This window comes from Rhineura floridana, chromosome 11 (genome assembly GCF_030035675.1).
Source record: "Rhineura floridana isolate rRhiFlo1 chromosome 11, rRhiFlo1.hap2, whole genome shotgun sequence".
Classification (NCBI taxonomy): domain Eukaryota; kingdom Metazoa; phylum Chordata; class Lepidosauria; order Squamata; family Rhineuridae; genus Rhineura; species Rhineura floridana.
The window spans coordinates 11,462,784-11,603,116 of record NC_084490.1 but is presented as its reverse complement, the minus strand read 5'-3'; the positions used below and the strand labels follow the sequence as shown (position 1 = coordinate 11,603,116).

The 140,333-nt window shown below is 44.5% G+C and overlaps 9 protein-coding genes across 28 annotated transcripts in view; 4 read left to right on the top strand and 5 right to left on the bottom strand.

Annotated features, from left to right (window-relative positions):
- Positions 1-10,303, bottom strand: part of NUTM1 (NUT midline carcinoma family member 1) — a 12,579-nt gene extending 2,276 nt beyond the window's left edge. The window contains exons 1-7 of one of the 2 annotated variants that reach the window (XM_061590227.1): positions 10,050-10,303; positions 7,141-7,367; positions 4,641-4,769; positions 4,367-4,506; positions 2,899-3,188; positions 938-1,054; positions 1-315 (exon numbers count right to left, since the gene is read on the bottom strand). The exon at positions 1-315 is cut by the window's left edge and continues 2,276 nt beyond it. In XM_061590227.1, the coding sequence (XP_061446211.1) occupies positions 1-315; positions 938-1,054; positions 2,899-3,188; positions 4,367-4,506; positions 4,641-4,769; positions 7,141-7,211 (1,062 nt within the window). In that variant the 5' untranslated portion in view covers positions 7,212-7,367; positions 10,050-10,303. Of the gene's footprint in view, positions 316-937; positions 1,055-2,898; positions 3,189-4,366; positions 4,507-4,640; positions 4,770-7,140; positions 7,368-9,252; positions 9,299-10,049 lie in introns of those variants that run through there. The other variant, XM_061590229.1, reaches the window with a different exon arrangement.
- Positions 10,304-11,705: 1,402 nt separating this feature from the next.
- Positions 11,706-14,985, top strand: NOP10 (NOP10 ribonucleoprotein). Its single transcript, XM_061590230.1, has 2 exons — positions 11,706-11,915; positions 14,552-14,985. Exons 1-2 carry the CDS (start codon positions 11,862-11,864, stop codon positions 14,690-14,692), a joined length of 195 nt encoding a protein of 64 aa, XP_061446214.1. The 5' UTR covers positions 11,706-11,861; the 3' UTR covers positions 14,693-14,985.
- A 5,934-nt stretch (positions 14,986-20,919) lies between these two features.
- Positions 20,920-79,835, top strand: SLC12A6 (solute carrier family 12 member 6). 7 transcript variants are annotated; one of them, XM_061591390.1, is made up of 26 exons: positions 20,921-21,218; positions 22,048-23,239; positions 52,462-52,506; positions 55,124-55,221; positions 55,908-56,039; positions 56,770-56,916; positions 67,186-67,240; positions 67,758-67,888; positions 68,096-68,178; positions 68,645-68,859; positions 69,171-69,329; positions 69,817-69,915; positions 70,071-70,128; positions 70,610-70,784; positions 70,890-71,008; positions 71,087-71,185; positions 71,547-71,666; positions 72,221-72,325; positions 72,466-72,634; positions 75,961-76,156; positions 76,246-76,415; positions 76,499-76,630; positions 77,059-77,166; positions 77,260-77,444; positions 78,006-78,139; positions 78,273-79,835. In XM_061591390.1, the coding sequence occupies exons 2-26, from the start codon at positions 22,993-22,995 to the stop codon at positions 78,362-78,364; spliced, it is 3,273 nt and encodes a 1,090-aa protein (XP_061447374.1). In that variant the 5' UTR covers positions 20,921-21,218; positions 22,048-22,992; the 3' UTR covers positions 78,365-79,835. The 7 variants fall into 7 exon arrangements, with proteins under 7 accessions (XP_061447368.1, XP_061447367.1, XP_061447369.1 ...); XM_061591386.1 differs by having other exon boundaries at positions 68,096-68,337; XM_061591384.1 differs by having other exon boundaries at positions 20,920-21,218; positions 22,237-23,239; positions 68,096-68,337; positions 77,059-77,444.
- Positions 79,836-80,895: 1,060 nt separating this feature from the next.
- Positions 80,896-84,900, bottom strand: EMC4 (ER membrane protein complex subunit 4). 4 transcript variants are annotated; one of them, XM_061590013.1, is made up of 6 exons: positions 84,602-84,900; positions 83,458-83,549; positions 83,212-83,326; positions 82,865-83,018; positions 81,541-81,701; positions 80,896-81,202 (listed from the first exon to the last, which is right to left on the bottom strand). In XM_061590013.1, exons 2-6 carry the CDS (start codon positions 83,544-83,546, stop codon positions 81,167-81,169), a joined length of 555 nt encoding a protein of 184 aa, XP_061445997.1. In that variant the 5' UTR covers positions 83,547-83,549; positions 84,602-84,900; the 3' UTR covers positions 80,896-81,166. The 4 variants fall into 4 exon arrangements, with proteins under 4 accessions (XP_061445997.1, XP_061445999.1, XP_061445996.1 ...); XM_061590015.1 differs by lacking the exon at positions 84,602-84,900 and adding an exon at positions 84,511-84,584; XM_061590012.1 differs by lacking the exon at positions 84,602-84,900 and adding an exon at positions 84,481-84,568.
- Positions 84,901-84,938: 38 nt separating this feature from the next.
- On the top strand, positions 84,939-94,399 carry SDR39U1 (short chain dehydrogenase/reductase family 39U member 1). Of its 2 annotated transcripts, XM_061590010.1 has the most exons (7): positions 86,271-86,303; positions 87,846-87,915; positions 88,083-88,189; positions 89,200-89,282; positions 91,162-91,283; positions 92,636-92,779; positions 93,801-94,399. In XM_061590010.1, exons 1-7 carry the CDS (start codon positions 86,286-86,288, stop codon positions 94,214-94,216), a joined length of 960 nt encoding a protein of 319 aa, XP_061445994.1. In that variant the 5' UTR covers positions 86,271-86,285; the 3' UTR covers positions 94,217-94,399. The 2 variants fall into 2 exon arrangements, with proteins under 2 accessions (XP_061445995.1, XP_061445994.1); XM_061590011.1 differs by lacking the exons at positions 86,271-86,303; positions 87,846-87,915 and adding an exon at positions 84,939-85,098.
- Positions 94,400-98,579: 4,180 nt separating this feature from the next.
- On the top strand, positions 98,580-125,773 carry LOC133367180 (protein KHNYN-like). 6 transcript variants are annotated; one of them, XM_061591085.1, is made up of 8 exons: positions 98,580-98,687; positions 110,498-110,793; positions 112,848-114,667; positions 116,372-116,502; positions 117,507-117,603; positions 121,028-121,135; positions 122,259-122,360; positions 124,263-125,773. In XM_061591085.1, the coding sequence occupies exons 2-8, from the start codon at positions 110,575-110,577 to the stop codon at positions 124,582-124,584; spliced, it is 2,799 nt and encodes a 932-aa protein (XP_061447069.1). In that variant the 5' UTR covers positions 98,580-98,687; positions 110,498-110,574; the 3' UTR covers positions 124,585-125,773. The 6 variants fall into 6 exon arrangements, with proteins under 6 accessions (XP_061447069.1, XP_061447070.1, XP_061447067.1 ...); XM_061591086.1 differs by lacking the exon at positions 98,580-98,687 and adding an exon at positions 106,459-106,685; XM_061591083.1 differs by lacking the exon at positions 98,580-98,687 and adding an exon at positions 106,849-107,143.
- Positions 125,774-126,732: 959 nt separating this feature from the next.
- LOC133367181 (uncharacterized) lies at positions 126,733-132,359 on the bottom strand. Its single transcript, XM_061591089.1, has 2 exons — positions 132,236-132,359; positions 126,733-128,005 (listed from the first exon to the last, which is right to left on the bottom strand). The coding sequence occupies exon 2, from the start codon at positions 127,997-127,999 to the stop codon at positions 126,989-126,991; it is 1,011 nt and encodes a 336-aa protein (XP_061447073.1). The 5' UTR covers positions 128,000-128,005; positions 132,236-132,359; the 3' UTR covers positions 126,733-126,988.
- A 2,053-nt stretch (positions 132,360-134,412) lies between these two features.
- On the bottom strand, positions 134,413-138,320 carry LOC133367182 (uncharacterized). 3 transcript variants are annotated; one of them, XM_061591090.1, is made up of 2 exons: positions 138,096-138,320; positions 134,413-136,156 (listed from the first exon to the last, which is right to left on the bottom strand). In XM_061591090.1, the coding sequence occupies exon 2, from the start codon at positions 136,142-136,144 to the stop codon at positions 135,164-135,166; it is 981 nt and encodes a 326-aa protein (XP_061447074.1). In that variant the 5' UTR covers positions 136,145-136,156; positions 138,096-138,320; the 3' UTR covers positions 134,413-135,163. The 3 variants fall into 3 exon arrangements, with proteins under 3 accessions (XP_061447074.1, XP_061447075.1, XP_061447076.1); XM_061591091.1 differs by lacking the exon at positions 138,096-138,320 and adding an exon at positions 137,298-137,389; XM_061591092.1 differs by lacking the exon at positions 138,096-138,320 and adding an exon at positions 136,887-137,275.
- A 1,293-nt stretch (positions 138,321-139,613) lies between these two features.
- LOC133366171 (arylamine N-acetyltransferase, pineal gland isozyme NAT-10-like) overlaps positions 139,614-140,333 on the bottom strand; it is a 3,280-nt gene continuing 2,560 nt past the window's right edge. For both annotated transcript variants that reach the window (XM_061588961.1, XM_061588962.1), the window contains exon 2: positions 139,614-140,333. This exon is cut by the window's right edge and continues 1,575 nt beyond it. The gene's annotated coding sequence lies outside the window, so the exon portion shown is untranslated.

Sequence of the window (140,333 nt, the reverse complement as noted above, 5' to 3'; positions counted from 1 at the left end):
TTCCTGACTGCCACATTTGTGAGGAGATGAACGCTCTGCCTTTGGTGGTGAATTCCTGTCTCCCAATCGTTGATGCAAATGATGTGCCAGTGGGGAGCTGATGGCTGGTGCAGATGGTTCTGGTTGGTTGCTTCTAACACCCTTGTTAGTCAAAGGCCTCTTCACGGCGTGGCACGAAACATCTTCTCCTTTCCCATTACCGCTGACCTCATCCTCTTCCTCAGACTGCGACGGGGTGGAGTCCGAATGGGATGTAGGGTAGACGGAGGCCTCTCTTTCTTCTTCCGACAGTGCCAGGAGTCTCTTCTCTGTCAGCTGAAGACAGAAAGGAAAAGGAGCCTGGAAACACGACTTCCACAGTGCAGAGCGATTGTGGTGTGGGGGGAAAGCCTTGCCAGTATTGGCTCTCGGCCACATCGGCCCATGGCGAGACAGTTCTGTGCATCCACCAGCATGCGTAGGTAGGATTTGGCCTTTTGCAGGCTGCTGCCAATGCTGCTTTATGAGCATTTGCAGTGACGTGGCAAAAACTGGATCCTGTGCATAGTGGGAAACACACCATGCTCCTGTGCAGTTTGCTCGCCAGTTTCCAAGTCAATGCAGTCATGTGGGTAGTAACCAATGCCAAGTAGGGACAGCCCTACAGAGGTGAGGGGCTGGAGCTAGTCCTCCAGTTTTCATCATGGCCTTGCCAACCACACAGTGGAAACAGGAAGCAAAATCTGTATTTTACTCTTTGTCTTTTCTACCTGCCCCGTATACCTCTGTACTCAAGACTTCCTCAGCACGGGCCGCTGCGGCTAGGAGTCACAATGGCAAGGCTGACATCCCCACAGCTACCATGGTCTGAGCTGGCGACATGAGTAGCCCCGAGCCGTGACCCTGAAGCTTCCCTCTGTCCTGATGCCCACTCCTCAGATCTCATTCCCTGCATTACCTGATTGGGTGTTAAGTTTAACTCCTCCACCAATTCCTCTACCAGATCTAGAGGATCCTGGCTTTTCTCTGGAGACAGTAAGTCGGCCATAAACTGTGGATGGATGACTGCTTCGACCTGTTGGAGAGAGCAAGGGGGAAGTGTCATGGCTTCCAGTATTGAGCCTGGCTGAAAAGGAGCAACGGTCCATACGTCCCATCCTCACCCCAGTGTTAATGTAATAATTCATTTGTTTAATTTTATGGCAGGTGAGATGCAAGCTGTGCGCAAAGGAGCCATTGCCAGCAGAAGAGTTTCCAACCTGCTGTAGATGGCGAAGACCAAAATGGCGGGCAAAGACCACTGAATACTAAATAGTTAATGGGGAAGGGTTAGTGGAGTTAAAGGTAAGGTGAGGCTCAAATGGGGACATGAAGGGGGTAAAGAAAGTGGCTTGATGAATGGATAAGGAAGACTAACTGAGCATATGGAACAGTGTGCTCCAAGCCATGGGTATGGATTTAGATCAGCCTGTCCCATATGAGTGTCCTCCAGATGTTGTTGGACTGCAACTCCCATCAGCCCCAGACAGTATGGCCAATGGGCAGGGATGACGGGAGTTGCAGTCCAACAACCTCTAGAAGGCACTAGGGTCACATCCGCACCTTACATTTAAAGCAGTATTCTACCACTTTGTCATGGCTTCCCCGAAGCATCTTGGGAGCTGAAACTGAACCCTGGGAAGAGGGATTTATTGTTAAACCATTCTGCAAATTGTAACCTTGTGAGAGGTATAGGGGTCTCCTCTCAGTACCCTTTACCAACTCCAGTTACCAAGATGTAGTCTAGATTGGAGAAGGCTTATTTAAACTACATATACCTGTATCTAATTTGGTACTTACCTACCTGCCTACCTACACAAATATTTTAGATAGATTAGATAGATAGATATCCTGCCCTTCCTCCTAGCAGGAGCCCAAGGCAGCAAACAAAAACACTCTAAAACATCATAAAAACAGACTTTAACATATATTAAAACAAAGCATCTTTAAAAACATCTTTTTTACATATTTGTAACAGAGGGAGGCATAAAATTGGAAGTTGCATGAGTCATTGCTTGGCAACACAGTATTGTACCAAAAAGAGCAATTTAAGCTTTTCAGTTTATGTAACAAGCAGAATTAAGTGGTAGACCTTCCCCCCACGCCATTTTGATTGTACCACTTGAGGTGCCAGGTGCTGAATTGCACGTCTGAATGTTTCCCCATGAAAAAAGCCCCTGCACATTGAAAATTAGGTTGAGTTTTTCTTGATACGCAGTTTTTCTATGTTCAGGAACAGCCAATTAGAGCATTTATAACTAACCCCTTTATTGTAAATAAACAAAAGGCTTGGACACCTCCTTGAAAGTTTTGACTAAAACCTGGAGCAGATTTCATTGCCCCACTGACATGGAGTCACCAGCCACCGCTGCACTTGGTTATAGACAATATTAGTCATATCAGAGTAGACCCTCTGAAACTAATGGACCTGAGTAACATAGGCCCATCCATATTATGGGCCCCTCCAGGCTTCCTTTTTAGAGCAATTTGTGCTCATGATGGCATCGGGGTGGTTATACGCAATCACAAAGGTTTTGGGACAGACATACAGCTTCATTTCCAGTCTGTACGTGGCCCATGTCTTCCTGCTGAAATCCGTAACTTTTTATACCATCATTGTGAGGCTTTTTTTGACTCGCTTTTGTTCCACTATAGCACAAGAGCGCCCCTCCAGAGAGTAATCATTTGGTAATACTGGAGCAGCATCAAAAGACAACTAACAATGTGGGATGCTGTGTGTACAGTCCTGTACAAATCCACCACTAATGTACTATTATTACGTCAATGACAGGTTGCAGAAGATACCCTTCCAAAACAACCCCCACCAGTCTGGAGGGGCCCAGAGAAGAGAGGTGCCCCCTGCTGGAGGGTCTTGTTTACCTTACAGATAAATTCTTCATCGTCGCACAACTGATCAATGTACTGTAGCAAGGCAGGATCTGGGAATACCCCATCCTCCTGGTCCTGAGGGTTGCTGTACATCCCTTGCTCTTTCTTCTCGTCCTCTTCTTCCTCCCAACTCGTGTCCAGGCCTTCCATGATCTCAGCATACTGGTGCACCGCCTCTGCAGGGATCTCCCTGGGCGCTCCTGGGGCAGAAGTGCTGGGCGGACGCCGCTGTCGCCGCCTGGGCTGGCGGCTCTTGGAGGCTGACTTCTTGGGGATGTAAACTTCAGGGGGAAACAGGGAGATTGTGGAGTCACTCCCAACGGAATACACTGCCCTACAAATACACGAGTGGTGTGTTTGGCTCCTTGTTGACCAACTCTGGCAGTTACCCAAGAGTGAAGCCATTTTCCGAGGGGTCCAGGTCAGCAACTGCATTTATGGGAGGACCGCTCTGAGAAGGAGATGGGCTGCCAGCAAGTTCCACTACCCCAGCCATTGCTTTTCTTAGGCACATGTTTTGCCTTTGGGTTGGCAACTGGGGGAACAGCTAACGCTCCTCTTTTCTAGTGAATCAGCAGAGCATGGCACATCGTTGTGATTTTAAGATAAACACAACGGTATCCTGGGCACAGGGAGTAATTAACCCAAGGAGACTGACTATCTGTGTGTAAGTGAATCAGGAAGCCAACTGCTCCACTGTGGTCTTTTTGAGGGCCAAAGGTGTACCAATGCCCAAGGGCAAAACCATGCCAGACAGGGAAGCAATACAGGGAGGAAAGAAAATGAGCTCATTACACTAGAAGCTAAAATGAGGAAACTGAGGTTACATACTTTGGACACATCATGAGAAGACCTGATCCACTAGAAAAGACAATAATGCTGGGAAAAACAGAAGGGAGTAGAAAAAGAGGAAGGCCAAACAAGAGATGGATTGATTCCACAAAGGAAGTCACAGACCTGAACTTACAATCTCTGAACAGGGTGGTTTATAACAGATGCTCTTGGAGGTCGCTTATTCATAGGGTTGCCATAAGTCAAAATCGACTTGAAAGCACATAACAACAACAAAGCAAATTGTGCATCAGTTCATCATTTCCTCTTGGGGGCTCTTCCTATTGATCATGGATGCTGATCCATTAGGGCAAAAGGGGCGCTGTGCCACCAACCTTAGTCTGCATTCAGCTAGCCCCTCTACCTGCCTTCTTGCTTACAACCTATCTAAGGAGGTGGCTCTTGCTGTCAGCTTCCTCCTCCATAGACTCAGCGTTTCCCTCATAGAGCTTATTAGGGAGGAGGATGGTGGTGAAACTAGCATGAGTTGGCTCTGCCTGCCATTGGCTCTGGCTCCATCTGCTGTGGGCCTCTCTGCCTTCTGCCCTCTCAGTCCCTAACAGCTGCCACCGCCACAGGCCAGGTAAGCATTTTGCTCAAGCTGCAGGGAATTATGGGAAGACACTACCTTGCTGTTGCCCAGGCTCAGGGATGGGGGACGCTGGCGGCTTTGTGGGTTTGGTAGCTGGGGCCTGGAACTGAGAGCAACTGGCCAAAAGTTTCATCTTCTGGATCTGCTGCTCCTCTTCTGCTTCAAACTCCATGAACCTGAAAAGCACAAGGGCAGAGGAGTTGGGGAATGAAGCTGAAAAGGGGCAACCTTCTTTCCTCCCCCCCCTTCCATGAACTCATACGTGACAAGTACCAGAGTGATACCAAAAAGAAGGGGTGGGGAAACTTACTTTTCTGCCATTTCGTAGAAGATCATGCGCTCAAAGTTGCTGCTGTACTCCCACTCTTGCACGGCACGGGGGACCCCATCCTCCAGGGTCATGTCGGGACGCAGACGGGCCAGTGAGCGGAGGACGGGGCTGCAGGTGCAGGATAATTATGTCACATCACATGCAAGAAAGCATCTAAACTGGAAACACCAATTCCTACCGCTACTACAGTCACGTCCCACACCATACATTTAGCACACATTTGAAGCACATGGCTTTCCCCCAAAGAATCCTGGGAACTGTAGTTTACCTCTCACAGAGCTACCATTCCCAGCACCCTAAACAAACTGCAGTTCCCAGGATTCTTTGGGGAAAGCCATGTGCTTTAAATGTGTGCTATATGTATAGTGTGGCTGTCACAACCTTCCTCACTATCACCACCACAAATCTTGACCTTCATGACCACTACAGAGCCTTCTTCAACCTTGATTAAGCCCCGTAACCTCACTCGACAGCATGGCTTAGTGGTTAAAGTAGTCTGAGTGGAGGCCAGCACAAGAAGAAGGAACAATCCTTCAAACAGGTGCCAAGGAGTGCTGCTGTTGTTATATTGCATTGGCGTGGATGCTTTGGAAACACTCTTTTTTGCCACAGAGAAACTTGCACTTGTAACCTCTGATGACAGCAATTTGTTAATGAGATGCACTGGGCAATTTCATATTTTCAGTTTACGTAATGAGTAGAATTAAGGGGTAAAGCTTCACACATACACCCTTTTGACTGTTCACTTTCAGTTGCAGATGCTGGATTGCATGTTTGAATGTTCCCCCATGAAAAAAAGCCCCTGCACATAGAAAACTAGAATATCAGAGAGAAAGGTTCAGTCTCTCTTGATATGTTATTTTTTCTATGGGCAGGAACAGCTAATTGAGCATTTATATCTCACCCTTTTAGTGTAAGTACACCATTCAGGGTGGCTTACAACATATAAACCAGTTAGTGGTGGGTGTTTTTTGTGTGTTCTCAGTCTGTGTAGAACTATTGGGTGGTATTCAATGCTAGTCTTACTCAGAGTAGACCCACTGAAGTTAAAAGGCATGACTACTTTAGATTTGTTCATTTCAATGTGTCTACTCTGAGTAGGACTTATTTGAATACAACCCATTGAAACTGATGGACAGGGCTAACATAGGTCCATTAATTTCAATGGGTGGGTCAAACAAAGTTGGTTTTGCATAGGGAAGCATTTATACATGCAGACTTACATATGCACCCGCAGTCTGAAGGGCAGTCCAATTTTAGGTAAAAGAACTTTGCTTGATTCTGCTGACAGGATAAACTGGCCCTTAAGACTATGGATGGAGTTGAAATCCCAGTTTAACCATTTCCCCAGGGTGAAAAATGGGAATTGCCATAAGGTCCTGAGCTGGCTAACTGCAAGGATTAGTGTTCAATTTTCATAATGGGTTTCAGATAGAGAAACAGGAGATTCAGAATGCCTGAATCCTTATTTTGTGCAAAAAGTGTTGTCACCATACTCATTTCACTTGTTGCTCAAGGCCTTCTGGCTAACTTCAACCATTCCGAGAATGTGTTTAATGCAGGGTCTTCAGAAATGCTGGACTTTGCATCTCAACACCAAAGCTTTGGCTCTCCCAATCAAGGATAATCCAAGACTGACCAGTCTCCTTTCAGCCTATTTCCTAGCCCATTATCTCCTTGTTATCCCAACTCCAGGTCACCCTTGTCTCCCAAACTATGGTCCTCGCCACTAAGACCCTCACATGAAAAAACAGGCGAGAGCTTCAGCATCAGGCGTGGCAGGGAAATGGTGCCTAGCCAAGGCTTTGTAGCGTTGCCAACGCCGATAGTTCTCATAAACCCCCTTGGAGGTACAGGCAAAGGAGGCATCACTAGGAGGGGGTGCTCGGGCGGATGGCATGGTCTCTGGCACTCTCTGTTTCCTACCACCTGGCTCCTCGCCAGCTTTTGTCAGCAACACCGTGCGGACGCTGGGCCCATCCCGACGTTGGGCGGCCCAGCCCAGCGGCATCCCTGTCAGAAAGAAAGTCTGAGTGCGGGGTATTTCCTCGGCGCCCCCCACCATGGATCCTTCTCTTTTCAACTTGATGATCAGCTTGCTTCCTGGGGCGTCGGCTGAGGTCACCAGCAGAGCTGCTCCAGGGAAGGCAGGCAGAAGCAGAGAGGGAGCACTGGGGGGGCAGGGAGGTGGGGCAGAGCCTGGGGTGTGGACCTGAGAGGCCATGGCCCAATGGGAGACAGGAATATGAAGCACAGAGAGGTGTTCAAAGGAACCAGGGCCCTGTGAATTCCTATGGGAGAGTGTTGTCAGGAATGAGTCAGAAACAGGGCCTTCCGTGAAGTTCACAACACTGCCGTTTGGTCTCCAAGAAGATCCGGCATTGTTGACTCGACTCTAGGTGCGAAGGTTGAAGGATAACAATTCCAGAACCTAGACATCTCGAGTGTTCTAATAAGGGGGAGGAAGTTAAAGTTCTACCTGTAGGCCTGGTCTTTATTCCGTACACCGCTTCTCTTTTCATCTTCATACTGTTTCCTGAGCATCCGCATCAACAAGGGGAGTTAATGGTTTCCACCATAAGAGGTCATAGCCCCCTGTTGCCAAAAGCAGCAGGTATTCCACTAGATCTCAGGGTCACCTCCAACCAGGGTTGCCAACTTTCCTGCTGGCCTCCTGCGCTTCTGGGCCTTTAACAGCAGCTCAATCTGCAGAAATAAACAATGTTACAATGTTCATCTCCCGGCTGTAAAAAGGTTCACTTGATGCATCCATACCAAGCTATTATTGTAAATATAGAAAACCAAAACAGGGTATGTGTTTCCCCTGATCAGTTGGCAATCCTACCTCTACCTGTCTCGACATTTGAAAACTCAAAAGCAAGGGGGGGTCCTACTATCATCAGCACATGTCAGAGATACATACCTCTCCCACCCTACATCCCCAGAAATGATGCAAAAGAGGTGCCATCTGCCCAAATCTAGCTAAAATTTAAATAGCAAGGAGTTGGCTACAGTAGCTGTTTGTGAGGTCCCACTTGAGCTTGTGGTGTCTGCTCTGACATCGGGCATTTGATGCAGGCACAATGTTATGCCACTCGAGGGCAACAAGCAACAACACGTAACCAGTTTGAAACTGTTTAACTGTCATGGCTGCCCCCATGGAACTTTGGGAAATGTAGTTTTTAGAAGGTACTAAGAAGGATTCTCTGTCAGGTGTGGGCCAATGTGGTGGTGGTGTATGACCAGACTTGACAAAAGTTTGGCCTGGGCAGTTTGTGTATGTGTGTGCACACTGTTTTATTCTCCAGCCCCAACCAGGTGTCTTTTCTCTTGAACACTTAGAAATTTGATCTCTCACTCTCTGTTTTGTTTGTAATCAGCACAGTGCAAGGTTGGTGCCTGCAAATTTGATGCTGTCATCTAGAAACTTTACTACACACACACAATCAATGTTTGGACAAAGTTGACCTCTTAAACAATTTAGTACACTGTGTAATATTATAGGCTTCTAAATGGCATAAAAGTATATAAAAAAAGTTGCACTGGATGATATTCAATACTAGGCCTACTCAGAGAAGACCCAATTAAGTTAATAGACATGACTAACAGGTTCATTAATGTAATGGAGTTAAACACCTCTGTGTAGGACTTAAGTGGCTACAACCCACAAGCTAGCCTCTTTACTAGACCTTTTTAATGACAGGAAAATGCACTAGAAAGAGTGGCCAATTGCTTGATGGCAATGTCACCTAGCCTCCAAACAAACAAATCAGAAGGAATGCTCAATAAACAGGTCGCCAGGAAGCATCTCTAGTGGCCTCTTCCATCAGTAGTGATGCAAATGACAACCAGAGAGAAAGAGAGAGAGAGACTACATGCTCCCCCAGCTGTGGATCCAGTGATGTAAGGTTTGCCTGGCACCAACATTATGATTTAAGTAACTATCAAACCCCTTTTCATTCACCTAGGCATTTTTGAGTACTGTTCTTTGGCCTATTTATTTGCTTTTAATTAATTGTTGGTCTAATGGTCTTAAATATGGTTGTAAAATTTCTTCTGAATAAAGGTCTGGCACCTGCATCTAGTGTCCTTGGGCCCACCTAGTGTTGCCTGGGCCCACTGCTGACACCCCACACCCCGGCCTGCCGCCCTAAGCACCACCAGGTAGCTTGGTCCAGCTTCCATTTTCATTTCCCACAATGTGCATAGCCTAGCGTCGATATGGGGCATTGTGGGAAATTTACCTGGGGTGGGTGTGTAGGGAGACCCACCGCCTATTTTTTCTGACCCCCTAACATTTTTTTTTTTTTTACAAAATATTCATTTATTACAGTATTTTTTGTGCCTCCCCCCCCTACTTGTTTTGGTGCCCCCCGGTGAATTTTTAGGCAGGCTGTAGGTCTCCCATGGTCCATCATCATTCCAGGAGGTGAACCACCAGAGGGCCTATTGGCCAGGGCCCACTCAGACCTGGAGGTACCCCTGTTGGAATTTTAACGTGGCTGGTATGTACATAAACACATCAAAACTACTGGGAAAGGAAAACCTTTGAATATACTCAGTACATGAATAGGGCTTACTATATGCAGACCTAGGCTGCCACCTAGTTGTCACACTAGGAATGTGCGTGCGTGTCATTGTGTGCTCTCCTACCCAGCTAGGTCCCATCTGCACTATACATTTAAAGCAGTATGATACCACTTTAAACAGTGATGGCTTCTCCCAAAGAATCCTAGGAACTGTAGTTTGTTAAGGGTGCTAAGAGTTGTTAGGACACCCCTATTTCCATCACAGAGCTACAGTTTCCAGAGTTCTTTTGGAAGAGGTATTTATTGTTAAACAATCACGAGAATTTTACCTCTGTAAGGGAGTCCCCTATCAGCCCCCTTAACAAACTACAGTTCCCAAGATTCCTTGGGGGAAGCCATAACTGTTTAAAGTGGTATCCTACTGCTTTCCTTAGATGGGGTCCTAGAGTCCAATTTGTAGGCTCCAGTCCTATACAACAGGGGTGGTGAATACTTTTTCAGTCTGAGGGCCACGTTATCTTCTGGGAAACTTTCCAGGGGCCACATGCCAAAGGAGGTTGTAGGAATAGTTTGCTGTCTCTTTAAGAACTGGAGAGCAAATGTTAGAACCAGAGCTTGGGAAAAAAGTAACTTTTCCAAGATCTGGTTAGAACTGGCTGAAACTGGTCAGCAGATCTCAGCAACTAGCAGAAGACAGCAGTTTCTAAATTCATAGGCTTATATCTTTAAATATTCTACGTTTATAATATAATAAAATGTTTCTTTGGCATCAGAAGTCCCACAATTTTAAATAAAACTAAACAACACAGAGGTGAGGACTAGAGACAAAAGCAGACAGAGCAATGGATGTAAATTTTACCTTGCTACAGTAGGGTAGTTTTTACACACACTCCCTCTTGATCCTCCACCCAAGCAAGCAAGTGGCATTATCAGAATTAAAAGATACATTTCAACCAGGGAAATCCTTATCCCTCTCCTGCTGCTGCTAGGACATTAAATACCAGCCCTGCTGCTTGCATGGGCTGTGGTTGCTCAACTTAAACAAACCCTATTGGTTAGAAGGGGGGGGCACACACAAATGTTGCTTTTCAAGCTTCTTTTTCTGGCCCTTGGAGTAGGGTTGCCAGGTTCATGGCCTGAGACTGATCCTGTATCTTTAGGAGAAGAGAAAGTCAGCCAAGTGCAGGTGTTCTTGCAACACTGTGATGGGAAAAACCACAAGGTGGAATTCTCCCTCCCTCCTGCACACCTTTTAAAGATACAGCAATGCTGTAATGGGAAAAACCACCAGGTGGAATTCTCCCTCCCCCCTGCACAACTTATACAGAAGACCTCATGGTTGCCAGGCCCAGCCTCCAAGAGGTCTTCTGTATCTTTAAAAGTTGTGCAGGGGGAAGGGAGAATTCCACCTTGTGGTTTTTCCCATTACAGCGTTGCAAGAACACCTGCACTTGACTGACTTTCTTTTCTCCTAAAGATACAGAATCAGTCTCAGGCCCTGAACTTGGCAACCCCAATGTAGACCCTGGAAAGTTGCCTAGAAGGGAATGCCCCTCCTAGGTCTGAAAATGGTTCCCCACCCCTGGGTCATGTGAGATCACAGATTATGATACAGTAGGGCCCTGCTTTACAGCATTCTGCTAATACAGCAGTTGTGAATTGTAGAAAGGCCCCGCTTTACAGTGCTTGTTCTGCTTTTACGGTGGATTTTTACCGCTGGGCACCATTTTGGTCAATGTAAGTCAATGGGATCCGCTTTACAGCGGTTTTCACTTTACAGCAGGGGTCCAGTACGCAACCCGCTGTATGAGCGGGGCCCTACTATATTAAGGGTGCTGGAACTGCAGCTCTGTGAGGAGCGAACCACAGCTCCCAGGATTCTTGAATAAGGGAGGAGAGTCAACGTGCTTTCAGTGCGCTTTGAATGATGGTGCGCAGAAAGCCTAAACTCTCTCTTTCTCACACACGCACGCACAGTCCACTGGCCATTTTGAAAGCCTGCATTTTTGAATTAAATATTTGGATTTCTTTCAAAGCTGACCCTAGAAACTTTTTTTTCAAAAAAAAATTTCAAATATTGCCCAGCAACCATATTATTAAAAAGGAACACCGCAGAAAAGATTATAGGATGTGAATCTGCCAGGCGCAGGTCGACACGTTATTTCTAGAGGTGCTTTTAATACAGAAAGATACAGAATTTCAATAGGTTTTCTTTTTCCATCACAGCAACTTTTGAATCGACTGTTGTCGGCGCTGAGAGACTACGATTCCCAGACTGCATTGAGCAACGAGGACTACCCTTCCCGGAGCTGAGAGCCCGAGAGCGTGAACCGTGCGTTTTATTTTTATTTATTTTTTATTTTATTTTATTTATAGACCGCCCATAGCGAATAGCTCTCTGGGCGGTGAACAGCAGAGTTAAAATACAAAGTTACAATAAAACATACAAGGTCACAACAAGGTAGAGTAAAAAACATTGAATATAAAACCGAAACACTACAACTCCCAGAATGCACATATTTTTTCGCGCTTATTCATTGGCTGATTACGGCAGAGGAAGCGGTGGAATTAACGCACACGTGGGTTGCTTGGAAGTGTATGTTCGTCGTTTGGAGGAAGACCTTTTACTCTGCCTGCAGGGAAATCGCTAACGTTTTAATTATTCGCAGCAATGTTCCTGCAGTACTACCTCGATGAGCAAGGAGACAGGGTCTACACTCTTAAGGTAAGGATTTTACCTTTAGGGTCTTTCATCCCCCTCACCCGCTCTGAATTCTTAGTCCTTTCCCCCCTTCCTTTTGTTGTTATGTGCCTTCAAGGCGATTACGACTTATTATTTTTTATTATTATTTATTTTAAACATTTATACCCCGCCCTATTTTCAAAGGAACTCAGGGCGGCTTACAATAAAACAGAAACAGTTAAAAAACATCACTATATTCAATTTAAACAATTTAAATAAATTAAATACAAAGTAAATTAAAAACTAACTACTATAGTTAAAAGCCCGTCTGAATAGAGCAGTCTTCACCTGTGCACGAAAGGCCGATAATGAAGGGGCCGAACCTCGCTAGGAAGAGAGTTCCACAGATTAGGGGCAACGATCGAAAAAGCCCTATTCTGTGTCTCTGTAAGAAAGACTTGCGAAAAAGGAGGAGTGAGAAGAAGGATCTCACTGGAGGATCTTAGAGTCCGAACTGGTTCAAAGAGGGAGAAGCGCTCCGACAGATAGCCTGGACCTAAGCTGTAGAGGGCTTTATAGGTCAAAACCAGCACCTTGAATTGTGCCCGGAAACAAATGGGCAACCAATGGAGCTGATACAGCATAGACTTATGGCGACCCTATGAATCAGCGACCTCCAAGAGCTTCGGTTATAAACCACCCTGTTCAGATCTTGTCAGTTCAGGTCTGTGGCTTCCTTTATGGAATCAGTCCATCTCTTTAGCCTTCCTCTTTTCCTACTCCCTTCTGTTTTCCCCAGCATTATTGTATTTTCTAGTGAATCGTGTCTTCTTATTATGTGTTCAAAGTATGATAACCTAACGCCCCCAAAACCCAGGTGCTAAATTCTTGTCGTGCTCAAGCTAATATGCACCCATATCTAGCTGTATTCAACCTTCGCTGCTATTACTTTTAACAATCTTCACAGTGGGTAAATGTGTGTGTGGGGTGTGTGTGTGGAATTTCTGCAGGTTAACCTGATTCCTACCCATAACTATACAACACAGAATTATCTGCATTTCTTTTCTTTGTTGTTTGATTTAAGATATGTTTCTGGTCCTCGTGGATTTAGAGGGGGGGGTGGAAGTGAGAAAAACTTGGAAGCGTCCAAGCAGTCTGTTGAAATCTCAGAAATTAGGACTTTGATTTAAGTAAATTTAAAGGTGCAGCTATAGGACTATGGGAATGCCTCTTTTGTGTGCCTTTGCTGATCAAACTTTGAATGTAGCATTTATTACATTTTAATCCTCCACTTCCTTGAAGGAGCTGATAGTGGTGTATATGGTGGTTCTCCATTCCTAATTTATCTTTGCAACAATCTCCTGAGATAAATTATACTGAGAGATAGCAACTGACCAAAGGTCATCCAGTGAACTTCATGGTTAAGTGGGGAATAGAACCTGGCTCTCCCTAGTAGTCTGACTAGGGAGTAGACTATCTAACTACACTCAGTGGGTCTCAAGATTAGATAGAAGCTTAGGAAGATACACTTAATGGTTGCTTGACATAACACTGAAACATAAGAGCCAGCAAGGGGACTGAAGCTTAATTATGATTAGAGTTGGCCCATTGAAATCAATGGGGCTTAAGCTGTTCAAAGCATTTGTATTCTGCTCTTCAGCTGAAAATGCTCCTAGATTGTGTTATAGTCAGTTAATACAACTTGTTCCTGCTTGTAGGCTTACAATCTAAAAAGACACAACAGAAAAAGGGGGGGAAAGGATGGTAACGGAAGAAGAAAAAAGCAAGGCTGGGCACCACTTGTTAAAAGTTATATAGTACTTTTTATAAGTTCTGAATTTAAGAACCTGCATAAGAATTGCCCTGAAGGATCAGGCCAAAGGTCTGTCTAGTCCAGCATTCTGTTATCACAGTGACTAAACATATACCTGTGGGAAACCCATAATGACAACATGAGTGTAACAGCCTTCTCCCGCTCATGATCTCCAGCTACAGATGTTCAGAGGCATAGTGTCTCTGATATTGGAGGAAGTACATAGTCATTATGGCTAGTACCCATTGATAGCCTCCTTCTCCATGAATTTGGCTTAATCCCCTTTTACAACTGCCCAAACTGGTAACTATGTGCTGTGGGTGTGTGGATCTTTGGCTGTATCTCTATGTGCATTCTATACAGTATGGTGTAGTGGTTAGAGTGTTTGATGAGGACCTGGGTTCAAACCCCCTCTCAGCCAGGAAGCTCACTGGGTGACTTTGGGTCAGTCACAGTCTCTCAGCCTAACCTACCTCGAAGGGTTATTGTGAGGATAAATGGGCAGGAGCAGGAACATGTATGCCACCTTGAGCCCCTTTGAGGAAAGGTGGGATATTAAATAAATAAAACAGTGGGCAGGGGCTGGTGGAGATTAGTTTTAAGATGGAATATGTGGCTATGGGGGCTTGTATAGTCTTGGTAGGACTGTATTTGCTCACATATGGACTGCCGAAAAGTAACTTGTTCAGTTCTGAACTGAATTAGCTTATTCTTTATGTGATGATCGGTGGAATATTTTTATTAATGTCAGTGGATAATGTTTCTTTTTCTGTTACATTTGCAAAAATAAAATCTATATATTTATATTAAAAAAGGGATTACGTATGCTCACAGATTGCTCTGCCTTCTCTTTCTTGCGTTGCAGAAAGTGGCTCCTTCTGGCCAGCCAACGTGTTCGGCTCATCCTGCCCGCTTCTCCCCAGATGACAAGTATTCTCGGCACAGGGTCACCATCAAGAAACGCTTTGGAGTCCTGATGACCCAGCAGCCTCGACCTGTTGTGTAAATTGTGTCCCTCCAATGATAGTAGGGACAGCGGCAGCCCATCCGAGATGAGGCAAGCTTCTTCCAAAGCAGTCTTGACATAGCAAACAACAGTGACAGATCTGCGTTTCTTCATTCCACTTTATCCTTAGGACTTCTAGAGGGCCGCTAATGATGTTTTGAAGCTCCACTCGATTTTCTTTGTACACTACGGAAGTGCATTCTTCAAAAGAGCTTGAATTCCTTTAAGTCCACCTGTTTGGCTTCCTGATTCTGGAAATAAAATGAAATCTGTCATTTGTTTTATGTCTTTAACATCAGAGTGCTAGTGGTATTGTCTGAGCAGGGAATCTAGGATGATTTGGTTTTAGCAAAGCATCTGATCTGGAGGAGCTTTTAATGTTCATTAGTGGGTTACAAAGGGAATGGGCTTCCAATCTAAAAAGGGAAGACTCAAGGAAGTGTATTGGAAGTGGAGAGATTGTGTTAAATTACAGCTTCCATCACCCATGACCACTGACCATGCTGGCTGGGGCTGATGGGAGTTGGAGTCCAACATCTAGAGGGTCACAGGTCCCTCACCTCTGTTGTATATGAATTGTTCCAGAATAGTGGTGGTAGCACAATAGTAGCAGGCTCTGGGTAGTGTGTGGGGTTTATCACATTATAAGTGGGACCTGCAATGAAGTGTTGCAGTGACTCCTTCCTCCTAATAGTGCTCCTATTCAAGGTTCTAGCCAGCCATTTTGTCCAAAGAGGGCATTCCACTCCTTTCCATTTCTCCCTTTCTCTAGTTTTCCAACTATCATTCTACATTCTGTGGCTACTGAGCATGCTTGGTCCTTATTGGGTTGTTTTGAAGGAGATTTTCTGCAAACCTCGGGGTTCTCACAAGCATGCTGATAGCTCCCTCTTGTTTCTTGGTGGCCTCGCTTTGGCTGTGATCCTGTTGGCACTCTTGAGTTTGCTGTTGGAAGGAGTGATGCCATGCTTTTCAGCTGAGATTGCCTCCTAAACAACTAAGACCCAACACAAATATTCAGTGTAAGATATTACAGATACCAGGTGTGGCAGCTGAAGACAAAAGCTATGGAGCTCACAACCCCTGAACAAGATGACAGTGGTTTTCTCTTCCAAGTTCTCTCACACATTCTCATTGTTAGCCACAGTTCCTTTTGGGCCACATCTACATGAAACATTTAAAGCACAATTATACTTCTGTAAACTGTCATGGCTGCCCCCAAAGAATCCTGGGAACTGTAGTTTTTTTAAGGGTGCTAAGAGTGGTTAGAAAACCCCTATTTCGCTCACAGAGCTACCATTCCTAGAGTGGTTTAGCAATCAATCTGGGAATTGTAGTTCTGTGAGGGGAGCAGGGGTCTCCTCTCAGCACCTGTAACACACTACAGTTCCCAAGGTTCTTTGTGGTGGAAGCCATGACTGTTGAAGTGGTATTATAGTGCTTTAAATGTATAGTGCAGATAGGGCTTTTGTTGAGTTTTTATTTATTATTGCATTTCTATTGTGCTTTTCTTCCAAGGAACTCAAGGTGGCGTACATGTTTCTCCCCATCTCCATTTTATCTTCACAACAGCCCTGTGAGGAAGGTTAAGCTAAGGGGCAGTGACAGGTCCAAGGTCACCCAGTGAGCTTCATGGTTGAGGGAGGATTTGACCCCTGGTCTCCCAGGTCTGAGTCTAACACCCTATAATCTGGCTCTTCAGCACGTCACTGCACTTCCCTTTGGGAGGCAGTAGATAACCAGTATAATTATGCGGGAGAGTGATATCTTATATTTGATCTTTTCCATTCAAGCAAACTTGCCTGACAAGAATAAAGGCAATATCAAATCCCACTGATAGACAATACCAGTCTCTGTTGAGTGGTCTCCATGCCTTGTGACGTACTGGGCCAAATCTTGGTAACCAGGTATGGTGGTCTATCAAAGCCTTGATAAGCCTGATTTTGCTGTCTGTTTTGGCAGTGCAAATAGGTGATGAATCACCTGGCCGTCTACATTGCACAGCTGCTAGGCGACGTTCATCTTGGTGGGTTAGCGGCCTGCTGTAAGCTATTATGTTTCAATTATCTGTCACAGTGAGGACTCTAAGAAGGAGAACAGGTCTCCCAGCTCCTGTAGTCTTTCCAAAGACAGGAATTCTTGCTCGATAAAAAAGTGTTAAGAAACTTGTGAAGATTTTCTCTGCAGAAAGGGAACTATAGGGCCAGGGCATGTGGTCAGGGATGCCTCTGATTCCTTCATTTCCATCAGCGGCTCAGAACCTCTTGTCTCCAGAGATTGTGATGACTGAGGTGTCTGCAAGGCAGCAGTCCTCAGCTTTTCCAGACCCAAACCCACCTTTTGTCCAAACATGCGTTTTTGGAGACCCATTTATTAATTATCCCCCCCCCATGCAATAGTGGGTCCTGACGCATCATTCGAAGACCAATGCTATAAGCTAAATAAGAAATGGCTGCCAATTAGCTCCTGGGCTAAGTTCAAAGTGCTGATTATGGTGTACAAAGGCCTTTACAGCTTGGGACCATGATACTTAAAAGATTGTCTTATCCTTTATATACCCAACTGATCACTGTGCTCTGCAAGAGGACTATTCCATAGAGTTCAAGAATCAGAACTTTATTGTGGTGGTACCTAGCATTTGGAATTCTTTCCTGTTAAATATTAGATGAACGCTGTATTGTCTTTGGCACCTACTGAAGACCTTTCTCTTTCAACAAGCCATTTAAGCACAGATCTTTCTCCCAGTTTGCAACTGTATTGGAATTGTTTTAGATGTTTTAATTTTATCACTGTCCCTAGATCCTTTGGGAGGATGAGCAGGATATACATTTAATAAATAAGTGATACCAAATTGTTCCCTAGGAGTGGAATGCTGAAAAATATTTCTATGAGTAATTTTGATGAACTCTCCTCTCTAATTGCTTGTTATCCATACTGGACATGTTATAACATGATTGGACATGTTATATAATTATTGCCACCCTGGCCTCCTGGGAGGAAGGGCTGGATATAAATTTAATTAATAATAATGAGAAGAAGAAGCAAGGATAAAGTGTGGGGGGAAATCTGTGGCCCTCCAGATATTGTTGGATTTGTATCTCAAGTCCCAGCTAACATAGCCAATGGTCAAGAATAATAGTAGCTGCAGGCCACCAACCTCTAGAGAGCCACAGGTTAGCCTGGTTTATATAGGACTACCCAATCTCTCATCACCAGCCTTTCAGCCATGCTGGTCCCTTTGACCAGGATATTGTATTGTGGTTTTGTTGTCCTAGGAAAAAAGGGTATTGCCTTTTTTTCACCTGCTATGTACTTTTCCTATGTTTCCTATGTTACATTCCATCATTCAGTGGCATATAAAGGCGGTCATCCTGTTGGAGACCAGAGATTCTTTGGTAGGGCCTGCTCTACTATTAGGCAGAGTGAGGCAGCTACCAATTTGGGGTAAGATGAAAATTGTTTAGTATTGTAATTTTACTCCCAGAGAAAGGAAGGGGCACTTAAAGGATTTTCTGCTTCAGTGCCACAATAACTTTGCTGCCCTTAGGTACTATGTACTCTGACTTTGAGGGCACCATTTGCTGCCCTGGCTTAGGCAACAAAATGACATAGGCCGGCCCTGTGCTTTGGGGAAGGGACAGTTAGCCACATGTTCCAGCTGATGTGCATTTTTGTTTCTCATTATCAGACATATAAACAGGGATTTAGAGAGAGAATATTAAGATTGCTCCTGCATTATGAATTCTATGCTCTGCCATTGCGTTACCTCACTGTGCTTCATTTCCTGCCTCAAAATGAGGATGTTTATAGCTGATCAGAGGCGAGGGCAGCTCTTTAAACTGCCTCTTGCTCACTCATGTCCTGCCACTGAAACCACAGTAAAAGTGGGGGAAACCAATCAAAAGGCAATGAAAAGAGGCTTCTGTCGCTTGCTCTCAAAAAGTGGAAGGCAGGGTGAAGACCATGCATGGCACAAGTTAACCATTCCTGGATCAGCCCCCAGCCTGACTGTTCTTTTTTCTGGCATGTAAATGGGGGAAATAATTTTGTGTCCTCGAACAGGGAAGACTCAAGCATGCATAGTGAGAGCTTGTGGTGGCGTGCTGAAAGCGGAAGGTTACACAAAGCCCATGCACATGACTGACTTTGCTATGGGGTGGGGAGCCATACTCAGGTTTGTTCTTTAGGCTCACATGAACAGATCCGAAACTTACATAGAAATGCCTCTGCATTTTCCTTCCAGCACCCAATTAGGGTTATATTGAGAGCTTATGTGGTGTAGTGGTTAGATGATTGTTGGCCACAGATTGGCAGGTTCAGATCTCCACAGAAACATAACGGTCACTGGGTCACTTTGGGCCACTCATATGTCTCAGCCAAGCCTACCTCACAGAGTTGTTATGAGGATAAAATTGGCAGGGGAAGAATAATGTATGCTGCTTCAAGCCCCTTGGAGTAAAGGTGATATATAAATGTAATAAACAACTCAAGGGACAGTTTGTAACCTAGAAGGTTCCAGGGCCCGCATTACTGTCTTACCTCACTGACATAGAAGCCCTGCCCACTATCCATTCCAGATTTATTTTTGAATAAGATGTGGTTGCTCAGGTTGTCAATACATGTTTGACGGCACTTTCTTCTTTGGTATATAATATTCTTAAGAACATAAGAGCTCTTCTGGCTCAGGCCAATGGCCCATCTTGTTCTCACAGTGGTCAGCCAGACACCCACAAGAAGCCTAAAAGCAGGACCTAAGTGCATCAGCATGGTCCTCAGTTGTGATTCCCAGCAACTGACATTCAGAGACATACTGCCTCTGACAGTGGAGGGAGAACATAGCCATCGTGGCTAGTAGCTGTTGATGGCCCTGTCTATTAATTTGTTTAATCTTTTAAAGCCGTACCAGTTGGTGGCCACTATTATCTCTTGTGGGAGAGAATTTTTAATAGCACCAAAAAAGCAGGTCAACAGCTGGATAAAGCTGAACTTCTAACAGAACATCAAGGGGATGCGGTATGACAATGTGAACATCTGTTTTATGTGTAGGTGCTTATGTTGTGCATCATGTATAAAAGGAGTGTTAGTCCTCCACATGTTGCTGAACTACAGGTCCCATAATCCTTGGACACTGGCCATGCTTATTGCCTCATAGGAGTTATAGTTCAGCAACATACGGAGGGTGAAAGGTTCCCCAAACCTATTTGCAGTTTCCATAGGAGTAGCTGTATTAAGTCTGTTGCAGCAAAAACAACAAAGGGTTTTGTGGCACTTTAAAGACAGGTGGCAACTTTTATTATGGCACAAGTTTTCACGGACTGCAGCCTGCTTCATCAAATGTATGCATCTGCTGAAGCGGGCTCTAGCCCACAAAAATGTATGCCATAATAGAAAATGCTACTTCTCTTTAAAGGTAAAACATAAGAGTCTTGTGGCACATGTGTTTTTTATTTGTATTACTATGGCTTACAGTTGATGTGATTAAATTAACCAGACCTGTCATGATTAAGGCCCTTAAAGTGTCTGTTTTAGGACAAAGTTGGTTTGACCTGTCCTGAAGCCATTGCACAGAGCGGGCTGTGTGGTGTACCGTACAGTTTGGTGGCTTTCCTCATGTCTCCCCCTCCATTTGCCTTTCTAACCAATCCTTCCTCTCATCACAACAAGTATGTGCTGTTATATGACTTATGGCGACCCTATGAATGGGCAACCTCCAATAGCATCTGTCATCATGAACCACCCTGTTCAGAGCTTGTAAGTTCAGGTCTGTGGTTTTCTTTCTGGAATCAATCCATCGCTTGTTTGGCCTTCCTCTTTTTCTACTCCCTTCTGTTTTTCCCAGCATCATTGTCTTTTCTAGTGAATCGTGTCTTCTCATTATGTGTCCAAAGTGTGATCATCTCAGTTTCATCATTCTAGCTTCTAGTGATAGTTCTGGTTTAATTTGTTCTAACACCCAATTGTTTGTCTTTTTCGCGGTCCATGGTATGAGCAAAGCTCTCCTCCAACGCCACATTTCAAATGAGTCGAACAAATATATGAGACCTCTCTCCAATTTCACGCCCACCTAGTCTTCTTGCCCAATTGCCCCCTTCGCTGAATAACGTAACTACACTTCCCAGCAACGCTCGCGCTTTTGGAGCTCTTCTCTGCCTCCACCCCCCCCCCCGTGGTTCTTTTGAAGGGAAGAAGAAAGGCCAGCAACAGTAGCCACTGCTTGTTTCTACACATGCGCAGAATCAAAGTCAGCGGGGAGGGAAAGGGCGGGAGGAGATGAGGCCAACTAAGGAGAGCGCTACTCTTCCTCCCCCCTCCCACTTCCGAGCCGGCATCTGAGGTAGCGGCTATAAGCAGCGTGCGGGTAGCAGCTGCCGCCGCCGCCGCAATAACAGCAGTGATCAACGCAGTGCGCGCTCACTGGCTCAGAGAGAGAGAGAGAGAGAGAGAGAGAGTGAGTGAGCGAGCGCGCGCGCGCGCGCGAGAGAGAGACCCTTTAGAACGTTCAGAATAGCACCAGCGCGCACCTCAGGTAAACAATTAACGGTTACTAACTGCCGCCTTTACTTTCTCAGGGGCTCCCATCTACACGGGGGGGGGGGGAAGGAGAGACAGCGCTGCGCACGCGCAGTTTAACCCCCCCTTTCTGCACAGTGTCTTGAGCAAGGTGGAACATCCACACCCGTATCTTTCCCCACCTCTCTCCAAGAGTTTTTGCACGTTCCTCACAGTGGCTCACACCTAGGGGTCTTTTTTGTAGCACAGACTTGTTTGCTAGTGTGAGGGAAAGTTTTTCTCTCTACCTCCCCCTCATCTCACCTTTCTACAAACCGACAGGGTCTTGTATGCTACTAGCTCCATTTGCCTTGCATGTTAATGGTTGTCTTGGGTGCCCTCAGCTTTGAGGGTCCAGTGCATGCTTCGTACCATGGTCTTGCTGGGCTGGGCGTTGCTGGGCTGGGTGCTACCGACTTGCTTGCAGTGGTCTCGCACGATCCTTGGGTGCCTTCCCCTGTGCGCTTGCCTCCTTGTTCTGCTACCTCCTCCCCCTTTTTCCAGGAGATGCGCACACCCTTGCGCTCTTGACAGCCTTGCCAAATGACCTTCCCTCTTGCCTTTGGGGTGATAATGGGCGGTGCTTACCCACTTCTGCACCTGACTCTCTATGCACTCTCTTTCTCTAGGGGTCTTGAACCCATTCTCAGTCCTCATGGGATAACAAATGTGCACCCAACTACAGGGACTTTCTGGGACTGGCACATTATGTACTGTGGGGCCCCTCTGTAGAAATGTGACATCCCTGCAGTTTCAGCTTTGTGTAAGACACTAGAGTTATATCTATATTCATTCTGTTTCTCCAGGGCCACATAGGGAACATATGTTCTCTCACATTATCAGAGAGCTGGTCTTTCCCTTGTACTAGGCCCCATCCCATGGTTATCTTCTCATACCAGGAGCTTTGAAAAGTCACCAGGAGCCTATGGAGTAATTGTGCATCCTTTACCAGTGCCAGCATTTAAGGGAAGAACTGCTTTCTGTTTTTTTTTAAGTTCTTGCACCGGGATACTGTGACATTTCTGCTCCTTGGATTGAGAGATGGAGCATCTTTAATCATTGTTTCTACACCAGAATCATAAGGGATATTAGCAAAGAAGAATACACTCTGTCCTTGCATGTCACATTGGAAAACAAGTGGATTATTATCTTACTTTCACATGGAACCTTCTAGTCTTTTTGTGCATCATTCAAATCTTTGCATTGAGATTTTCCTGAGTGGGAAGAAATTACATCTATGCATTTTGCTGTGCCAAAATAAATTTGCCTAATAAACAGAAATTTTGCCTGGGATCTATGGGACGGCCCCTTACAGCTCACATCAACACCAGGAGTTTGCAGTGGGGCCCTTTGGCAGACAAAGATTACAACCACCTTTCATTTGGATCCATAGGCTGCCTCTGAACAGAAAACTCTTCCATATTTGCCTGATAAATCGGAATCTTTGGACAAATCATTTGTGAAAATACTAGCCTGGCAAAACCTTGGGGCATCATCCTCACTCAACCTTTGGCTTTGCTTGTGAAAAATACATCAGATAATCATTGATGTCTAGATAATGACATTGTGTTGGACTGTTTGTGAATCAATGCTAGATATGAATCTTTCTTTTGAGAGAACATTTGGTTACACTGTTGGCGTCTGCCCTTTTGAGTGGTGTTCTTCCTCTTATTACTTCGCACTCCAGACAACTCTTGGTTAAGGTCATCAAAGAAGTAATTATATTTTCCCCTTCCATTCCTGCTGCCAAGATGGCTTCTGTCCGGTTCATGGTTACCCCCACTAAAATCGATGATATCCCAGGCCTGTCAGATACCAGCCCGGACCTCAGCTCCCACTCCAGCTCCCGGGTTCACTTCAGCTCCAGAGAAAGTGTCCCTGAAACCAGCCGCAGTGAGGGTGCCAGTGACTTCTCTAGAGCAACCACTTCACTGGCTACTGAAGCAGCTGAACCAGCCACCGACAAGACTACCAATCCCCACACAGATGTGGCTGAAGGTAGGTCACCTTCGGTATATTGGGTGGGAGAGGGAACACTTGAATGGTAGAGGCAACATTATCAATGGAGGATGCCACCTTAAAGGTGCCTTGATAGTAGAAGAGGACTTATGGATATGCTGGAGATGCTCAATGTTTAAATAGAGCTTGCAGCTTAGAGGTTCTGGGAAGGATTGCTCAGTTCTTGGCTGTGCTGCAGATATGAAGGAGTATCTACTGTGACTTGGGAAATGCAAGATTGTGTTGAAGGTGGAGGGGGATATTGAGTGGGTCTGTCTCAATTCCTGCATGTGTTTTGAATCAACTGCTTTCTGGCAGATGGCATTTTCAGACATGACTGGATTTTCCTGACTTGAGCATCCGAAATACTTTGATTTGGCATCTTCTCTTATGTCAAGGGCTTGACTAATATATTTTAGAGGGAATAGTACATTTTCTAAATTTCTTCATCCCTCTTGCTGGGAACAACTCTTGGCTTCTTATTTTCTAAAATGGGGGCAGGCTGTGTTTTTACCAGGCCATGGTTTCTCTTTGATGGCATTTCAGATCTGTCCAGCTTTTCAGATCTCTATTCTTTATTTTTTTTCTCTTTGTACCAGGAAATGCTGAATAAGACTCATGGGAGATGACTCTGGAGAATTTCAGTTCCTCTAATCTTGTTGATTCCCTTGTCTAATGCCTTTTAAAAGAAAAAAAATCTGAGGTCAGACTGATCTTTGCTCATTCAGGACTGACTCAAGTACATCTTCTATGTTGGGGTTTATGAATTGTAACATTGAACCATCAATAGTCTTTTTAGATTCAGCCAGACTCTGATCTATGTACTCTTATTAACCTTCTTGTGACAGTTTCTTCGCATGCGCTTGGGGGAAAAAAAAGTAGTACATAGATAGGACACACTCGCATATAAAGCCCCTGCCCTGGATTCAGAGCTTGGAAAAGTTACTTTTTTGAACTACAACTCCCATCAGCCACAGCCAGCGTTATGCTGGCAGGGGCTGATGGGAGTTGTAGTTCAAAAAAGTAACTTTTCCAAGCTCTGCCTGGATTGTGTTTGCTGTGATATAGTAGCATGATTCTTACCCACACAAACACAAAAAAGTTGAGAATGAAGAAATGCTACACTAATTGTGAAATAATAAAGGTAATTACAGTGGATGTAAATTGGGGGGCGGGGTCCAAAGAGCTATATATAAAGGAAGAAGCACCATAGATGGAGACTTGTAAATATCCATTTGCCTGCTCAACTGTGACTAGCAAGAATTGCCTCTAGTCCAGGGGTTCCCAACCTGTGCTCTGTAGACCACTAGTGGTCCACGAGCTTTATTCAGTGGTCCACGGCATATCCACATTAAATGTTCATATTGATTTTAATTGCATTTTTATTGCTTCTTTTATTTCCTATATTGTATGTTATTGTATTACAGTTTGAATTCTGTGGAATGCAAATTGTGATACAATAAAATACAATAAAACAAACAAAAGAAGCAATAAAAATATAGCCACACAGCATCTAGCACAGGACATTACAATTGCTACAACAGGCAGACAAATTATTAAGTGGTTCGCCAAGACACTGACTAATTTTCAAGTGGTCCATGGGAAAAAATGTTCAGGAACCACTGCTCTAGATAATTAGGCAGGAAAGCTTTTGTGAATTTATTCCATTCTTTTTATCCATATTTACTACACATCAGCCACAAATGATTAAACATAGATATGTGTGGGCACCAGTTAGTATTGTGTAGATAGTACCTTTTGTGAGAGAGATATCTCTGTGTATATTTACTTGTATGAATTTATACAATACTATAACATAGGAGTTTAATACCATGCCTCATCCTAGAACCTAAAGGAGGTGTACAATGTTTAAAATGTCCTCCAAGCATTTATTTTATTGCACCTGTTCTCATGATTAAAGGATAATCGTTTTTCATATCTATTCTTCCCCACCATGTCCCCATTTCTTCCATAAACTTTTTTGTTCCTCAAAGAACAAAAACACATTCCCAGTCAAATACTCTACATCCTATTCCCTTCTCTCCTACAGAAATGAATGTGGTACATCAAAACTTGCTCACAATGAACCCACACTCTACTTTGCACCTATAGGCTTCTGTAGAAAAAAAAATCAAGAGAGTTTATAACTCTGATGACACATGGTAATAAGATCACTGGTTATAAAATTAACTCACAGGAGTCAGTACCAAATAAAGTTTCATATTATTTGGTGGCATCTTTGGTGCTGTTAACTTGTCATTGGGCATCTTTTTTTGTTTTATTGATCTTGCTCCTGTGCCTTGGTGTTAAAGCAGACAGACAGAAATATGAAACTATCAAGGGTATTACAGCCCCTTAAAGAGTCAACAGATATATTGTAACGTAAGTTTTCATAGACTAGTATACTTGAATTCATCATAGAAGGTAGGTAGAGATTTTATGGTGCAACTGTATCTAGGCCATATTGCACCAGATGACATTTCAAGCCCTATGATTGAACAATACAGGACAGTAGGCCAGGCAGGCAACCAACCAGGAGACAGACAGGTTTAGTCCAAAGAATTGAGAAAAAGACTGGTAATTTCCATCAGCAGCAAGTGTATAGGCCTTGGAGCTATTTTTTCAACAGGTCATGCTGTGGGATTGGGTGGTCTTGATTGGCTGGCTTCCAGGATCAGGAGGATTCTGGTCCAGCATGTGGCTTTCAATACCTCTAGTTTCTCATGTAACTAGTGTCTCTGATGTTAAAGTAAATAAAGGGATCAGTGTCTTGCCCACAGGGCTTCTACTTGGAGACATACAATGCTTTATGAGTTACATCCTCAATTGGTTAGTCTCATCCCTGTCTAAGATTAGAACTGATGTTCCTCCAAAGGAATCATCAGTGCTTGCCGATTTTAGTTTCTGTTCTCTAGCTCTTAGGGCCAAACTGCACATTGCATTAATCATATAGTTTGACCTTAAATACCAGACATTTGTTTCACAAATAGCCATTGTGGAGCCCTCAGTCGGATCAGCACTCTGATAAGGGCACTTTAACCCTTTGCCCACTACTGAGACTTAAAGCCTTCTTTCCCTCACCCCATACACACCAGGGTCCCAGTCCAATTGAGTGCCACACAATGGCTATTTATGAAAGAAAAATCATGCACTTAAGAGCAAACCATGTAATTAATGCAACTTGTATTTTGGCCTTTACTTATATCTGTCTATTCCCCTCCTTTTCTGCCGATATATCCCATCCTGTTTGTATGCATCATTCTTTGTTCTCTAGCTTGCTTGTTTGTAATATACCTGCAAAAAAGCAACAGATCTAGATTAAAAATAAAAGCAATTATACACATTTCCATCAAATGTGAAGGAAGGCTTAAAATCATAAGATCAAAATAGTATTTGGGAGTTTGCTGCACTGTCCTTTGATTTTAGGGCATTACTGTAAATCTAGAACCTTAGTTTCTTTGTGTGTGTGTAGGTTCATGTGCATGTTTTAGTAGGTCTTCTTCCATAGTTCTTGGAGTTTTAGGCTGTGATTCTAAGCTAGGTCTGCACAACTTGTGATCCTCCAAGCAAGATGTAGCTCACTAGCCAGGTATTGTGGTCTACCATACTCTCAACGTCTTCTTCCCCGAATTTTGAAATCTTAGTGGTAGAAACAGGAGGTTACAATACATAACCAGTGGACTGTGTTCAGCTTGGTGGGTCACAGCTTGTGCAGGCCTGTTTAAAGATAAGAAGGTGAGTTTAAATTCAATTACTTACTCATTTGAGTCATTTGGTGGTGTTTGTTCCTCAGAAACCCATACTGCAGTATATCCTCTTGTTGTTCTTTCTCTCTTTTTTTTTTCAGTTTGTGTGGGTGACAAAACATTGTGCCACAGGTTGCAGGGGCTTTCCTTTAACATGTCCTATAAGTGGTCTTGACCTGTATTTGGAAGGTTGGACAGGTGGCTTTTAATTTTTTTAATTTGAAAATGTATACCGTGCCCTTCCATTGTAGTCAGAATGTTCAGGGCACCTTTTCTAGTTCATTCTGGTCCTGTGCTTTTTGCAGTATCAGTGAAATTCTTCTTCAAAAGTAACTGCATTTAGGTTTGGGCTATAAACAGTTTTGAGGCATGTTAAGTTGTGAATGTTGCAGGCCATTTTTTCCCTTCCATCTTTACTTGCCCAACATAGCTGAGCATTGATGAGCACATGTTATCTCCTGTAGACTGTGAATATCTCAGAGAGTGTATTCCTTTGGGCTTAAGGAAGCATTTGCCCTCTTTTACTGGTACTACATCTGCCAATCATTTTCTCACTCGCTTTCTTTCCTAGGCATTGGTTTACACCAATAATTTATACTCCCCACCCCCTCTTCCTTTCAGATCATGTTGACATTATATGCAGACCCATGCTACAAATGTAGGCCATTCCACAATAATCATGTTTCTCTGTTAGCTATTAGGATTTTTTAATGGAAATTGCTGCCTGCAGTTTTCTCATGTTTCTCTTCCCGCTGAATGCCCTATCACTGGAGACCCAAACCCTCTGAAGTTGTAAATGAAGCCAGAAAGCCTTCCCTTAGAATTTTCACATGCACAAATATCAGAAAAGATACATTGTGTAGCCAGTCATCCAGTGCCTCAGGGACTCTATGTCCCAGCCACCTAGACTTGGTTTATTTTCTGAGAGATACTGGCTGTGAGTCTCCAGCAGGAATCTTCTCTGTGGTGTTTTGCCCTTGTGACAATATAGGTGATCTGTAGAGAGGCTGGCAGTGGGGCAATGATTCCTTAAGGCAGGGATGTATGTTTAAAAGGAAGCCACATTCTATGTGGGCAGGAAAACATATGCTGTAGCCTGGCTTAACTATTGGGTTATCCTCAGACTTCTCCAGATGCAGGTTTGCAAATGAGTATATAAAGCTCACTTAATTTACTTTAGTTCTTAATTTGTATGTATGTACAGCGTGGGATATTTCTGTAGGGGTTCAGTGGAGGTGTGTTTGTCATAAGCAAATATGTAGTCTGTACTGGTTACTGTGGTTTGTATTCCTGCTTTTTTCTGCACAAGAAGGCTAATGTTTAGAAATGTCATACTGGAATACCCAGAGGGCCCTGTTGTACTTCTAGAGAGAAAGCACTAATATTATCTTAGTGGGATATCTTGGGAAAGGATGGAGAGGGCTATTTTCCAGTAATACGCCTACATGACAGATAGGTGTACACAAATAAGTGCTAACTTTTTTTAAAAAAATGTAAAAGCTGAAAATTTCAAATTCTGCTTATTTGCCTGGCTCACATGTGAAATGCTGTTTTGTCTGTGACCTAACCATGACCACACTGATTTCCCAGACAATAACATCTGGTCTGCTGAGCCTTTTCTGTTCTTTGTTGTTTATGCCAGATAACAATCTGCTTTCCTCTCCCATTTTTCTCTCCCCCTCCCAACTTTGATCCTGTAACAAGAAGCTCTTTGGCTGTCCCTGCCTACGCCTGTTTCAATTTGTATGCTCAGTAGAACTCCAGAGTGGAGAGAGCTTTTTTCCCAGATGTACACTTTATCCCCCAAACTCTACCATTAGGTCAGAGTGTTCACAGGCTTCTTTAGTGTTGCCTTTTGTAAATTATGTGAGGGGAATCCCTCCCCCCCCCTTGTAGATTAAGAAGTATTTAAAACACATTAAGGGTTAACCCATTCACCTTCAATAATTTTGAGATGTTCTTAGAAATTTATGCTTTTTGTGTTCTTCCACTAGCTACCTTGCAGTGCCTAGGTGAACAGATGCCTTTTATGAAATATAAATGTGGTGATGTTGGATAATTGTACAAATGTTGCAGTGTAATTTCACTTTCTTGTATGTTGTCTATGGCTAGATGTCATCTAGATTTTCATAAAAGAACTAAGTCCAAAATTACGGAATTGGAACAAGTCCAATAGACTTTATGTACCCAGAACCTCCTTAGTGAGTATACATCCAAATTCCAAAGAAGGAAGCCCCCAAACATCCTTGCTTTTAAAGCCAAGATCCAAAGACAGGATATGAGCATGCAGGGACAAAATGCACACTCGAGGTTCCAAACTATGGGATCCAAAGAAGTGATGATGGGGGTAGGGTAGGGAAATGGATACACAACTTGGAGGGTTACTTTTCTTTATACTTGACTTGATCCTATTGCCAGAAGAGAACTATTTGGTGAATTATAGTAAGTTGTTTCCCCAGTACCTCACCTTTTCAGCATGTATGTATCATGTGTTTGGATCTAGATATATAGTTTAAGAAATTTTCTTAGTGTTTAATCTTTCTTGCCATAGTTTAAAACTTTGTTGCTTTTTTGTCCTTTCTTTTTGTACATTGGATGAAAAATGTATCCCTTCTCTGACATCTTTTCCTTCACCCAACAGCCTTCACTTCCCTAAGCTAAACCTTTTAGCCTTTTCTCATACAATTTACCCTGTAAATCTTCTTTTCATCTTCACAGTTGAATCTTATTCATTTTCCCAATACTCTCCTTGAACCATGGTACAGACGTAATGCTGATAAAATATGTGACTGTATCTGTGAATGACCACCAATTTCTGTTTTAGGAGCTAAAGTAAGAACCTGTCCCAGGCAGTATTGCACTTATATCTCTATCCTAAAATATTTTGCTCAGGTATTAATTGCCTACAGTGCTGCTATGACATTGCTCTACTATAGGGATATAAAATAAGACTTTAAAGGCGGTCTGGTGTCAAAATCTACTACCTTGGGGGTGGGGAACCTTTTTCAGTCCAAGGGCCACATTCCCTCATGGAGAACTCAGTGAGTGGGGACACATTGGAAGCGGATGATAAAAAGTAGGCAGATCAATGAATGCTACTTTTAACCTTTGTGCAGTAGTCTACACTCCTGCCACACAAAATCCAGAGGTATGTACACTTGCACCCATCCACACATTTCTCCAAGGGCCACACATTCCAAGGGCCAGATAGAGAGGCCTAGAGGGTTTTATTTGGCTCCCGGACTGAGGTTCCCTGTTCCTGTGCTACCTATTGTCTTTCTGTTTTGGCTACTCAGTGCAAGGAACATAGACTTGTCTGCCTCAAACAGTAAGCTGAAGTCAGTTGATTGGATTGGATTTCTTTGTAAGTTGTACCAGCTCCATCTGTGGTTCTTGACCCATAAAAATTACAGAATTGGCTACAGTGCATTTGGGCTGTATTCATAGGGTCGCCATAAGTTGTGATCGACTTGAAGACATATAACAAAGGGGCTTTAATGGCCTTGTTCTAACGTAAGTGTAGTGCTACAGGTGACACATTTAGGGTCAGGAAGGCCCTGAGTAAATGAATCACTCTGAGCTCTCCAAAAACTAAGGTTAAATTCTGTCCTGGCTTTGACTATGGTCTTGGGCGCTCCTGGAGTCATCCAGATTTAGGCAGAGTGGGCAAGTGGAATGACAAAACTGAAACTGAACACTTATACAGATTCCCACTAAATATATATTTACTCCAGGAAGCTAGTTTGTTGGTTCATCATGATTCCAGTGGGTTAGTAAGGACCGAAATCTCACCTTTTGCAATCAGTAGTAATACAGGGCCCTTTGCAGTTTGTCTGGTGCTTTTGTGTAAACACTTGGTAACTTTTTTTTTAGAACTAAGTAGATAAGACAGCTTTTTTAAAAAAAATATTTTGAACAGTAGTAGTGTTGTTTCATCATTAATAAATGACCAGCTGTAGTTCCAAATGCTTTCATAAATAGGAGGAGGAATGGATCCCTACCCCAAACACTCATGTTCTAGCATCTTTTTAATGATATTACCATGTTATTTAAATTTTGTAAATTGTACTGTTTTTTATTGATATGTACTTCTATATTTGTATTTATTTTTTGTAAGCTGCCTTGAGGACCTTTTGGCCAAAAGACGGCATAGAAATAAACCATCATCATCTTAACTCTGAATGTTTTGCATGACAGATGTACCTGCACTACTGGAATGACATAGGCTGGATATACAAAGCTATCAACATACAAGAACAATTTAGTAATGGCTGTGATAACTGTGTGATGTTCTTCAGATGTTAACTGTCTCTCAGCCTAACCTACCTTACAGGGTTATTGTGATAAACAGCACTCTGAGCTCCTTGAAGGAAGGGCATGTAACAGATATAACCAGTAAAACAATAGTTTGTGGGTTGGTATAGCAGGTTTCAGAGCTGGGCTATACATTTGGGCTGATGTGGGTCAAGTGGAAATGTTGCAAATGGACAGGGAGAAGCAGCCATACAAGTGTTGTGATGGTTTAATGGACTGAGTGGAATAATTTTTTCACTGGGCTTGTTTTTATGGCAAACTGATTTCATTACTTTGCACACAGCAGCAACACTTGAATGTGTCCATTTTGTTGACATGTTGGTATGTGAGTGTTCTAGTGAACAGTCTTGCAACAGTGCATGAGTAGACCACAAATTATAAAAGTTGAATTCAGTAGCTGCTCAGGAAATTGTCATGGGGAGCTCTTTTTAGTCATTCATTCTTGTTAAACCCTTCTCTGCGCAGAATTTATAGAAATTCTCTAGCCTTTCCTCATACAGTTTGCTTTCTAAGCTCATGCCTTGAAGCTTTCTCCTGAAGGCTTCCCAGCTTTCCAATATTTTTATCACTATAGCAGTCAGAACTGAATGCAGAACTGTAGTTGTAGTCTAATAATAAAATCAGACCTAATAATTGTGGACAGTGAGGGACTTAGCCAAGTTTAGTAACTATTTCTTGAAGGTGAGTAACTTGGGAGGCATTCATACAGCATTTATGTCATGCATTTGTATGTGTGTGTGTGCATGCACGGTAATAGCAGGGAAAGTAGGAAAATAGTGACAAAGGAGAAAGTAGGTAATGGTAAAATGTTGCATACTGATACACTATTTTTTTAATGGTGACATCCTTGAGTTAGGAGTATTATATAGTGCACTTTTAACAAGAACAGTGACATATATTTAACTATCAAGTTCTGTTTTTTGTGGGGGTTTTTGCAAGAACATCCTCTTTTATTTTTGGTCCTTAACTTTTGTAATGATGGTATATTTTGGAGTTTTGTCTATATTAATAACTAATGAATAAAAGTAATACACAATAGCTCTATATACACTGGTATGTTACAGTATCCTAACTTTTCAATGAAAAAATTAATGGCTACATTGCAGGACTTCAGAAGTTGTCAGGAGATAAGGTGAATCAGAGATGTTAGGTCTACACATAGATGAAGATTTAAGAAAGATAATGCAGAGCACCCCCTGTAGGATGCACACCTTAACGTGGTGAGGGGGTTTGAGAGTGCTGAAGAAGCTGAGAGCAAACCCGTCAGGAGTCTAGACCAAGAAGCTAGATTCCTAGCGGGGGCATCCAAGGCAGAATGGTCAAAGCTGAGACACCAGACTAAGATGCATCCAAACTCAGAGGAAGGCAATGGTAAACCACCTCTGAATACCTCTTACTACGAAACCCTATGAACAAGGTATCCAAAATGCAACACGAGATAGTGCTGGAAGATGAGACCCCCAGGTCAGAAGGCACTTACCGAGCTACTGGGGAAGAACAAAGGACAAGTCCGAGTAGCACTGTGACTAAGGATGCAGCTGGGTCAAAGCCAAAAGGAAGCCCAGAGGCTGATGCACACAGATGCGAAAGTAGAGTCCGGAGTTGTACAACGCACACAATAGGAACATGGAATGTGAGAAGCATGAACCAGGGAAAGGTAGAAATTGTCAATTACAATACTTGGTGTGAGTGAATTAAAATGGACGGGAATAGGACATTTTCAATCAGGAAACTACAAAATACTTAATGCAGGAAATGAGAAATCAAGAAGAAATGGGGTTGCTTTAATAGTGAGAAGTGATGTAGCAAAAGCAATTAGAAGCTACAACGCAAGGTCTGAGCAAGTGATATCAATGAGATTAAAGGGGAAACCTATTAACATAACCATCAAGTCTACGCTCCAACATCAAATGCAGAAGAAGAAGAATTGGAGAGATTTTATGCAGAAGTACAGGAGGAAATTGATCACACACCAAAACAAGATATGATGATAATCATGGGGGACTGGAATGCAAAGGTAGGGAACAGAGAAGAACTAGGAATTGTGGGGAAATGTGGCTTAGGAGACAGAATTGAAGCAGGAGAAACACTACTTGAATTCTGTGAAGCCAACAATTTGTTTCTTGCAAACACATTTTTTGAGCAACCGAAAAGACGACTGTACATTTGGACATCACCAGATGGTCAATATAGGAATCAAATTGATTGTATAATTCGTAGCAGAAGATGGAGAAGTTCCATACTTTCTGCAAAAGCAAGACCAGGAGCAGACTGAGGTACAGATCATGAACTGGTTGTATCGAAAATCAGGGTAAACCTAAAGAACAACAACAAAGCAATCATAATGCCAAAATATAATTTAAATAACATCCCAGAAGAATATAAAGATCAAATAAGGAACAGATTTGAGGCTTTAAACTTAGTTGACAGAGAACCAGAAAAACTATGGAGTGAAGTCAGAGACATGAACAGGGAAGAATGTAAAACGGAAATACCTCTGGTTCAAAGGAGAGAAAGACCTCAATGGATGACTGAAGAAACTCTTAAAATGGTTAAAGAGAGAAGGAAAGCAAAAGCAAAAGACAATAGAAACACAGTCAGAACCCTAAATGCAACACTACAGCGACTAGTATGTAGGGACAAAGAGAACTATTACAATATTTATTGCATAGAAATAGAAGACGACAACAAAAAGGGAAGAACAAGAGCCCTATTCCAAAAGATTAAAGAAATGGAAGGGAAACTTAAATCACAATTAGGGATGCTGAATAATCAACAGGGGAACACACTGACTGACTGAGATGAAATAAAAGGAAGATGGAAGCAATACACTGAAGAACTCTATAAAAAAGATGCAAGGATGACAGATTCATTCACAGAGGAACCATATGATGAAGAACCAGAAATTTTAGAATGTGAGGTAAAAGATCCTCTTAAAATACTTGGAAGAAACAAATCAGCAGGAACAGATGGCATACCAATAGAGTGGCTACAAGCTACTGAGACTGAATCTGTCCAAATTTTGACAAAAATCTGTCAACAAATATGGAAAACTAAACAATGGCCCACAGATTGGAAGTGTTAAATATATATCCCAATTCCAAAGAAAGGGGATCCCAGGGAATGCAGTAATTATCGAACTATTGCCTTAATATCCCATGCAAGTAAAGTAATGCTCAAGATTCTACAACAAAGACTCTTACCATATATGGAGCGAGAAATGCCAGACATCCAAGATGGATTTAGAAAGAGAAGAGGTACCAGAGATCATATCGCAAACATATGTTGGATAATGGAACGGAGCAAAGAGTTTCAGAAGAAAATCACCCTGTGCTTTATAGATTACAGCAAAGCCTTTGATTGTGTAGATCATGAAAAACTATGGAATGCTTTAAAAGAACTGGGGGTGCCACAGCATCTGATTGTCCTGATGTGCAACCTATAGTCTGGACAAGAGGCTGCTGTAAGGACAGAATATGGAGAAACCCATTGGTTCCCAATAGGAAAAGGGTGTGAGACAGGGGTGTATTTTATCACCCTATCTGTTTAATCTGTACGCAGAACATATCATATGGAAAGCGGGATTGGACCGAGATGAAGGAGGTGTGAAAAATGGAGGGAGAAATATCAATAATTTAAGATATGCAGACAATACCATACTATTAGCAGAAATCAGTAATGATTTGAAACGAATGCTGAGGAAAGTTAAAGAGGAAAGCAGAAAAGCAAGACTACAGCTGAACGTCAAGAAGACTAAAATACTGACAACAGAAGATTTATGTAACTTTAAAGTTGACAGTGAGGACATTGAACTTGTCAAGGATTATCAATACTTTGGCACAGTCATTAACCAAAATGGAGACAATAGTCAAGAAATCAGAAGAAGGCTAGGACTGGAGAGGGCAGCTGTGAGAGAACTAGAAAAGGTCCTCAAATACAAAGATGTATCACTGAACACCAAAGTCAGTATCATTCAGACCATGGTATTCCCGGTCTCTATGTATGGATGTGAAAGTTGGACCGTTAAAAAAGTGGATAAGAGAAGAATCAACTTGTTTGAAATTTGGTGATGGAGGAGAGCTTTGTGCATACCATGGACTGCGAAAAACCCCAATAATTGGGTGTTAGAAGAAATTAAACCAGAACTATCACTAGAAGCTAAAATGATGAAACTGAGGTTATCATACTTTGGACACATAATGAGAAGACCTGATTCACTAGAAAAGACAATAATGCTGGGAAAAACAGAAAGGAGTAGAAAAAAAGGAAGGCCAAACGAGATGTATTAATTCCATAAAGGAAGCCACAGACCTGAACTTACAAGATCTGAACAGGGTGGTTCATGACAGATGCTTTTGGAGGTCCCTGATTCATAGGGTTGCCATAAGTCATAATCGACTTGAAGGCACATAACAATAACAATGCAGAGCAAGATGGAAATACGAGTTAAATTAATCTACTGATAAACCTGCTTTGGGGTGCAATCTTGTATCCATGTATTTGGGAATAAACCCCATTGAGCTCAGTGGGACTTACTTCTGCATAGATATGTACAGGACAATAGTGGGTTTTAGAACCACTTGACATATCTGCTTCTTCAAAGGTGCAATCCTGTACTCACTTATCTACCTCTGGGTAGGCAGATGTGTAGGATTGCATTACGAGAAAATGTTTTTTTGGAGGAAAGATAAAAAAAGCTCTGGGACAGATATTTTAAGAAGTTTCATTTTACTCTCGTGGCTGTACAATATCCAAAGTTCAGTACAGCTGGTACTAGAATTAATGTCCAGGGTTGCTCACATGAACAGGGAAGCTTTTACCAGTTAGCAAAACACCTGGACTTTAGATGGCCAGTGTATTACCTACCCATAGGAGATTAATTTATGACAGTGCATTCAGTATTTGTAGATAAAGAGTTTTAATATTAAGATGGTAAAGAGATGGGAGAAGTGTTTCAAATTTAACTAATTGTGAGCAAACATTTCAAGGTCTCTTCTCAAAGATTTACACAATATTTATGCTTATAAAGGTAAATACAGAAGGCAATGGGAAACTTGTAGACCAACATTCCTGCTGCACAATGGAAATTGTGGCACCGAACCTTTAATTTCAGCAGATGCAACAATAAAGGAAAATGTTGACAAAACAGGAAAATGGGAGCCATATTTGGAAGATATGAAACAGAACAGCAAATTAGAACATTTTGTTATTTTTGAAAACTGCTACTTTAATTTTAGCTGGCGTGCTCTTTGAACAGCTGGAGTTAATAACATAAAACATGGAGGTGACTCTGTATTGTAATTAATGAAGGGAAAAATCTGGCCCCTGCTTCCTTGAGCCCTGAGAGGTAAGATGATTATTTAACTGAACAATATGCAGTGGCAGAATTCACTCAGACCCATATTGTATATTCTCCCACAGCATGTGGCGTGCTGACCTCAGTCTCCTTTTCTTCCACTCCAGGGCATTATAGAGCTGCCCTGCTTATACAGCTTGAACAAAAATCAGTGGAGGAATAACTGGAACAGCCAGGACTCAAATAGCAGATGAGGATGCAACCAGATGATAATCGAAAGGTGTTTGTAGTGATTTCCAAATGATTGCTCTGAAGAACTTGCCAGTGGAGGTTTAGGAGTCCTGAATAAACAATAAATTTCTGTTGGACGTACAGTTTGGGCACCAGTGTGTCCTAGTAAGCTTCATGCTTGACATCTGACTCCTTTATGCTTTTTGTGACTGAAATTTTCCTCCAGCTCTGATTAGCTCTGTGTTGATTTTCAACCAGAGTTTACATTGTATAAGAAGAGAGGATGTATCGGATTCAAATGTGTCCAAGATGCATTGGGCCAATATTGTAGCCCCCATAGTGACATAGGAGATCTCTGTTTTCAGGCACCCTAGATTCCATCTGGCATGTGACAATGAAGTTTTGAAGTGTGCAATGTGCATGCAAGTTTGAAGTTTTCATGAGCAACCTTAACACTTATTGTAGGACATTTTGACATTGACTTGGGGGCACTCTGCAATATGATCCCTCAAGGGTTAATGTAGTCAAGGGCAACAAAGATAAATCTTGAGTAATTTTATTATATTAAAAAGGAAATTAGCATGTCTATTAAAAAAATAGCAAGCAGAATTGATACAGGCTTTTTAAAGTAGCACACTAATTTTAAAGAGTTAACACTAATCATCCAAGCTATGAGTTTCAAAAACTAGCAAAGAAATACACAGCAAACCTAGGATGCAATAAAATTGTTCAGGAAAGGGGATAGAGAGAAGACAGAGTTTTGGCTGAAACTACAATCTGCCCAAAGCAATGAAGAGAAATGTTTGTAAAACAGCAGCGTTTAGAGCACAACGTCCTCCAAAGAAGCTACAAGTGTGCGAGTGAAGGAATGGGACAGGAAGGAAGAGGGACACAATTTGGTGATTTTGATAAATGAACAAAGTTTGGAATAGAGAAGGGAACAGGCTTAGAGTAATCACCAATTAGGCTTTTTGACTTTCTTGAGAAGTATAGTGGAGAGAAAAAGAGAAATGGGATTGGATGGGAAGGTGGTGGAGATGCAGTGAAAAGACTAAGTAGCTTTACATTGAGCATGACATAAGAGGTATTTGGAGAGGCACAAGGGAAACATGGAGGGAGAAATATATGTTGCCAGTTTAAAAGTACTGCCTGAGTATTTTGGCAAAGGATGCAGGGGGCAGTCTTGTAGTGTTTCCATCCTGGTACAGCAAAAGTAACAGGAGTTAGCATAAGGAAGAGGCATACAACCTGTTCTGTGAAGAAGAGACTATAGTTCCTGGCAACTGCCAGCAAAGCCGGCTGGTGATGGTGGAGAGGAAGCAGAGAGTTACCTCAGCAAGGATCCTTAGTTTTAGTTGCTAAGCTAAGGCAAAAATCATCAGTTCTTGTGCCCACGTGGGGCACAATAATTAAAATAAAAACAAAGACTAAAAATCATGTCTGCCTGAAGGCTACTGGGTGTTAAAAGTTTTTAAAATGCTGCCAGCCAGGAAGAGTTTGTTCTAAATTTTTGAGAAATGGCTTCTGAAATGCATCCTCTTCCTGCTGTCTGGGTGCTTGAGATAGGAAGCTCTGTTTCAGCCTCAAGAGGCAAAGAAGGAGCCTTCATTGTGGAATCCAGGCAGGGCAAGTTCAAGAAAGTGCGGTAGTAACTGGTGTTTTCAGTACTGTAGCCTGTAAAATGGACAGCCACTGTACCTATAGCAAAAGGTGGATTCTAGAGTACTTTGTGACAAGGGACTTGATAATACACTGGCTCCTGAAATGAATTCGGAAGGTCAATATGGCAGTGTTTCACTCAGTCTTAAGGACCACTACCTTCCATATATTTCTCCATGTATGTGCCTTTAATAATCAGAGGCCCTGCTCTGGATTCCTTGGCTCCCTAAGACTTGGAAGGTGGCAACAAGGAATAGGGCACACTCATTGTTGGTGGCACTCATCTTGTGGAATGACCTTTCAGTTGAGATTTGTCAAATCCTGACAGTTTATGGTTTTAGCCATTTTGCTCAAACCTGGTGATTTAGGAAAAATCCCTTTTTCTGTGTCTTTACTTTTTTTGGCGGCGGGGGGGGGAGTTCTGAGTTGCTTTTTGTTGCTTTTAGAAATGCTTGTGTTTTGTGATGTTGGTATTTTATGATGGTTGTCCAATTCATTTTGTTACCATGGTTTTATTGGATATATATGTTACAGTAAGCTGCTTTGAGTTTCTTTTTTCCTTTTCCTTTTTTTGTAGGGTGGTGGTGAAATGTTAATAAATAAATCTGGTCCATTGTGTAGACCCATGTCACTTCATTTGGCAAATGTTCAAGCAGGATCTGAGAGCTTGTTTCCTTGTGCAGGAGATTCCAATGCTAATTCATTAATGTTTCATTTCAGACCTTCTGGGGTGGAGCTCTGGGATCATTAAACTCTGATCCAGATTAAGCACACTGATCTTTCTACCTTGCAATCATTGTGAATATCTTGCAAACGTACTAGTGAAAGTGAAATATATTTTGTTTGTGGACTTTTGTAACTGTATTCTAGCACTTGGTGTTGAAATGGGGTGAAATGTTTTCCTGAAATACCATTCCAGTCTGTTCCTGCCCATAAGAACATAAGAACATAAGAAGAGCCTGCTGGATCAGGCCAGTGGCCCATCTAGTCCAGCATCCTGTTCTCACAGTGGCCAACCAGGTGCCTGGGGGAAGCCCGCAAGCAGGACCCGAGTGCAAGAACACTCTCCCCTCCTGGGGCTTCCAGCAACTGGTTTTCAGAAGCATGCTGCCTCTGACTAGGGTGGCAGAGCACAGCCATCATGGCTAGTAGCCATTGATAGCCCTGTCCTCCATGAATTTGTCTAATCTTCTTTTAAAGCCATCCAAGCTGGTGGCCATTACTGCATCTTGTGGGAGCAAATTCCATAGTTTAACTATGCGCTGAGTAAAGAAGTACTTCCTTTTGTCTGTCCTGAATCTTCCAACATTCAGCTTCTTTGAATGTCCACGAGTTCTAGTATTATGAGAGAGGGAGAAGAACTTTTCTCTATCCACTTTCTCAATGCCATGCATAATTTTATACACTTCTATCATGTCTCCTCTGACCCGCCTTTTCTCTAAACTAAAAAGCCCCAAATGCTGCAACCTTTCCTCGTAAGGGAGTCGCTCCATCCCCTTGATCATTCTGGTTGCCCTCTTCTGAACCTTTTCCAACTCTAGAATATCCTTTTTGAGATGAGGCGACCAGAACTGTACACAGTATTCCAAATGCGGCCGCACCATAGATTTATACAACGGCATTATGATATCGGCTGTTTTATTTTCAATACCTTTGCTAATTATCGCTAGCATGGAATTTGCCTTTTTCACAGCTGCCGCACACTGGGTCGACATTTTCATCGTGCTGTCCACTACAACCCCGAGGTCTCTCTCCTGGTCGGTCACCGCCAGTTCAGACCCCATGAGCGTGTATGTGAAATTAAGATTTTTTGCTCCAATATGCATAATTTTACACTTGTTTATATTGAATTGCATTTGCCATTTTTCTGCCCATTTACTCAGTTTGGAGAGGTCTTTTTGGAGCTCTTCGCAATCCCTTTTTGTTTTAACAACCCTGAACAATTTAGTGTCGTCAGCAAACTTGGCCACTTCACTGCTCACTCCTAATTCTAGGTCATTAATGAACGTTGAAAAGTACAGGTCCCAATACCGATCCTTGAGGGACTCCACTTTCTACAGCCCTCCATTGGGAGAACTGTCCATTTATTCCTACTCTCTGCTTTCTGCTTCTTAACCAATTTCTTATCCACAAGAGGACCTCTCCTCTTATTCCATGACTGCTAAGCTTCCTCAGAAGCCTTTGGTGAGGTACCTTGTCAAATGCTTTTTGAAAGTCTAAGTACACTATGTCCACTGGATCACCTCTATCTATATGCTTGTTGACACTCTCAAAGAATTCTAATAGGTTACTGAGACAGGACTTTTCCTTGCAGAAGCCATGCTGGCTCTGCTTCAGCAAGGCTTGTTCTTCTATGTGCTTAGTTAATCTAGCTTTAATAATACTTTCTACCAGTTTTCCAGGGACAGAAGTTAAGCTAACTGGCCTGTAATTTCCGGGATCCCCTCTGGGTCCCTTTTTGAAGATTGGCGTTACATTTGCCACTTTCCAGTCCTCAGGCACGGAGGAGCACCCGAGGGACAAGTTACATATTTTAGTTAGCAGATCAGCAATTTCACATTTGAGTTCTTTGAGAACTCTCGGGTGGATGCCATCCGGGCCCGGTGATTTGTCAGTTTTTATATTGTCCATTAAGCTTAGAACTTCCTCTCTCGTTACCACTATTTGTCTCAGTTCCTCAGAATCCCTTCCTGCAAATGTTAGTTCAGGTTCAGGGATCTGCCCTATATCTTCCACAGTGAAGACAGATGCAAAGAATTCATTTAGCTTCTCTGCAATCTCCTTATCGTTCTTTAGTACACCTTTGACTCCCTTATCATCCAAGGGTCCAATCGTCTCCCTAGATGGTCTCCTGCTTTGAATGTATTTATAGAATTTTTTGTTGTTGGTTTTTATGTTCTTAGCAATGTGCTCCTCAAATTCTTTTTTAGCATCCCTTATTGTCTTCTTGCATTTATTTTGCCAGAGTTTGTGTTCTTTTTTATTTTCTTCATTTGGACAAGACTTCCATTTTTTGAAGGAAGACTTTTTGCCTCTAAGAGCTTCCTTGACTTTGCTCGTTAACCATGCTGGCATCTTCTTGGCCCTGGCGGTACCTTTTCTGATCTGCGGTATGCACTCCAGTTGAGCTTCTAATATAGTGTTTTTAAACAACTTCCAAGCATTTTTGAGTGATGTGACCCTCTGGACTTTGTTTTTCAGCTTTCTTTTTACCAATCCCCTCATTTTTGTGAAGTTTCCTCTTTTGAAGTCAAATGTGACCGTGTTGGATTTTCTTGGCAATTGGCCAGTTACATGTATGTTTAATTTAATAGCACTGTGGTCACTGCTCCCAATCGGTTCAACAACACTTACATCTTGCACCAGGTCCCGGTCCCCACTGAGGATTAAGTCCAGGGTTGCCGTCCCTCTGGTCGGTTCCATGACCAACTGGTCTAGGGAATAGTCATTTAGAATATCTAGAAACCTTGCTTCTTTGTCATGACTGGAACACATATGCAGCCAGTCTATGTCCGGGTAGTTGAAGTCACCCATTACTACCACATTTCCTAGTTTGGATGCTTCCTCAATTTCATATCTCATCTCAAGGTCTCCTTGAGCATTTTGATCAGGGGGACGATAGATCGTTCCCAGTATTAAGTCCCTCCTGGGGCATGGTATCACCACCCACAACGATTCTGTGGAGGAGTCTGCCTCTTTTGGGGTTTCGAGCTTGCTGGATTCAATGCCTTCTTTCACGTATAGAGCGACTCCGCCACCAATACGTCCTTCCCTGTCCTTCCGATATAGTTTATATCCAGGGATAACCGTATCCCACTGGTTTTCTCCATTCCACCAGGTCTCCGTTATGCTCGCTATATCAATGCTCTCCTCTAAGACCAAGCACTCCAGTTCTCCCATCTTGGTTCGCAGGCTCCTAGCATTAGCGTACAGGCACTTGTAAGCAGTGTCTCTCTTCAAGTGTCTTTGGCACTTGTGGTTAGGCCTGTGGGTAATTTTGCTCTTCTGAATTTATATCCTGTGCCCCTGCTCTCACAATGCCTACTTCTAGGCCTACCCCTTTTAAAATTTCATCATTTCTTTGGTTTTTCGAGGTTGCCTGGCCTCGACAATGGACTGGATGAGAGTTAACAAATCCAGACAAGACTGAGATGCTGTTGGTGGACGGGTTCTCTGATCGGATGGTGGATATATACCCTGTCCTGGACGGGGTTACACTCCCCCTAAAGGACCGGGTTCGTAGTCTGGGAGTCTTTTTAGACTCTTCCCTCTCACTTGAGGCTCAAGTAGCCTCGGTGGTTAGGAATGCGTTTTACCAACTTCGGTTGGTAGCCCAGCTACGTCCCTATTTGAGTAAAGAGGACCTTACATCAGTGGTACATGCTCTGGTAACCTCACGTTTGGATTACTGTAATGCGCTTTACGTAGGGCTACCTTTGAAGACAGTTCGGAAGCTACAACTAGTGCAAAATGCGACGGCCAGATTGCTGACAAGAACCAAGCGGTCCGAGCATATAACACCTGTTCTGGCCAGCTTGCACTGGTTGCCAATATGTTTCCGGGCTAGATTCAAAGTGTTGGTATTAACCTATAAAGCCTTATATGGTGCGGGACCACGATACCTTGCGGAACGCCTCTTCCGATATGAACCGGCCCGTGCACTACGTTCTGCTACGAAGGCCCTCCTCCGGGTTCCAACTCACAGGGAGGCCCGGAGGGTGATGACAAGATCTAGGGCCTTCTCAGTGGTGGCCCCCGAACTTTGGAACAGTCTCCCTGAGGAAGTACGCCTGGCGCCGACTCTGCTCTCCTTCCGGCGCCAGGTCAAAACCTTCCTATTCTCTGAAGCATTTTAAGTTACACTGATTTAATTTTAAAAATGTTTATTGTGTTGGATTGTTGCTTGTATTTTAGTATTGTTTTGTTATTTATTGTATTTTTATGCTGTTTTATGTTCACCGCCCAGAGAGCTATTGCTAGTCGGGCGGTATATAAATTTAATAAATAAATAAATAAAATAAAATTTTTATCCCAGGGGGGAGGTTTATTCCGAACCGGACCTTTCTCAGCTCCTGTCGGGTTTCCCCCCTCAGTCAGTTTAAAAGCTGCTCTGCCACCTTTTTAATTTTAAGTGCCAGCAGTCTGGTTCCATTCTGGTTCAAGTGGAGCCCGTCCCTTTTGTACAGGCCCGGCTTGTCCCAAAATGTTCCCCAGTGCCTAACAAATCCAAACCCTTCCACCCGACACCATCGTCTCATCCACGCATTGAGACTGCGAAGCTGGGCCTGTCTGGCTGGTCCTGCGCGTGGAACCGGTAGTTCCACTACTTTTTTTTAAAGAACTTAACTGCCTCCCAGAACCACTGTGAGTTGCCATCTCCATTACTTCCTTCATATACTTTTATCAAAACCCACCTTTGGCAGATCCCTCCATGACCTCACTTAACTCTTAAGTACATGTAACTAATCTAATGCTGCTCCTCTATTTACTCCTGCCTCCACTTCCCTATTCTTCCTCTGTTGCATCCTCTGTGTTGAAGCTTAGGCAATAAAGGGAACACATCCTCTTGTTCTCTTTAAAGTGCCTTGCGTACTGATGACTATGTATTAATACTAAAAATAAATAATAAGGTTTAACATAATTTTGGGATTACTGAGGGAGGTAATATGAGGTAGAACTGGGGTTCCCAAACTGTGATCCATGGACCACCAGTGGTTTGCAAGCTTCATTCAGAGGGCTCGTGGCATATCCATATTAAATTTTCATATTTATTTTTAACTGTATTTTATTGCTTTTATTTCTTATATTGTATTTTATTGTATTACAGTTTGAATTCTACAGAATGCAAATGGTAATACAATATAATACAATATAATACAATATAAGAAATGAAAGAAGCAAGTGAAAATTATACAACATCTAGTGCAGTGCATTACAATTGCTACAACAGGAAGAAGAATCATTAAGTGATCCACCATGACCATCAGCAATTTTCAAGTGGTCCATGGGGAAAAAAAGTTTCAGAACCACTGAAGTAAAAAACCTCAGGTGTTTTACAAGTGTTAATACTGCCTGTTCAAGGAGAGCCCCAAGCCTTGATGAACAGGCAGTATTAAATGAATACCTTGATAAACGGCAATATTTAACAGATACATGAATAGTTTTGGAGTTCATTTGATGCTGTTGGTCTTGCCAGATTTCATTGGTCAGCAGCTGCACAGTAACGGAGAGAAACTGTAAACTTGACTGAAGTCTGTGCACTGTTTTCCCTTACCCCCGTGTAACTCAATGGCATATCTTTAGTTCAGAGTATGCCTGTCTAAATCTATTTTGGGAGCCATGAGTGATGGAAATGGTTTCAGTCTCCCGGTACCTGCAGTGCTTGTGCTGTGTTGAGTGTTTGCAGCACTGTCCTCAAATTCCCAGTTTAGCTGTTTTTCAAGTTGATTATGGCTTTGGTCCTAATATCAGCACTCATGAGAGTATAAATCGCTTTGATGAGATTGCTGAAAGAACTAGAGCAACTGGATTTGTTTAGATTGGCCCACTAGAGTGCTGCTACTTTTATGATATTTAGAATGGTAAGGGCTGTACAAAGTTATCGGAGTGATACAGTCTTTGTCCAATGGACTTGGGAAGTACAGAGCAGGCTGTGGTCCATAGATCATACCACTGGGTGGTTGTGTGGATTCAGCAAAAAATCCTTTGCTGAAGACAAGGGTCGTGAATTACTTGGGAAGAGACTGAACAGAAAAGAGAGACTACTCGGCCATAGCTGCACACCTCTTATCTTTCCGCTCTCTTACCAAAACTGGAGGTTGTACCCAGGTCCAGTGCTATCATTAGGCCAACTAGGCAGCCGGGTGCAGACCTCAGAGGGGTGCTGTACTGACCTTTGAGGGGCACAGTTTTATACATGCACAAGCATCAGCACTTGACCTGAAGGAATAACTGGTGACAAAATTTGCAAAGGAAAAGGCACACAAAGTGAGATTTTGATGTGCCTGAAATTGAAACTTTTAAGAGACTTAAATTTTAACATCACAATTCACAAGATTATTCAGAATGATTTGTGTGCTAAAACATTTTCTTTTGTATTTTAGAAAGATAATCAAAGATTATTGTATTACTTATTCTTGCAATTTAAAATAAATTTAGCAGTTTCAAGTTTTGTGCTTTTCATTTTTTCTGCGAGACATCTGTTTTTGAAAATTGAAGTTAGCCATTTTTTTCAGGGGGGGGGGTGCAAGTAGTTAGCCTTGCCTAGGGAGCAAAATAGCCTGGTACTGGCACTGGTTGTACCCAGGAGTTCCAGCTCCCAGAATTTTTTTCTTGCTCCACCACCTAAATCCTGTTCTGTTCTTGAACATCACAACACAGACTCCCATTCCCTGTGCCCTGCTACCACAGTTTTCTTTTCAGAACCAGAGGGAGGATTTAATGTCCATATTATTTCCTCAGTGCTTCCGGGAAGATTTCAAAGCAATTAGGGGGGCCCCTCTTCCGTCAATTGTCACTGTGTAGGTACATGGATTGTGAGGCACATTATGGCTTTGGGGAAAGGCATTTTTCTCCAGATTGGACAATCTTCTGATGGGGACTGGCTTGCTTTTCTCAAGTGGTTAAGTTTGTTTAATAGAACACATTTCTTGTCCTACAGGCACCACTAGTATAGCTACACTGCAGGCACTTCTATTATTTGCTTTATAATTTCTAATTACTCACAGCTTGTATTCTTCAATTTAATACAGGTTCCTGCCCTCTGGTGCATGACCTTCACAGCTCCTCCCAGCTTTATACTTCTCTGCTTCTCAGGCACCCTCTCTGTGGTGTTTGTGAAGTTCTTATACCTGCAGGCATGCTGCATTATTTCCAGTCTGCAATAGAAATGTTTCTGTGTGGCTGCTACTCCACTGCTCTAGCTAAAAGATAGCTGCAAATCAGTACTGAAGGCAGCAGAAGAGGAGGCGATAATCCTCTTAGCGCCAGTGTGGTAAATATGCTTGCTGGCTTGCATATGCTGGGACACAGGCACACACCTACCGGTGGAGGCGTGTCTCCCCAACGCTCTACACATGTACACACCCTATCCCTCCCATTTCCTGGGGGTTGCCTGTCACCTGATCCACCAACGCTTTCAATTCTTCCCTTCCTAGCCTGGGAGAAAGTTTTGCCTTGAACATGCCACAGTTCACCGTGACCAAGGTAGAAGATGATGATGAGGGGCAAGTGGAGGAAGGCAAGCAGAAAAGAGCCAGCATAGGGCAGATCTGGAAACCTAATGAGACTGTGGCATCAGGTAAACAAGTTGGACTGGAGCAGTTTCTTTCAGATAATGATTTCTTCCTCTTCTTTTCACCCTCCCCCTTCACTTGCAGTTTCTTACTTAAGAAGCTTTGGTATGGAGAAGTAATGTTTAATCTGTTTTACTAGGCTCTCTGTTTCTCGTCTGTAACCTCTGCTTTTGTTTCCAGCTCTAGATATTGCCAGACTACAACCTCTGTCCTCAGTGGCATTCCCAATGTCTCCCTTGCTTTAATTCATATCCTTCCCATCTGGCCTTGTATGATCCAATGGTAGCCTCTTTGCTAGAATTCTTTGGTTTGACCTTAGTCAAACAGTAACTGAGTGCCAGGAGGCTAGCTACTGAAGTGGAACAGAAATATAATCTAATGGTTAGAGCCTAGTGAGGTTTGGCACCAGGTCTGAGCTATCCTTCCTGCTCTGGGAAAGAAATGGGTTCCATGTGGTTACAACAGTCAGCCAGGACTCCTAGGCTCTTTTTTCAGTCCAGGACAGAGAAAGCATTTAGAGCAATGGAAAACTATAGGTTGTGATTCCCCAGCAATCTTGGGAATATCATCAAGAAGTCAGGTCAAGATAGAATTAGGCAGTAGGATTTTATGATGCCATAAACAAAAAAATATAAAGCTGGGTCTTAGCTTCTAAATAAAGCTTCAGGATGTTCCCCTCCCTCCCTCCCTCCCTCCAGATTTCCATCCATTGTAGCATCTTCACTTATTGCATCCCCAAATGTTGCATGTGGCTGTGCCATATAGCTACCCTAGTAGTGGTTAAATTCCAGTTTCAGATAGCTAATACCTGTGAAACATTTTCTCCTACAGCAGCATATGGTTTGCCAGTATTAATTTTCTTGAGATTCCTGTTTAACTGTATAAGTGAGACTTTCAACATTGTGTTGCAGTGTGGACTGCTCCTGTTTTAGGGTTCCAACCAAGACATTCTGTTCTGTGACCCTTCCTCATTGGTTTACTGCCTGCCCTCCCAGTATTCCATAGCTGTTGAGCATACTTGGTCCTTGTTAAGCTGTTTTGAGGTGCCTCCCCTTTTCTTATTTCTTCAAACTTTGGTGATCTCCCAAGCCTGGTGATAACTCGCTCTGTAGAAGGTGCCATTTTGACTACACAGGGATCCACATTCTTTACTGTTGCTTTGAGTCTGAGAAAGAAATAAAAGGCTTAGTGGAACTTAGCTTAAGAATGAGTATATCTCTGTTCTTTTCTGCTATCGTTTTCAACCCATTCTTATCCAGCCCTTGCTTTCTGTAGGGTGGGAATTGGCCTGAACAGTTTATCTTCGAATTGTTGTCCTGCTATCAGCACCAGCAAGACCTTGGATTTGTTAAACTAAAGTTTTCTCACAGCATTGTTCCTTGTTACTGTTCTGTGAATTAGAATCACTTTATACGTGCCTCATGAAAGTCTTGCTGCTATTAGCTGTGGCTTCAACTCTTTTAAATTCTGCTGTGGGCAAAAGGGAAAAGGAGTTACACTAAGTGGATGGGATGATGTTAATAATACAACATGCCTTTACCTACTATTGCTGTTGAATTAGAAATAGTACTGTTCTGGAAAGTGATTTGTCTCATTCTTCCTCCCAATCACCCATTAAGGTAATTCACTATTATTTCCGTTACACAAACAGGGAGAGTGACTTGCCTAATACCACCCACTGATTTTTCTTATAATAAAGCAGGGATCTGGATCCAGAATGAAGTAGGACTCCATACTGCTGAAGATGGAAGCCTAAGAGCATTGTTGGCTTAGAGTATAGACTCCTGAGGTTCCTTCCTAGCTAGGAAGGAACACAATGGGTCAGAGCAAATAGATTTGTTAGTTAAGACTTTTTCTTACAGGTTGGACAACAGGCAGCAACCTGGGGTACTGTAAGGCTCTTTTCCTAGTGTTCATGTTTAAAAGCAAAAGAGAGAAAACAGTTGAAAGGACTGATTTATATGAGTGGCGGCACCACCACCTAATTTTCTCTGTATGATCAAATGTATTTGCATCACACACAATTGGATGTGAACAAAATATGGTGGCAGTGCTACTGATCTGCTAGCTGCATAGTTGGATACCATCCCTGTTCATGAAGATATCATGCAAATTTTGTCAATGACTATATTAATTAAAGGCTGCGCATCTTGCTCTCTGCAAAGCCAGTTGTGTTTGAGAGGCCTGGAACTGGCATGTGTTTTTATGTATGTCCTCTTGGTAGTTAAAGTGGGTAGATATCTTGTATTGTGTAACAGCCCAGATAATTTGATGTAGGTTCTGTCTGGGAGAGCTGACTGTGATCTGGCAACACAGATTAAATATAAAGTATATCTGCTTTATGTGGGCTCCTTTGAGACAAAGGACAGAATACAGATTTAATAAATAAATAAATAAATAAATGCCCACTGTCGTCTTCTTTCTGATGCTACCATACCGATAGCTGTTGGAAGATGTCAAGAGCTCTCTCCTGGAATGGTTCACCTCAGATCTTGGGTTGCATATCTGCTTTGGAAGGGAAATTTGAAAGTTAAAGGAAAAGGTTTAAGTGATCCAGAATTCCAGTGTACAAAACAAGATGTGGGACAGGGTGAATTATTAATGCTGGGAAAGAGATTTTTATTTATAGCTCATCTTATTCCAAGGGCTCAGAGTAGGTTGTAGCAACTGCATGAAAGACAGGAGAGTCAGACATCCTAGAAGTGCAGCATTCATTGCCTGCTAAGCTGTAAGCAAGTAACTTTTTCTGTCCCTGTGAGTACAATGAGAATAATAAAGACTTCCCTCTACCACATACACAAACTCCACACACAGGGATGAAGTGTGTGCTCTTCAGATCACTCTCTTATTCTAGATACAGCAATTCTGAATAAGTATCAGCCCTTGGATCCATAATCCCTATCACTTACACAGATTAAGGTTGTCATTCCACACATAAGCATGTTTTGAGAGATGCCATGTTTGTGGTGCACTTTAAAGTATTCCAGTGGTATAGGTCACCTCTTGGTAAAACAAGTATTTCAGAATTGTTGAAGGGCAGGGCTTTTTGAAATCTAAAAGTTAAAAACTGCTGTGGATAGCTGCTTCATGGGTTTAGAACTGACCCATGAAGGGGAAAAACAAGCTTCTTCACACTAGATCTCCCAGGCTGAGTAATGCATTTTTATGCTCTCAGTATGGCAGTCTTAAGCCCAAACCTTTACTCTGACCCATCAGAAATGCCAATAATGATTTGCTCATTATTGTACCGCTATCAAGATGGAAAAAACCAAAAGCTTACTTCAGGTCAGATCTAGACTGTGTACAAATGCTCATCCTGGTTGGAAGTGCCCAAATCCCTGGATTCTCCATATAATCTGTTTATCCCAGGTAGTTTGAATCCCTCTGTCCAGACAATAAACAGAGACAGTGTCCTCTATATTGAGCATTGAGTGCAGATGACAGACAAAGGATGCTTCTGCTGCTGGAAGCCAAACTGTGCCAACAGGGTAAGGGAAATTGCCAAGACTGGGGTGGTTGAGAAGATCAAGGATAGGTTGTTCAACAGCAACACGTTGTTTGTGTTTGATCCGTCATCAACAGGCCTCGCTCCCATATGTCTCCCTCAAATGATCTGTGGTCTACTCTGGCATCCCCTAAATGTTCACTTTGCAGACCTTGATAATTGTGATGTACTTTATTCAACTTACTGGTCTGTAGTTAGACCCAGGGCCTTCAACTTGTATCCCCTTCTTCTTTGCTGCATATTGCTGCCCCAGGAGAAAGTCACAAAACAATTAGCAGATCTTTGCAGTTCAGAAGTCTAATGATGTGACCCTTGCACATGACTATATGTTTTGCACTTTGGAAAAAAATTCTTTTTAACTCCTTTTTTCTTTTTTATCTTCCCCTTCCCCTTTTTAAAACAAATAGTTGTTTCTGTCATTGACTTTCACTCATTATTGTTTTGATCTTTCATCATAAAAATAAAATAAAGTGTAAACATATATTAACAATGAGCGATTTAAAATATCAAAATAAACAATATAAGCAGCAGTAAAATAAGCCCCTCAGCAGCACACTTGTATTAACAAGACTTCTTGAACTAAAAAGTCTTTTCGAAATGCCTTAAATCTAGCAATGAAGAGGCTGAGGTCTCCTTGGGAGAGTAGGGGGGAGAGTTCTTGTTCACATTGGTTTACTAATGGTTTTGTGCTGCCGTTTGCAAGTACCCAGAACACATGAGCAGACTGGTGTATAAGCACTATGTCAATGCCCCAAATTGATTTTCCAGGTCTTCCTATGGAGGATTCAAGCCAATTTTAACTCCTCCCCCCTCATTTTTCATACACCTTTTGGGGATAGAAACCCTTTATCCAACCTGTAGTGCACTCTGTTGTCTCTAGTCTCCCTTGGTTGTCTTAATCCATTTTGAAGGTAGGTGATGCTGTAGGCTAATCATCTGCTATGATTTTGTCCCTCAGATAATGTATTAATTGTTAAATAGGTTTGATTCTGGGACATCTGTATATTACAAAATCTTAGTGCTATAATTTTGGTGGTGGGTTTTTGTACTTTTGTTACAAGGAGCCTCGCTAGGCATCATTTAAGGCTCACTTTATCCTAGGACCAGACAGTTCAGTAAAGACTGAGGACAGGCTGGCATGTCATAAAAATCCCTAAGGGGAAGGCATCCAGGAAAAGAAACAAAGTAGAGAATTGGTCCCTAGCATCATTTACTGTCTCCGGTAAGGACAAACAGCCATAGAAGCTTTACTAATTAAGAGAGTGCGGGGGGGTCGGCGGGGGGGGGGGAGAGACCCCTCCATGGCCCAGTCAACACTGATAAAATTCATGGGGGGAGAAAATGTTGGGGAGAAGTTTGTATCTCTCATAACAACACCCACCTTGTAATACTAGTCCTAGAAGTAGTAACATACTTCTTACACAGCCAAACATTAAGTCTAAACTGTAATAAAAGTGTTAATGTTTTTTCCCATTCCCAATTTTACAATTTTGAAGAAGGCTACAGCTCCTAGCCTGCCCTGCAGTTCTGGTTACACTTCTCCCCACCCCTACAATCTGAGCTTTCCAGCAGGCAAGCTAAATCATGTACTACGGAAAAACAACACCGTCCCCAAGGAAGGGTGATGGCCACAAATATGACACCTACCCTTCCAAACTTCATTCACAAAGATAGGCTGAGTCACCATCCCTTAATAATAGCAGAGGGGAAATACTGATTTTTTTATCACCTTTTGGTCTTGCTGGTTTCCCCATCCACCACAAAAGTCAGCATGTGAAAAAAACTATCCCCTTTTTTCTAATTGTCCCCCACCATAGAGCCTGAACCACCTGGTAGGGAAAAAAAAAATCTGTTCTCTCCCTCTTTGAGTTACAGAGTGTTTTCAACTGTGTGTGGGAGGGAAGGGAGAAAAAATAATTTCCTATGTTGCTTGAAAGGCTTGAGTATTCTAGATTCTCTTTCCCTGATTGCAGCTATTGTTGGTTTTGAAATGACAGCATAAGACTCCATGATTACTTTTTGTTCCATACCTTTTTTGTTGTTGATTGAGGGGGAGGAAATCTATTTTTGAATCTTAGGGCGGTGGGATAGGGAAACGTTGGCCAATCACTTTATTCCCCCATTCGCCCTTTATTTTGCAATTCATTTTCTTTCTCATTTTCTGTTTGGTTTTTCAGATGTGAGTCAAACTTCCGTCACGGGGGAACAGTATCAGCTCTTAGGTACGGTACTGCAGGACTCGTGTGTTTGCAGTAAATATGTGTCTGTGTCTATCAGTGTTGTCCATTGTTCGACAATCAAAAGTGTGTTTCTGTGCCTCTGTTGCTGCTGAAATGACAATAGATTAGTGTGAGTATATGTGTGTGTATGTGTGTGAGAGAGAGCTCCTTATTAATGAAAGGATATGTGCGTGTAACCATCTGCTCAAGGCAAAAAATTCCATGTGTGCCTGTGTGTTTCTGGACAGACCTGTAGATAGCCACTCTCCTGTTTGCCTGTGACACATATTCTCCACATGAACAGAGCTCTTTAAAGAAACTTTCTTTTGTGATTTTTTAAAGGCTATAAAATACTAACTTGGACAGGCTAGCTAGTAATTTTTATAGACTATTACAAGACTGCTTTAGGCGATGTAAATGCACTGGAATGTTTGTGCTCATACTACATTTTTGTAGCATTCTGTTTCAGCATAAATTCTTTCACCAAGACGTAGCGGCTGTATCTTTCTGTTAAGAGGTGGGCTACATTCGCAGTGCTCTCATTTGTGCAACAGAGTGACATTGAATCCAGCCCAATACCACATCTAACACCAAGAAACATTGTTCTGTAGGGACCTGCTTTTCTTTGTTATTCTAGATAGAATAACACCCTTGAACTCAGTTCTGTCCTTCATACATTTGAGGAAGTGAATCAAAGAGAGCCAGTGGTCTTTGTAAATATCAGGGATTCTTGACTTGCCTCTGCTGGGGATAATTGATTGCATAAGCAGTAGCAGGATTGTTATCTCTGGTATGTCAAAGTGAGTGCATGTAAGGTACCCTAGAGACATAGTCACCAGAATCATGTGGCTGAAATACCTAAGAACTCTTTGTTCCTGTATACTGGAGATATTATTTCAGAATAAAAATTCAGAGAAGCCTCATACTTGATTCATATTTTGCATTTTCTGGTAGACCCCGGAAATAATTTCCATTCATCCATTTGCCCTTTCCCATACACAGCTGGCCTGTTGTTATGATTTATTTCAGTGTTGTCTCTCCCATGTAGCCAGAACAGGAAGCAACATTTATTATCCCCTTTGTTCTGGATGGTGAGGGAAACAGGGTGGGGTGCTAATCCAGCCCAGGCAGATGCCAGATTCCATGCCTCAGGGTTGTTGGGTAGGGCCCAATAATAAAAGTTGAGTTTCTTTGCTTGGGGCCAAGCCTGTCTCTATAATTTACTTCCATTTAGAAGAGCACCCAGTCCTATCCAGAGTCTACTCACCTGTCTATCTTCTGTGAGGTGCAAATGGAGGGGAGACAGGGATGTTCTCTCATATGGCACGGTTAAGACATAGAGCTCAGAGGCATATGTTGATGGTTTGGAGAATGGGCCCTACATCTCTGAGATTATCTTTCTAGATCTGTGTATCAGATGGGATGGGAGAGAATGGAGGGGAACTAGTAATGTGGAGGCCAAGAAGGGATTGGAACTACTGAATTATTTTTTCAGTAAGTTGTGCCAGTTGCATTTCCTTTGTTAAAAAAAAAATCCACCAGGAACTAATTTTAGTGTGTCTATGTCTTGTTTTTAAATCCTTATCCTCAAACATTTTGCGACAATTAATATAGTATTAGTTTCTAGTCTTTGTAGTTGCAGGTAAAAGTTTGGAAAGTATAGTAAAACTGCAAAAGTAAAGAGACAGCCCAACTTTTTTAGCATTTAAGGTTCCTGTGATTTTAACATTTCTCCCCTCAAGGTCAGACTGCAGCTTTTCACACCTGATGCACTTACAAAAATCACACAGGAGAAGTACTATCTGCCAATCTGGAATATACCATGTTCTTGAAAATTATAGGCAAATGGCTTTCAAGTATATGCAGTATACAAATTTGTATATGTAAATTTGTATTTGTAAATTGATGTAGCCCTGGTGCTCATTAGACATCCCTAGTGGTGAATTTAAATTACTGCATTTAAAGGAACTTTGCCTTCATGCAAGGAGGATGAAACACAGCTGTGCAGATGTTTTCAAAACATAGCTGCTTGCCTGTCTGTCCATCCTTCCAACCACCAGAAGCAAGAAGCTCCAAAGTGGAAGAGCTGTGTAGTGCTCCCTTGCCTATTGCCTTTGCTTTGGCAATCCTTTATGGGAAGCAGAGGTGCATGCTTGATAGCAATATTGCCCAAATGGTAGTTCTGGCCATGGGCTCCTTGTCTGTTTTTTTTTCTCCCTTGCATCCTGTGCCTGTTGCTCACTATAAATCCCCCCCCCAAATCTGGGGACAATAGCAATTGCCTTTTGGTAAGTTGTTATCATCAGCTGAATGGGCTAATGATCTGAAAAGATGTAAGGCAGCCTTTCCCAACCTTTGGGTCCACAAATGTTGTTGGAGTATGACTCCCATCAACCCCAGCCAGCATGTCGATGATCAGGAATGATGGGAGTTGTAGTCCAGCAACATCTGGGAACCCAAAAGTTGGAAAAGGCTGACGTAAGGTGTTCTTACTGTTCCCACTGCCCAGATGCAGCTCTGATACTTTGTAGATACAGCTCTGATAGATGATGCGGGAAAGACTTTTAGATTCTTTTGCTGGATTGCTCTTTCTTTTCCTTTGAGCTTTGTCTCATTGCAGATCCTGGTCACAAGAAGGATCCTCATAATGCCTATCTCAACAATATCAACTATGAAGACGGCGATGAATTCTTCGACAAGAATTTGGCACTCTTTGAGGTAAGATCATTGCTTCCTGCTGATGGGCTTGTTCTTTCTGCCTTCTGCCTCTCATCCATCCACAATATCTGTCCATATACATATTCATCATACCCTTTCATGATAGGTGCTATTAGGTCAGTCTCCCTGTTTCCCAAAGCTCTGTGTGTTTATCTAAATTCTGCAAAAGCATAAAAAAGCTGCAGTGTTAGAAACAGGGATATGGAAAAGGTGCAGGATTCTGCATCTTGAAAATCTTGTGGCTCCTTTGGGGAGGAAAGGTGGGATATAAATTTAATACAAATAAATAATAATGGCTTTCTTTCTTTTTTACTTTTAACCATCATAGCTGCAAATGTGGACTTGAAAATATGTAGGCAATGTTTGCTGTAATTTCTAACAGCTAGGAGGGGTTTTGGTAGGAAGAGTTGCAAAATAAGCAATTATGGCAAACTTGGCTAATTTTGTAAAATGTACTGTACAGGTTGCTCAGTTCAGAGTTTCTTGGCATGTAACCTCTTTTTTTATGCCCACACTACACCAGCCTGCTTGTACCCAATCTATTTCTTTTCTCTGTAATTCTTTCATTTGTCTTAATTCACTAATGACTACAGCTTATGTTAGTGTCTAGCGAGTTATCTCCTTAGTCCTCTTAAGGGGACTTTTTATAGCAAGTTTTAATGCTGACTGCTCTTCCCACTTGGTAGGAAGAGATGGATACCCGGCCGAAGGTATCCTCCCTGCTCAACCGCATGGCCAATTACACCAACCTGATGCAGGGAGCCCGTGAACATGAGGAGGCTGAGAATGTCCCTCCAGGCAAGAAGAAAACTACCAAGGTAAGGAGCTTATTTGTAAAGAGAAATATAGACAGTTTACAGGGGAAGTATATTGTGTTAAGACCAAAAAAAATTGACGTTCAGACTGGGAGGAGTTGGACCTTTCACCATGGCTGCCTGCAACTATGGAGATCCCTTTTCGTAGAGACATTCCAGAATAAAATTGTGGGCTTCTTCTGGAAGTGGTAAACACCTTTTTATTTGACCTGGATTTTAGCTACTGAGAGTAAGGCAACACGAGGTAGGCCTGGAAATGTTTTTAGATTTCTTGGCATTTGCTCAAATTTGTGGAAGCTATTAAAATAGTAGATACATCAGATCAGTTAAAAACCCTGCTCCCAGAGCTATGCAAAATGTTCAGATTTGTACGCCACCAAATCAAGTTCTGAGGTATCTGAGTGATCAGGTGCCTGGGATTTTTCTCCCCAGTCCTATCAGCTGGGTTTTTAGGTTTTTTTGTATTGTCTATTTTCAGTTGATTTTTAATTTGAAATACTATATATTTGTTTTAGTATTGTTAGCTGCCCTAAGCTTAGCAACTGGGTTGGTCTGGAAATTTAAACAAAGAGGTGGGGGTGTCAAAGGGAAGAGATCTGAAGGCCTGGCTGGAGAGAAGTTGCAGGTTGGTCTGTAAAAGGTGTAGGCAAAGCCAAAGGGTGGAGAACAAAGTAGGGACAGCAAAGTGGATGTAGGGTTGGTTTTGAGATCTTGTTTGTTCTTGCTCTTCTAGTCTCCACAGATGGGCACATTCATGGGAGTTTATCTGCCTTGCTTGCAAAACATCTTTGGAGTGATTCTCTTCTTACGGCTCACCTGGGTAGTGGGTACAGCTGGCGTGTTGCAAGCCTTTGCCATCGTCCTCATCTGCTGTTGCTGTGTGAGTTCCTCTTCCTTGCTGTTTGAATCATGTCCTGGTATCGGAGTCTTTAACGTCTCAGAGAAGAAGACTAGAGTAAGGAGGACTCCCGGGGGTAGATCATGAAGATGGGCATGGGAGGAGAAAGCGAAAGCATACTTTCTAACTTTAGCAGAACACAGCTGAGAGTTCAATGTAAAAATCACAAAATTACCTTCACAGATGTGTCTTGAAACCAGTGATGGGTTTTACTTCTATACCTGTTCAGATTTTCTTTGGTTGAACTGTAGCTGTATCTTCTGGAATGTTACCTGTCCCTCTATCTGACCAGAACATATTTGCTCAACCTAATGAATGAAATGAGCACTTTCTCCCTGGAATATTATCTTACTTGCCTATAATAATTCGCTAATAGGCAAAAAACCTTGCAGTTTAAGAACGTACCTATAGCAAACAGATATTTCTATCAAACTGTAAAAAGCGGGGAAATTGGGCAGTTATAGTGAATGAGATATTGTACTGCCCGACAAATTTGTCAAAATGCAAACACAATTTGAGTTGGTATTTCACAGTCCAATCCATTTTCTGTGTATCTTGGAAGAATTTGGTAACATGTGCTTCTGAGCGTATAGTGAGTGGTGGCAATACCTGCCGTCTCCGAAGATGAAGAATTATATTTTTATATGTTTGCTGGTGTTCTTACTTTGCGTCTTTTCTATGTTAGTACTGTTTCTACAGACAATGTAACCTAGAAAGTTATATTTCTCTCATTATTCATCACAGAAATCTGTGTCAAATTTATTTGTATTAATTTCAAAGCCTTTTTATTGGTCAATGTCATGATGGTGAAGACAGCCTTTTGTGTTTCGAACTGGAGGTTATGCTCTATTTCTATTTTGGGTGCATTAACAGTTGAATATGGAACTGCAGTTTGATGTAAAATCATACTGATTACAATATGTAGCTACTTAAGCAATGACTCTAGCTGTTGGAAAAAAATAAACTTGGCCTTCCCAAGATGCATGTTTTTAGCCTACTATGCTTACACTACCCCACTTAAGGAAAGGTGGGCATGGCCAATTAAAATCATAAAGCACACCTAGAATTTTGCTAGAATATATTTCACCTACCACTGTTTTATCTTGTGCAAACTGAGACACTCCTCTTGTCCATTGGAAACTATTCTGCAGAATAGTCAGTGCCATTATTCAACAATTGTTTTTGGATTTTTTTTAGTGTAAACTATGCGAAGTGTTGCTGTACTTCACATATTCACAGAAACAGAAGCAAAAGAAAATGATTTACTATAGGAAACGTCACTAAAATTGCAAAGTAAATCAAACATATTTAAAGTGACTATCTGAACTCTATCAACTGTTTTAATATTGTTGCTTCCTCCCTGCTAAACCAAGATCAACACAGCACATGTCTTGTTTCTGTTATTTGGGCTGATAGCAGGTGTTGCCACCACTCACCATATGCTCAGAGGCACATGTTACCCAATTCTTCCAAGCTGCACAGGAAGTGGATGGGACTGTGAAAGACCAACCCAAGTTGTGTTTGCATTTTTACAACTTTGTAGGGCAGTACAATATCTCAGCGAGGAGGTCAGGTCTCCTGCTCCTATGGTGCATTCACTATAGCTGCCCAATTTCCCTGCTTTTTAAAGTTTGATAGAAATATCTGTTGACTATAGGTACGTTCTTAAACCACAAGGTTTTTTTTGCCTATTTGTGAATTTCTCTGCTTTTTAATCCAGGAGGTAAGAAATGGGATCCTGTGCAAGTTTGCTGAGAATAGATTGATCATTTGCATGCTTATTAAGTTCAGTGGGATTTACTGGCCTGCAGTCATGTTTAGGATAGGTGAAACTGACCGATGGGGAATGGGAGCAGGAAGGAGGGGGAGGGGGGGAGGGCAAGCTTGATCATTTGCATGTTTATTGAGTTCAGTGGGATTTACTCCTGTGCAATCATGCTTAGGATAGATAAAACTCAGCATAGGAAGGAAAGCCTGGAGTAGGCAGGGGAGGAGGAAGAAGGGAGGAGGGGAAGGAGAGGGGAAGGAGAGGAAAGGCAGGTCTGATCATTTGCATGCTTATTGAGTTCAGTGGGATTTACTCCTATGCAATCATGGCTAGGATAGGTAAAACTGATCATGGGGGAGGAGGAGCGGGAGGGGAGAGTAGAGGGAAGGAAGAAGGGGGGAGAGGGGAGCAGAAGGAGTGGGAGGGGGAAGGAAGGAATTGGAAGGGGAGGGGTGAAGGAAGGGAGAGGTGATGGGAGGGGAAGGAGGGGAGGGCAGTGTGACGCCCTTCCCTGGCTCTCCCTGTCAGGTTCCTACCTGTGCGTGGCTACTGCCTGTCACTAGGCACCACCAGGGACTCCACCAGTCCGGACTGTCCTTTTTTATTGTTTCTCTCCCCGCTCTAGCACAGATCTCAACAGATCTCCCTGCTAGGCAACCACCAGTCACGTCCTAATACTAGTATTCCCAGAGACTCTGAATACTGGTATTGTTATTCTCTTCACCGCTGCCACCATTTGTTACAGTTCCCCTTCAGCCTTGGTCATTACCCTCCCTTCTGGTCTGTGAAACCCCAGCCAAGGATCAGGCCTTTGGTAAACCAAATTAAGTATTTATTACAGATAACAAAGCTAACAAGATTAACAAGATTTCTTCTTAAGGCACATAAGCATATGGTTTTACTCAATACTAATCCGAACTCCACCTCCCTCCTGGCAAACAACTCTCTAAACCCCACCAAGCAACCCACTCAGTTCTCTTCTCCCCCTCCCCGATTCCACTCTCACTCTTCCTTTTATACATTCAGCCATTTTAAACACTCAGCCAATCATCTCGCATTCTACTGCCCATTCACTCCCCCTCCTCTTTCACTACTTACCATGTATCTTCTAAAACAACAACACTTACCCTATATACATTAATATAGGAACATCACATTTCCCCCCCCCCCTTAAACAACAGCAGAGTATTATTCCTGTTCCAGGATTTATACGTCGCGTTAACAAATAAAAGTCTCTATGGGGAAAATGTCTTTCTTTGTTCCTCTGTCTGGTCACGTCACTGCAGTCCCAGCCACTTGCCTGGAAAGTCCATTGGCCAGTACATTGTCCTTGCCTTTTATGAACTGGAAGTCCACTTGATAGTCCTGTAGGGCCCAGGACCACCTCTGCAGCATAGTGTTATGGTTTTTCATAGTCTGCAACCATAACAAGGCCCGATGATCCGTAGTCACTGTGAATCTTCATCCCCACATCTATGGGCGCAACTTGTTCAGTCCCCACACGACCGCTAGGCACTCCTTCTGGACCGACGAATAGTTTTTCTCCCTCGGCGTCAGCTTGCGACTCAGGTACGCCACTGGATGTCTGGTGCCTTCTCTCTCCTGTAGCAAGACGACTCCCAGCGCGAGGTCCGAAGCATCTGTAGCCACGATGAATGGTTTCTCATAGTCTGGTGCTATTAATATGGGTCCTTGACACAAGGCTTGCTTCAGTAGATCAAAAGCCTTCTGACATTCATCCGTCCATACCACACGCTCAGAACACTTCTTCTTTGTTAATTCATGCAAGGGGGTTGCTATTTCCCCAAAATTTCTCACAAACTTCCTATAAAATCCAGCCACACCCAGAAATGCCCTTACTTGTTTTTTGGTTAAGGGGATCGGCCACGCTTGTATTGCCTCCACCTTGCTCCATAAGGGGGTGATTTTCCCACTCCCCACCTTATGTCCTAAATAGATTACTTCCTTTAGTCCAAACTGGCATTTCTTAGCTTTTATTGTGAGGCCTGCTTTTCTTAAGGCCTCCAATACTGTTGTCAGGTGTTGGACATGCTCAGGCACCGACTTGCTAAAAATGGCCACGTCATCGATATAGGCCACTGCAAAATCTGACATGCCTCGCAACACAGTATTGATTAGCCTCTGAAATGAACTTGGTGAGTTCCTTAGTCCCATGGGTAAGGTCACAAACTCATATAACCCATCTGGTGTACTGAAGGCAGTTTTGGCTCTGGATTGCTCGTCTAGTTCCATTTGCCAAAATCCTTTACAGAGATCTAGTGTAGAGATAATGGTTGCTGCCCCCAATAACTCTAACATTGCATCTACCCTAGGCATAGGATACGCATCTGGGACAGTAATTTTATTGATTAGCCGATAATCAATGCAAAACCTTGTCGTTCCATCTTTTTTCGGAACCAGGACAATACTTGAGGCCCAGAGACTGATGGATTCCCTGATCACTCCTAATTCCAGCATATCTTCCATCTCCCTTTTGATCTCATTCAAAACTTTCCCATTCACACGGTACGGAACAGATCTGATTGGGGCATGATCTCCAGTATCAATGGAATGTATAACTATACTGGTTCGCCCAGGTTTGTTGCTAAAGAGATTCCTATAGGTTTTCAAAACTCTCAGAATCTCTTCTTTTACTTCCTCCTTCACCTCCTCTGACCATTCCACTTGATCTACCCCTCCTTTGTCTTTGCTTTCCTGTACCAAATCTGGAAGTTCAGGCCCACTTCCCTCAGGGAATAAGGTAACTTGCAACACCTGTGCATCCCTGGTATGGTAAGGCTTCAACATATTTACATGAACCACTTTGCTTTTGTTTAACTGATCTGTGGTGATTACATACGTCACTGTGTCAAGCCTTTCTCTGATGGTATATGGTCCTTCCCAGTTAGCCTGTAATTTGTCATGTTTCCTGGGTATGAACGCCATAACCATATCTCCCACATCATACACACGTTCCCTGGCTGTTCTGTCATACCAGTAACTTTGCTTCTCCTGTGCTTGACTCAAATTCTTTTCACCACCTCCATCATTGATGTTAATTTATTGCGGAACTCCAATACAAAATCTACTACAGATGTTTTGTACTCTCCCAGGGTTCCTTCCCATGAATTTTTTAATAGTTCCAAAGGCCCCCTCACTTTTCTAGTGAACATCAGTTCAAAGGGTGAGAAGCCTGTTGACTCTTGAGGGACTTCTCTGTATGCAAATAAGAAGCATCCCAAACGTTCATCCCAGTCTTGTGGGTGATCTTGAACATAGCTTCTGATCATGCCCTTCAAAACGCCATTGAATCTCTCTGTTAACCCATTAGTGGCAGGATGGTAAGTAGTGGTCTTTAGATGTTTTAGACCACAACATTTCCACATACATTGCATCACTTCTCCCATGAATACACTGCCTTGATCCGTCAGCACTTCATGAGGGAAACCCAGCCTCATAAAGATTTTTAATAAAGCCTCTGCCACTACAGGGGCTTCCACGGATCTTAGTGCTTCTGCGTCTGGGTACCTGGTGGCAAAATCCACCACCACCACTAGATATTTCTTGCCATGCCTTGTGGGTTTGGAAAAAGGGCCCACCAAATCTATTCCCACTCTATAAAAGGGTTGTCCAATTATAGGAAGGGGCTTTAAGGGTGCCTTGGTCTTTACTCCACTTTTTCCCACCTTTTGGCATATTCCACAAGATAGACAATGTTGTTTTACATCTTTGGAGATGTTTGGCCAATAATAGTGTGCCGCCAATCTCCTCTTGGTCTTTTTTATTCCCAGATGTTCTGCACATGGGACATCGTGGGCTACCTCTAGCAATCTGGTTCTGTATTTGCTAGGTACTATTAATTGCTTCACTGGTTCACATTCATCCTTTCTCTCAGCAGGCATCCACAGTCTATATAAAATCCCATTCTCACACACAACTTGATTCCTCAGTTTGTCAGTGAAAGGAATCTGTTGGGTCAGAGCTTGTTCCTTTATCTGCTTCAAACTTATATCTTTTTGCAGCTCTTCCCTGAATTGATCTGCCTCATCATTATCAGAGACCACTTGATACAGTTTGTCTCCTTCAGCAGGCCTGCTAGTGGTTGCTATGGTGACCTGAGGCTGGTTAACAGATTCCACCCTGTTTGTTTCAGCCCCCCTTAATATGGCTTCTTTTTCTCTGCCAATTTGCTGTCTGGTCACTACATAGATCTTTCCTTGGGCGCCCATTACATCTGTTCCCAGTATTACTGGTTCTTGTTGCTGGGCATTAATGCCTACTTTATATCGGCCCTCTCGGCCTCTCCAAGTCATTTCCACCAGGGCCACAGGCAGACTTTCTGGTTGACCCCTCACTCCTTGGATAGTCACAGTTTCCTGAGGTAATATTACCTCAGATTTTATTAAATCTGGCCTCAGTAATGTCTGAGCAGCACCAGTATCAAGCAATGCCCAATAATTTGCCCCTTGTACACTCACTTCCTCTCTCAGACTTGAATCAAGGTCTGTTACTTCTGTCCAGTTTATCTGGCAGAACTGAACCTTTTTCGCTGTTTCTAAAGCCTTGGGCTCTGTTTTCACTGCCCTTGTCTGAGCAGGATTACTACTGGGGTTGGCAACCTCACATTGAAAACGTAGGTGCCCTGGTCTACCACATTTGTAGCATATTTTCTCCTCACTGTTAGGGTATACAGATCCACTCTGGGGTGTCCTGTGCCCTTCAGATTTTACTGGAGGACTCACTCTCTGTGGTACCACATCCCTTCTGCCAGCGTTATATGGTCTGGGTTTAAAATCTCTTGATGTTTTCCCCACCCAGCCAGTTCTGTTGGAGGCGAAGTGATCCGCCATCTCTGCGGCCTCCTGCACCGATGTAGGGGAACGGTCTTTGACCAGGAGCCTTATTTCTGGTGGTAACTGATGGTATAATTGATCCAATATCATGAGGTTTTTCACCTCCTCCACAGACTGAGCTTTTGCACTTGTCAGCCATTTCCCAAATATGTCCATCAGTTTTGCCCCCAGCTCCACGAAAGACCTCCCTGTCTGTATCTGGCAGTTTCTGAAAAGCTTTCTAAAATAATCAGGCCCCAGTCTGAATCTTTTAAACACTGCTTCTTTGAATTCAGCATAGGTGACGGGCCTGTCTGAGGGGAAATATTAGTATACCTCAGCCAATTCCCCTTTAATCAGGTTTGATAAATACTGCATGTATTTAACTTCAGGTAGCCCCCACAACTGAGCTGCTTTTTCAAAGGTGCTGAGGTAAATTTGAGGATCTTGACCAGGCTCATAGACAGCAAAGTCCTTTGGAGTAATTTTTATTTTTGCTCCATCTCTGTCTTTCCTTGTCTCCTCAGAGTGAAATTTCTCTCTATCAAATTTTAACTTTTCTACTTGTAATTCAGCATCCAATGCTCGTTGCTTTTCCCTCTCCTCAAACCCCAATCTCATTCTCTCAATTTCCAACTCCCTCTGTTTTTCCTTCTCTGCACCTTCCATGCTCAATCTCTCAGCTTCCATCCTCAATCTCTCAGCTTCCAACTCCCGCTGTTTATCTTTTTCCTCAGCCTCAAAGACCCGCTGCTTTTCTTTCTCATCAGCCTCCCTCCTCAATCTCTCAGCTTCCAACTCCCTCTACTTGTCTTTTTCCTCAGCCTCCCATCTTAACTTTTCTCTGAAGTACTCTATATAAGCGGGATTGCTTAAATATCCTTCTGGGGTCTCTTCCCTGACAGGTTGTTTTTGCTGGGCAGTTGCAAATCCTATAAGTGCTACCCTCAATTCATCTACCCCTTTACCCTCGTCAGGTAAATTAAATGTTATGCACTTCTCCACCAGCTCCTCTCTTTTCATTTTTATATATTCAGCCATGGTGTTTGAGTTCACTCACTCTTTGCCACACACTCTTTGCCAGTCACTCTCACAAGTAATCTTGTTTTGTTATTTCTGTTTGCCCCACCACTGGTAGGGATTCTCTAGTATTCGTATCTCACTGCTACAGCCAACACCTGTGACGTATTCTCCTGTGTTCGTATCTGGATTCTCTGTTGTTCGTATCCCACCGCTACTGCCACCACCTGTGACGCCCTTCCCTGGCTCTCCCTGTCAGGTTCCTACCTGCGCGTGGCTACTGCCTGTCACTAGGCACCACCAGGGACTCCACCAGTCCGGACTGTCCTTTTTTATTGTTTCTCTCCCCGCTCTAGCACAGATCTCAACAGATCCCCCTGCTAGGCAACCACCAGTCACGTCCTAATACTAGTATTCCCAGAGACTCTGAATACTGGTATTGTTATTCTCTTCACCGCTGCCACCATTTGTTACAGTTCCCCTTCAGCCTTGGTCATTACCTTACCCTCCCTTCTGGTCTGTGAAACCCCAGCCAAGGATCAGGCCTTTGGTAAACCAAATTAAGTATTTATTACAGATAACAAAGCTAACAAGATTAACAAGATTTCTTCTTAAGGCACATAAGCATATGGTTTTACTCAATACTAATCCGAACTCCACCTCCCTCCTGGCAAACAACTCTCTAAACCCCACCAAGCAACCCACTCAGTTCTCTTCTCCCCCCCCGATTCCACTCTCACTCTTCCTTTTATACATTCAGCCATTTTAAACGCTCAGCCAATCATCTCGCATTCTACTGCCCATTCACTCCCCCTCCTCTTTCACTCCACTTACCATGTATCTTCTAAAACAACAACACTTACCCTATATACATTAATATAGGAACATCACAGGCAGGTTTGATCATTTGCATGCTTATTGAGTTCAATGGGATTTACTTTCATGCAGTCATGCTTGAAAATGAAATGGACTGCCTTCAAGTCGATTCTGACTTATGGCGACCCTATGAATAGGGTTTTCATGGTAAGCAGTATTCAGAGGTGGTTTACCATTGCCTTCCTCTGAGGCTGAGAGGCAGTGACTGGGCTAGGGTCAGCCAGTAAGCTTCATGGCTATGTGGGTATTTGAACCCTGGTCTCCCAGGTCGTAGTCCTAGGATAGGTAAAACTGACCATGGGGGGGCTGAGGAGAGGGGACGGAGGAGGAGGGGGAAGGAGGGAATTGGAAGGGGATGGGGGAGGGGAAGGGAGGGGTGAAGGAAGCAGGAGGGAAGGGGCAAGGGGAAGGGGATAGAAGGGAGGAGGAGGGGAGGGCAGGTTTTATCATTTGCATGCTTTTTAACTTCAGTAGGATTTACTCCTGTGTAATCATCCTTAGGATAGGTGAAACTGACCTGGGGGACAGGTGGGGGGAGGAGGAGGGCAGGAAGGGGAGGGAGAGGCAAGAAGGGGGAGTGGAGGAGATTGAGTGTGTGGGCACTGGGCAGAGGGGAAGCCCCTTTCCTTTCCAAAAGGAAAACATTGTGAACAGTATCATTCTTTTTTAGGGTTTCCCCCATGTTTTTATTCTACAGCAGGCACATGTAGCCTCCCACCCAAATTTAAACCAAAACTGTCCCTGGCCACATCCACACCACGCCTTTCTTTCACTTGAGACAGTCATGGCTTCCCCCAAAGAATCCTAGGAAGTGTAGTTAGTGAAGGGTGCTGAGAGTTGCTAGGAGACGTCCTGTTCCCCTCACAGAGCTTCAATCAGAGCAGCTGACTGTTAAACCATTCTGGCCACTGGAGCTCTGTCAGGGGAGTAAAAGTATCCTCTCAGCACCCTTCACAAACTACACTTCCCAGGATTCTTTGGGGGACTGTCCCAAGTGAAATAAAGGTCTGGCATGGGTGTGGCCCCCTGATCAGGCAAGCCAAGCAACTGTGAGTCTGGCTTTTAGAACACTGACAGTTGGTTCTTACTGAGCATGCCCAACATTATCATTGCGTTCAATGCAAAATTTGTTAAATTAATTAAGTCTGTCAGGCATCTTTTTAACTTTTAAACTGCAGAAGATGGTCAGAGTATGGGGCAAGCCAGTAATAGGATTACAGGTACTGTGTGAACATTGCTGATTTTTAATTAATTTCAACAAAGTATGGGAACTCTGACAGAAAAAAGTCCAAAAGGGGTCTGTTTTTTTCTCTCTCTCTTTTTATCCTTTAAACTCTTGATTCTCTGACTGTTTTGTATATCACCATGAAAAGTTAGAGAGTTGTTAAGCAAGCATTTCTGCGTTCAGGACTAAGTTTTGTGAGGTTTTGTTTTGAAATGAGCTTATGGGAAGCATCAGAATGGCATTGGGGTATTTTCAATTTAACATTGCGGAATGCGAAAAATCTATGCTGATTATAGGATACTGCCACTCTTGTGGCTGTATAATATCAGTTAGGAAAACCTAATCGGAACATGCACTTTAATTCACTATAATGTGAAACTGGCCAGAAAGGAAAGGATTGTTAAAATAAGATTGGAAAGTTGTAACAAAATTCATCAGACTTAATATCTGCAGTGTAATTACATGACAGCAAAATTCTGTCTGTTTGTGCTTCTTCCTTCTAAATCCTTCTGTTGATGTCTCCTCTTTAGACACTGCTAACAGCCATCTCCATGAGTGCCATCGCTACCAATGGAGTTGTGCCTGGTGAGTACCTAATATTTAAAGAACCACCTTCTGTCACACACAACCTGTCCACCAATTATGATCGTCTTTAAAAGCAACTCTGAGTACCCCCACCCTCAGAAATTAGCCAAGCAACTTCTGGGGAAAAGTCCTTTTCCAAGTTGGCACCCAAATTATGGAACTCTTTCCTAAACATGTTCCCTGGATACTATTGTTACCTTCCAGATGTCAGGTAAAGTTTATGCTGTCATAAAAGCATAATGACTTTTAGCAGTATTTGGGATCCTTTTAAAGTGCCATCTTCCTTTTATCTTTTGCTCCTTATTTGCTATCTCAGTTGATTTTGTCTTGTTGATTTGTTTAATTGCATTTGAGTGTGTTGTAAGTCACCTTGAGGCTGCCCTGGCAAAACCCTATAAATAAACAAGTTCCTTTACTAGCAGACATTTAGAGTATATAGGAAGTGCAGATGGTAAGACTTTTTCCTCTCTGCCCAGTCTCTTGATCTCCTGTCTGCTGTTTTCTCTGTTCTCTGCAGCTGGGGGTTCATACTTCATGATCTCACGAGCTTTGGGTCCTGAGTTTGGAGGAGCTGTGGGACTCTGCTTCTACCTGGGCACCACCTTTGCTGCTGCAATGTATATCTTGGGAGCCATTGAAATCTTCCTGGTAAGTATTCAGCACCCCATAAAATCAATGAGATGAGACGTTTCATAGTAGTGAAGTGTGTGTATGCCACTCAGCTGTGGCCACTTCCAAGCAGCCTGACAGACTTGATCAGGGTGAGCACCTTCTCTAAACTTGCAAAATCCATGCCCCTTTTCCTCCATTGCTCTCCTGACCAGGCTGCTGCGTCTGTTTGTTGCTCTCTCTCAGATGTACATTGCCCCCGAAGCGACCGTCTTCCGTAGTGAGGATCCCCTGAAGGAGCCAGCAGCCATGCTCAACAACATGCGGGTGTATGGTTCAGCCTTCCTGGTGCTTATGGTGCTGGTGGTGTTTGTGGGTGTGCGTTACGTGAATAAGTTTGCCTCTCTTTTCCTTGCCTGTGTCATCGTCTCAATTGTGGCTATCTACGCTGGAGCCATCAAGTCCTCTTTTGCACCTCCAGACTTCCCGTAGGTATCAGCATATTTGGAAATTGTTAATAGCAACTTTTCTTTAAATCAATCTGAATGTCACGCCTCCCCCCAGATATTGCTGGAAAATATAATTTTGTGAATGTGTTTAAAGTCTTCTGTTTTGCAAAAGGGTTAGGGATCTGTGCTGCTGTTGCAAAACCACAGTAATCCCTCCACATTTGCAGAACTACAGTTTCCCATGCCCTTGAGGAATTCAGAGTTGGCATTCTTAAACTGGTTTATGTATTCCTTGGCACCTTTATAGTCTAACAGGTTCATCTGTTTGTGTTTCCTCTCCATTCAGCATATGCATGCTGGGGAACCGCTCCCTCTCCCAGCACCACATTAATGCATGTGCCAAGACTGAGGTGCATGACAACCTCACCCAACACACTCTTCTCTGGGAACGTTTCTGCAACACTAGCAAGCATCGGAATGCCTCCTGTGATGAGTATTTTCAACACAACAATGTCACTGTTATCCAGGGTATTCCAGGGCTGGCCAGTGGCATTATTGCTGGTGAGAGAGACTTTTTTCCCCTTTTCCCTGTCAACGATACACTTGATTTTCCCCATGTTGGGACAGTCCAAGAGGTGTCCTCCGCACTGTCCAGATAAACACCCGTTTCCCATTCTTCCCTAATTGAGAGCAGTATGGTGTAGTGACCCCAAAGTGCAACAGTGTGGCCATGAAGTGCAACAGTTGCAGTCTCTCAATCCAATCTATCTCATAGGATAGTGAGAAGTTTATACACACCCTGAGTTGATTGGAGGAAGGTGGGATGATGGTGATGGTCGTGGTAATAATAACAATAACAATAATAATTGCAGACAATCTTTGGAGCAACTACCTGGTGAAAGGCGAGATCATTGAGAAGCCATCGTTGCACTCAGTTGGTGTGTGGGGAAGTCTGAACCAGCAGTACGTGCTAGCCGATATCACCACTTCCTTTACTCTTCTTGTGGGCATCTTTTTTCCTTCAGTCACTGGTAAGAGCTATGTTGTTGCTGGCTGTTGTCCAGAGCCAAACCATTCAAGAAGGACAGATAACCAGGCTTGAATCTGGGGAATTTAAAATGCAGTTCTCCCATGGACTCTTGAAGCTTTCTGCATATTGCCCTCTTTCAGCCTAGGGGACTTTATCTTGGCTGGCCTAAAGCCTGTGTCTGTGAGCAGGGGCTGGATGCAGCTTTGTTGTTGCGGTTTCCCTCTAATGGCTCAATTCAATGCAATATGTCCTTTTCCCACATTGCCCACTGTAAAATCAACATTTTTTCTCTACATCAGGGTAATGGATCCTATGCATAAAGATTTATGCAAAGGATCACCACAGTTCCTTAACATTACCTCCTTTGATCACAAACTTTGGTTTCCCTATCCTTGGAAATTATTATTCCATGTGTGATGTAGAATTCACAGAGCCCTGCCAATGGTGAGGCATCAATGGTGCATACACTATAGGTTTTGTCTTCACAGGGATCATGGCTGGATCAAATCGTTCTGGGGACCTGAAGGATGCCCAGAAATCTATTCCCATTGGTACCATCCTGGCCATTCTTACCACCTCCTTTGTGTGTATCCTTTCTGGCAAATGGATGGGGCAACATAGGATCAATAAGCAGGGGAAGGGGGGGCAGTTTGTGCCTGTGGCTGCCCTTTTGCATCCAGTTCTTTCTTGCACCAGGTTATGCAAGAACATCTTACTGCTCCTTGACTGTTTAACACACCAGATCTTAGCAACGTGGTACTGTTTGGGGCTTGTGTGGAAGGTGTCGTGCTCAGAGACAAGTAGGTAGTAGTGCTTTGGCTTCCCCTAGTGCCACAGTTCTCAAATAGAAATAGTTGTGTGTTTTTTATTCTGGATGCAAGTTTTAGATTGCCTTGACTAAAAATATGGGGCCCCTTCTGGGACAGAATCTCAACCCTTTGGTACACTTTTCTGGCCCACCCATCTCTCTCTTTTGGTTAGATATTTGCTATTAGTCTTCCATAGAAAGGAAGCCAGAAAGGCAGCAATCCTATATCCTCTTACATGGGAGCAGGTTCCACTGAACCGAGTAAACATATATTGAATTGAGCTGTAAGTTACTTGCACTTATTCTTGTTGAAATCAATGGGACAAGCGCAACTAACTCAGTTTGGATCCAAATCTATATCCTCTGAATTCTCTACCTGCTGGAAGATTTGTTTCCACTGGATCCCTGTACTTCTTACTATTAGCCCTTAGACAAGCACCTTATGGCCTCACTCTTTTGCTTCTGTTGGATAGGTTTGGTGACACAGTGAAGGGAAACCTGGTGGTGGGGACATTGTCCTGGCCCTCTCCTTGGGTCATTGTCGTCGGGTCATTCTTCTCCACATGTGGAGCTGGGCTGCAGAGCCTCACTGGTGCCCCCCGACTGCTGCAAGCCATAGCTAAGGACAACATCATACCCTTCTTGCGGGTAAGAGTGACAACAGCCTAATATCTTGCTGCTGAATAAAAGTGTGTTTTGTTTTGAACAGTCTGTTTTCTAAGGTTGAGATGTGTTCTTCCTTACTCACTCTAGGTATTTGGCCATGGCAAAGCCAATGGTGAGCCCACCTGGGCCTTGCTCCTGACAGCAGGCATTGCAGAACTAGGGATCCTTATTGCCTCTTTGGATATGGTAGCCCCCATCCTATCTATGTCAGTGACATTTTTATCATGGGTTGGGGTCTCTAGGAAACATACATCCCGCTAACCCTACTTTCTGTTCTCCCTTAGGTTCTTCCTGATGTGTTACCTGTTTGTCAACCTAGCCTGTGCCTTACAAACGCTGCTACGCACCCCCAACTGGAGACCCCGCTTCCGGTACTATCATTGGTAAGAGTGCCACACTTCCTAGTGGCTGGGAGAGGGAAAGACATTGGTGGGTACCACAAGCAGTGGAGAGGGGCTTGAGAGGGTGCAAAGTTGGATCCCCAAGTTCTATATCCAGCTATGCAAACGGAATTGGGTGTGTGTGTGTGTCTTCAGATTAGAGTTGGATGAGGGAACTGGGATTGAAGAAATTTGGGGTGGCACTCCTAGGTTATGTGTATTTGGTATGTCTGCTGCCAAGTACAAAGATTGTTCTCTTGAATAGAATGCAGCATCCTGTGAATCTGACTTCTCATTTTAAAGAACCAAAGAAATAAACAGTGGTCTGGATGCTCTCTGACCTTCCCCCTTTCTCTTCTTGCAGGGCACTCTCCTTCATGGGCATGAGTATCTGTGTAGCACTCATGTTCATCTCCTCTTGGTATTATGCCATCGTTGCCATGGTGATAGCTGGAATGATCTACAAATACATTGAGTACCATGGGTGAGTGCCTCTCACCTTCAGGGGCCCTAGGATTGTAACCCTCTTTATGCAGCCTCTTCTTCTGCAGCAAAGGAATAGCTGTGGGAATCGTTGCAGCTCTGCTCACTCACCCAGTCTCCAGTGGGGTGAGAGCAGAGTCCTTTGTTTCTGCATCCAGCCCAGTCTTTGGAACTCTCGCTGAGATTGTCAGGACGAAGGATTGGTTGTAGGTTTCTGAGGCTCAGCCTCTGGATTCTGTATTCAGCTCTTGGAAGTAGACAGTTGCAGCCACGAATCTGGGGACCTCTGTCTTCAGTTACAGGATTTTTGTTTTCTGTTTGTGAAAAACGCAGGTCAGAGGACGAAAAGGCTTGGAGCCATGATCCTTTTTTTTGAAGGCTGAGAGATTTAGAATGAAGTTGGGATGAGGGTGGAAGTCATGGGGCAGTCTTGTCCTTCAGGTTTCTGCATGATCGCCTTAATCACATTTCTCTCCCAATACATCTGGAAGGGAGGGGCACTGAATAACAGCTCTCCTTAAACTTGTTTGGCTAAACACTTTGTGCATCCTACAGGGCCGAGAAGGAGTGGGGGGACGGCATCCGTGGCCTGTCCCTCAGCGCAGCCCGCTTTGCCCTGCTGCGTCTCGAGGAGGGGCCACCCCACACCAAGAACTGGAGGTAGGGAAGAGCCTTGATGTTTCTTGACTTTGCCATCAACTACGTGTGCACAACGCAGAAACCTCATGCATGCATACATGTAGTTGTGTGTGACTACTTCACCCCCATGTGTGCATTTGGGGCATTATTTTCTCTCTCAGGCCACAACTGCTGGTGCTGCTAAAGCTGGACGAGGATCTGCATGTGAAGCATCCACACCTGCTCACCTTTGCCTCTGAGCTGAAAGCTGGCAAGGGCCTCACCATCGTAGGCTCCGTCATGGTGGGCAACTTCCTGGAGAGCTACAGCGAGGCACTGGCTGCTGAGCAGGTAAATAGTACTTCAGCCCAATTCAGCTTACTGGACTTCCTTGATTAAATAGGAGGCTTTGGCACTGGGGCTTATCTAGCAATCAAGCCACCAGGCTAGGAAGCCATGCCTCCCAATCCCAATACAGGTAAAGCAATGGTCTCCAGGGTTTCAGAGAGGGGTCTTTCCCAACTCTACCTGAAAATGCCCGGGTGAAGCCACAGCCCTTCCCCTAATACAAGGGCAGACCATTGGTCCACCTCTCCCAGTGCTGTCTATTCGGACTGGCAGCTGCTCCCAAAACCTTAGGAATTGAGATGACTTCCAGCCTGGCTACTTGAGATCCTTTTAACTGGAGATGCTGGGGACTGAACTTGGGAGTTTCTGCATTCAAAGCAGATGCTCTACCGCTGAGCTGCAATCCCCCCCAATGAATATTTGGGCTCCAGTCCTAGCACTGGCTTCTGGAACAGAACCTGGAGTATGACCAACTAAAGGCCAAACCAATTGGCTGCAGGTTGGGTGAGGGTTACCTTTTACCATTAAAAGAAGCACATGAGTGATGAGAGCAAAATATGGTGCCACTCCTGCCCCAGCCACTCCCGCTCCTGCTTTTCCTCAGCATAGCTCATTTCCAGCTTCAATGCTGGTGAAAACATCTTAAAACAATGGAGTGCTTGGAGATAAGGAGGAAAAAATACAGGATTTGCTCCCATCTCCTTTGGGAGTAAGGGTGGGATATAAATTTAATAAGTAAATAAACAAATCTTTTGGACCTAAACAGGTTTTTGTGTTCTGTGTTTGGCTGTGCACAAGTACTTGGAGGATATATCACAGTTGCCTGGCTTAGGACTAGCTGAGCTGCAGGAGACATGGATTCACTCTATACCCCAGTATCCCTCTTTCATGCAAGACTAGCATTATCTATGAATGGTGTCTTGTTACGGGAATTTAGGAGGGTGTTGTTTTTTTAAAACAAGATATAATTTCAAATACATTAGTATCCCACATTTTCTAGTGCTGAGCCCCTAGCACTGAAAACCGATTGTGGCATTCCATTCACTTATTATTATTAGTTCCTGCCGCAGAAACCCTCAGTATGGTGATTTTATTTGCCCAGTAATGTCCCATCCCCATAATACATTCAACTCTAGAGGATGCTTAACCTGTAGCTTTTCAGATATTGCTGGACTATAACTCCCATCGGCCTCAGCCATCATGGCCAATGGTCAGAGATGATGGAGTTGTTGTTCAGCAACATCTGGAGGGTCACAGGTTAGCCACCCCCACCTTAAGATGTGTTCTCCTCACCAGATTTCATTTTGGCGAAGCATTCCTCAGGTTGGGACACTGAAGAGTGCTTTGCCTGCTAGTACCAAACTGTGGCCTGTGGACCACTGGCAGTCCGTGAGCTTCATTCAGGTGGTCTTCATCATGTTTGTGGATTGTGGTTGAAGATGGAAGATGGCACATCCATTGCATTAAATAATTGCATTGAATTTTAATTGTATTTAATTGTTCTTATTTCTTATATAGTGTCTTGCAAAAGTAATCAGACCAATGCTCTCATATTACTGAATTATCAATGGTACATTGTAATTTCATTCTGTATTATATTTTATTTTGAAACACTGAAACTCAAAATCAATTATTGTAAAGTGACATTTGTTTTATGTTGGGAAATGTTTGTAAGAAACATAAAAAAACTGAAACGTTACTGGTATAAGTATTCAACACATTAATATTTGGTAGAGCCACCTTTGGCTGCAATAACTGCTTTAAGTCTCTTGGGGTAGATATGTACCAGCTTTGCACACAGTGTTGGAGGGATTTTGGCTCTTTCTTCTTGGCAGATTTGCTCCAGGTTGTTCAGGTTGGTGGACATCACTTGTGGACTTCAACTTTCAAAGAGTGCTACAGATTCTCAATGGGATTGAGATCAGGACTTTGACTGGGCCACTGTAGGACATTCACCTTTTTGTTCTTGAGCCACTCCAGTGTTGCTTTGGTCTTGTGCTCGGAATCATTGTCCTGCTGAAAAGTGAATTTCCTCCTAAGCTTGTTTTTTTAGTAGACTGAAGCAGGTTCTTTTGCAGTATTTCCCTGTATTTTGCCCCATCCATTCTTCCTTTGATTTTAAGAAAATGCCCAGTCCCTGCTGATGAGAAGCATCCCCACAGCATGATGCTGCCACCACCATACTTCACTGTAGGGGTGGTGTGTCTTGAGGCATGGACAGTGTTAGGTTTGTGTTGCACATAGCACTTTGAGTTTTGGCCAAAAAGTTCTATCTTGGTCTCATCTGACCACAAAACTTTTTCCCACATCGCAGCTGGGGCACTCTCACGCTTTCTGGCAAACTCCAGATGTGTTTTCAGATGGTACTTTTAGAGTAACAGCTTCTTTCTTGCCACCCTCCCATACAGGCCAGTGTTATACAGAGTTCTTGATATGGTTGACTGGTGCAGCATTACTCCCAGCCACTGAACTCTGTAGCTCCTGCAAAGTGATTGTTGGCCTCTCTGTGGCTTCTCTCACAAGTCTCCTTGTATGAGCACTGAATTTTGAGGGATAGCCTTTTCTTGGCAGTGCCTGGGTGGTGTGATGCAGCTTCCACTTCCTGATTATTAATCCAACTGTGCTTGCTGGGATATCCAAACACTTGGATATTAGTTTGTACCCTTTTCTTAATGTAGGCATTTGTATTCCATTATCTCTCACTTCTGTAGAATGCTCTTTGGTCTTCATTTTCCTTCAGATCCACAGCCTGACCAATGATCCTTCAACAGTGAGGTTTTTATCCTGACAATGTAACAACAACTTTCATGGTTCACAGGTGGAGGCCATTGGTAAAGTAACTGTCCTTGATAGGGCAATTTCTTTCATCTGTGTAAACTGGGAGCTTATGCAAGCAACATGTTTCAGTTTTTTTATGTTACAAACATTTCCCAACATACAACCAATGTCACCTTACAATAACTGATTTTGAGTTTCAGTGTTTCAAAATAAAATATAATACAGAATGAAATTACAATGTACCATTGATAATTCAGTAATATGAGAGCATTGGTCGGGGTCTGAATACTTTTGCAAGACACTGTAGTATTTTATTGTATTACTATTTGAATTCTATGGAATATAATAAAATACAATATATATAATATAAAATAAGCAATAAAAATACAATTACAAATCATACAGCATTTTGCATTTGATGTAGCAATTGCTACAACAGGGAGAAAAATCATTAAGTGGTCCGCCAAGAGCATCAGCAATTTTCAAGTGGTCCATGGGGGAAAAACATTTAGGAACCACAGCTTTAGCAGCCTTAACATTTGTTGTTTCAGACTGTCAAGCACCTGATGGAGGCAGAACGGGTGAAAGGTTTCTGCCAGGTCGTAGTAGCTACCAAAGTGCGAGAGGGCATCTCCCACCTCATTCAGTCCTGTGGGCTGGGTGGTATGAAGCACAATACTGTGGTGATGGGGTGGCCCAATGCCTGGCGCCAGAGTGAGGATGCCCGTGCTTGGAAAACCTTCATTGGTATGGTCTCTCCCATGGGGAGGTGAGGGCAAGGGGGAGGGCTTCATCAGGTGAACCATAATGTATGACTTTCTATTCCCACCCCCCAGGTACTGTCCGTGTGACTACAGCTGCTCATCTAGCTTTGCTCGTAGCAAAGAATGTGGCCTTCTTCCCCAGCAATACAGATCCTTTCTCCGAGGGGAACATTGATGTCTGGTGGATCGTGCATGATGGTGGGATGCTGATGCTACTCCCGTTCCTTCTCAAGCAGCACAAGGTGATTGTGGAGAAACTTACTCGGGGAAATGTATCAAGAGGGAAACATAAGCTGGTCACCAACTCTCTCTTCCCACTTCAAAGGTGTGGCGTAAATGCAAAATCCGCATCTTCACGGTAGCCCAGCTTGAGGACAACAGCATCCAGATGAAGAAGGATCTGGCAACCTTTCTCTATCACCTCCGCATTGAGGCAGAGGTAGAAGTGGTGGAAATGGTGAGAGAGACAAAACAAGTAGAAGAAGGAGCAAGGAGGGGTTAGGGACTTGGGTTGGTTTTTGGTTTTCCTTTGCTTAAACAATTGTGAAAGGTGCTAATGAGTGAAGGACAGGACTTGGGTGATCAATTGGTTCAGGGAATGAGGCAAGAACTTGGAGGTATGCTGAATACAAGAATCCTGCCCGTGCTTACAAGAAACCATACTCCTGATGCCTTCTGTTCTTTCAGTATTCACCAGTTACTACCCACAAGTTGTGCTGCCTCCACTACCACCACCATAGCCACAAGGGGAGCTGCACTAGGGGGAAAAATGTGGGCATGATTGTGTACTCTGAAAGTGAGCTGGATCTAGCCAGAGGTGGGATGGGCTATCCCCCCATTGGGTGAGGGTTTCTGCTTTCAGCTCTTCTTTCTTACCGCCAACAGCATGACAGCGATATTTCTGCTTACACTTATGAGCGCACCCTGATGATGGAGCAGCGATCCCAGATGTTGCGGCAAATGCGTCTGTCCAAGACAGAGCGGGACCGAGAGGTAAACTGGGCTCAGACAAGGTGGGAAGGGTTTAAAAGATTAGCAGTTTTTAGTGGCTTCTTGATTGATCTTCCTGGGATGCCTCTCTCACAGGCCCAGCTGGTGAAGGACAGGAACTCGATGCTGCGGCTGACCAGCATCGGCTCAGATGATGATGAAGAGACTGAGACTTACCAGGAAAAGGTGCACATGACGTGGACCAAGGACAAGTACATGGCATCCCGTGGGCACAAACCCAGGACCCTGGAGGGTTTCCAGGATATGCTCAACATGCGGCCGTAAGGACCTGCCAATCCCAAGGACATCACAGCCCTTTTCTTTTCATTTAATTCCTTCCCCATCCAGCATTTTATGGTTTTCAAAATCCTCTTGGATAGTGACACAGAGACTTTCTCATGTTGTCTTCTCAGATCTAACACACTTTGTGGTCATGCTTCTATCTCTCTGTGGCAAGATCATCCTTGATTACTTGTTTGTTTGGGTTGGGCAAGAAGTTGCCCTGCAAAAAAGTTGAGTCAAAAAAGTGAGATAAACTTCCTTGCCACTTCCTTACACTTCCAGCTGTTTTTAAAACTGTACCACCAAATGTTTCCTTTTTTTCTGCATAAGGCCATTCCATTTCTCTCCCCCTCCCCCCCCATCTTCAACGCGGCCCACAGTGCCTCCTGGTGCTTTGCTGTAGCTGTCATGTTGGTCCTTTTCCTCCTCTAATCTTCATCTCTTAGTACTTTTTCTGGTTTCTCAGGAGCTAGATCTTTGAGCCAGCTTGGTTGCCCTGATATGATGTACACCCATAGGCATGCCTGGTTACAATTTGTCTCTTCCCTCCCACAACCCAGAGACCAGTCCAACGTGAGACGTATGCACACAGCTGTCAAGCTGAATGAGGTCATCGTCAACAAGTCCCATGAGGCCAAACTGGTGCTGCTCAACATGCCAGGCCCACCACGTAACCCTGAGGGTGATGAGAACTGTATCCTTTTATTTTTTTTTGCAGAGGCCTGTCTTATGCTAGGGTGCAAGAGGGATTGCAGGTGGCATCTGAACTCTCGTGTGTGTGTGTGTGTATGTGTAGTGCAGCTTCCTTGACAGTCTTCTACCTGCAGATATGGAATTCCTGGAGGTCCTGACAGAGGGGCTAGAGCGGGTGCTGCTTGTCCGTGGTGGCGGCAGTGAAGTCATCACCATCTACTCCTAGGGGAGCTGGGAGGGCTTCCTCCTGAGGGACTCTTCTGTCAAATTGACATCTGCTTCCTGCCTATTACCACCTGCCACTTGATCTCCCAAGGAGATCAGCTATCAGTGCCATGTCTCCTTTGCTTTCTCTCCCCTGTGGCAGTTTGGGGTCTTCAGATAGGATGGTTTTCCCCTTTTGGAGGATGGAGGGCTGACATTTTCCCTTTGGCTTCTATCAAGGTAGAGGCACACGCCAGAAAAGTGCACAAGTTTGTTGTGAAAGGAGACTGAGACTTGATTGAGCTGGGAGATGACTCTGTCTTCCCTTCAACAAGTGCAGAACTAGTGAGGCAAGTATTATTTTGGAGGTCAAAAAGAGCAAAAATGTAGGGTGTTTCCACCTTAAGAGTTGCTACTGCTGCTACCCTCTGATAACATTGATTAAAATGAAGCAACGGGTCCTCCAGCTGGAACATGGGTGCTTAAGAACAGGTGTAGAGACTGTTACATGTAGTTATTGAAACAAGAAGAGAGGGGAGTGCTGCTGGGAGGACCTAGAGGGAAGGAGATGCCATCTCCATTGTGCCATTTTCTTTTGGTCAGTGCCAAAATCTTTGTTTCTTTCCCTTAAAATCAAGGATACGGGAGCATTTAGGAAGATGGAGCTGACTTTTATAGCAACTGCCCCTTACCCTCATCTCTTGTGGGATTGTAAAACCCAGATTAACTGTTTGCTGGGGGAGGAGTGGTTGACTCTTAAACCAGGGTGGCATATTGATGGGGAAACATACGTAACTGCCCTACTTCCTTTCCCCTACGGCTCTCACGTTCCTGGCTGGGCAAGGAATGTAGACCAGTTTTCCCAGTCTGTAGTTGTTCCGTAGAACTAACGGACAGGGCAGAAGAGGTTATAGCGTCTGGTTGCTATGTATAGGCTGAGAGGAAGAAGAGATAAATCACATCTCTTCTCTAACCCATAGGAAAGAAGCAGAGCAATTTCTGACTTTTGTAACGTGCTCTCTGCTCCTAACTGGGTACCCCTCTCCTCCCCCAAACTTGGCCAAGAGAAGACTACTGTGACCCCCCCCCCCCCAAGCCAAGATTGTCCCTTTTAAAAATAGGTGTCTATACTGTTTTTGTGAGTGCTGGGAAATAAGTCCTTCCTCCTCCTGCAGAAGCAAACACTGGAAAAGGTGCTGTGTCTGTTTTGTCCTACCCAATTTCAATGATGGATGTCTAATTCTTCTCCTCACACCCCTTGCTCAAGAATAGTATGCAGGGACCACTCCTCTTGGAGTAGCCTTAAAGCAGATTCATCTCCAGCCACTCCTCCAGTTTTATTTTAAAAGGGACATTCACATAAGTTTTTCATCTTTTATAGGGGGAGGCTTTTTAATTTATTGGGGGGTGACTCTGTTTACATATAGCATCAAGTTTTGAGGTGTGATTTTTTTGCTTCCTGAATTATGTAAAAATAAACTTTTTATATTTAATATTGTCTTTTGGAGATTGAATATTCATCATGTAACATTCATTCACTGTCTAAACCAGCTATTTTCATTATATTATGAATTTGTTAACTGAAAAGGGATTGGTATATATGCTTATTTAAAAAAAAACTCCCAACGGAAGCTAAATTCAGTGGTCTGGTTCACATACATTCATCATTCGATGCTTACAATGTCAGAGTAGTGTGTGTAAGCCACCACAGCTTTTATGCAATCAGTACATACCATTTGAAAAATCAAGTGATATTGACATGAATGTTGTAACCAGCATTAGTTCCCTTCAGGTGCTACTCATTTAAAGGGCAGTCTGCAAAAGAGCTATGGGACCACACGTCTGGTGACACAGAGCCCTTCCCAATATTAATTACTGAGAGGCAGGAAGCCTTTATTTATAGGCCTCTACATGCACAGCTTTCTCCAGATCCTTGAACTGCACATTTAGGAGGAAGGGTACAGCCCCAGTACCTTTTTTTTCTACACAATTTGCCTCTCACGTGACTAACATCTGAAGGTCAGGCATACTGTCTTGTTTTGAATAAGTTCTATTGACACTCACATACAGAAAGAGGAGTCAGCATTCTTTAAGGCACCTAAATGGCACCTCTTCCTCAAGACATCACTAGGCACTACCCCAGGTATGGGAAACGTTTTGCCATCTAGATGTTACTGAACTACAGCTCCCATCAGCCCCAGCAAGCATGGCTATTGGCCAAGGATGATGGGAGTTTTAGTGCAGCAATATCTAGAGGGCCAAAGGTTCCCCACACCTGCTTTCCAGATTATTTTGGGGGGTCTTAAACCTTTCAGGTATATGTGAAACACAGGAAGCTGCCTTCTTTATATTAGGTTAGACTATTTGTGCATCTCCAATGCTACCCATTGACCTTGGTCCTCTAGAGTTTCAGCTCAGTGGACATGGGATTAATCTTCATGTTTGCCATCACTATGATAAATACATGTACACATTTATATAAAAAGATGCTGAGTTTCTCAGCACACTGAGCTTCTTGTAACTATTTTCAAAAAAGCTATGCAAACATTTAAATAAATGTGTGTAACACTTTTATTCTGCTTTCACCATAACAGAGAAGGTGGAAGTACATGGTAGGATGAGCCTTCTGCTCCTCCCCCTGCAAAACATATCAGTCCTTCATATTCTGTTATCCTTTTCTTTATGAATCTTCATCTGCTATTCCACAGAGCGGCAACGCTTACTTTAGGACCCAGCAGTTTTATTAGATAGTTGAAGGAAGAGCATTTCTACAGTGGTGAGCCAGAGATCTAAAGCAGCAGCTGGTTTCTGGAACTGGGTTGGGTCATAACACTAGACCCCCACCTGTGAATTCCATGCGCTGGCCATAAAAAGAAAGGAAGTGTCATCAACAATCCTGAGCAAGCATCATCGTAGCTCTACTGTCCTTACAACTGGACCAAGTAAGACAATGCTAAAACATCCCTTTATCACTGCTTTAGGTTTTTGTATTGAGTTTTCATACAGTTAAGAACCCAGAAGGGGCTGCAGCTCTGATCCAAGAAAATAAATTTGGTACCAATATTGCCATCCCTCAGCCTTTAGGAAAACACCACGTACAGTTAAAACATATCCCCTAGGTAGGAAGATGAGAAAATCACCTCCATTCGTAAACCAGTATTTTTCAAAATGCCAGATGGCCAAATCCTTCATACTCACCTCGGGTGGCTCAATAAAAGCTAGCCAATCAGAGGCATGAGTTGGCAGCAGCCCCATTGACTGGCACTTGTAAACAGCCAAGGCCAACCCTAAAAGGTTGCCAATTAAATACACCAGACCCTGCAGGAACTTCTGGCTTGAGCTCTCAAGTAACTTGAAGGCTGTGGGGACAGCAAGAAAGAAGTCAGAGACAAACTTCAAAGATGCAGCACAGGCTCAGCTTGCTGGCACCTTTGGATGTGAAGGCCTGTTTGCAACCCTTTTGAATATTAGGCCAAACAAGCTACTACCTACAATAGAGTTAACCTCAACATGTTGGAAAGCTATCTACCTAACCAAAAGACAGGGTGTCTGAGAGGCAAAAAAGCCCACCTAGCCATGAATTTCTGCCCTGGAAAGGTTTACTGTTCAGTCCCACAATACATGAACCCAGTCAAGGGTTTCCTACTGTTATGGAAAGGTGTGGACAGATGATTAGTCCAGCATTAGAACCCTCTTCTGAAAATTAGTACTTCAAATGGAACTGGATGTTTATGAAATCTATATACAGACTTTAAAACAAAATGTATACACTGCATACCATTCTCCACTTCCATTAGTGCTTGATAATTGCTTGTGTCTGTCCAATCTGGATTTGTAAGAATCCCCTGACATTCTGCATCTTCCTCTTGCTATATGTAAAGCTGTGTCCAAGCCAACAGTCCATTTTGTATTTTTCCTAATTGCATGCTATCCTCCAAAGGCGCTCAGGGCCTTGTATATGAATTCCTACCCCAATTTATCCTTGTGGCAACCCTGTGATACGAGGTTAGGCAAAGTGGAGAGTGAATGGCCCAAGGACTCCCAGTGATTTTCTAAGTTATGCATAAATTTGAACCTGGGTTTCCCCTGGAAATCTCTGCCTTGGGCCAAGATGTGCACTGCACCAACTTTTCCCGGTTCATACCTAGTGTGTAAATGCACCCACCCACCCACCCCTTCACACAACTTTTCCTGGACTGGACCATTTGATTGAGGATTATATGAAAAAAGGGGGATAATAACTGGACATACCAAACCACCATATGTTGCCTCTAGGTCTAGCTATGCATGTGCAAGGAACTCTCCCTCACGAGAAATCAATCTCCCCATAGACTGAAGAGATCCAATCCAGGAATGGTTTTACCATCCCTTCTGTTTGTGTGAACAGGGCTATAACACAGCTAGATTTCAACTGCAACCTTGCAGCTTCTTAAATTCCCAGAGTACACAGTCCTTCCAACTAGGATCACAGGTAAACTTAATCTGATGAGGCGAGAAACGGAGGGGACAAAAATACACTTACTGGCAGAAATGGACATGAGTGCTTGGATGGGCCTCCAGGCCATCATACAGACCATCATGGTGGGGAAGATTGAGATTGTATTGCCTGCCATGTACATGATAAACAAGTTCATAGGGATTTGCTTCAGGGGCCCCAGAGCGATATCCCAGCAGCGCTGAAAAGGTGGAGAAGAAAAGGGGCAAAATTCAAGACTCAAGTTCTATATTCAAGAAGCTACTCATGTTTATCTTGCCTTCTTCAAGACCCACACACAAAGTGTTCCTGGTTCCATCTTTCTGCTTCGGCACAGAGAACACCGAGAGATCTGATAGGCCAGCCCTCCCTTCCAAACTCTTGTAACGTGCTACCTTTTCCACCAGGATGCGATCTGTTTCCTGGACGCTCGTATCTGGCACCTGCTTGTCCGAGTAGCCAATGGGATAGAGGGTGTCCCCCTGGCCACCACTCCGGTCACTCCGGCCCCTAGCAAGAAAAACGAATGGGTCACATTTGAGCCACATTGAGCCACATTTGAACCTGCCAGAGTCACCCCTGGGATCAAGCTAACTGCTTACACTTGGACACAATACACAGACCTCCCATTAGGTACACACCTGCTTCCACTGCCCGGACCACTCAACTCAATAGCCCATTTGAAACGCCGTCCACGACTGGTCACCACCCCACCAGAGGTGCTCATCATTACCTGAAGCAAAAAAACCCAAACAGACCTTGAAATGGAAGTTAGACATGAGCAGCATGAACCCCTCCATATACTTTCAACGATTCCCAGGAGACCTTCAGCTTCCCCAATGCATCCCTGCCTCCATCCCATCTCCAGCCCCCATAATTCAATCACTTCTCAGGTCAGGGGTAACACTGCAATGGAACCCAAAAGGTTCCTGGGTTCAAATCACACATCAATGGCATATTCCCCAGGTGGTTTAGGATGAGATGCCAGCTCTGGGCCCCAATTTCTTATCTCCAAAACATAATGTGAAATGCATTATAAAGAATATAATATGGAATGTTAATAGCCACATGAACCACTCCCCTCTGTCCCAGTTCCACATGCCCTACACAAACTGGAAAAACTTCCTCCTACTGGGAGGAAGGGTGGGATACACGTTAAATAAATGAATAAATAAGAACTATCTATTTGTGAGATTGTGATTCTGCTCCCCCAACAAGTGCACCTTGAAAGATCTCTGCACCCATTCATTCACCTATCCTGTTGCATCTTCAACTTGCTTGTTCCTCCCAAGCCCACCTGCATCCAAGCCATACAAGAATCTTACCAAATACCCCTTTAAAGCCATGAATACCCCCAGTCTCGCGTCCCAGTCATGATAAGTCTGACCTGACAAACATTTAGCCTGCTCCCCCAAACTACCCAATCTCCAAATCACAGGTACATAGGAAGCTGCCAGACCATCTGTCCCTCTAGCACAGTATTGTCTACACAGACTGGCAGCAGTTCTCTAGGGAGTCAGACCGGGGTCTCTACCAGCCCTACCTGGAGACAGAGATGTGAAGGCCTGGAAAAAAAAGCCCGAAAAGTTTTTCCCCAAGCCGTTACCCCCCTCCCATTGGAAAATTTGACACTCGGGAGGACTAGCCAAAAGGGGCAAAGTCACCATAATTTTTTAAGTCTGAATTATCTTCACCCTTCGCCGCAACAAAGATGCACTTCACCCCACAAGTGACAAGTGTCGAGGCTGTTGGGCCCTATAAATACCCCCGAAGAGAATCTCCCACCTTTTATTCACGGCTTCTCCAGATGGGCACCACCACTGTTACTGCTCGAGCTACTTCCTGTTCCTGCTCACGTCACCATGCGTGGAAACCATGGCAACCAGTCTTCTCAGAATTCAGCACCCTTTCTTAGCTTTAGGACAGAAATTATTCTCCACAACACTTATACACACCGTTTACCCTGGATAAAGTAAAAACGTATTAGAGCCACACACACCCCCCTCACAGTCCTTCTTCACCCTTCCGGGCTAAAACTGACCCGGTTTTCCCGCTGCACAGTGTTGTGGGGAGGCCGCCATAGAGATGCCACGGACCAGAGCGGCACCATTCGTACCTCTGAAAGGGATCCACGCTCAATGGCGTCCTTACCGGAAGTCCAGGCTGTCTGCTTCTCTAGCCTGTTTACTTCCTCTCTCTAGGATCTTGACTGAGAGATAGGATTGTTCGGCTTCTCCACGCGCACGCGCGATCAGTCTTCTTAGCAATGAGAGTGTTAGTCGGTGAGTGAGTTAGGGGTGTGGGTGGGTTTGGTTGGGTCAAGAAGGGATTATTCTTACAATTATGCATTATTTTTGCAGAAGAAGCTGGGAGTTTTCGATTTGTGATTTGCACGTTGGCTTGACCTGCGATTAGCAGCTGGCTTTGAGCCAGTGTGGCATAGTGGTTTGAGTGTTGGACTACGACCTGGGAGACCAGGGTTCGAATCTCCACACAGCCATGAAGCTCCCTGGGTGACCTTGGGCCAGTCACTGCCTCTCAGCCTCAGAGGAAGGCAATGGTAAAACCACCTCTGAATACCACTTACCATGAAAACCCTATTCATAGGGTTGCCATAAATCGGAAGCGACTTGAAGGTAGTCCATTGAATTGCAGGCACAGACTGAAGGGTGAGCGCAGAGCTCAACTCTGCGAAGAGGCTGCCCTCCCTCCGAAGAGACAGCCCTTAAAGAGAATTTGGGGGTTATGTGTCTATGTCTGTCTTAAAAACACACATACAATTTATCATTAGTGTTATATTCCACCTTTTCTCCAAGGAGCTCAAGATGGTGTACATGGTTCTCTCCCTTCACATTCTATCCACAAAACAACTCTGAGAGGTAGGTTAGGCTGAGAAACGGTGACTGGCCCGAAGTGAGCTTCATGGCTGAGTAGGGATTTGAACCCTGGTCTCCCATCATTATAATCAGTTTATTTCTATACCGCTTTTTGGCAAAGTGGCAAACAGATTAATACAAAAGCAAATACAATAAAACTACAGTAAATACAGATATAAAAATACAGTACAATAAATCAATAAAAAGATAAAATAGCAGAGCCCCAGACACCATGAATCATGTTATACATTCATGAGCTGCATTTGTGCTCTTACCACAACACAACTACCATTTACAAAACAGCTGCCCACACAACGACAGCCATTGCAAAGTTCTTACAGTTCCTCTCCAGGACAGGGCAAACTGATTCAACCTCCCAGGCTCTAACCCAACACTCTAACCACTACACCACAATAGCTCTCTAAACAAAGGTTAGAGATCTGTTATCCTTATGCTGCAAAGGGGTCCTCCTCCTGTAATACCACCTGTTCACCCTTACATAAGAAGCTGCTGCAATGTCCAGTTCTGCACAGTTCTTATAGGAACTGGATCCTTTCCTCGTCAGTCTAAAAAATAGAAAAATTGCATGGGATATGTGTGGACATGACAAGGTACGTCATTCCCCATGTGATTATTGATTTGTCTCAGGGTGTTATTGATTGTGAACATCACTCACTGCACTAATGCATTCATCTGCAATGTTATGCATGCTTATTCAAAAGGAGGGGGAGGGGGGAGTGCTGCAGAACATCACCTTTCCACTTGATCAGAGGCACTTTGCTCCTACCTTTTTTTTTTTTTAAAGAAATCATTCTTGGGGTGGGAGGTGACTTGTACTTGAGTAAGATACCTAGCCAGAAGAGGAAGTGATTTTTTATTATTTATTAATTAAATTTATATCCTGCCCTTTCTCCCAGAAGGAGCCCAGGGTGGCAGACAAAAACACTAAAAACACTCTAAAATATCTTAAAAACAGAAGACTTTAAAACAAAACATCTTTTTTTAAAAAAGCTTTTAAAACATCTTAAAAAGTAATTCCAATGCAGACTGGGATAAGGTCTCTTCTTAAAAGACTTGTTAGAAGAGGAAGGTTTTCAGTAGGTATCGAAAAGATAACAGAGATGGCACCTAATATTTAAGGGGAGGGGATTCCAAAGAGTAGGTGCTACAACACTAAAGGTTAGCTTCCTATGTTGTATGGAATGGATCTCCTGATAAGATGATGTCTGCAGGAAGCCCTCGCATGCAGAGTGCAGTGATCGATTGGATGTATAAGGAGTAAGACGATTTCCTGGTCCCAAGCTGCATAGGACTTTGTACACCAAAACCAGAACCTTGAACTTGGCCCAGCAGCAAGGTAACACATTGGCAATACCCTATCCCAGTAAGCAGTCACGCTGCTGCATTTTGCACCTGCTGCAGCTGCCGGGCCAACCTCAAGGGCAGCCCCATATAGAGTGCCTTACAGTAATTCAAGTTATCAGTGCATGGACAACAGTGGTCAGGCTATCCCAGTCCAGAAACAGCCACAGCTGGTCAAAGGCACTCCTAGCCACTGAGGTCACCTGGGCCTCTAGCAACAAAGATGGATCCAGGAGCAGCCCCAGACCATGATCTTGCTCTTTCAGAGGGAGTACGACCCCTTCCAAAGCAGGGAACTTTGCATGCACAGGTAAAGTTGCAACTTTATAGTGCAAACTTAACCATGCCTGCTCTAAAGTAAGTCACTGAATTCAGTTGGGCTTATTCCCAGGTAAATGGGTTTAGGATTGCAGCCTTGTTGTTTAATATTTTTTTGGTTTCTGTTTTGTTTTTTAATTGATTTTTTTGCAAGTTTATTAAAGTTTTTAAGATTAAAAAAACCTGTCAGCTCACATTCACAGTAGAATAAACATCAATACGTCCATCTTCGTTTCCACACACAGATCAGTATGTAGCAGGGTCATTAAAGTTTTCAGACCATTGCAACACAGATGATGGGTATTTATCTTTCCAGGCTCAAAGAAGTAAGTCTCTTAGCAACTGTAATGGTCTGCAAAGCCCATTTTTCTTTTCCTGATGTTAATCCCCATACCACAGGAATATAGTTTAAAAGTACGTGAACATTTTATTTATTTATTATTTGATTTATATCCTGCCTTTCCTCCCAGCAGGAGTCCACATTCACAACTACGAAAGATTTCGCCAATACAAGGTTGATTTGTAACCATACCAGTTTAAACGGTAAAGCGTCTGTTGATTATTTTGAGGTGTGTGTCATTTTTAGTGCCTACCCTTGTCTTTTTTCCCCCCAGCGTCTTGATGAGCTATTGCATTACCTCCCTGGATAACGATCTCTTTTTTAAAAAAATCCATTCATAAATAACATAATAAATTCATATTGAAATTAGGTGGTGGAACTGGATTTGTCGGCAGAGCCGTAACCCAGTTGCTGAGAAGCCAAGGGCATGAGGTCACCACTATTTCCCGCCATCCTGGAAAAGGACGGATTACCTGGGTATGTGGCGAGGGCTTATTTTAAGCATATGCAGAAAAGGGTTTCTGCGATAACTATTCTTTTAACTGTCCTTTTAGCTTCAGGTAGTTAAACTTTTCAGCCCTGAGGGCCACGTTGCCACCTTCCAGGCTCTCCAGGGGCCGCATGCCTGCACTGGCCATGGCTACAGCTCACAGTAGGGTTGCCAGGTTCATGGCCCGAGACTGATCCTGTATGTTTAGGAGAAGAGAAAGTCAGCCAAGTGTAGGTGTTCTTGCAACACTGTAATGAGAAAAACCGCAAGGTGGAATTCTCCCTTCCCCCTGCACAACTTTTAAAGATACAGAAGACCTCTTGGAGGCTGGGCCTGGCAACAAAGCGGTCTTCTGTATCTTTAAAAGTTGTGCAGGAGGAAGGGAGAATTCCACCTTGTGGTTTTTCTCATTACAGTGTTGCAAGAACGCCTGCACTTGGCTGACTTTCTCTTCTCCTAAACATACAGGATCAGTCTCAGGCCATGAACCTTGCAACCCTAGCTCACAGGCACACACACACACACATACACACAATGCAGATCCTCCATCCCCCATTTCAACTAACGATTGATCTGGTGAGCAGTGAAGTGAGCAAATTGTTTCCTGTCAGGGGAGACTTGCCACTGCCCAATTACAGGAGGTAGTCAGGCGGCTATCAGAAAAGGCTTGGGAGAGGGGATAGATATGACCCACAGTTAGCCACACCACCCTCCCTTTAACTGATACTCAGAAATCGAGTGGATGAAGCTCTTCTTGTCAGAAAACACTTCACCAGTTGAATTTCGGCATGCCAGCTGGTTGCAGTGGATCAGGGCCAATAAAACAACCAAACAAAAAAGACGACTTTACGTCTGCCCGTGGAAAACACTGGATGTAGAATTGCACATTGATAAGAGGCACTGATCAGGAGTGGGAGAGGCAAATTTGAGTGGCAGGGGAGGCATGAGGCATTAATAATTGGGAGTAATAAATCTTGTACATTCCTCCTCCCACTAGGATGAACTTGCTTGCCTGGGACTCCCTCCCTGTGAAGGTGCGGTCAATCTAGCTGGAGAAAATGTCCTTAACCCCTTTCGGAGGTAAGTTTCTTCACATGGTCCCTCAAGGGTGACTCACAGGACTTTCCAGAGTTCTTTGTTGGCTGCGTCCTTAGCAGAGGGGAAGGCACAAGCAGTTGTGCAGGCAACAAAAAGGACAGATGCAATGAATAGTTGTCAAAGATCTAGTGGGTGGAATCACTGATAGGTGGAGGACAGAAGCGGTTCCTCCTATTAGACTTTCAATAGACATCTAATTTTATTACTTTTGGGAGAGTGCTGACATGGTAGCTATTAGGATACAACAACCTGTGAGAGACAGAGGGGGGCCTTGCAGCACTTAGCTCATGTATGACAAGTCTGGTCAGGGAGCAAAACATAAGCCTCTTTTCCACAGAAGCCAAACGGATGCCCCATGAGAACTCACAAGCAGGGCACACAGTTTCTTGCCCCATCAGCAACTAGTATTCGGGCACCCATCTTGGCTGCTTCAGACTCTTCATCAGTGCGCCTGGAGGCTACTTCTGCGCCAAGTCTACACAAACTGTGGATTTCTGTCAGTCTCTGCTGGCTGCACCAAGGAGATATATGGTGCAGTAAACGATCTGCCGGCAGCTGTCTAAGCAGGGGCTTGGTTGTTAAGCAGATAAACAATGGAGAGTGTCAGGGGGTCTCAGTCCATGTACCAGGTCATCTTCCAAAAGGCAAAGTCTCTTAACAAAGCAAGGTTCAATATTCTACCAAGGTAATCTGGATTTCAAGGCATGGCTGGCAAGGGTCTGATGCTGGTGTCTTGATGTTGCTTCCAGCAAAGGGCAAAAGGCCTCTCAGTGCCTTTTAAGCTCCCCTCCCTGGTTCAAGTGCTGGCAATCAGCACTCTGATTCCCAGCAGCATGTAGCCTTAAACGGCCAGAACGCCAGAGTTGCTCTGCTATTCACAGGCATCTTTGCTCTGCAGCAAGTGGAGGGGCTTCCTGTTCACTCTCTGAGTCTGCGTGAGGGGCTCCAGCTGTGCCCTGAGCATCTTCCAGCGATGGGAGGTCTGGAGCTGCATCTTGGCTAAGTCTGCTTGTTCCCTCTTCTGGGTCTGCTATGCCAATCCCCTACTCCTCATCCTCCTCTGAGGACTCAGCCGATGGAGGCGTTACAGTTGTCCAGCTGAATGCAGGCCCAGGCTGTGTATTGTGACTCTGTGGGGAACCTCAGGGCCCTGGAGCCAAATGTGGCCCTCTGGCATGTCTCTTCCTCTTGCCCTCAAGCCTTTTCCTCAGGCCACTCCCCTTCCTAACCTACACCTTTCATTAGCTCTGCTCATTGAGTGTTTTTACCTGGCTGGAATGTGCACTTGAATAATGCCTCTTGCTCACCTGGATGGAGACAGGTGTGTTTGTGTGTGTGTAAAAGTGTATAAACCTCTCACTTTTGTGTGAACAGTATGTAAATGGAAAGAGTCACATCCGTTTGCATCTGGTCCTCATCCAGCGCTTGCCTCTGGCCTCCGCCATGATGGAATGTGACCCTCAGGCTGAAAAAGGCTGTGCACTTCTGGATGGCTCACTCCCTCTGTTGCTGCAGCCCTAGGAAGACATCTGAGACCGGAGATTTATCAAGCCATTTGTAGGCCACCACAGAATTTGCCCAAGAGTGTTCCAGAGAGCAGGAAAATGATGTGTTGGGTCTTATTTCTTCCCAGAATTCTGAGCACGCAGAGACCGAGCCACGGGCATCTGGGAAGAGCAGCTTGTATTCATAAAACGCAGACACATGCATGCACACAAACTTCTCTAGGAACCTTTTCTCTTTGGGTTTTGTTCCTGGAAGTGAAACTGAGCAGACTTCTCTGAGGCCCGTGTAAATAGCCATTACGAGGAGAGTGACGAGAATGGGTGTGACACACTGGAGGTTTCTTCTGTTCCTGCAGGTGGAGTGAATCTTTCCGCCAGGAAGTGGTTGCCAGCCGGATAGAAACCACAAAGACTTTGGCGAAAGCCATTGCAAGAGCGGAGCGCCCACCTTGTGCCTGGGTCCTCGTCACCGGCGTAGGTATTTACCGCCGTGCTAGCTCGAGTGTAACTTTGCTATCCCCTTAGTGGTGTTTGATAGTGAAATAACTTTGGGGGCAGAGTGCAGTCTCTTAGTGGGAGCTTCCACTGGAACTATTCAACTGGAACAGGTTCAGAGGAGGGCAAATAAGGATGACTAGGAGACTGGAATTAAAGCCCTATGAGGAGAGACTGAAAGAACTGGGCATGTTTAGCCTTGAGAAGAGAAGACTGAGGTGAAATATGATAGCACTATTCAAGTACTTGAAAAGTAGTCAAGCAGGGGAGGGCCAGGATCACTTCTCAATCATTCCAGAGTGCAGGACACAGAATAATGGGCTCAAGTTACAGGAAGCCAGATTTCAGCTGAACATCAGGAAAAACTTCCTAACTGTTAGAGGGGTACAACAGTGTAACCGGGGGGGAGGGGATTCAAGAGGCAGCTGGACAGCCACCTGTCGGGTGTGTTTTGATTTGGATTCCTGTGTTGATTAGGGGGTTGGACTTGATGGCCTTATAGGAACTTTCCAAGTCTACTATTTTACAATTCTGTTAAAGTTCAGTGTCCTTCCACTACTGAGCAACCAATTTTGCTTATGTAATATGCAAAGAAAATTGTATGCCGGCCCCAAGGAGTCTTAGGCAGAGTGTTGTCTGTAGCCCATTACTTGCCTATTTGTGATGCTATGGAATGTCCACAAGCATTCTAACTGCTCAGGTGAATGTGTCAGCAGTAGAATAATGATCAACCCTTGTGTAAGGGAAGGAGGAAAAACTCACCAGCATCTGGAGTTAAAGAGGCATGGTGTGCTGTTAGCAGTAAGAGGAACACAGGCAGAGCAGGTGAGAGGAAAGAGGGTCCATGAGGTCAGGAAGCCCAGAGCGAAAGTGGCTGAAGACAGTAGGCATTGGGCTTCACAAGGGCTTCAAGGGATTTGAAGATGAGCTTAAGTGAAGAATGTGTGGAAGAGACAGAAGCCTAAGAGAACAGCACAAAATTGGGGAGAAACAACAAGGGGCCATCCAGGATGAAGGGGTTTGGAAAACATGGCCTATGGACATGTGTTGGCAGGAAGGGAATAGGCAAACCAGAGACCTTCTGCACCTGGCAGGATCACGGCCAATGAAGTCAAAAGAAGCAGATGGGAAGGACAGAACCAAATGGGTTTGAACTAACTTAGGAAGCCTTTACTAAAGGTTTCTTGTGTGAAATAATTTTCCAAGCAAAATAATTTTGCTGCATAGATAAGAGAGTTACTCCGACTTATCTGTAGGTGAAAGCTCTGCCCACAGAAGTAGAGTCAATAGACACTTCTCTACTGAAATAAATTTACAGTGTAATGTCTAATCCAGGGTATTACCGTCCCAGCCACACCGCTGAATACACAGAAGAAAGCCCTGGCGGAGACTTCGATTTCTTCTCTCGCTTGGTGACCCGTTGGGAGGCAGCGGCTAAAATCCCTGGAGACGCCACACGCCAGGTTGTGGTGAGATCTGGTAAGAGGGGAAGTGAGGACCAACAATGGAGAGGGGCATCCTTTTCGAAGACACGTGGTCGGGGTGGATGTGGTGATCAGCTGAGGTGGCCAAGCCAGCTTGGAGTGGTTTTACAGTTGGTGTGTGAAAACTCTCAGATGTGGCAGGCCAAGAGTGAGATCATGGCTCTCACGCCACCCCCAGTGCTTGTGTATCTGAATTTGAATCTGAGATCCATGCATCCAGCTGATGCAGGCTAGGGAGTAGCAGCTGCTTTCAGGCTGCCACTGTGGCTTCTATAAAGGGATGGCAGGAGTAGTGGTCCATATCACCTCCATTGTGGTGTCAGAACTGTGGTCTGAAGGCACAAGATGAAGCAATCTTGCTGAAGCTAAGGAGGTGTGGGTCTGGTCAGTGCCTGGATGGGAGACCATATAGGAAGCCCATGTAAACACCTTGGGTTCTGTTGAAGAAAAGCAGGATAGATACCTCAAAACCAAATAAACGTTGGAGGTTACCGTTGCCACATCCATGCTTAAGAACATAAGAGGTGCCCTTGCTAGATCAGACTAAAAGCTTATCTAGGAACAGAAGAAGCTGCTTTATACTGGGTCAGACCATTGGTCCGTCCAGTTCTATTGCCGACACAACTGACAGGGACTCTCTGGGATTTCAAGACAAGAGTCTCTGCTCGCCCTTCCTGAAGATGCCTGGGATCGAACCTGGGACCTTCTGAATGCAAAGCACAAGGGGAAATAGTCTGATCATTCTGTAAGGCAGCTTTTTGTGTTCCTAATTGTGTTCATCTGGCCTATGAGACATTTCACCTTGTCCTAGTGGCAAAAGGACTGGTTGGCCCCTTCTCTATACGGCTTCCTTGACCTCGTTTCTCCTCTCGTGCTAATCACAGCGTAGGGATAATGAACAACCTCATAGGGCTGTTGTAAAGATTACTGAGATCATGTACGTGGAATGTTTTGAGCACTCGGAAACGCTCCCTGAGTGATTGTTGTCTTTTATTCATTGTCCCTCTCTTTACCAGGTGTTGTGCTGGGCAGAGAAGGTGGTGCCATAGCCCAGATGCTGTGGCCCTTTCGCCTTGGCCTGGGTGGCCCCATCGCTTCCGGCCACCAGCCTTTTCCCTGGATACATGTGGCGGATTTGGCCGGCATCGTGGCTCACGCGCTGGAGTGGGAGGGCGTTGGTGGGATCCTGAATGGTGTTTCACCATCTGCTGTTACTACCACAAACGGGGACTTTGTCCAGGCAATGGGATCAGTGCTCCAGCGGCCTGCTGTGTTGCCCCTGCCGGGCTTTGCGGTGTCTGCCATCTTTGGCCCCGAGCGGAGCGTCATGTTGCTTGAAGGGCAACGAGTGGTACCCAAACGGACCCTGGAGAGCAACTACCATTTTGCATTTCCTGATCTTCCCTCTGCCCTCCAGGATATTTTAGCTTGACCCAAGAAAATGGGTGTCTGTTTATTAGCGCTTCCTCTGTAGATAGAACCTGTTGATCGCACGCACACAGGCACACATGCTTAAATTCCAGCCCTGTCCGTGTCTGGTGCCGACACATATAGACAAAAAAAGATTTATTGTGGCAGATGCTTTTATTAGTCATTAAAGTGCCCCCAAGATTTGTGTATGTGTTTGCGTTTCAATAAGCTGTTCAAGGCGGCTTGTATGTTCGTGTTGCATTTGAGAAGAGTTTGAAAGACAGACCACACAGCCACTTGCTCAGGGACGTGTGCATTTATGTATGTATATACAGTTTGGTTTCTTTTGAAAGGATAAAAGCTGCCTATAGTTGAAGTGGCATTGTGGAAGGAGGATTGGTTTGCTATTGTACCTTTTTTGGCAATGAGTTTGTCACCTTTTCTTCCATAGGAAGCTGACTTATACCAAGTCAGACTGTTGATCTGTTTAGCTCAGTATTGTTTACGCTGACGGAAAGTGTTTCTCCTGGGTTTCAGTCTTTCAGTCTTTCCCAGTCCTACCTGAAGATGCCAGGAATTGAACTTGGGATCTTCATGTAAAGCAGATGCTCTACTACTGAGCTACGTCCCTCCCACCAGGCCCCCAGTTCCATTACTGTTGTTATTGAGACCTGCAACAAAATGTTGCACCGTATTCTCACCTCCTTGTGCGTAAATCTGGCACTTGTTCTGTCCATACAATTGTGGGCTGGTCAGGGCAGCCAAGTGTCACAGTCAGAATCTTGGAAGCCTAAAACCTCCATCAGTTTCATTTCTTTAACTGTAGTTCCTTCTGATAAAGAAACTTGTGCAATGTGAAACCTTTACAAAGCAACCAAAGCTGGACGAATGAAACCGCTCCTAGAATCTTAGGCTTCCATGGGACAAAAGTTAGTTTGCATGTGGTAGTACCACCTGCTGGAAATAAGGAGAAAGAGCAGGGGACATTTGGTCTGTGTTCTCACATGCAAGTTTATCACACAGGCTGATGAAGATAGTTCCATATGTTAGAGCTGAATCACATTTGTTCCTAAAGTTTCACTCGAAATTTTCTTCTTTAATGCCAGATGCTCCTCAAATTGTCTCCGAATGTTTGAATATTTTCCAGACATCCAGGAAATATTTGCTTCTTGTATTTGAGGTCCTAACAGCACTCAATGTCAGTCATTTGAGATTTGGCAATATGTGGTGGTTGACATGCAGTGGTCTCTAGGACCACTTACCATTTATTTTATAGCCAGTTGACATGCAATGGCATTAGCATTCTAACACATGGCAGCTTATGGAGTTTCTTATAAGATTTCCTTAGTTAAGAGTGTTGGACTAGGACCTGGGAGACCAAGGTTGAAACCTCCACACAGCCATGAAGCTTACTCAGTGACCTTGGACCAGCCACTGTCTCTCAACCTCCTACCTCATAAGGCTGTAGTGGGGATTAAATGAGGAGGGGGAGAACCATGTATGCCACCTTGAGCTTGGAGAAAAAGTGGGATATAAATGCACAGTGGGGAGGAGAGCCTGGCTGGGAGTCTAGAGTCTGTGAGTTCAAATCCCTGCTTGTGTCTCCTGGGTGTCAAGGGCCAGCTAAAGATCACCCCCACAGTGAGTGGCTCAGGGGTTACATGCCCTACTGCCTGGGCAGCCGTGGGCAAGCTGCATAGTCCCAAGGAGCCCAGTTGCCCCCCAGCTGGCAGTTGCGGACAAGGAAGGGGCTGGCTTGTGCAGCTGTGGCAAGCTGAGCAGGCCCTAGCCATCTGGGGAGGACTAGCCTCAGGGGGAGGCAATGGTCAACCCTCTCTGAATACCACTTACCATAAAATCCCTATTCATAGGGTTGCCATAAGTCAGGATCAACTTGAAGGCAGTCCATTAATAATAATTATTATTATAATAGGCATTCCATATCCATTGCAACCTCCTTGTCCTTACACATAAAGCTATACACAGCTTGTCTCCCCCCTGTTTTTCATTATACAGCCCTAACTGACCTTGATTCCTCTAACCCTGCCGTCCCCATAGCCAACCAAAGGTCTCTTCTCTTAAACAGCTTGGCCAATATACATGGCATCACCTTGCTGTTTCCCTGTGAATGACTCTTCAAAATCCAACTTTTCCATGTAACTTTTGGCTTAGCCTCTTAATCTTCAATTCATTCCAAGGAGTAACAAAACATTTGTAACAACATTCACCCATATTTCACCCACCCTCCTACTCTTGTCCCTCCCTGCCTCTGTTCTTCCCATTGCCTATCTTCAATTGTAAGCTCCCTGCGAGCAGAGACCTGTATATGTTGCCAGTGTAACTCTGTAAGTGACATAGACTGAAGGCATAGTATTAATTAATTAATATAATAATTCTTTCTGCCCAGATCCAAATCATCAAGAAATGCCAATTAGATACTGCTTTTTTTTGTTTTGTTTTATTAGATACAGACAGTATTTTGATTTATACCATGGCCCTGCATGAGCAAAATGCACTAAATTCTAGATGCTTACTATGAAAAAGAGTGTTTTTGCACCAGCGCTCTAATGGCAGAAAGGCATCTATTCCAACCTTTCTGTAAGTCATGCATTAATGTTCCAAATACTACAGTGCTTGGAAAAATCTAACAGATAAGGAAATACTGGGAGTATGAAAGCTAAACTGTTCAAGTAGCCAAGAGCACAACCAGAGGAGCTTGGTGGGGGTGGTGGTACAGAAGCAGACTGGCCCCAGTAGCTGGACTGGGTTGTGGAAGTAATGGGCTGGAGTGGAGGTTTAGGGAAATTGGCCTGAAGGGGGAGCCACTTAAAGGCTGGTGACAGTAACGGCATCTCTGGAAACTTTAGGCCATGTCAGCAAGCACCTTTAAAGACCTAAAATAAGCAACAATATTCCCCTTTGTAAATTTGTTGTGATGTGCCTTCAAGTTGATTTCGACTTCTGGTGACCCTATGAATCAGCAACCTCCAACAGCATCTGTTAGAAACCACCCTGTTCAGATCTTGTAAGTTCAGGTCTGTGGCTTCCTTTATGGATCAAGCCATCTCTTGTTTGGTCTTCCTCTTTTTCTATTCCCTTCTGTTTTCCCCAGCATTGTCTTTTCTAGTGAATCATGTCTTCTCATTATACAAACGTAGTTCAAGATTTATACTGTTTCTCAGTAGTAGTGTCATCTCACGCCCAAAAACTTCTATACCTGTTTTTATGTGAAGTGAGGCTGAGGGACCAGAGGAATCCTTGACACTTTGGGCATATACTGGGAAATACTTTGGAAATACTAGGAGTGTTGGGCACAGTTGCACATCAACAACAAAAAGTGGCTAGCATCCAAACCAGGAAAAAGAAGGAGGGGCCAAAGCAAGATGCTGGAAAAATATAAATTTATTGTATTGCAAGCCCAACGCATTTCAGCCTGTTGATTTGCAGTCCTTCAAATAAAACAACAAGAATAAATTTACACACATAAACATATAAAATCATACATATAAAAAATCTATAAATCAGTCTGTGACTTACAATGCAGGCTAACGAGGTTTGAATGAGCAGACCACTTACAACAGTATAAACAACTCAAAAAGCAGAACATTAGGCATGAGTATACATAAGCAACCAGAAATAGGATACCAGTGAAATCACTTAAGTATATTCCTTTTTGCTGAATGACAACCACCTGGGGGTGGAAAACAAGTAAGGGAACATGGCTATTTTCTGTATTTCATAGAGGAAGAAATTCAAGCTCCTCATTTAGACCATTAGAGGTCATGGTCTTTAAATTCAATATCCATGATAAATATCATTGTTCCCTCCACATACTTTTTCTAAGACCCAAAATTGTAGTTTGGCAATAAGAGTGTTGGCAGTTATTGAAATGCTCCACTAAGGGGGCTGACCTTGGCCAGTCACTGCCTCTCAGCCTCAGAGGAAGACAATGGTAAACCTCCTCTGAATTCCGCTTACCATGAAAACCCCATTCATAGGGTCGCCATAAGTCGGGATCGACTTGAAGGCAGTCCATTTCCAGTTTTCAATAGCGCGTGTAAGCTTTCGAGGGCTCCAGAGCTCTTTATCAGGCTAGTAGGATTTGATCATGACTTGGACGTGTGGTGTAGTGGTTAAGGTGTTGGACTCCGACCTGGGAGACCAGGGTTCGAATCCTCACATAGCCATGAAGCTCACTGGGTGACCTTGGGCCAGTCACTGCCTCTCTCAGCCTCACGAAAACCCTATTCATAGGGTCGCCGTAAGTAGGAATCGGCTTGAAGACAGTACATTGGACATCTTACACAAAAGCAGCCGCTAGATGGCGCTAGAGTTTTGGACGTGGCTGGAGCGAGGTCGGGTGGGTGGGCAATGAATTATGAAGGGGAATTTCCCAGAGAAAAGGAACAGCGACAACTGTCTGTCTGGTTCGGTTTGTCACTTGGTCGGCGCGCAGATGAGCGGGCATTCCGAAGAGACACCAGACCTCAACGGTAAGAACGCTGGCCCGGTTTTGCTGCTGAAAAGGTTGCCTGTGCTTTTGTGATCTTCCCAGCACCGCTCCATCATTTCAGGATTGGGATGCAGGCCTGATTCTGATTCGAGGCTTTCCCCAGAGCTTAGTTTTGGGAGCCTGTTTCCAGTGCTAAGGCAGGAGAGAGAGAATGAGAGAAAGAGATTCTGTGCATGTGCAAAGCGCCTTTCCACAGGTGACAAACTCCAGAGGAGTAGCCTTGATAGTCTGTTACAGCACAGAGAGAAGAGCCTTACAAGCAGAGATGGGTAACCTCAAGCCCAGGGGCCAACTATGGCCCTCCAAGTATCTCTGTCTGGCCCTTGGGACCCCCCCTTGAGTGCTTTGCCTGGCAGGAATGCATCCTTGAACTTTGATGATGACTCTATATATAGAGAGAGAGAAAGGTAAAGTTTACATTTGGAGATTTTGCCTCTGAACCCACCCACTGCTGGCATGTGGCCCCTGGAAGGGAATGTGGCCCTTGGGCTGAGAAAGTTTACCCGCTTCTTCTTTAAAGTGTCACGGCTTTATTGGGGCAGAAGCCTTTGTGGCTATTGCCCCCCCTTTGTCAGGGAATAGAAGGGCAGATTAAATTTGATTCTAATTGTTCAGGCCTCAATTCAAACAGGATTCCTTCCCCACTACAGGTGTTAAATTAGTATAGCAAAACTAGGGAGACTAGTTACATATAATTACTGCTGTTGTGGATGGTCATTGGACTTATCTGGTATTAGTTAATTCATGGGATTTTGGCCTTACCTTTACTTTTTTCCCCTTTACCCATGTATCTCCCTCCCTGTCTCCTATCTATCTATGTATCTAGAGCCAGTGTGGTGTAGTGGCTAGATTATTGGACTTGGAACTGAGAGACCAGGGTTCGAATTCCTACTCCGCCATGAAGCTCAGTGGGTGAGCTTGGGCCAGTCACTGCCTCTCAGCCTAACCTACCTCACAGCGTTGTTGTTGGGATTAAATGAGGAGAGGGAGAACCATGTACGCCACCTTGAGCTCCGTGGAGAAAAGGTGATATATATATATATATATATATATATATATATATATAAAAAAAAAACAAATATCTATCCTTCCATGCCAGGTGAACGCAGTGGGACTTATCTCTGAGCAAGCTTGCACAGGGTTAGCCTGTTAGTCTTTAAAGTGCCAGAGGCCTCTTTGTTGTGATTCTGTCAGAGTTAACATTTGCTGTGCATCACGGGAATGATTTGTGCTCAAGCTTTGGCTGGTAAACAGCTATGGCCATTACTGTCTTGGGATTGCTTAACCGCCACTGTCCATGCATTTATGGACAACTCTGGATTATATTGCAGTGTGCTCTGTGCGGGGCGACCCTTGAGGTTGGCCTGGAGGCTGCATCTAGGTGGCTTGCATGGGCAAACTTCCACTGGAACATATCATCTCGCCTGCGAGATCTGCGCTGGCTGCCATCTGCTACTGGGCCAAGCTCAAAAGTTTTGGTACTAACATATAAGGCTGTCTATCGCTCAGGACCAGGTGACTTGAGGGACCACCTACCCAGTCGGTCACGTCATTCTTCAGGAGAGTTTCTTCAAGTCCCTTATATTTATTTATTTATTTATTTATTACATTTCTACCCCTCCTTTCTTTTTCCTGATTGAAACCCAAGGCGGGTTACATATGGTTCCCAGGTGGTCTCCCATCCAGGCGCTGACCAGACCTGACCCTGCTTAGCACCAGCATGGAAGGTGGCCACATGTGCCTTCAGACCATCGCCTGTAACTTGGAGCCAGGCTTTCAGTGTGGATGCCCGTTTTGTGAAAAGCATCCGTGTTGAGATATCATAGGTGCCCACTATCCAGAAACAATGGGACTATTTTCCAGGCTATTGAATGCTAAAGCAACATGACTGAGATTCATTAATTTCAATGGGTCTGCTCTGAGTAGGAATTAGTTGACTACAACACAATTAAAAACATTTTGGCAAGCTGGATAGAAAGGTCTGTGCCTTAGGTATTTATTTTGTATTGAGTTTCAACCTATCTTTAGTTGTGTTTTGTACTGCTTGAAAAACTATTTTAGCTGTTTTTATGGTATGTCTATTAATTGCCTATAAAAGGTGGTTCTACTATTATTATTTATTTGATTTATATCCCACCCTTCCTCCCAGCAGGAGCCCATTACTACTACTACTAGTAACAGTAATAATAAAGGCAGTATGGCATAGTAGTTACAGTGTTGGATTAGGACTTAGGGGATCAGAGTTTGAATCAAGTCTTGGGAGCCTCTCAGAACTCATGGGAGCCTCCAGGCTGTCAGTATTTTGTGGGAGAGATTCAAGAGTATCCTCAATCTTTAATTTTACGCATTTAAAAAGTTGATTAAAGTGCTCTAATGCAACAAATCCACTTAAAGAGGATTTTTTGTGGTTCGGAAATTGATTGGGAAATTCATTAAAAAGTGAGGGATGAACTAATGACTAACAAGATGTCTAAACATCCCCCAAGCAGATGAATGCTCATTGTCACATAACCGCTCCGCAGACAAATTAGAATGAATGCTCAATAAAGTCTAACCACCATGTAACACAAGCAAATCAGGACGAATGCTCAATAAACAGGTTGTCTGAGAGGCCCTTGAGAGGCCCTTGACCTAACCAATCATTCAGGGTTGCTGGGAGGATAATGTGGAGAAGAACCATGTACACCACCTTGAGCTCCTTGCAAGTCTGATCAATAAATAACTAGATAAATAAATGCCTACAATTATAACACAAAGTAAATGCATTTATACTGTTGCATGTGCCCCAATCTCCAAGCAGCGTGAGACTTCCAGGGGTGCCAGCGCTTACCTAGGGCTTGGCTTCCTTGGAAAGAAGGTAAGCGGAGACTGTGATGTCTTATAGGCTATACGGTTTATTTACACGTAGCCACAACCTGAGCATAAGACGGAGGGGTTCACAGCATAACAGTCCACCAGATCTTGCTTTTCCATCAGGCTTCTAGGGAGGCATCCCAAAACCATGGGGCAGAGACTCCCTGTCTGTGCTCCTAGTTCCCAGCCTCTCCCAGATTAAACTAAAAACATTTTCTTTGGCGCCAGGATAGAGGGAGGAGTGCCTCTCTCCAGAAAGAGTTCCAATAGCAGCAGAATCTCTCTGTGCTATATTCTTACATATGCTAATGGTGGCCACTTGACAAACCCATTAGCTTACAGGGTAGCTTAACAAAGGGAACTTTCCACTGCAGATGCCACTTCCAGATTCAAGGTTGTACAGGCTCAAAGGGGACCCAGAGAAATCATCCATCTCAGCCCTCAATCAATCAGCCCTCAATCTCATAACAATACATAAGTCTCAGAAACATAGGGAGCTGCTTTATATGGAGTCGGATCATTGGTCCATCTAGCTCAGTGTTGGCTACATTGACTGGCAGCAACTTTCCAGGGGTCTTTTAGTGCCAAATTGTGCAAGAATATTTCAAGGAGAGAGGTGGAGTCCAGCAATTGCCCCCTTTAGTGCCCTAACTGGAAGCTACGCAGAGGCCTGAATCTGCTTAAAAATACGTTGTTATACATAGCATGTGCAAAGTGCAGCAAGTATAATCCTTTAGGTATAGCTGCAGCTTATAAAGAGTTAAGTCCGTGCACGCACAGGTGATGACAGCAATCATCACAGGGAGGGAGGTCTGCTGGGCAGTGCCATAGATAGGGTCAATCTGGTGAGTGGAGGTCTCCAGACATGGGATGGGTAATTCGCTGTACACGAGGCTGGCACAGTAGCTTCTGGCTATCTTGACTGGCTAAGCTATCCCTGCGAAATGATGATCAGGATATAGCCTGGCTTGAGCGTTATCAGGACCAGGGAATGGAATGTAAACAGACTCAGTTGTGGTACTGTGACAGACTGACTATATAAAGATTAATGGAAACCCCATACTCAGTGCTCCCAGGGCATAGACAGAGGAGAGTGTGCAATTTATGACCCAGCTCTGCTGTCTCTGATAACTACTGAAAGGGGTGGGGTGGGATCTCCAGGAACCATTAAAAACGTGGTATTATCTGCTTTTTTGCTTAAGAATAAAGGTTATTAACTAGCTTGCTTGTTGTAAATTTCATTGCCTATCTGAAACCTTTAAAAGAACCATTTGCCAGTGAGAGGGGTGGCAAAACAGGTTTATCGCAGCCTTAACTGGAGATTGAACCTGGGACTTTCTGCATGCAAAATAGATGCTCTACCATTGAACCACAGCCTTCCCCCTGCCTTTTTTTACAGGGGAAATCTGTAACATGCCATATTCATCAATGCTTCCACGTTATTGTTGTTAAAGCAGAGCATGCTTCTATTGTTCAGGGTTTCAGGGTACCACATCCCATTCCTGTTTTGGTTGGTTGGGGAACTGAATCACAAAATTCAGGTAAGTGCAAATTTTGAAGGCCAGCTGAGTTCATTTCTCGTATTGTTTCGGAATGCGCAGATTTGATAGATTTGGCTTTAAATGCAAATGGAATCAAATTTCTCCCCTATCCCTACTTTGAACACTTGAAAAGTGCTTTCTCAGTGTGCTGCAACCAATTCCTGCGCTTCTAGCTTGGCAACACCTGTCCTTACATACTAGAGAGGCACCATCTCTATTGTCCATTTGGCACCGATTGAAGACCCTTTTTCCAGCAAGCCTTTTAAGTCGCGATAAATATATTCAAAAAAATCCCAGTCTGTACTTGTGTTGGATTTGAAATGCTTTTATATATGAAATTGTTTTGTATGGCTTTATTGTGGATGTTAGTATTGTTAATCACTTCAAGATCTTTCATAGAAAGCTATTCACAAATGGAAGTAAAATAAATAAGTTTGTAAATAATAAAGGCATCCAGGGCAGAAGGTATTACTTTTAAGATAATGCAGGGTCTAACGAAGGTAACTATGTGACAAACGGAAAGCACTCTGTCCATGCTCAAGCATGCTCCTGAATCTCATTCTTCCCTCATATGTCCCAGAACTGAACCCTGATGCTGAAAATAGTGTCAGGGGCTTAGTTGTAGCTTAGTTAAGCTACAGCTGTAACATGGGTAACCTACAGAATTTACTCCCACACGGCTATGTTCTACCTCCACTGTTGGAGGCTGTACGCTTATGAATACCAGTTGTTGGGAATCTCAAGTGGGGAGAGTGCTGTTTTTCTCAGGTCCTTCTAGCAGACTTCCTGTGGCCAACAGGATGTTGGACTAGGTGGGCCTTTGGCCTTGATCCAGCAGGGCTCTTCTTACGTTCTCAGGTTAAGCCCAGAAATAAATGAGTGCCTAAGTCTTTGGCTAAGTTTGCCTGGTAAAACTGGGGCTGTTTGGGTACCGCACCAGATTTAACAGCAGGGACTCTCTGTCTTGGCTGAAGAATCTGCTCCTGTACTACATAAACAAGGTGAGAGGGGGAAACATTATTGCGCGGTGCAGGGACGTGCTTTTAAAACCGGAACTGTGCCACAGCAAGCCCCAAAGTGACTGGGTGAAATCAGCAGAGAGCTTAATGTGTCAGAGTTTCCTTTTATTGACTTTTTTTAAAAAGTTAAAACAACAACACCAAAGACAAATATGAAAAAGGCAAACAAGCTCTGGAACCACACCTACCTCTTGGCCAGTTAAGGAATCTGGAACTTCCCCAGTTAGCTCTGGGTCTGTAGGGCAAAGGCATGTATTTGGGGAGGTGTGAGTGTACACGGGTGGAAGCCAGGAGGGAGATGAAAAGGAACAGCACATGCCTACTCATCTTCTCAAACAATTTCTTTCACATTCCTTTTATCAGCCCTCCTATTACCGATGTTCAGGTGCAAGTGTTGTTCCTTATGTTGCCAAAAAAGCATCGCCCATGTACAAGAGGGAGGTAGCAATAGCATGTTTGGGGAACCCCTAAGGTTGCAGAAGAACAATTAAAAAAAAATTCTAAGGGAAGAAAAACCCCAACACTGCCCAATGAAGACTGAGTGTCCTCAACAGCTGCCTGTTGGGTGTGTGTGTGTGTGAACTGGGAGGAGAAATAGAATAGAGTATCAAGAAGGCGGGCATGGCTGACTGGAACAGCGAACAAGGGCACTCCGCACTGCAACATTTTGTTGCGGTTCCCAATGGTTATTTTCTTCCAAGGGGTCCACAAATTTTAGCTGCCTTTGTTGCCCAACCCAACACATGACCCTACCCCTCCCACAAAGGTTGTGGGCTTGCCCCTGACTTTGGGCTGCACCTCAGGAATGTGATGACAGGTCCGGGACAAGAGCCTGCTCCCCTCCTCAGCTCCAAGCTTGGAGCTGGAGGGCAGAGTGGCCAACCATGCCCGCAGCCTTGCCATGCTTCCATGGTACTCGGAGGGCCCAGGTGCCAGTGTGGGAATGAAATCATCCCCTCCTTACCCCCACCATCTCCAAGGTTGGCAGAAGATTGTCAAATGCAGACAGGGCTGGCTCCAGATTTGACGCATGTGTGTGTGTGATGCCCCCTTGGTATCTGTAGGCTACCAATGGCAGAATGCAGCCGTAGTGGCAGACAGCAGCAGCAGCTCTGTGATGTGCGGTGGTGGGCGGCTGCCTGTGCTCTACCAAGCATTTCCCGCTCTCTGCCCTTTGGTAGGCACACTGAAGGAAAGTACAGAACGCAGCGGATGAAACTCTAGTGGGGCATTAGGTGTTCGGAACGTATGGATGTCAATCCATTATCAGTGATGTTGGCTGCCTATTTGTTTGTGGGTTCAATGTGAAAGTGCTGGTCTTAACCTTTAAAGCCCTGAATGGTTTGGGACCAGGTTATCCAAGGGACTGCCTGCCAGTGGTGTGGCTGGTTTGGGAGGGTGGAAGGCAGGGAGGCCCAACAGTAGGTGGAGCCAGAGCCAATGACAGGGTCAATTAATTCTAGTTTTGTCCCCATTCTCTTCCTTGGTTAGTTCTCCAAGGGCAACATGGAAGCTAAAGAGAAGGTTGACAGGGAATGCCACCTTTTGGAGTGATTGTAAGGAGGGTGAGGAGCTGGCTAACAACAGACTGAAGTTGGTGGGGCAGTGGTCTGTTCGCCCTAATGGATCTGCCTGCACCTGTATGAGCACCTCTGGGTTTTAAGATCTTCAGAAGTCCTGCTCCCTGGCCTGCTGTTAACAGTCTATCAGGGCATTTTGGTGGTGGCCCCGCACCTTTGGAATTCCTTCTCTGGGGTAACACATACTGTCCCTGCAGCATTAGCTTCTAAGAAGCACTTGAAATCAAATTAGATTAAGTCCATGTCTGGTATGTGCTGCTTCCCGAGTGTATTCACGCTGCTCATTAATTAGGGGGGTAGTTTTAATAAATTATTTGGTTTTAATGTTATTTTATAAAACTTTTTGTACCTCACCTTAGGAGGGCTATGACCAGAAAGGCAGGTAAGAAACTGTCAGGATTGGCCAAGTGGCCTCAAGGTGCTGCATTCAGGTTGCAGTCACCCCTGAAGTCGTGGGTTTGAATCCCACTTCTAACAACAAATTGCTTGGGGAAAGGCCATAGCTCACTGAAAAAGCACATAGGACTCAAATTCAGTCCTTGGCATCTTCCTGCAGAGTGGCAGACAGTCAGCATAGACAATTCAGAGACAGATGGGGTAATGGTGTGACTTGGCAGAACGCTGATGGCTGTCCTGGGGATGAGATGCCTTTAAAAATAACTAAGTAAAAACAACCAATCCTCTCTGCACTTTCCTTTCAAGAAGCTCAAAGCAACTATGGGCAGAAAGATAAAAATTAAAATAAAACCAGCTTTACAGAAAGCAGCAGAATACTACCGTGGGCGACAGGGAGAGCGCTTAATGCATGTGAGGCTCTCTGCCCATGATCAGAGGCTTTTTGCAGCCCCGAGGAACACAGGGAGGCTGTACCTTATACCGAGTCAGGCCACCGGTCCATCTGGCTCAGTACTGTCAACACGGACCGGCAGCGGCTCTCCAGGGTTTCAGACAGGGACTCTTTCCCAGCCCTACCCCGAGATGCCAGGTATGGAACCCAAGACCTTTCGCCAAACATGACCCTAAGGCCCTTTTCAATAAAAATTCTTTCTTCTCCGAGTGTGCCTGTGGGTGCGCGCGCGGAACTCTGCCCACGCTCAGGAGCTGGCGCTCATTACAACTCTTCTCTTCTGGGGAAGGGAAGAGGCCTCTCGGAACCTAACAGGCCCCTCTCGCCGCGCTTCTCAGGGGAGGAAGTTTAAACAAGCTTCGTCCCAGGAAGCTTTTGCAAAGTAAAAACCCTCCTTCCTCCCTCGCCCGAGACGCGCCGCCCAGCAGGGAAACTCCTAGGCTCGTCGGGCGTTTCCGCGTCGCTCCAACATGGAAGCTGAAACCAGAATTCAAAAGCATTTCTAAGAAAACAAAACCAAAACTTGGCCGAGGCCAGAGATGGGATTGGTTGGATCGTCCCTGCCCGGCGGTGCTGGCGCTCGGTTGCTGACTCGAGTGGGTAGGAGACTTGGAGGGCGCCTCCCCTTCGGAGCTGCTGGGGCTGGGATCGGAGGGGTAGGGGGGTGGGACTTGGAGGAGTAAGGAAGGGGTCGTTAAGATCTTTCCCGTGGGGAGGATCACGCGTGGCGTCCCTTCCCCCTCCCCGTGAAAAATGTTGTATTGCGCAAGGGAGTTTTGTGGATGTGAATCTTTAAAAGGAGGAGGGGAATTTGGGGGGGTTAAAGATGGATACTTTTGACGCTTTAGGTGGATTAGCAAGTACGTCGCAGGTGCAGGAAGTGAATAGTCTTCAAGGTGCGGATTTTACACGCACGCAGTGGATTGTAAACAATCCTGCCTCGAACGGTATCCGATGGCCGGTTTCCTAGAGCAAGGCGCGCTCTGTTTGCGAGGCCCTTTCTGCTAGAACAGGGAAGCCATGGGCTGCGGGTGCGTGTTTGTTTTTGTTATATCCGCTTCGTTTCTTTCTCTGTGTTTTCAGGCCCCCCTTCGGTCCAGCTGAACGTTTTGCCAATCCGCTCTGCCGGATGAACGACCATTTCCCACCCCCAGCTTGCTTTTATTGCTTTGCAGTCTCTCTATATAGATGAATTGTTCTCTTTCTGCTGAAAGCATCAATAAAGAGAGATTTCTTACCTTTTTATTTTTTTAAGATTTTTTTTTTTAAAAAAAGAAACCTTTGCAAAACATTCTCGCCTGGATTTCAGCTTTGCATAGAACTGGCTTGTCTTGTATGGCTTTTATTTACAAGCCCCTCCTCAAATATACCCATATATGTACATATTTTTAATATAGTCTGATGAAGTGAGTTCTGGTCCATAAAATAAATGCTGCAATAACTCTGTGAAGGTGCCAGAGAGCTCCTCTTAATATCACCTTTAACAGCCTAATACTTTTAGAAACATAGAACCTGCGTTATACTGAATCAACGTGTACGGCTATCTGGCTCAGTAGTTCTCCAGGATCTCAGATGGGGGGGTCTTTCCGAGTCATGTCTGGAGATGCTGAGACCTTTACCACTGAGCTACTGGCCACCCCCATTAATTTGTAAGCAAAACCATTTCTTATAATAGTGCTTCTCCCCTCCGCCCTCCCCGTCCCTCTCAACTATGTATTTTTTGTTCATATTAAGAATACTTTATTTGCTGTATTTGTTGTCTTGCTCTTATCTCTGTTTTATCCTCACAACAACCCTGTGAGGTAGGCTAGGTTGAGAGAGTGAGTGACAAGCCCAAGATCACCCAGTCAGTTAGCTTTGTGGCTAATTTGAACCTGGATCTCCCGGGGCTTAGTCCAACACACTGAGCAGGACACCAGCCTTTCTGAACTGTTGGGTCCTCTGATATTGTTTGACTGCATCTCCCTCGAGCACCAGCCAGCATAGTCAATGGTCAGGATGGATGGGAATTGTAGTTCAAGCAATATTTTGGGATCCAGAGGGTGGGAAAGGCTGCACTACACCACACTGACTCTACAAATAACCTTTTTCTGATCCATTATTTTCCTCCCTTCTTGCCATTGTAATTAATCTTATTTACCCCTACTGCAGCCCTGCATGGTTGATCATTAATTAACAATCCTACTTTACACAGTGGTGGAATGCGAGAGCAGTCTTCTGTTTACCAAACAATTAGGTAGAATACTGCTGGTACATTCTTCCTGTACCTCCACTTCCACTTATATATCTGTAAGCAACTGGACTAGAAACTTACTTAATCCCCGCCCCCCCCCCCCGAGTTCCCTGGGAAGAGGAATTGATTGTTAAGCCACTTTGAGAACTGTAGTTCTGTGTAGGGAAATAGGGATCTCCTAACAATTCTCTGCACCCTTTGCAAAGTACAGTTCTCAGGATTCTTTGGGGAAAGCCATGACTGTTTAAAGTGGTATCATAGTGCTTTAAATATATAGGGCAGGTGGGACCAATGTTTATATGGGTAGCACATTAGATCCATAGTCACCACTGGCCCAGCTCCCTTTCCCTAAACTTCTCACCTTTCATTTTGGAATTAATATGTTTGGTCCTCCAGATTGTGGAGAGGTAAGTAGAAAGGTGGGTAAGCTGAAGTCTACCCAATTACTCCCTACAAAGGGAAAATACTCCCACCTTCTGGTTTTTGGGCCAATGGCTACAAAGGCACTGGATTGATTGACAAAGCAATAGGCATTTATTTTTCAATTTTATAAATTTAAAGTTGATTTTGTTTATGTATGCATTTAAAAAAAATATTGTTGACTAAACCTGTTAGTGTGGTGTAGTGGGTTAAGGTGTTGGACTACGACCTGGGAGACCAGGGTTCGAATCCCCACATACCCATGAAGCTCACTGGGTGACCTTGGGCCAGTCACTGCCTCTCAGCCTCATGAAAACCCTAGTCATAGGGTCGCCATAAGTCGGAATCGACTTGAAGGCAGTACATTTACATTTTTTAAACCTGTTCGGTATCCACTAGCAAACACTCTTCCACGCATTCCATGTATTAAGTGTGTTGTAGAATACTTAATACTATAAACTAAATCTTAACCATGGTTTTATTTCTGCAGTATGCAAAGTGTCCTTTGTATATGTTGCTCTCACGCTGCCCTTGCATACTTCTTTTTTTAAAAAACAAAACAGCAACACATCAGACCTCACTGTCTCATAACCCAGGGCCATGTCAGCTCCACGCTTAAAAACAACTTAAAATTCTCCAACAAAGAATGCCACATCTTCTGACCTGCATAAAATGTTCAAGTCGGGGAGGGGGGCCCTCTTGCACTGAATCATTTCTTCTGCACGGGGGCAGGGCGCTATTGTTGCACAACTCAGCATATATTTTTTGGTTATTTTTTCAGAATTTATTCTGAACTTGCCAGCCTTGGGATGTAGGGCAAAGGTGTGAAAGCCCTTGTTCCGAACAACTGAAAATATTAATTCCGCAGATTCTTTGCTTCTGTGGGCATTTCCTGGTCACTCCCAAACATATAGCCATAAGGACTAGAAAATTGCCTGCTTTGGAAGAAGAGAAGCAACAAAAAAGTGAAGACGTAGATGCCTACATGTATCTCTGTAGCCATAAGGACTAGAACCTTGATTGTTTTATAAAAAGAAAATCAATGGTGTTTAGGAGGCTGAGTCTTTTTCTTCAAACAGTACCACGTTATGTGTTTTTCTGTGCACTGACTGAATCATGTCTTGTGCTTAGCCTTGCTTATGAATGTTGTGTTAATGATTTTCTCTTCTGCTCATCTCTTCTGCTTTCTGCCAGGTGCCTCCCCCTTTACTTGTAGGAGCTCACCTGTTGCATTACCAAGCTAAGGTCTCATTCAAAGCCTTTTTTTCCCTCCCCAACCTGTGGTTTCTTCCCACAGCTCATTAGCCACGTAACGGCCCGCCTCCTCGCTGGAACAGCCTGTGACATCCCAACAAGCAGTTGCCATCTCCCACCATGCCGAGCGGTGGCAGGACCCTGGACGAATTTGCCGTCTCTGAGGAGGCGCAGGAGCTGGTCACCCAGCATCGTTGTAGGATCGAGCACCTCTTTGGGGTGGAGCTGAACGTCCTGGGGGTCCTGGGGTTGGCGCAGAGCCCCAACAGGGAGCCCCAGGGACCGAGAAAGATCTGGCTGCAGCTGCAGGGATGCAGAGAGAATCTGCACAGAGCGAAGGTACAAGGGGAAGAGTGGGAGGGTTGGGGGCGGGTCAGGGCTCTGTGGGTCTCCACCAACGAGCCTTTGGAACCCAGGATAGCCGCCACCCCCTGGGCTTGCTCTAGCTCTTGTTCAAGAAAACCTCCAGCCCATCTGCCATAGAGGAACATAGGAAACGGCTATAATACTGAGTCAGATCATTGCTCCATCTAGCTCAGGATACCCTGATTGGCAGCAGCCCTGCAGGGTTTTAGACAGAGTGTATTATCCCAGGCCAAACTGGAGATGCCGGGGATTGAACCTGGGTCCTTCTGCATGCAAAACAGATGTTCTACCACCGAGCTGTGTGGTTCTTCCTAAAGTAATGTGGCTACAGATCAGTGTGTGAAGCAGCCTTATGTTGACTTAGACCATAGGTCCACTTTGCCCAGTAATGCCTTTTCTGGCTGGTAGTGGCTTTCTGGGGACTCAGACATGGGTCTCTCCTAGGTGCCTGCCTTCTGAGGTCCTTGAATTGGAGATGGCGGGGACTGAACCCGGGGCCTTCCGGATGCAAAGGAAATGCACTGACGGCTGAGCTATAGCCCCTCTCCAGTTGGCACTTCCTTGTAAAGAGCAGAAGTGGGAATTGTGCCCTGCATGGGGTTGCCACCGTGGCGAAACTCCCTTGTAAAGATCGCAGCGTCCAGCATTGTCTGAGCTCCCCCACGCCTTCAGCTGCTCGTGCCAGGGAATGGAATAACTCACTATGTCGTAAAACCACCTTGTTTGGTGTCTGTTCTGAAATGTTTATGTGTGGGTAGGAGGGGGGAAGGGGAGCTCATCATGGGGATGCCATTTTCTAGCCTAACAGTGCATTCCTATAGATGTCTGCTCAGAAGTAAATGTCACTGAGTTCAGTAGGGCTCACTCCTCGGTGAGTAGATAAAAGAACACAGCCTGAGGGCTAGTACCTTTAAAACAGAGCAGACTTTTTGTGAATTAGGCATCACAGGCCTGCCATCTGTTCACTGTATTCGGATTAGGATGATTTGCTTTTTCGGCTGCAAGAAACAAATGCCACTGTTCTTCTAAAACTGTCCAATAGCATACAATAGATGATGTGGATTTTCCAGAGAAAAACTGTACAGAGAAATTTCCTGGTGCCCTAAACTGATTTATTATGACTTGTGTCTACAGTGCAGTCCTATACGTCTCTACCCGTGTCCAGTAGACACGTATAGGATTGCATGGTACATATAGGATTGAGTTCAGTGGGACTTCTTCCCAGGTGCTTGAATATAGAATTGCAGCCTTAGTAAACAAACTTTTTTTTTTAAAGTGTGCCATGTTCATTTTACATGCTGTTATAAATGTGTCGGATCATAAGGGAGAGGAGGCTGTTTGCGCTTGTACCCTGCTTGTGGGTTTTCTAGAGGCATCTTGTTGGACTCTGTAGGGCCGAGGGTGAGGAACCGCCGGCCAGGGGCCAAGTGTGGCCCTGTAGGCTTCACCTGTTTGGCACTAGGGACTCTCCCTAGGTCACGCCCCCTCTTCCTGGGCCATGCTCCTCATTGGTTCTGCTTCATGCACATCTCAAGTGCTGTTGTCTGGCTGGAATGTGTCCTAGGACTGTAGTAGGTCATCTTCGCTGTTGCAATTGCAGGGAGGTTGCCAATAAGAGAGTGTGGCCTTTGAGCTGGAAAAAGTTTCCTTGGGCCTGCTGAAGGAAAACAAGGTGCTGATCTAGCTAGTCATCTGGTCTTATCCAGCCAGACTCCTCCTCACTCTGTACAACTGCATCATCATCATCATCATCATCATCATTATTAGCATTATTATCATTATTATTAGCATTATTATCAGCATTATTATTAGCATTAGGATTTGTTAGTTGCTTTTTTCCAGAAATAGGACTCAAAGCAACGTACAAAAAGGAAAACAAAAACACACTGTATATGAAAAAGCTTACAGCAAGTCAAACAACGGCAAAAACAATTTCAAGTGAAATAATAAAACAATAATAGAGAAAAAACAAATGGCAAATATAACAGCCATTTATCACATGTTATTTTATATGCTGTATTTTCCAGGAATACATCAAAGGCCTGTGTGCCCCAGAACTGAGCGAGGAGGTTTACTATCCGAAAGACATGCAGTGCATATTTCTGGGAGCCCACGGGTTGTTCTTGGACTGCCTCACCCAAGGGACATCTGCCAACCTTACCTTCCTCCGCCCGGGCACTCTGTTGATCTCAGGCTTGGCTGAATCCTTCGTCATGGCCCAGAGCCGGATCCAGGAGTTTGTGGAAAAACACCAGAAGAACCCTAGGCTGCCGGAAGAACAGGAGACCCAAGTCAAGCGGTCCTTCCGGACGCTGGTAGAGACCTATGATGACAAGCATGCTATGGACCTCTTGATTCTTCCTACTTCGGTCAAGGAGGAGTTGCTCAGTCTGGTGAAGGAGACTCAGGAAGACAACAGGGAGCCAAGGAATGGGTGTTGGACACCACCCGGCTTTGAACAAGACCGTTTGGTGGGCTGGGAGACAAAAGTGGTGGTTGGTGGCAGTCCTCAGTCTCCTAGTAGGCTGCAAAGTACCTTTGGGTTGCCCATGAGGCTCAGTAGAATTCGAGAACAGAGCAGAACCGGACACTCTACTGTCGACTTGCCTTCAGGCTTTCCTGGGCCTGAAGAATCTCCTCATAAGTCTCAAGAATCTACACAACTGCAGTACTCTGCTAGGACTAACATGCCTGTCACAGTTGGTAGGCCTCAAGACCAAACTCTACCTCAGGTGTCAAGGGTTGACTTTCCCAGAGGCTTTGCTGGGACTGAATTGCTGGCTAGCCCTCAGGACATCCTATCTGGCTTGAATGGTCCTCAGGGCTGGTCTGAGGTGACAACCTCCCCAAGGCCTGAACTTCCAAAGAGTTCCCCTAAACCTATTCCAAATGCAAAGACTCGGATTCTTCCTAGCTACGGAGACCGAGCTGATGCTTTGCAGAGTAATCACGAGGAGCGGAGGAATGCTGTTTGTGCAAGGGAATCGAGCCCTGTCAGCTTGCCTGAGGAAACTAGTGAGGAGGAGCCATTGTCAGATGTCCTGTTGTCACCGTGGACGGAGAAGGAGTTCAAAATGAGGCTAAATTTCTTTAAAACTATGGGCTATGAGGAACGGGTAGTCAAGAAGGTACTTTTGGAGGGTGGGGTACAGGAAGCACCTTCAACTATTCTGGACAGAGTCCAGATGGCAGAGGCATCCCAGAAAGAAAGGGTTGTCCTCCCTCAGAAGGAGCCTGGGGGAAGAGAGTTCTCTCCCTCTCCATCTGAAAAGATCCAGGATGAAAAAGAGTATCTCCGGGAACTCATCAGAGCAGCCGCCGCCAATTGTGGTCACTTACCAAGCGAGATCCCTACAGAGATCCCTACAGGAGCTCCATTGGCAGGTCTGCTGAGGCGGCTCAACGAGAAAGGGGAACATCAAGATGAGGCTGAGGGTGTGACAGGGGCCTCGGCAGCAAAGGTGGAACATGGAGGACAGCTCGGTGTCCGGAGGGCAGCCATCTTGAATCCGGGGGAATTTTCACAGCAGAGGCCTCCTCAGGAGCGAGGGAGGAACAGTGGGTCCCCTTTCCATGAGGGCATCTGTGGGTCACCAGTTAACCCAGAAAGTGCTGCTTTCTCTTCTTCCCCCAGCTGTAACTTGTTCTCAGCGTTAGCCTCTGAGGAGAGCCAGTCGGCAGAGAGTGCCAGCCTAGGGCCTCCGCTCCAAGGCTCTGTTCCTACGGTAACTGGAGCCCAGCGCTTTGAGGAGGCCCTGCAGACTCAGTTCAAGCTCAAGTTGGCCAACACGCCAGGAAAGAAGAACTTACGGATGATCATTATTGATGGTAGCAACGTGGCCATGATGTGAGTGTGGGCTGGGGGGCTGGGACGGAAGGATCCTGAGCAGGCACTCTTCCTTTTGGTATAGCCCTTGGTCTGTGAGCTTGTTACAAACCAGAGGTAGCTAACCTGTGGCCTTTTTTTTTGGATGTTGGATTCCAACTTCCTTCAGCCCCGGCCAACATGGCCAAAGGATGATGGGAGTTGTAGGTGTCCAATTCTGATTTCTGTGGGTTAGGATTAAGTGTAGTTAGCATACCACAGGCCCTCTGTGGTGCAGAGTGGTAAGCGGCGGTAACACAGCCGAAGCTCTGCTCACTGCTGGAGATCGATTCTAACGGAAGGAGGAAGTTGAATCTCCGGTAAAAAAGATCGAGGTCCACTCAGCCTTCCATCCATCCGTGGTCGGTAAAATGAGTACCTGGCATATGCTGGGGGGTAAAGAAAGGCCGGGGAAGGAACTGGCAATCCCACCCCATATATATGGTCTGCCTAGTAAACGTTGCAAGACGTCACCCTACGAGTCGGAAACGACTCGCACTGTAAGTGCGGGGACACCTTTACTTTTACCTTTAGCATAGTTCAAATGTAACTAAACCTTTGGCCCTCTAGATGTTGCTGAGCTATAATTCTCATCAGCCCAGCAAGCATGGCCAATGGCTAGGGAGGATGGGCGTTGTAGTTCATCAACATGTGGAGGGCCAAAGATTCCTCACACCTGCTGTAAACCATGGTTAATGTCTGTAAGAAAAGGAAAGGGGCAATCCACTTTGAAGAGGGGAGGAGGGAGTGTACATTCCCGAGACTAACTTGTGATCGGGAAACCAAGTCACAGTAACATCTGAATCAGAGCTACACTTTGAAACGAATGCAGAGAAAACATCAGTAAAGGACAGCCTTCCAAATCTGGTGGCCTCCAGAAGATGTTGGATTCCAACTCTTATCATCCCTGACATTTGCCATGTTGGTTGGGGCTGACGGGAGTCTGTAGGGCAGGGTTGGGAAAGGCTGTTGTAGGCTATCCCATTTTGAAGGCCCTAACAGCCCCAGTTGTATGCTGCAGCCAGCGAATCTGTTCAGAACTTTTCATGTATATCGGGCATGGGGAACTTGTGGATCTTCAGATGTTGGGACTCCGGCTGTTATTATTCCATTGGCCATGCTGGCTGAGGCTGATGGGAGTTGGAGTCCCAACAACATCTGGAAGGTCACAGGTTCTCCATCTTGGAAATACATATTTTCTGTTATGGGAAAAATACATTCTTCTAGGCATTCTGCCTCGGCTGACCAAGGAAAAGCTCTTCCACGTTTGTGGCTCATCAGCTTTCTAAAACAGGGGTTCCCAAATTGCGGTCCATGGATCGCTGGTGGTTCGCAAGCTTCGTTCAGGTGTCTGTAAAAATACAACTTTTTTTTTTTTAGAAAATGGTGTGTCTGTAAAAATACAATTAAAAATAAGACACACAGTGCATTGCCATTGCTCAAATGGACAGGAAAATCATTAAGTGGTCCACCAAGACCTTCAGCAATTTTGTAAGTGGTCCGTGGGAAAATAAGCTTTAGAACCACTGTGCTAAAACATGCTGTAGTGCGAAGTATTTCCTGTTGCGCTTCTGGTTTCCCTTGCCGGTGTCCCTGGGGTAACCCTTGGATTTACCTAAGCGATTCTTCCTAGAGTTGAGTGGAAATAGCCCCTGCCCATTTGAGTGCCACCTTCTGTCCTCATAGGCACGGTCTGAACCAGTTCTTCTCATGCCGGGGCATTGCTCTGGCCGTCCAATATTTCTGGGACCGTGGACACCGGGAAGTAACCGTCTTAGTACCTGCGCACCGGATGGAAGAAGATTCCAATGTGAGAGGTGAGAGACTGAGGGCTCCCACTTGATGGATGAGATCTTAGCCGATTCGTCATTCATGTTTTGTTTTTTTAAAAAAGCAACCCGATTAACTGATTAAATTGGGATCAATCTGCATGTGATTAAGAAAGATGGGGAAATTAGCTTTTAGATGACATGTAGACAAGTAGCAGCAGAGCCCCATCGTAAAAGAGGCGTTCCCTCCTATGTGGAAGAGACGATAGAATGCCTGTTCTAAGATGGTGCCAGATGCACCCGTTGTAATTTTGGGTGCATTGTAAGTATTTTTGTTAAAAATAATGGAACTTTTTTTAAAAAAATCTGCTGTCAGATAAGTCAGCACACCCTTTTTATCAATGAACCTACTTGCTTTTATCGTCTGCGAGGATGAAGATCGTGTGGTCCTCCAGTTGTTTTTGGGGTCCAACTCCCATTGTCCCGAACCATTGTCCCTGCTGGCTGGGGCTAATGGGAGTTGAGAGTAAAGAAACATCTAGAGTCGGAGTAGCCACTGTGGTGCCCTCAAAATGTTTTGGACTACAGCTCCCATCATCCCTGGCTATTGGCCATGCTTGCTAGGGCTGATGGGAGTTGTAGTCCGTCAACATCTGGAGGGCACAAGCTTCGAGAAGCCTCATCTAACACAATGCAGTGAACACCTACTGAGGAATGAGGTTCATAGGAATCAGTGGAATGTCCTTCCAAGCAAACATGGTTGAGGTTGGGCTGTAACTGCTGCAGCCCTAGTAAGGAATGAGTTCATGAATGTGATGTTGACCTCTTGGCTCAGCCTTTCCCAACCAGTGTACCTCCAGATGTTGTTGGACCACAATTCCCATCTTTCCTGACCATTGGCAATGCTGACTGAGGCTGATGGGAGTTGTTGTCCAACAACATTTGGAGGCGCACTGGTTGGGAAAGGCTGCGAGTCCATTCATTTTGTGATAGCCACTTTTTTTTTCATTCCTCTTGTTGTTGTTTTCCCCTCTCTCTTTCCCCAACCACAGAGCAGCACTTCTTGGTTGAGTTGCAGAACCTGAGCATCCTGTCTGTCACACCGTCGCGCAAAATAGATGGGAAGGGCATTGTGCCCTACGATGACAGGTCAGCACAGCTCTCTGAACAGTTAGTAGTCATAGACAGTTTTCCATGTGGAACTTGGCACACATTTGCCCGTCTACACAGAGTGCCTGTTGCCTGTGTGACCAAACCCCCTGTCTTCCCCTGCCATTGGCCTACCTTCTGTGAGGTCATGAAATACTCGCAAATGTTTTAAATACTGGTGCAGAGAGGATGGAATGCTGGAGCCCAATGCAGCAGCTGTAAGGGAAGTGAAAGGTTTCTTTGGGCTGGTAGAAAAAACCTTACATGGAACCTTCAGACTACAGTTGCTCCTAGGAAACTTGGAGAGGAAGGGGACTTTACATTTTTTAACAATGTTATTTGAATTCTTCAACCTGTCTACGTCTTGCAGACGTGCATCTCTTTGCTTATTTTACATCTCTTAACTCTCCTACAGGGAGGAGATGTGATATATTCTGGGACTTCACTGCACCCAGTCAAATCTCTTTTACACAGAATCCAGCTTGGGTTCAGAATTGTAATGGGTTGTATCCTACTAAGTCTTTCTCTAGTTAACGTTTACAGCATGCCTCTGAATACCACTTGCTGGGGATCACAAGTGGGGAGAGGGCTCTTGCACTCAGGTCCTGCTTGTGGGCTTCCCGTAGGCATCTGGTCGGCTGCTGTGGGAACAGGATGCTGGACTAGAGTTGGCCTGATGCATCAGGGCCTTTATGTTCTAACTCAAGTTAGTCGTTGATTTCCACGAGTGGACGACCAACCTTACGGATTCCATTCCATACCAGTCCTACTCAGAGTAGAGCCATTGAAATGAAGGGACACGACTGACTTAGGTCCATTAATAGCTTTGGGTACAACACTAATGTTTTTAGTGCATGACGTACACATGGTCCTAAGGCTAAGATTCTCTGGATGTCAAATCCTCATACCAAATTGCATGCTTTTAGCATGCAGGTTACAAGATCACAGACGCTCTATCCAAACCCCTCTTGAGATAGTGATTGGAATTCTTGGGGAAAGTAAATTCACAATCTCAAGTTTTTAAGATCTGCATGGTTTTCAAAAGATAAAAAGGCTCTGAAATGTTCCCCAAATCTTGTTTTAGGTCTAGGGCTATTTTCTGATTACTATCATTCCCTCCGCTTCTGATGCTCAGGCCGTGCGTGCATGTAGCCAAAGCGGCATCATCCACGTACAACTGGGTAGGCATCAGCAGTCAAGTAGGAACCTCAAGGTTTGCAGAAGTACCAAAAATCTGTACGGGGGCAGAATCCTAAATGGAGTAGGGTAGGGAGAGACAACAGCTCAATGAGAACTGAGTGGCTGTGGAATGCTGCTGAATACTGTGGAGGGATGGAATGGAGCACTCCACGCTGCAACATTTTGTTGCAGACCCCACTTGTTAGTTAGTAAAAGCATTTCTATCCCACTTTTCTAGTCACTGAGAAATCCGCAAGGTGGCTAAAATTTAGGTAACTTTGCAGCGTAATCCTGTGCACATTTACCCAGAAGGAAATTTCATTGCACTAAGTGGGGTCCAGCTCCTTAGATAGGGTTGCTTAGGACTGTGCTGTTGGTCTGTTTTTTGTGTATAAACGATGGCTGATTGGTTAGCCAATTCAGTTTGCATCTGAGTAAAAAACAATAGTTCTGAAGCAAAATGCATGCTTCAGTTTATTTATTTATTTATTAGATTTGATTAGACGCCCATCTGGCTGAGGTTAGTCTGCCATTCTGGGCGACGTGCAGCAAAACGCAAATACAGTTGTTTGTAATAGGTAGCATTTTAGAATTCTTGAGGCATTCCGTGTGTGAGAGTGAGTGAGAAAGAGACAGGAAGCCCTCTTCTAATATGGCCATCTAATCCTTGCCATGTGTTTTAGTAAGTAACCTGTGTGCATGTTTAAAGATCTGCCCATATTTTTTGTCCATGGTTGGGCAGAATTCAAGGATCTCCTTTTGTCTTTCGTTAGAACCCCCAAACGCCCACCAACCAGAGCGTGGTGCATATGAATGGCTGGGGTGGGGGGCAGAGCCATATGCAAAATGGTGGCTCAAGGAATGGAGCCAGTTTTCTGTTGCATCCCCGTGAGCCCCTTCACTGAGACGGCCTACATATAGAAATGGGGTTCTGCATCTGTATCACTACGGACCGAGAACTCTTGACGGCTGACCTGGGCAGGGAAGGTATGAGACTCTTTGTTGTTGCTGCTGATAAAACAACTGGCAGTTAGAGACCTTTCCTCATCTACTGCAAACTATCCAATGGTCTGCCAGTAGATCCCAATCGACTGCCTGCCCAGCCCTGAATTAGTTGATCAAACTTTCTCTATCCACCCATTTAGTTGATCAAAGGATTTGATCTCCTCTAACCAAACAGTCGGTCAAACACCGCTGCTTCAGTTTTTAGCTTTCCATTCAAGCTGAGCAGGTTTTTTGTGGTGGAACCTGATGAAAGCCTCCTTTTTCTTTTTTAAAATTTTTTTGCCTCAGCTTGGACCTTCCCTGGGTTTTCCCCCAGGTTGGGCTTTCCAGATGGCCAATCACCGGATATTGTGATGCTTTGATGCGGTCACATGAGCGAAGCTTTGGGACAGAAGTAGGAAATGACTCTGGCAGCAGATGGGCCCGGGGTGGGGGTGGAGAATGGCAGGCATGATTTTTGAGTCATGGTGTAACTGGCAGATATGAACGGGTGGTTATCCTAGAAAGAAACTGAAGCAGGTTGTGGCTACCGAGACAGAGAGTGATATTCTGAAACTAAATACCCAGATTTATTAATTTACTTTCTTATATTTTTATTCCCCTCCCCCATTATGTCCTCATGACAACCCTGTGAGGTAGGTTAGGTTGAGAGAGTGATTGGCCAAAGGCCACCCAGGAGGCCAGGTCTGGGGAGCCTGTCGCCCTCCAGCATCTTATTGGACTATCCATCCAGCACGGCCAGTGGCCAGGGATGATAGGCATTGTAGTCAGCAACATCTGGAGGGCCATAGGCTACCCATCTTTGCAGTAGGTTTTGTGGTTCAGCGGGGATTCGAACTCTGGTCTCCCTGGTTGAAGTCCAACTCTCTGGTCCCTACACTTCCCTGGCATACATGGAGTGGATGTTCAAAGATGAAAGTATTCACAGTAGGTTTACCTTGGGCACCATGGAATCTTACAGGTTCTTCGTAAAATGTTCATACTTTCTCAGTGAGGTCAGTAATGGCAGGCAGGCTTCCCTGAAAAACAGCATTGGCCTTTGCTCCTGATTTCCCCCATAACGAGCGCCTGTCCCAGAATCCTTTCCACGTGCTATGCCTCCTTGATGTGCAGAGATGAATGGTTTCCTGAAAGTAGGAAGTTTACCGCTAAAATAAAGGTAAAACCCCCCACACCCTTATTTAACATCTCTACTGGCATTTTCTTTCTTTTCCACCCCCCCCACCCCCATCCTGTCCAGGTTCATGCTCAAGCTAGCAGAGCAGACCAACGGTGTTATTGTCACCAATGACCAGTTCCGGGATCTTGCAAAAGAGTCAAAGAAATGGGTCAGAATCATTAAAGAAAGGTGAAGTGGAATTTGGGGATGGAGAGGCCTTTATTTTTTAAAAAATATTCTCAGTGGGCTGGAGAACTTAGGTTGCTTCTTGATGTGCAGCTTGGGAATTGGGTATATCAGGGAGGTTGAAGTACTGTACTCAAGAAGGGCTGTAGCTCAGTGGTAGAGCAACTGCCTTGGAGGCAGAAGGTCCCTGGTTCAATCCCCGGCATCTCCGGGTAGGGCTGGATGACACTCTTGCCTGAAACCCCGAAGAGCCACTGCCAAACAGCATGATCAGTGTTGACTCTGTGAGGCAGCTTCCTAAGTTCCTATGTAAGAATCAAGTCTCGGGACCATTCAGAGAAAGTTGTGTGGTATAGTCCTCTTGGGACTGCACCACCTCAGATTGCTTGTGGGGGAGTTGCACAATTAAACGCTGATCCATGTGGTATAAAAAACCCAAATGAACTTGCCGTCTGTCAAATCCTAGAAAGCTTGTGGGAACAGTATGCCCATTTCTGTGTCGCTCTTCAAGCTTTCTATATGCCAGGAGCTTTTTTCCCATAAACAAGAATCCTGTGACCCTCCCGATGTTATTGCATTCCAACTCCCATCAGCCCCAGCTAGCTTAGCCAATGGTCAGGGATAATGGGAGTTGTATTCCAGTAACATCTGAAGGGCCACACATTCTCCATTCTTACCACAGAGGGATCATTCAAATATGCATCTAAAAAAACCCAAAACAGTCCAGGAAGGACTTCGGTCATGTGATTCCCCCCCCCCAGTTTACACAGTGGTGAAAAAATAAAAACATCAATAAAATCAAAATAAACATAACTTCCTGTTCCAATGTAGTTGTTGCCATTTGGGCTGCCTGAGCTGTAGAAAAGAGACACTCTACCCCTGTATCTCTATGGTACAAGCCTTTTCCTCGCTGGCCGCCAAAATGGCTGCCTTCAGCAGGCAACAGGGAGTTCCCATCAAACTGCATTGGGACTGGGCCCCTCCCTTGGCTGAATGTGTCCCATTGGTCCTTACCCTAGGCAACAGGAAGTGTCAATCAAATTGCTTTGGGATTGGGATTCTAGAGACAGCCCTCAGGACCAGGCATGGGTGACCCTTCTTGACCCTTTCTTTGTGTACCATCCAGCCTGCTGCAATACATCTTCGTGGGGAACATTTTCATGGTTCCTGATGACCCCTTGGGACGAGACGGACCCACCTTAGCGGAATTCCTGAAGAAAACCCCCAGGTACCTATTTACGCTTGGAACAAATCAAGCTGAGTTGGACTGGAGAGGGCACTTAAGAAGTTAAAAGAAAACAGATCTCCATGGGCTGGGGGAAGAAGCTATCCAAAAATAAACAAAAAAACCACCAAAACACACAACCTGTGTGTGCATGAGCAGGTTCAGGACTGCAAGACATATTGCCATTGATGGCGATAGTGCTCCACCTTGTGGCCAGATATGAGAAGTGTGTGGATTTGGGCCTGTTTTCTGGTTAAATTTAGACCTCAAAAACGAACTTGGGAGAAATGATACTCAAGCAAATCCTTCTCACTTCACGTTGTCTTGCAAAAGGATTAAAATTTTATACTGGCCTCACAAATGAACTACAAAAGTTGCTAGTCAGTGTCTTCCTACGGTAACCATTTGTAGTTAAGCAACAGCCCATGGAAAGAGGAGAACCAACAGTCCTCCATTCCAGAGCTTCCTTTCCTGATCTTCTGAAGATCACAGAAGGAAAGTTTCTGCAGCCACGTGTGCCCCCCCAACCCCATCTGGAGGGTCAAGTGGGGGCTCCTGAATAATGTGGGATGCAGGACTGCTGGGGGAGGGAGCTGCATTGGGGCGGGGATGAGAAACTCCTGTGAACTTCAAGTTAACTTACCTTAAGCTGATATTTATTCCCCTTAGGTGACAAGGGGAATGGAGGGCATAGAATCATAGAATAGTAGAGTTGGAAGGGGCCTATAAGGCCATCAAGTCCAACCCCCTGTCCAATGCAGGAATCCAACTTTTTTCAAGCCCAATGTACCTTATCCTAATTTAATTATGGGTATTCATGGATTTAGAGCATTTGAGGGGGTGGGGTACAGATCTAAAGCATTGTAAGTCCAACACTGCTGTTTTTAAAAGTGACCAAATAGACAAAAAAATTAGTTTTTCCTCTTGAGAAGTGCCTCTGGGGAATCGAGATTTTATTTTTATTTTTAAATTTGAATTTTGAAGATTTATTTACTTAGTGACATAAATAATATTTCCTTAATGCCAAAATGTTCATATTTTATAATGCAAATTTAAATGCTTTATAATAATAGCTTACTGTGCAATCCAAACCCAAGATCCGCCAGGTTGAGAGAATTTGGATTTGGCAGATCTTGGGCTTGTTACCTGTGCAACTCCCTCACCCCAGCTGGCATAATTTCCACCAGTGAAAGTCCCCAAAAAGGAGTGTTCTGGGGGCAGAACAGGGCAAGGAGACACTTACACCCCTTTCAGCTCTGTGGCATGAGCTAGCAACCTGGTGGAACCCAGCAAAGGCGGGTGTATGTCAGATTCTTCTTGAACAGTTTCGAATAGATGGAACTTACACCAGTGTAGCTTATGCTGGATTTCTGTAGTTAGGATTGTTCTGTTAGAATCTTAAGAGACATTATGCAAAAAGAAGAACTGGAAGGTAAACATATTCAGTTGTCAATCTGTCAAACTTTTATACAGTTAAATAATGATCAGGAGGCAGCTCTGGGCCAAGAGGAACCAAAGGGCATTTAGTCCCGGGCAGGCCGATGCAGTGGGCCTAGCTTTCTCACCTCTCTGCCTGAGGTGGCCAGGGGAGGCAAACGATGGAGGCAATTCTGGGAGGAGGGGAGATGCTAAATGGCCGTTGGGCCAAGGCAGGCCCAAGAAATGGCCAATGATGGAGACAGTTCTGGGAGGAGGGAAGAGGAACTGGCAGCTGGCCTCGATGATGGAGAGGGCCTCTCACTCTCTTCCCTCACCATCAGATGCACCAAAGGTTCTCTTCCATAGACGTGAAAAGCTCTAATTCAAAGTTTTATTTCCACCATCTAAACCTCCTCCTTCCTGTCCCTTTCCAAAATCAGAGAGTGAAACCCTGAAACCCTTCCTGCTTTATATCCCCCATTGCAGGACCAAGGCCCCAAATTGCCACACCTTCAGTGGCCGGCCTGCACCCATGCCTGCACCCGCAGGCCTCACCTCACAGACGGAGGTCCTTCAGTTACGAGACAGGAAGCTGCCTGGTGGTTTGCTTGGGGATCGAAGGAAGAGTCAACACAGCCCGCCGGAAAAGGAGGCCCTTCGGCCCAAGGAGGAGACTGAACGGCTGAGGAGAGACCTTTTAGAGATCTTTGTGGGCCACGACAAGAGGGTTGATTTTGTGCTCATGCGGAACCCCTGCTGCCAGGACCTCAACAAGCTTTCGGAGGCCATCCTCAGCCTCAGTTTCTGAGCCAGCAAACTTCAACAAAGAAACTTCAACAGAGAAAAGGGAGTTTTGGTGTATCTATCTACGAACCTTCTTGCAGGATGGGCTCGCTCACTGGTGTGATTGGTTTTTAGTACCACCTGCCGCCGAAAGGGAGAGATGCGGAAGAACGTTTTGCTGCCTAACACTGCTGTAGTAGAAGTTTGTAAAAATAACCCAACCCTTTAGTTCCAAAACGACGGAACCACTGATGGCACCCTCATTAGCCAGTAGCAAAAATTCTTCTCCTTTCCAAAAACTCATGCACTCAGGGTTATGTTACTGCACAGAGGGGTAGCCAGTAGTGGTGCCTTCTGGATGGATGTTGTTGGACTACAACGCCCTTCATCCCCGACTATTAGTTATGCTGCCTGAGGCTGATGGGAGTTGGCGTTCAGCAATGTCTGGAGGACAGCATGTTGGCTATCCCAAGGCAAAGCAATACACCCCTGTGGTTCATGATAGGGGAAGTCTTCACTGTGAAATTAATTGACTGAACTGTCATGGTCTCCTCCCACTACCAAGGAATTGTGGGAATTGTTCCACAAGGAGGATTCCTAGCAGGATTCTCAAGCCTCCACACAATATTACCATTCCTTGGATCTGTGGGATAATAGCCATGACAGTTATACTAACTGCAGACCAATTTAGGGAAGTTTTAGATGTTTTAGGACTAAATAAATAAATAAATAAACTCCTTGGAAAGCCTTAACTGCCTTCCAGGTGATAGAGGAAATTGCCATTTGGCAGGGAGGCAAAAAGGAGACAAATTAAGAAGCAAACACTATTTTAGATGATGATTTAGGCTGAACAAGATGCTGTCACATGAACTAATTTACGTTTTAAATAATTTGTCCCTTAAACATTGCTGAGCATGGTTTCCAGATTTTAAGACAGTAACAAAAACTAATTTTATTTTGAGCTTTTAAAATCCAAAATGTAGATTGCAGTGGACTATCTCGGTGTGGGATACTAAATCATTAATTTTTAAATATATATTAATTTCCTAACAAAATTGAAAGGAAAATTATTCTCTTTTACATATAAAATTGCAAAATATCCAGATTTCCAATCAAGGAAAAGAAGAAGAAATGTTTGCTTTTTAGTGATGTAAAAAACTGGACTGTTTTTAAAAACTGAAAAATAAATCTGTTTTCTTTTGACCAACATTCACTTACGAAATGATGGAATTTGGCAGTGAAATTTTATCAGAGTAGCAGCCTTGTATCCAGTGTTGCTTGGGAATTGTAAGAAACCAAAAAAAATCAGTGCAGTTTTGAAAGGTTCAGCCTGCCATCTTCAAAATGGCATCCAATTCTGTGCAAACAGAGACAAAAACCCTCTCCTTGATCTGTGGAATGATCATGCAAAATTTGGTTACAATATCTAAAGAGGTGTCCAAATGCATTGCAAACAACTTTCTAAACAACGTAATTGGAGAAGATATCTGCGCTATATATTTAAAGTACTGTTATGCCACTTTTAATAGTCATGGCTTCCCCCTTGGGAACTGTAATTTGTTAAGGGTGCTGAGAGTTGTTAGGAGACCCTTATTCCTCACAGAGCTATAATTTCCAGAATTCCTGGGAAGAGAGATTGGTTGTAACCCAAAATGGGTCAACAGAAAAAGCCAGCGGGCCACACATCTAGCCCTGTGGGACTCTCCATAGCCCTCTGCCCATCCTGTTTTCCAGGATATCAATTCCAGTTTCCTAAAACAGCCACCTTTCCCACGCTCCCAAAGCATGGGTGCTTGCCTTCACCTTCACCCAGCGTAAGCTGCTTATTTTTAAAGGGGAATGACCTTAACCTTCTCACTGGGAGAATGTAAAGGGTTGGGGAACCTGTGCTCCTTCAGATGTTCTCAGACTCCCAATTCCCATCAGCCCCAGCCAGCATGGCCAATGGTCAGGGATGATTGGAGTTGAACAACATCTGGAGGGCCACAGATTCTCCATCTCTGATGTAAATAAGCTGGACCCCAAGCGCTTCAGTCTATAGTCATCACCCCCAGCTTAAGAAGTTGGCTTTTCTTTTGTGAGCAAGCGATAAGATGGTGTCATTCTCTGACTTGCCCATTGATACAAAAGCAAGAGTGAAAAAGGACCAGATGCATAAAAACGAGCTTCAAGATGAACTTTTTAAAAATTATTATATTGTATGAGCTGTAGCAATGTCATGACTTATAGCATGAAATTATCTCAGTCTATCTTTCCTGTATGATACAGGCCGCTTCTACGCTGGGAGAAACCCAGCTGCTGCTTTTACTTTCTGTAAAATGGGCATAACCACAAAACAAACAAGGAAGCAGAGCAGGGGAGAGTTCGGCTCTTATTTTCACCTTCCCCCTGGAACGAACGTTAAACTCTCCTGTCACTTAGTCCTGGCATCAACAATCAGCCGGTGGCAGAGGTATATGGGTAGGTGGCGAGGGGGTGCGGGTGACCTTCAGAGACCGGCAGAACAGGATGGGCTCTTTGCCTAACCCCAGGCGGTAATGCCACCAGTAGAGCTTCTGCCTGGGTTGCAAGATCACCCGCAGAGGCTCTTCTTCCTCCGCTGCCTCCTCCCACTCTTCCTGCTCCGTCCGAAGCCCCAAGCCACCGTAAGCGGCAGGGAGGGAAAAATGATGCTGGAGGAGGGAGACAGCCAAGGACTCTGGATCCAGAGATCCGGTGATGTGGTATGTCTGGCTGAACGCCAGCTTTGAGTAGCCAACTCTGCGGGTGATTTCATGGCTGCTGGGCATAGGCAGGTCTGTCGCATTGGAGATCAGTTTGAGACACTCCCAAGCTCCAAAGGCGGCCCCATGGGTGAGAGCTAGGCCACCGGGGAGGAAAGAGACCACGTCGGGGTGGACAGGGAAGGACTCATGTCCTGTTGTAGCAAAGAGATGGCAGCGGAGGCCATTTTCTTCATCCATCCTGAAGCAGGCGAGGTGAGTGGCATCGGCACCATAATAATACAGTCCGTGGAGAAGGGTGGGCTCCAAGCAGATCTCCTTTGCTGTGGCCCCAGTGGCTAGGTCGGCCACGGAGAGGACCACGCCGCGCATCAGGAAAAAGACAAAGAACCGGCCCTCGCTGAAGGCATAATGGTCACCTCCTTGGCAGCTGGGGTGCAACGGGAGTGCACTTGAAGGTGGTTCAGAGCTCAGGTCCAACACTTCATAGAACGAGTCCCCACGGAGGAGGTATATGGCGGAGCTGGTGGGGTCTCCCAAGTAGTGGTCCCCACCACGGCAGGCAGGGTGCAAATCCCACACCTTGATGTCCTGCCCCAAACAGAGGTCGAGTACTTGTAGGAAGCAACCCAAGTCTGAGCGAACAATGAAGAAACCGTGACGGATAGCAAAGACATCCGTGCCGGGAGAGTCTGTCCGGGGGACGATGGCAGCCATGGAGGTCTGGGGGTAGGGAGAGATGGCAAAGGGTTCTTATTAATGGTACCTTAATATAGCCTCCAGGTTCAGAGGTTGTGTATTTCTAAATAACTGTTGCCGCTACAGAGGGAAGGGGAAAAAACTATTTTCTTTTTTCCCATGGTAGGCACGCTTAGGTATACAAAGCGATGGAAGTAACATTTAACTCAGCTGTATGTCCTTCTGTTTTTTTAAAAAATAAGACATCTACGTCACTGTCAACCAAACTTTGAATCAAGGACAGCCCCACATTAGGCAGCTTGTACATATGTTGTGTAAATCCAAGAAATTTGCATACTCTTATTTTTGCATAAACCTGTCCCCTCCCCCCCCTTTTTTTACAATTTAGCATAATTCATTCTGATTTGGCTACAAGGTGCTACAAAAGAGCCTTGTATATCCCAAGTGAAAATTTAATTTAATTACCCATTTGGCATCTTGGATATCTTCAGCCCATGCACTTTTTCAAGAAAATCATAAGGACTAGAAGCTTGTGTATGTTTGTAATTCCACTGATATATTAAATGGAAATTACAGGTCCTCCACTTCGCCAAACCAGTCCCCATAGTGGTCCCTGCCCTGCCAAATTCTGCACCTGAGCTCACAATGTAAGATTGTGAATGGGTGGTGTATGGGTGGTGTGTAATCTTGACATACACATCACCCTGACCTTAGAGCAGATTCAAATCAAGTTCCTACCGGATGAGCAGCATAATTTGTCCCTAAACTGATCTGAAAGCAGTTGATCTATGATGCCTCAGACTTTGGCATCTGGTAGGGATTAACAAGCAATGAGCAGGTATGTGGCCTGGCAAGAGATTTATCCTAGCCATTTTTTAAGTATACCCAATGATAGAAATCTCACCTATACAATCTAATCACTTTGGGGTCTGGGAGTCATAAGGAATTCACCATAGAGGAAAAATCAATGCAGAGCCAGCCAAAAGTAGAGGCAGCTAACCTGTTTTAAAGTTTATTATATTAAATATGAAAATAAAATATGATGTGGTCACATTTAAAAATTGGGGCCTAGTATCTTGTTTGCTAGCCCAGTGCTCGTGTGTTAATATGGCAGACTGGTGGAAGGCAGGAGGGAGCATATTTATATCCTACTGAATACTGCAGCAGAATATTGCAGATAGTTGATTTCCACAGTAAAAAAAAAGTGAGAGAACTAATGTTTCATTATTAAATAAAAGCATGAGCTTCAGTTAACAGAGGCTGGAGTACCCCTTTTAACACCCTCAAGGCCACAACTCTATGGAATCTGGCCTAGTCAAGTTATCTTAAAGTCAGACCTGCACAATTTACAAGGAACCCAACCTCTAATTTACAAGATCTACTTGGAACCAGGAGAAAAAGGAAGAAAGGATGGATGCTGTCCAGCACTCAGCAGACCTCAAGACGTGGCTGATGGCTTGGTGGATCAGAAATTGGGGCCTGAGACCTCCATGCTAAGGCCACAGCTATGTTCTGCGAGTTTCTATAGCAATCCAGCTTTTACCATCCACTCTCACACCACTTTAAACAAGGCAGCTGTTGCCAATTATACACAACAACGATAATAATCTCTCTCAGCACTTTCAAAGATGGGAAATCAGAGTGGTCAGCATTTTTGACCAGCAATGCCAAATGTCCAGCTAGACAACAGGTGGACTCTGATCCAAACCTGCCCTTCTCCCAAAATGGACTTCCTGAGGTCAAGTTCTCCTTTGTTAAAATAATAATTATTACAACATTTCCGAAAAAAAGGAAGTATGTAGAAAAATGGGGCAGAGAGGTGTATGTTAGTAAGCCCCTTTGAATGCAATGCAATCTTAGCTCATGATTTCTTCCTCCTAATACTCCTCCATTTCGTGGGGCCCTCAGTGACAACTAGGCCAAGTTTTTAGGCCTGGTTCTCACCAAGGTGGTAAACCTGTTTCTGCCAGTGAGGTCTCTCATGACAAAATATTCCTCCATATTATATATCCTCTCTGCACACTGAAATCTAGCATGTCAGGGAAAACTTAGGCTAGTACCTAGTTTTCCACGTAGAGGGATTTTTTTTAAAAAAATCCATATTATATATCAGTATATATATTTCCCATGGACCACTTGAAAATTGCTGAGAGCCTTGGTGGACCACTTAATGTTTTTTCTGCCCATTGTAGTAATTGTTATTCTACAGAATTCAAATTGTAATACAGCAAAATACAACATAGGAAATAAAAGAAGCAATATAAATACAATTAAAAATCAATATGAATATTCAATGCAGTAGATGTATCAATTTCCACAAATCCACAGACAGCCGTCAGACCACAGGTTGGGAACCTGTTATATATTATATCCTCCCTGCACATAGAAAGCTAGCATGTCAGGATAAAACTAGGCTAGAAGCCTTCCCCTGACTTAGTTTCAATGTGTACGGATTTAAAATAAGAATACATAGTAGTTCTACAGAGGAGCACTCAGTCATGTGAGTTCTCACATGCAGTCTGAACCACAGACACAGGTTTTGTGTCTCAGTCAACTAGGATGTACTAGAGGGTCATCTCTGGAGGTGACAGAGGGCAATGGGATGGGATTCCCCAGCAAGTTCTTCCATACAAATTCAGCCTTGACACTGAGTTGGCTAGTGGGGTAGGGGAGGGTGGAAAAGGTATCCCTTGGGCAGAGCAGATTTGAGCCCAGGATTGATGGTTGCTGACCTCCATGCCTAATGAGATTATGAGGAGGAGGGCTGGAGTTTTAATCTCAACTCCAGAAGGGAAGTGCGTTCTGTTGTATCAGCAAACACTGCCACAACAGATGCGTTAATTATATTTTCCTTTGAAAGCCAACTGTACTTTCTCCAGATAAATAACTTAATATGTATTCATGCCTGAGGCCTCATTTCCCAGGGTTTTGGCCAGTCAGTCAGTGACCTGTCTGAACAATGTTATATGCACCTGTGTTATGTTCCCTTACCTAGAACCATAATGCTATTGCACCGATTTGAGTTGAAAATACCAAATTAGAGCGGCAGTTATATATAAACCTCTATGCTACAAGTCAACAGTGTGTGCATGTGTGAATGAAATACTGGGAAAGGTTGTAGCTTAGTGGCAGAGCATCTGCTTTGCATGCAAGATGTCCCAGATACAATTCCCAGCATCTTCAGGTAGGGCTGGGAACATCCCCTATCAGAAACTTTGGAGAGCTGCTGTCAGTCAGTGTAGACAATACTAAACTAGATGGATCAATGGTCTGTTGCAGCATAATAGAGCAGCTTCACGTGTTCCTGTGAGGTTGGCACAAAATGGGGGTGGGTGGGGAGAAGAGTCTGCAGTTCACATTTCTTAGGGGATTACTCTCAGATGTGGAAGAGTAAAGACCACTGGATGCTACAGGTGCCCAGTTTCCTATTAACTGGATTTGGCACAAGAAGCAAAAAGTCAACAGGAAAAAAGCTTTCTGCATGCTGGGAGAGGTAGGTGGAAGCACCATCATCATAATCCTGCCTTTTCCCATGTTGCAAAGAAGCTCTGCCAAAATATTAAGAAAAGGCGGCAAGCTCAAGAGTGTCCATGCCATGGTTTCTAAGCTGCGGAAGGCCAGGACACCCGTATCCAAACTCCTGGCATTGTTGGTAGGTCAATGAAGATTTGAGGGCTCTACTATTCTTTTTCTGGCATTGGGCAAGAAGAGGCCCGCTCTTGTTGGGCAGAATCCCAGGAGTCCCAGGAATCTATCAAAGGACGAATTCTCAAACCTGAGCTACTGAAATACAAGCTCGGAGCACATGCAGAGTGCTTCACCCATCACTAAAAAAAATCACAGTCCCCTTTTTCCTCCCCACTGCAGAATTACTGGAAAGAGGCTTCAAGCAGGAAGGAACCCCATTGCAGTAATTCTACATTGGGGGGGGGACAGAGACCTAAAATCTTTTTAGAAGTGAACCAGTGGGTCTCATCTCTGCCCCACTTCCTTTCTTTCTTCCTTCCCCCCTCCTCTTTTCAAAAACGGAGAGATCCGTTCTCTTTAATTCTGTTTTGTTGCAACCACACCCTGCTGCCTAGTAGAACCCCTAACTTCTCACCCTTAGGGCAGCCCCCCTCCGGTATGGGGTGGAGGGCAAATCACACAGAAGGGGAGGAAGGGTGCAAGCAAGCAAACAGCAGCAGCAGAAGAAGTCAATTTAGAGAGGCAGAGGAGAAGGGGCGCTCAAGAGAAACTGCAGAAGACCCTCACCCAGTTAGCAGGCTCTTGTCAATTTCACGAAGACGCAACGGACAGCGGGTGCGCACAGACGGACCACGCCAGCTTCCGGGAAGAGGCTGCTGAGCTCTTTGGCTCCTCCTTCTTCCCGAGGGGGAGGAGACCTAAATTTAAAAAAGGGTGGAGTTTTGCTGCAAGAGCTGCAAAGAAAGCGTCAGGAGGGATGATCTGCTTCTGTGTTGCTTTTGGCACCGGGTGGAGAGAGGAGGGGAATAGGGTGGCCTTTCTCATCCGACATTCATACACTGCCCGGCTTGCCAAACACCGGGGTGGAGAAGAGTTCCTTCTTCCTCTTCCTTCTCCTCCTTGTTTAACAGCAGTGTTTTGTAGAGGCGTGTGAAAAAATTGCCAACCCTTCGTCTCTCTTTCTGTGCTGGTAGCAGAGAGCCAGGAATATAATTTGTCTTGCAAGGTGGCAGGCTGGACTGTGATCTTCCGGTTGTTCACATATGTGTGAGAAATTAGTTGCCTGCTGTTCGCGTTAGGTGCCCGTCTCTTTTTTGGCAAACCTTCTGTGTTTGGTTTCCCCCTCTCCTTTTTCCGCACATGTGCTGGATAAAGGGTCTGCTATACCTTGTTGTGTCTCTTAGGCACATCATGTCAGTCTGACAGGTGGCAGTTCTACTCTGGGTCAGAAGCGGGGGACGGGGCTTCTCCAGTCTTCAGAATTGCCAGTAAAAGTCAACACACACCAAATTTCTGACATTTATTGTAACTTTAAAAAAAATTTAAAAAATCACATTCCTCCAATCTTTCTTCCAGAAAGCTCAAGACAGTGATGGCCCTTTCCCTCACAACAGCCATGTGAGGTGGGATGGGTGAACCTAGGAGACAGCAGCTGGTTCAAAGTGAGTCTACCGGCAGAGCAAGAATTCAAAACCAGGTCACTGCAATCTAGGGTGAGGCATAATGACTGGCCCAGGTCTTCCAATGAACTGAGCATTGATTTGAACCTAGGTTTTTACTGGACTGAGTCCACTGCACCCCATGCTGCCTCTCCCATCCATTCAGGAGGTGATTGCTTGCCTCCCTGCTCTACTTGTCTAAGCATTCCCACACCCCTCCCATTCTTTCTATGCTCCACTACTATCTCTTCACCCTCGTCATCACTTGTATATGGGGCACAACAAAGTAGCAGAGTCTGGAGGTGGTAGAATGGATGACCTGGGAGACCAGGGTTCGAATCCCTACATAGCCATGAAGCTCACTGGGTGACCTTGGGCCAGTCACTGCCTCTCAGCCTCAGAGGAAGGCAATGGTAAACCACCTCTGAATACCGCTTACCATGAAAACCCTATTCATAGGGTCGCCATAAGTCAGAATCAATTTGAAGGCAGTCCATTTTATCCTGCTTTAACAGTCATGGCTTCCTCCAAAGAATCCTGGAAACTGTAGTTTGTTAAAGGTGCTAGGAACTGTAGCTCTGTGAGGGGTTTCCTAACCACTCTTAGCACCCTTCACAAACTATGGTTCCCTAGATGTGACCTATGTGCTTTTTAAGGCTCAGATTCAACTTTTACCAGATCCATGGAAAAGCAAAGGGAGGATGGGTGGCCACACCTTATTTCTGTTTCTCGGGGGGGGGGGCAGGAGCTGATCTGGGAGAGGGGGGAGAGAAGTGCCGGAAGAGTAGCACCCACAGCACTTGTTCAAAGCCAGATTCACCCACAGGCTTAAAAAGGTTAGCAACCCCTGATCTGCTGGGTTAGGAAAATCCTGTGGCTCAGAGTAAGCCCTTACAGTCAGGGTTCCTTTTTGCCTGAGAGTCAGGCTAAATTTGTATCTGCCCATATAAATTAGCATATGCAAACGAGAGTCATAGCCAGTGCCCTGCGTGCTTTATGTACCTAGCAATGCCCCACTTCCAGCCTTAGAAACAGTAATTCAAAGCTTGAGAGGCAGCCCTGCAGAACTTTCTATAATATAGACATATATCACAAATCTGCTCCCTCATGGTGAAACAGAGGCACAGCCATTTTTTCTCTTTTGTAAAAAAAAAAAGGGGGAAAGTCACAACTCTTATCCCTGGTTGCCCTGTTTCCAGGGTTTTCCAAACCTCTGAGTTCATTGACCTCTTCATGAGCTTATACAGTTGTCATCAACCCCGACCCAAATTCTTAGGACTGTAAATGAAATAAAGTCAAGAAATATCAATATATAATCAACATTTATTAATCATCAGTCACCATTACCAGGAATCATAAAATGTAAACGATAATACTGTTGCATTGTGGAATCATTTTATTGAATATAGAGATTCTGCAATGGCAAGGGAGGTGTACTCTGTACATGCCCATGCTCTTTATTCCTGAGGCTTATAGTTTGTAATTATTTTTTTCTCACTATACCTCGTGATCTTCTTTTCTACCCCAAGGCCATTTTTTATCTCCTTTTGACCCCTAGGTCCCATTGCACACTCCCATTGGCCATGGGAGGGGGCATTATTTGCCACTTTAGGAAATTCTACTCTACACCACTGCATGGAGGCCAGAGGGGTGGGGAATCCATTTATCAAAATAATTAACCACAGATGCATTAGAATGGATTCTCATCTCGTGGTGAGATTTGGCAAGTCCTTGGTTCAATCAAGAATAAAAAGTGTGTTTAAGCAGTTTATTAAGCTCTTGTGAATGCAAACACACACACACACTCCCCAAGAAATCTTTTATATTAGGGATGAGGAATCTGTTGCCCTCCAGATGTTGCTGGATTGTGACTCCCATCAGCCCTGACTATTGGTCATGCTGGCTGAGGCTGATGGCAGTTGGAGACCAACATCTGGAAGGCCACAGGTTCCCCGCCTCTGATTTACTGAGTTTATTTATTTCAGAATCTGAATTTCAAGAATACCCAAGCGGTGTACAGAAATACGTTGAGGTTCCCCTGAGAGCAGGTCGATTTTCAGGATGAAGAAGGCAGAGGGACCTCAGAGGGCGGGTCACAGCTGTGAGTGACCGCAATTTCCCTGCAAAATAAGATGGCCTCTTTCCCTAGGCCTAGCCGATACTGCCACACGTAGGCAACTTCTTCAGGCTGTAGCGTGAGTTGCAGGGTCTCCTCCTTCTCACAGGTGTCTCTCCATTCCTCCTGCTCTGTGTTTAGGCCCACTCCCCCGTATTGGCTTGGTAACGCAAACTGGGCCTTGGCTAGCGCCATGGCAACAGAGCCTACCTCTGGAGAATCGGGCAGGGATGCCACCATCCAGCCGCACCCGACGTCAGCCAGCTTGTCTCTGGCGCAGCCCACTTTCCGGAAGACTCCCTGTAGCTTGGTGATGGGGACGTTGGAGTAGTTGTGGAGAGTCTTCAGCAGCTCCCAGGCCCCGAATGCAGGCCCCTTGGCGAGGCCAAGGCCTCCCGGCAAGAAACTGAGAACGCTGGGGTGGAAAGAGAAGAATTCTCCACTGAAGTTATCCCACAGCTGCCAATAGAGGTAACTGCGTTGGCTTCCCATTTTCTCGTTGGACCATTGATGGTGTCCTGGGTCCACATCTGGATCTGGCTCCCCTGTGGTCAAGTCCCTTACTGCCGTCACGGTGCCTGGGCTCAGAATAATGCCAAAGGAGCCACCGGCAACAATAAAGTAATGTTGCCCGGTGCAGCAGCTGGGATGCAGGCGACGGGCCTGTCCTCTAGGCTCTGTACACAGGTCCTGGGTTTCCAGGAGTTTGTTGTCCCTGATGACGTAGACGGAGTTGTGCCAACGGGAGCTGAAATAGTGTTCACCATTCTGTAGGGAAGGGTGCAAAGGCCAGAGCTCAGCGCAGGGCGAGGTTGGTAAATTGGAGAGGAGTAGGTAACAGTTCAGGTCAGGGCGGACAATCACATCTCCGGCCCTCGTGCTGAAAATGTGGACTTTGGGAACTTCCTTATGCAGAACCATCTCTGACAAGGCCTTTATGGGCAGATGAGGGGAAACAGAGATAGAAAATAAGAAAGGAGGCAACCTCATTTTTACAGAATCTCTCTGTCTCTCTCTCTCTCACACACAGTTTCATCCATCCCAACTCTAGGAACGGAGGAAGCTGCTTTATACAGAGTCAGACCATTGGTCCATCTAGCTCAGTATTGCATACACTGGCTGGCAGCAGCTCTCCAGGCTTTCAGGCAGGGGACATTCCCAGTCTCGCCTGGAGATGCTGGGGATTGAACCAGGAACCTTCTGCAGGCAAAGCAGATGCAAAGCTCTACCACTGAGCTACAGTCCTTTAGACTGCTACCTATTTTTTCTCTCTCTCTCTTATTCTGAGCAAATTCATCACCTGTATGAAACCCAAGAAACGTTTAAATCAAGAAACTCTTTGACAAATCAGACATTACCTTAACAGCCTGATTAGGATTTTTAAAAATGAAATAGCAGCTCCCTCCCCATTTTCATGAGGACCTCAGCACAGAAGGGAGATGTAACTTTCCTTACCCAGCCACAATCCTGAGAACTCCGCCCCTCAAATCTCTGACCTTCACACTTCAATTTTCCTTCGAGGGAAAAAAACTCCCATTCCATGTTAGAAACAGAAAAAACTGCCTCATAGTGAGTCAGACAGTTGGTCCATCTAGCTCAGTACTGTCTACACTGACTGGCAGAGGCTCTCCAGGGATCATACAGAGAACATTCCCAGCCCTACCTGGAGATGTTGGGGAGTGAACCTTGGACCTTCTTCATTCAAAGCAGGTACTCTGCTCCTGAGCGATGCACCTTCCTAAAATCGTGTCTGACACAGCAGGTCAGTGGTTTTGCCAGTAAAGTGAGGAGTATCATCTTCCCAAAGAAAACCACTCCTGTGTGCCTCTAACGCCAAAGAGAAATTAAACAGGGGCAGCGTTTGGAGACACAATGATGGAAAAAAACCTTCACTTGTTGAATGTCTGCCTGGCATGTGACTGTTACGGGGGGAAACTGCTAGAAAATAAAAGTGGCAAACCCTGTGCAGTCCTAGCCCCAACCCTAGTTTAACAATTATTCATAGTATACCACCCCCTCCATTCCTGATTATTTTCCAGATTCCATTCCCCTCCCCTCCATTCCCAATGCTCACAGCTGTGACACCTGCCACGTTCCACACCGTAGAAATTCTGGGTTCATGCAAGTCAAAAAAGCTTGTTTATGTCTCACAGTGTTGGCTCCTCCCCTTTCAACTGGCCCCGCCTCCCTAAGCCTAAACCCGAAGGGGGCTCAACATTTCTCTCCTACACAATATTCATTACCCCACCCCCCAACCAGCCAGCATGTGACAAATCCCCATGGATTGGCTGCAGGATCCCCACATCTCTCCACCCACCCATGCAGTTTTCTTGAGAATAAGGTGGGTCTCCTTATCTGCTTTGTTCATATGCTAGTATTGCTATCGGAGTTTTGCAGAGTCAGTTGTGACTCTGATGAACAGTCCTTTTACCTACAGTTCCTTGAAAGTCTGGAAGCTGATGCACAGAACTCCTCTGAACTGAACCCCCCCGCCTCCCAACTTAAAATGGCCATACAGAGACTTTGAGGCATGTGATGGGGACCTGCGAGTCTGCGGCTAACTGGACAAACGGGCCAAATCTCTCAGCTTCTATTTGAACCCCGAACTCCATCTTGGAATGCCTAAGAGGGTATGTTGCAATCTATACACAGAATGCAGAAAATGGCCGTTGTGGTGAAATGGTCAGTTTTGGATTAGAACTGAGGAGGCCCAAGTTCGAATCCCCACTCACTCAGTCATGGATCTCTGAGCCTTGCCAACCTCGCAGGGTCATTGTGCTCCTTGAAGGAAAGGTGGGATATAAATATAATAAATAGTGCGTGGGGGGTGAGTGCTTCTAAGGACGGCAAGTGAGCCAGAATCACTACTGACCGGCAACGGAAGAGGGGGGTGACTCCTTCAAGCCCTCTCCTGTGAGGACCCCGACTGCATTCAGATCAGCTGTCTGTCTGAGGGGAGATCTGTGCGGAGAAAGCCGGCCTGTCTTCCTGTCCCGAGGTCCCTGCTCTGCTCTAGGAACTGATCTGGGGTGGGGGTTGGAAAGAATGTTTCTGGGGAGGGACTGCTCTTTACCAAGGGCAAGGCAACCAGAACCGCCACTGACATCACCTGTAACTTGAAGAACTTCTGCTTGAGCTTGCCTCCTCCCTTCCCCCCTCCACATTCCTTTTTCCTAATGTGTCGTGTCTTTTTAGATGGTGAGCCTGAGGACAGGGGCTGCCTTAGAACTGATTTTTGTAAGCCATTAACAAAGAAGCACCCAGAGGAGGCTGCTGTTAGTCATACTCCTCAATTGGCCTTCATGTCCAGAAGCATCATTTGGTCTGAGTAGGGTTGCCAGGTTCTGGGCCTGAGAATGACTGTATCTTTAAGGGCAGAGAAAATTCAGCCAAGTGCAGGTTTTCTTGCAACACTGTAATGGGAAAAACCACAAGGTGGAATTCTCCCTTCCCCCTGCACAACTTTTAAAGATACAGAAGACCGCTTTGTTGCCAGGCCCAGCCTCCAAAAGGTCTTCTGTATCTTTAAAAGTTGTGCAGGAGGGAGGGAGAATTCCATCTTGTGGTTTTTCCCATTACAGTGTTGCAAGAACACCTGCACTTGGCTGACTTTCTCTTCTCCTAAACATACAGGATCAGTCTCAGGCCATGAACCTGGCAACCCTAGCTCACAGGCACACACACACACACACACATACACACAATGCAGATCCTCCATTTCAACTAACGATTGATCTGGTGAGCAGTGAAGTGAGCAAATTGTTTCCTGTCAGGGGAGACTTGCCACTGCCCAATTGCAAGAACACCTGCACTTGGCTGACTATCTCTTCTCCTAAAGATACAGGATCAGTCTCAGGCCCTGAACCTGGCAACCCTAGGTCTGAGTGAAGCCCCTCTGGGCATGAAACCAGGACTGGCCACATGGTTTTTGAGGGTGAGACATCCCCACACACACCCTGAAAGAGATAGGACATGCAAAGTAATTTTGTTAATTTGTTAGTATGTTTTTTCTTTTTAAAAATACACTGTATTTTAATTGTGTTATTTGATGCCTAGCACATGCTCTTGGAGGTCACTGATTCATAGGGTCGCCATAAGTCGTCGTCGACTTGGAGGCACATAACAACAACAAACATGGGCCAAGCTGTCAAACTGAGTTCTCTTCATTTCTCATTTTTCCAATCTTAAATTAAGTCTACTATATTTTGCCATCAGTCTGCAAATTCACTTAAAAAAAAGAAGTCCTTATGAAAATTTTGCAGCATTTTAGTGCAAATTTCTTTTAATACACACATATCTGTAGGTAGTTTCCCCTAATATAGTGTATTTTTGTATGCGGGTTATTTTTACTAATACATGCAATGTTATGTATAATTTATATGCATTTTTGTACACATTAGTAAATTGAGAATTGCATTCTAAAATGCAGAGAAGTCCCAATTGTTTCAGGGAGTGCAAATTAGGTAGATTCGCCTTTAAATGTGAAACGAGTCTAATTTCTCCACCATATTTATAACACATATACCAGCTCCTGTTCAAGTCCCTAATTTTAGAGCCTTGAGAGAGGCTGTTCATAACAGGTCTACCAGATTACGTCACTAAGGAGTAAAAATATTCTGCATGAACTTAAGTAATGGTGTTTGAGGGTTTGTTGTGCAGGAGGGAGGTTCAAAGTCCCCGCCCAGTTTGATCCCGAATTTCTCGTGGAGTACTGCTGGGATCTCAGAGGTCTGCAGGGCAGTCTCTGTACGCTTCTCTCCCTTTGTGGAAATGAGACGCCAACCCATGTAAGTGAGGCGCCCGCCATTTTCTTTGTGCAGGGAGCAGAAAGATTTGCACGTGAAGATGGAACTGGGTGAAGTCTGGTGGTAGAGGCACATGCTGGTGAAATCGTCCAGTTTCTTCTCCTCTAGGGTGAATTGATATAAGGGTCTCCCCTCCCTCCCAGAATAGGTTGGATCAACATCCAAAAATCCCCACTGCAAACGTCACAAATCCTTCACTTGTGTTTTCTTTTTAGTGTGTTATTTTATTTATTTAATTCCCCCCTATTTTTCAGTTAAAAGAAAAGGCTCTTAGAGCTGCTTATAAATAAATCACTAAAAACAGA

Bases quoted from the DNA above. Each gene is read 5' to 3' on its own strand.
- NOP10 (XM_061590230.1), top strand. From the start codon at position 11,862: ATGTTCCTGCAGTACTACCTCGATGAGCAAGGAGACAGGGTCTACACT. The intron at 11,916-14,551 runs GTAAGGATTTTA...CTTGCGTTGCAG, and splicing joins ACAGGGTCTACACTCTTAAG to AAAGTGGCTCCTTCTGGCCA.
- SLC12A6 (XM_061591384.1), top strand. From the start codon at position 22,993: ATGGCTTCTGTCCGGTTCATGGTTACCCCCACTAAAATCGATGATATC. The intron at 23,240-52,461 runs GTAGGTCACCTT...TTGGTTTTTCAG, and splicing joins CCACACAGATGTGGCTGAAG to ATGTGAGTCAAACTTCCGTC. The intron at 78,140-78,272 runs GTATCCTTTTAT...TTCTACCTGCAG, and splicing joins CCCTGAGGGTGATGAGAACT to ATATGGAATTCCTGGAGGTC.
- EMC4 (XM_061590012.1), bottom strand. The intron at 83,327-83,457 runs GTGTGTACCTAA...TTTTCTTGCTAG, and splicing joins GGTCCGGGCAGTGGAAGCAG to GGGCCGGAGTGACCGGAGTG. The intron at 81,702-82,864 runs GTAAGTGTATTT...CTGTCCCCACAG, and splicing joins ACTCATGTCCATTTCTGCCA to CCTTCAAGTTACTTGAGAGC.
- SDR39U1 (XM_061590010.1), top strand. The intron at 88,190-89,199 runs GTATGTGGCGAG...TCCTCCCACTAG, and splicing joins GAAAAGGACGGATTACCTGG to GATGAACTTGCTTGCCTGGG. The intron at 91,284-92,635 runs GTATTTACCGCC...TGTCTAATCCAG, and splicing joins GGTCCTCGTCACCGGCGTAG to GGTATTACCGTCCCAGCCAC.
- LOC133367180 (XM_061591085.1), top strand. From the start codon at position 110,575: ATGCCGAGCGGTGGCAGGACCCTGGACGAATTTGCCGTCTCTGAGGAG. The intron at 117,604-121,027 runs GTCAGCACAGCT...CATCCTGTCCAG, and splicing joins ATTGTGCCCTACGATGACAG to GTTCATGCTCAAGCTAGCAG. The intron at 122,361-124,262 runs GTACCTATTTAC...CCCCCATTGCAG, and splicing joins TTCCTGAAGAAAACCCCCAG to GACCAAGGCCCCAAATTGCC.
- LOC133367181 (XM_061591089.1), bottom strand. From the start codon at position 127,999: ATGGCTGCCATCGTCCCCCGGACAGACTCTCCCGGCACGGATGTCTTT.
- LOC133367182 (XM_061591090.1), bottom strand. From the start codon at position 136,144: ATGGTTCTGCATAAGGAAGTTCCCAAAGTCCACATTTTCAGCACGAGG.